We start from the raw sequence: 144,179 nt of genomic DNA, 5'->3' as shown, positions 1-144,179 counted from the left end.
CTGTATCACATCAGCACCTGATTAATTTATAAATGGAAATTTTTTCAGGACTCTGCAAAGATCTTGGTTTCTCAATTTGAATTGTAAGTTTATTTAAGCATTCAAACTCTGAGATTCTGAGATACTTGAGATTTAACAAGTCACCTTTATCCATAGTTTCTAAATAATAATACAGGCATATGCATGTAACGGGGGAAAAGTCAGTGACGACTTATGAACATTGCCTTTGGGATGTCCAAAAGAAATCAGATGTCCTTGTACTTGGAGTCACAGAAAAAGAATGTTTTGTTTGCTTTTTCTATAACTAATGAAGATTTTGTGGCTATTCAAGAATTCACAGTCTACGGGGAAAAGAACATATGGAAAGTTGACTTTTTATTTCTCTATATTAAATTTAATACTTTCTTATAAATCTTCTCTAATTGCAGATCATATGTAACAAATATCTATACATCATCCTGGCTGCCCACCCAGAGCTACAAGCCCTACATCCTACAGGGATTCTCTGCATGATCCTCTCTAGGCCACAGCGCTATCACAATGTTCTTTGGGATTCAGATTATGAAATGAAGCATGCCCAGAAAATTCCATCAGTTTATGCCATTTGCAAAGCTACACTGAGTTCACAAGTCTAGCATTCACAGATTTTAGATTTTGCAAAAAAAATTAATTCTGTGTAAAAAAGGGACTTTATCTAATATTTCCTGTATACACAGTCATAACATGATGCTAACTGCCCTCTGGGAGAAAGTCATACCAATCACAAATATCTGTACTAAAGAGAGATGCTTACTACTTTGCTATGTATTCCATTTCTTAGTATGCTTTAAAGACACTACAAACTTGACACATAACTGTGTAAATGACATTCCCAGAAAGCCCCCAAATAACATTCTTTTTTTGACAGGCAGGGTGGACAGTGAGAGAGAGAAAGAGAGAGGAAGGTTTTCCTTTTCCATTGGTTCACCCCTCAAAGGTCGCTGCAGCCAGCGCATGGCGCTGATCCGAAGCCAGGAGCCAGGTGCTTCTCCTGGTCTCCCATGTGGATGCAGGGCTCAAGGACTTGGACCATCCTCCACTGCATTCCCGGGCCACAGCAGAGAGCTGGACTGGAAGAGGAACAACCGGGACAGAATCTGGGGACCCGACTGGGAATAGAACCCTGGGTGCCGGTGCCGCAGGCGGAGGATTAGCCTATTGAGCCATGGCACAGGCCCCCAAATAACATTTTATAAGATTTCAGGTGTCATGGTTATGAAACAGTAAGAATGGGAAGAAAATAAAGTATGATATATGAGTAGAATATATTAAAACACAAATTTTGTTATTACGAAAGCATTTAAGTAGCAAGCTTTATTCTTAACACCAATTAAATCAGAACTACCACACAGGGATTGGAAGTTAATATTAAACCATTATACCAACAGCAACAAAACCTTTCTCCTGCATGACAAAGTAAAGGAAAATGAGAATACAAGATGCCTATAATTCCTCTACCAAATATCAGAAATGAATACATTATTGCAAAGGCTTAAAAAATTGGCTAAGAGAACAGCCTTGTGGCATAGGGAGTTAAATCACCACTTGGGACACAGAATTGCATTACCATTGCAGCTGGGTTGGACTGCAGGATCCTCTTCCAATCATGATTCCTGACAATACACCTGCGAGGCAGCAGATAATGGCCCAAAAACTTGGGATCCCAGCACCTATGTGGGAGAACTGGATGGGGTTCCAGGCTCTTGGATTTGGCTTTGTCCTGACACATCCTGGCTACCATGTGCATGTAGAGTAAAACAGTAGATGGGAAATATCTCTCTGTTTCCCTCTCTCTCTCTACCCCACACCCATGTTGTCCCTCACTTCTTTCATTCCTTGGTGTCACTCTGCCTTTTGAATGAACAAACAAATCTTTAAAAAATATCTCTCGTTGGAAATCTGGAGAAGAAAAACTCTTAAAAGCAAAATGAATTTATTAGGCAATTAAATAACTAAATTATTATTATCTGAATAATGTAAAATTCAATGTTAACATTTCTGTTATTCATGGAGTCAAAATCACTTAATACATAGTCATAAACAACACTGATAAATTAACAGGAAAATAAGAACTTGCTATCTTCCAGGTCCTTCTAAGTCCTGTACTTGTGTCATTTCTCTTATTATCAATCTATTACATATGTACTGACCAATCGTTTTTTACAGAAAAGGAGACTGAGTCATATAGAGATTAAGCTGTAAGACCACCCAGATAATCAGTGGCATTACTGAGATTCGATGCCACAGCTGGGGCTCTGGGGTAACTCTAGTTTATCTCTTTAGTAACTGGCCAATCTTGAGAAAGCTCTGTTACCTCTCTGTGCCTTAGCTTTACATTTGCAACAATCTGTACCTCCCTTATGGGATAATGTGTATTGCACTACTTTATGCTTATAGAACACTTAGGGCAGGCAGCACCTGGCTCTTGATAAACATTAGCTATCATATACCATTTCCTTCATCTTGCGTACTTCTTGGCCTGACAGAAATCAATGTCAATATGGATAAATGCTCATAAGGCAACAGGAAGAAATACAAAACCGTATAAACAACTCCATTTTACTGGAAAGGTATTTGAAAGCTATGTTAAACTGGGAAGGGAAGAGAAATTCTCTAAGGACATTGTTGAATCAGTGACTGGAAACTGATGAAGCTTGTCTGAAATACTTTCTTGAAGACCCTGAGATTTAAAAGAAGTTTTGACAACGGGAAGAAGATGATTGAAGGGTGTTGTGGAAAAGATATTTTCTGTAGTCAGCAGAGACCGGAGAGACAAATGTGGTAAGAGGAAGACGATATTCAGTAATAACATCTATGGAGTGCTTTCTAAAGGGTAATGTATAAAGCATATTAAATGTAAGTTATCATTAAGATTATAGCATCAGTATCATCTGGCTGACACAACTATATCCACACCACTTGATTAAGATGGATCAATTTTTCCCATACCTTGGAGGTTACCAATAACATCTAGGCAGAGCTATCAAAAAATATCTGTCCATAGGTAAGCAGACACAACAATCTGATAAAATGGTCTTTGTTTCTAAACACAATTTTTTTCATTTTTCATTGTGGAAAAACAGACAAGACTTACCAACTTAACTATCTTTAAGTGTACAGTTCAGTGGTACTAAATAAGTTTATTATGCCGCACAGTCATCAACACCATCCACTCCATAACTCTTTGCATCCTGCAAAATTGAATCCCTGAACCCATTAAACAATGATTCCCCATACCTCCCCTAGCAATCACCATTCCACTTTCTGTCTTTATGATTTTGATATTTTAGGAATTTTATATAAGCAGAAACTTATAATATCAAATACAACTTATAAAACATTTTCTTAATGATAATTGTTGATATTTATGAACTGTTGTGTGACATTCCAGTACATATATACAATGCGTACTGACAATTCAGAATGGTCAACATATCCCCTTCCTTGACATTACTGTATGATTGGAAACTTAGTGCTTCTTCTTTGCTTGCTAATAAAATATTTAATAGGTAGTAGTCACCCCACTATGCTGTGTAACAATAGGAACTTACTCCTTCCGTTTAACTCTGATTTGGTACTTATTATTCCAGCTACCACTTCCCCTCTTATTCCTCCAAGCTTCTGGTAGTAACCATTCTGTGTTCTAATTCAGATATTTTAGCGTCCAAATATGAAGGAAAAACGTGGTATTTCTCTGTATTTGACTTATCTAATTTAATATGGTGTCCTCAAGTTCTAGCCATTTTGTTGCAAATTACAGAATTTCATTCTTTTTTTTAGCCAAGTAATACTTCACTGTGTATGCATAACACGTTTTCTTTATCCATTCATCTAATGATGGACACCTTGGTTGATTCTTTAACTTGTTTATCCATTAACAGTGCTACATTCAATACAATGTAGTAGATATCTCTTTGATACAATGATTCCATCCCTTTTGGATATATACTCTGTAGCATTACTGATGGATTCTAAAGCAGTTCTAGTTCTATTGTAAAGAAATGTCCATACTGTTTTCTTTAGTGGCAGTAAATACAAGTTTTAGTATATTCAAAACCAATTTTCTGTGAGCTAAGTAGAGGCTACTATCAACACCTACACCTTCAGTGAGTTCTCAAACCATATTATAATGTAGTTGTCTGTTTATTTAGTATCACATTCCAGTTTTTCTTTCCTGATTGAAAAATACTTTCTTTGAAAATTGTGGCATCTTGCCCTGTTTCTACACCTTTTTGGGTCTTTCATCTGTAAGTCAACAGACTCTTGCTTGGTCCTCCATTTAATCACACATTTGATTTATCATATGAGAACATTAATACAGCTTCTTAACTGTCTTGGAACCACTAATGCTGGCTACTAGCCTATTTGAGCTACTCCATTCCCTAAGCTATGACTTCAAATATTTCCCTCAGAAGTTTTAAACATCTAAGAGTCTGGAACTTTTTTTTTTCTGTCTCTGATCATACTTTTCCACTATTTAAGGTATTTGCATACAGATATCAAGTTCCTTGACCTCCAGAATGTATTAAATATTGTTTATCCAAGCTACTATAGGTCCTTACACTACACATCTGTCCTCATGAACTATGGTTCCACAGTATGCAAATGACAGTAAGCCTGGACTATGCAATAAATACATAAAAATAAATAAATCCTGATTCTTGGCTATAAGGAGCTAATTCCCAACCTAATGTGAGATCAATAAATAATATGCAAAGTGATAAGTCTAAGGCAATAAAGAAAATGTATTAATTCACACTGGAAATACCAGAGGAAACTTTTGGAAAAACATGTCCAAATTTTTTTTAAAAATATAAATATGCATATCACATATTAAAAGGACATCTCTTTTTTTTTTTTTTTAAAAAAAAAAAAGAGGACCTAAATGAAAGATCTCTGTGAGTGAGATCCCAGTAGAAATAACGGGCCATCAAAGAAGGATGTACCTTTCTCTGAAGGGAGGAGAGAACTTCCACTTTGACTACGACCTTGTCTAAATAAGATCAAAGTCAGTGAACTCAAGAGGCTTCCATAGCCTTGGCAACTCATGACAAGAGCCTAGGGAGATTACTGATGCCATAAACAAGAGTGTCAAATTGTAAGTCAACAACAGGAGTCACTGTGTACTTATTCCTTATGTGGGATCTCTGTCCTTAATGTGTTGTTCAATGTGAATTAATGCTATAACTAGTACTCAAACAGTATTTTACACTTTATGTTCTGTGTGGGTGCAACTGTTGAAATCTTTACTTAATGTATACTAAATTGATCTTCTGTATATAAAGATAATTGAAGATGAATTTTGCTGTGAATGGAATGGGAGAGGGAGCGGGAGAAGGGATGGGTGCGGGTGGGAAGGAAGTTGTGGGGGGGAAAAGCCATTGTAATACATAAACTGTACTTTGGAAAATTATATTTATTAAATAAAAGTTTAAAAGAAAAAAAAAATTACACCTTGTAAAAGTGAGCCAACCATTATTATGTATCTCTGTGTATGGTATTCAGAGAGCATGTTAAATTATCACATGCCCTTAATCAATCTGTAAATCATGGATACTGTGATTCATATTTACTTTATTTACATTTGTAGACATAATAAATAAATTTCAATACTGAAAAAAATTAATACACAATTATTCTTAAGTGTTGAAACTCAACTGAAAAGTGACCCATGTTAAATATAAGAGTGGGAATAAGAGAGGGAGGAGATGTACAATTTGGGACATGCTCAATCGGACTTGCCCCAAATGGTGGAGTTAGAATCTTGCCAGGGGATTCCAATACAATCCCATTAAGGTGGCATGTACCAATGCCATCTCACTAGTCCCAGTGATCAATTTCTGTTTACAACTGATCACACTGATAGGTCTAAGAGTCAAATGGATCACATAAACAAGACTAGTGTCTGCTAATATTAACTGATAGAATTAAAAAGGGAGAGAACGATCCAACATGGGAAGTGGGATACACAGCAGACTCAAAGAATGGCAGATGTCCTAAACAGCACTCTGGCCTCAGAATCAGCCCTTAAGGCATGCAGATCCGGCTGAAAAGCCCATGAGAGTATTTCAGGCATGGAAAGCTGAGACACTGTGGGAAAAAAAATGACCTAAATGAAAGATCTCTGCAAGTGAGATCCTAGTGGAAAGAACAGGTCATCAAAGTAGGAAGTACCTTTCTCTGAAGGGAGGAGAGAATTTCCACTTTGACTATGACCTTGTCTAAATATGGTCAGAGTCGGTGAACTCAAAAGGCCTCCATAGCCTTGGCAACTCATGACAAGTGCCTAGGGTGATTACTGATGCCATAAACAAGAGTGTCAATTTGTTAAGTAAACAACAGGAGATACTGTGCACTCACTCCTCATGTAGGATCTCTGTCCTAAATGTGCTGTACATTGTGATTTAATGCTATAACTAGTACTCCAGCAGTATTTTACACTTTGTGTATCTATGTGGGTACAAACTGTTGAAATCTTTACTTAATATATACTAAATTGATCTTCTGTATATAAAGATAATTGAAAATGAATCTTGATGTGAATGGAAGGGGAGAGGGAACAGGAGAAGGGAAGGTTGTGGGTGGGAGGGAAGTTATGGGGGGGAAGCCATTGTAATCTATAAGCTGTACTTTGGATTTTATATTCATTAGATAAAAGTTAATTTAAAAAAAAAAACAAAGGGTATCTCGGCATCCTTTTTCAATTGTGATACATTAGTAGAAAATCATAACTCAAGGTTAGTTCATAATAACCCAGAAATGTTTAAGACATGCCAATACTAGCAGCACTGAGAGAGAAACATGATTGTGTGTGTCCTCATAGTCTAATATTCTGCAATCTGAAGATTGTAGAAAGGAAGGAATGAGATAGAAAAAATATTTTTAAAAAATTAAACATCAAAAGTTTCCCAAATGTGGGATAAAATACAAACCTACATATTCAAGATATTCAAAAGACCCTGCACAGAAAACACATGAGGAAAACAACATGTAAGTATGGGGCTGGCGCTGTGGTGCAGTAGATTAATCCTCCACCTGTGGCGCCAGAATTCCATATGGACTCCGGTTCATGTCACTGCTGCTCCTCTTCTGATCCAGCTCTCTGCTGTGGCCTGGAAAAGCAGTGGAAGATGGCCCAAGTGTTTGGGCCCCTCCACCCAGGTGGAGTCCTGGAGGTAGCTCCTGGTTTCTGACTTTGGATCGGCTCAGGTCTGGCCATTATGGCCATCTGGGGAGTGAACCAGCGGGTGGAACACTTTTCTCTCTTTCTGCCTCTGCCTCATTCTGTAACTCTACCTCTCAAATAAATATTTAAAAAAGTAAGCATATCTTACTCAAAACATTGGAGAAATAGAAGGATAAATCACAAAAAGGAAGTAGTTTTACTGCAATGTCTCTATATTTTCCACTGCTTTCCCAGGTGCATTGGCAGGGAGCTAGGTCAGAAGTGGAGCAGCTGAGACTTGAATTAGTGTTCTAATACAGCATCCAGGCACCTGCATTCAGCAGCTTAACTGGTCATGCCATGCGTCTTCTCAGATACTGCCCTTCTATCTGTCTCTCTGTCCCACTCTGTTACACACACACACACACACACACACACACACACACCCTGCTATCAAAATCCTATTCATCCTCAAACCCAGTTCTCCCTGATCTCCCCCTCCCTGGTCCCACCAGAAGAAATCACCTCTTTACCAGGCTCTCCAATAGCACTCACTGTGCCCCTAATTAGTCCTTGCTTCAACTTTCAGGTTATTGTTTGCTATTCAGTCTGTCTTCCCCCTGGGTAGCAAGTTCCTTGAGGACAGCAACTAGGCCTTCCATCCATATTCCTCCCCACTGCACCCAGGACAGTGCTGGGCATCCGTGAGTGCTCTGTGACTGCTGTGGACTGGCTGAGGGCAGGTGCAAGCAGAGGGGTCTGATGCCAAGAGATACCTGGCCATGTTATGAAGAGGGAATGGAAGCCATTGATTGAGCTGTACTTTTTCTCTTGTAAAAGCAGCACAAATATTGCTCAAAATTCTAAGAGCTGGAAGCGCCTCCACCTCCCATCCCAACATGATGCCGCACAATCACGATGGCACAGTTCTGGGGGTGCTTTGCTTCCTGCATGCCACCAGCACAGTTCCAAGCCCTGGACAGATGCTCAGGGCACACATCCTGCAGGAGTGGAGTCAGTGCCATCATCAGGGTGCTGTTATTTCTCACCTCCAGAAGGCAACCCCTCTCAGCAGCAATGACAGATTATCAGGAGTTAATTCATGATGCAGAACAGCTATCATACAGGCACAGCCTATCGCTGACTTTACAGGGCCACTCTATGATGGTGTTAACAAGCACATTATCAGCCTCTCTTGCTTACGAATTCCAGCTTGTCCAGTGTTCCAGAACCATCTGTGGGAGGCAGAGCTGTGGCATAACAGATAAAGCCTCTGCCTTCCATGCTGGTGCCACATGTGGGCGCCAGTTCAAGTTTTGGCTGCTCCAATTCTGATCCACTTCCCTGCTAATGTGTCAGGGAAAGTGGACTATGGCCCGAGTGCTTGGGCCCCTGCACCCACGTGGGAGACCCAGAAGACATTCCAGCTTAGGCCTGGCCCAGCCCCAGCCATTATTGCCATTTGGGGAGTGAACCATCAGATGGAAACTCGCTCTCTCTCTCTCTCTCTCTAACTCTGACTTTCAAATAAATAAACAAATCTTAAAAAAGAAGTCCTATCTGTGGGTCCTTTATTTGAATCTTTATTTGATGTACACTTCTACAGTTGTTAGTTTGTGCCAGCAAAGAACTTCACAAGTATCAAGTCATTCAATGTACACATCAATGTAAAGTTGGTTCTATTGATGTGATACATCAAAAGGTTTGTGAACAAAATGGAATTAAGCCATTTATTTTGGTGCAAGAACATTTGAAACCCATGCATGCAAAGGTTATTCAAAAAGTTCATGGAAGGTGCTGGCATTGTGGTACAGTGGATTAAGCTGCTGCTTGGGACACCAGAATCCCATATCAGAGCACTGGTTTGAGTCCCTTCAGCTCTACTTCCAATCCAGCTCCCTGACCTGGAAAGCAGCAGAAGATGGCCCAAGTACTTGGGTCCCTGCCACCCATGTAGGGGGAACTGGATGGAGTCCTGGGCTCCTGGCTGCAGCCTGGCCCAGTCCTGGCCATTGAAGCTGTTTGAGGACTAAACTAGCAGATGGGAGATCTCTGTTTCTCTCTCTCTTCTCTGTAACTCTGCCTTTCAAGCAAATAAAATAAATACTATGGAAGAACAATGCATGGACTTCAATTTTTTTGGGGGGGGGCATCCAAGCAAACTTATCTCTGAATTCCATTTTCCATGAATTTTTTGAAGTACCTTCATATTATTATGACCATTTTGCAGAGGGGGAAACTGAGGCATACTACAGGTAGATAATTTGCCCAAAGAAACACAGCTTGTCAGTGGCAGGACAGGGACTCAAACTCAGGCAGATATACCATCCACATAGGAGCCAGTAACCCCACATGAGCACTGGAAACGTGGATAGTCTGAATAGAAATGTTCTGTTAGGTATGAAATACAGACTGGATTTCAATACGTCACAGGAAGAAAAGATAAACTGCTTCATCAATATTTTTTCCAATTGATTACATGTTAAAAATAGTCATAGACATGATAGGTTTAATAAAGTATAATGTTACAATTCAAAAAAAGAAACAGTTCACTACTCAAATGAACTTTGATGGGCTAAGAATACTTATTACAGTTTCTAAAGAATCATCACATAAAATGAAAATATTCTGCTAAATGTCAATAGAGTGATTAAAATAGAATACTGAAAATTAATTAATTCAAAACATGAAAGAACAGAGGAAAGAAAAATTATGAACAAATTGAACATAAAGGGCAAAACAGCAGACTTATATCCAACCATGTCTACAATTATTTCACATGGAAATTCAATAAATACTCAAAATTAAAGATTAAAAGACATTATTAGGCAGGTGTGGTGGCACAGCAGGTTACTGATGCTTTCATCACCCAGCAACCGCATATCGGAGTGCTGGTTCGAGTCTTGGCTACCCTGCTTCTTATAGAACTCCAGGCTAATGCACCTGGGAAAGCAGTTGATGATGGCCCGGGGTCTTGGTCCCTTGACACTCATGTGCCAAGATGGTGTCGCTGGCTCCTGGCTTCAGCCTGACTCAGACCTGGCAGCTGTTGACATTTGGGAGAATGAACTAGCAAATTGCAGATCCCTGCCACTGCCTCTCCCTGTCACTCTGTCTTAAAAGAGATAAATCTGTTTTTAAAAAAAGACATTGACTAGATCAATGTACATGTACATTAAAATTATTTTAAAATGTGCCCCAGAAACAAGCATGAGAGATCTTATGCAACTATATTAAAGAGTAGACATTTAAACAAGAAGTATTACAACAAATGGAGATATTTTATAATGATGAAAATGTCAATTTTATAACAATATAGCTAGATTAAAAATAAGAAAAAGTGATTTTGACAACCTGGTCCTAACTAATATTTACATAAACTATAGAATATACATCCTATTAAAGTGTACATAAAACATTTATGAAAACCCTTTAACTAGGCCACAAAATTCCTCTCAGTTCAGTTTCAAAACACCAAAGTCTTAGAAAGCACATTCTCCAACCATAATGGAAGACAGTTGGAATGAGTAAAAGTAAGCTATCTAGGAAAAGTATGCAATGTTGGATAATTAAGTGACACATCTTTAAATAACTTATAGCTTGAAATCAAAATATGTGATAAAGTCACAGAATTTAGAATAAAATTTTTACATAAATACTTATATTTTGAAAAGATGTTTCAAATAAATGAATTTGTTCTCTACCTTAAACTCTAAAGCAAAAAGAACATATTAATTCTAACGCAAGTAGAAAAAAAAGAAAAGAAACAGAGAGAAATTAGAAGTCAATGAACTAGAAATTAGACAAAGGAGAGAACTGACATGGCTAGAAATTAGTTCTGAGGGAGAGGAAGAAAATGCAAATTACAAATATCAGGAATTATGAGAGTAAGTCTTTATAGACAGGAAAGACATTGATGAGAAAACTGAATAATGGGAATCATTGCATATCAAGTTTTATCACTTGAATAAATGATCAAATTTCTTAAAATAAAACCCAGCCACCAAAAATCACAAAAAAATCCCAGGACTAAATGGAATATCTGAAGTGCCCTAAATTTATAAAAGAAATTTCAGTTCACAATTGATCATAATGAAAGGACTAAGAGTCAAAGGGAACACATAAACAAGTCTAGTACCTGCTAACACTAACCGATGGAATAAATAAAGGGGAGAGTGATCCAACATGGGAAGTGAGATACTCAGCAGACTCATAGAATGGCAGATGTCCTAAATAGCACTCTGGCCTCAGAATCAGCCCTAAAGGCACTCGGATCTGGCTGAAAAGCCCATGAGAGTATTTCAGGCATGGAAAGCCAAGACACTCTGGCAAAAGATCTCTGCAAGTGAGATCCCAGTGGAAAGAACAGGTCTTCAAAGAAGGAGGTACCTTTCTCTGAAGGGAGGAGAGAACCTCCACTTTGACTATGATCTTGTCTAAACAAGATAAGAATCGGAGAACTCAGAGGGCTTCCATAGCCTTGGAAACTCATGACTGGAGCATAGGGAGACTACTGATGCCATAGACAGGAGTGTCAATTGGTAAAGTCAACAACAGGAGTCACTGTGCACTTACTCCTCATGTAGGATCTCTGTCCTTAATGTGCTGTGTATTGAGATTTAATGCTATAACGAGTACTCAAACAGTATATTTCACTTTGTGTTTCTATGGGGGTGCAAACTGTTGAAATCTTTACTTAATGTATACTAAACTGATCTTCTGTAAAAAAAAAAAAATATTATCAATTCCCAACTTGACTCTCACTGGGATTAAACATGACAATAGGTCTGATCTGATTTCATCATCATTTAAAAAATCATCTATTATTTTTCACTTTATGTTTCTGTGTGGGAGCAAACTGTTGAAATCCTTACTTAATGTATACTAAGCTGATCTTCTGTATATTAAGATAATTGAAAATGAATCTTGATGTGAATGGAAGGGGAGAGGGAGTGGGAAAGGGGAGGGTAGTGGGTGGGAGGGACGGTATGGGGGGGAAGCCATTGTAATCCATAAATCGTACTTTGGAAATTTATATTCATTAAATAAAAGTTAAAAAAAAAGAAATTAAGGTGCAAAAGTTAAATTTGAAAATTGCATATTAGGACAATAATTTAGGAATGTGCATTCTCTTAGTGTGGGAAATTCATAAATGAAATATGTTTTTCAGAACACTAATAAATCTGTCCATTTATTCCTCTGTAAAAAAAAAAAAAGAAATTGCATTGTCAAATACCTGCATCTAAAGTAAAACTAAGGAAAATAAATGAACTCCAGATGTAGACAGCTACATTCATGAATTCTTTCAAACATCTAGTAAAATAACAATTTGAGACTCTTTCAGAAATAAAAGGGTCAATTATAACTTGTTTTACAAGGCCAGAATTATCCTGATACCAAAACTGTACAAATCCTAGAAGCTAAATTTTATTTAACAAGCTGTCACCAGGGGCCGGCACTGTGGCACAGCGAGTTAACGTCATGGCCTGAAGCACCAGCATCCCATATGGGCACAGGTTCAAGTCCCGACTGCTCCACTTCCGATCCAGCTCTCTGATATGGCCTGGCAAAGCAGTAGAGGATGGCCCAAGTCCTTGGGCTCCTGTACCCGCATGAGAGACCCGAAAGAAGCTCCTGGCTCCTGGCTCCTGGCTCCTGGCTCCAACCGTTACAGCCAACTGGGGAGTGAACCAGCAGATAGAGGACCTTTCTCTCTCTCTTGCTGTCTCTCTGCCTCTCCTCTCTCTGTATAACTCTGACTTTCAAATAAATAAATAAATCTTTAAAAAAAAAAAAAGCTGTTACCAGTCTGTTCTGTGTTTCTAGAAGTTTGAGTAGTTTGGATTCTTCACAAGTGGGGTAGTGGGGTACTCATCCTCCTGTGATCACCTTATCTCCAATTGCAAAAAGTCCTGCCATTTCATCAGATTACTGCATAGCGCAGTCCTTCTTTCTTATTGCCGCACAGTAATCCAATGTTTATACAACTTTTCCGTATTCACTCACCACTGCACGTGTTGTGTTTTTCCACATTGTGGTTATTATGAATCATGCTGCTGTGAACATAGGATTATAAATATACCTTCAAGAGTGTAATATCTACTTTTCCCAATACGTAATCAGTAGTGAGATGCCTAGATCAGCTAGCAGCTTTATTTTTCAATTTTTCAGGAGCCTCCATATTGTTTTCCATAGAAACTACATTAACAGTGAACGAATGTTCCAATTTGTCCACATCCTTGTCAATGCACACACACGCACACACACACACAAGTCTGATGTAATAACTCATTGTGGTTCTGATTTGCATTTCCCTGATCATTAGTACTTTTGCACATCTTTTTATATACTTCTCGGTCATTTGCATGTCTTCTTTGTAGGAGTGTCTATTCAAACCCTTTGCCTACTTTTCAACTTGGCTTTTTTTCTTTTTGGTATTTAATTATAGGAGTTCCTTACTGATCTTTGATTTTTTTTAAAAAAAGATTTATTTATTTATTTGAAAGGCAGAGTTACAGAAAGGCAGAGGCAGAGAGAGAAGTCTTTCATCCACTGGTTCACTCCCCATCTGGCTACAAAGGCTGGAGTTGGTCTGATCCGAAGCCAGGAGCTTCCTCTGGGTCTCCCGCATGGGTTCAGGGGCCCAAGGACTTGCTTGCTCAAGCCATAGCAGAGAACTGGATTGGAAGTGGAGCAGCTGGGACTCGAACTTTAATGGCCATAATGGATAACTGCACTGCAGGCAGTGGCTTTACCAGCTATGCCACAGCACTGGCCCCTGATTTTTTATGTTATCCACCCATAGCTTTTATAGTTTTGCAGGTTGCCATTCCACCTTGTAAATGTTTTTAGTTTGCTGTAGAGAGCTTCTTTTTGTTGTCACTCTGATTATCTAATTTTGCTTTTATTACTTTGTTTTTGGTGTTGTATCAAATAAAAGTCATTATAAAAACTTTCATTCATAAAGCAGAGAATAGAATGGTGATTAAGAGGAGAAGGAAATACAGAGGTGCCATGTAACAGGTACAGATTTTCAGTTATAAAGATGAGTTCTAGAGATCATTCCTATAATTAACAATATTGAATTACATGTACACTTAAAATGTCTTAAAAGATATATCCCATGATAAATATTCTCACTACAAGAAATGTATTGAATGTATGTCAAAATGTTAATGTTTTAGATACATTGGGTTAAAAAAACATTTTTATGTTTTGAAAGTTATCAATATAATTCCCTGTATTAACGGAAAAAAGAAGAAAAATCATATGATTGACTCAAAGCTGCATATGTTTTAAATGTGGTTTGTTTTGAAGGAAGAGATGTTATAATGTAGCAGATTAAGACCATCTCATATCAGAGTGCTGGCTCAAGTCCTAACTAATCCATTACTCTGCCTCTGACCCACATCCCTGTTAATGTGTCTGGGTTATAGCAGAAGTGCTTCAGAACTTGCCACTCGTGTGGGAGACCCCAATGGAATTCCTGGCTCCTGGATTCAACATGGCTAGTCCCCAGCTGTTGCTGCCATTTGGGTATTGTATTAGCATTTGGAGGATATTCGGTGTGTGTGTGTGTGTGTGTGTGTTTCCTTCTCTGTGTCACTCTGCTGTTCAAATTAATAATCTTTTAAAACATTAATAACTATGGTACACCGCCTCCATATCTCATTTTGGAACTTAATTCCCAATATTGAAGTAGCAGAGCCTTTAAATGGGCATGCAGTGTCATGAGGTTATGTGCTCTCATGGATGGATTAAAGCTTTTAATTGAGGAGCTGGGTTAGTTCCCTCTTGACTAGACCAGGTCTCACAGCAGCTGCCTTAAGAGGAAGTTGTTGTAATGCAGTGAGCCTCGTCCCTTCCTTCTCTCTCGCTTCCTATCCCACTATGTGATTCCAGTGCTCCCACCAGCAGCCCCTCTCTCTGTCTCCCACAAACACATACACACAATGCTGCCATGTGATGCCATCTTCCATATTGTGAGAGAGCCACATGGTAGTGCTGTGGTGTTTGAACTTCCTAGCCGACATGAAACGTGAGCCAAATAATTTTTTCTTCATATACTACCAGCACCAGGATGCTGTTATAGCAGCACAAAATGGACTAAGCCGCTACAGAAAAAGGAACTTGGTAAAATTCAATAGCCATTGCTGATCACTCTCAGCAAACTAAAGAAAGAAACTCCTCCGAGTCGTTGATCGCATCACTAGGCAAGGTGGTAAATAATATTACAAATAATGGTGGCTGTCTAGATGTTTGATTCCTATAGAATAGGACAAGAAAAGGATGCCTCCATGTGTGATTTCTGTTCAACATTGTACTGGAGGTCCTCAAACTTGAGCATGAGTATTTAGAAAACAACTATTGTCATTAAGTCCCAAATCTTTGTTATCCTCAGGGGGAACATCCTGATTAGACTATATACTTTCTAAAGAACTGAATCTTTCTTAATAAACTGGAAAATTCATTGTCTTATCATTTACCTTTCTTGTTATTTAATTCAGTGCTTATAAAACCATGTATTTCCTTAAAAAAATTGTACGTATCTGTGAGTAGGTGCTGCTCTGTGTACTAAATCAGCATGTTAAGAATAGGCATTCAAGCTTCTAATTTTTGCTGTAAATTCCCACAATTCAACTGCAAAATCAGGCAGGCATTTGATCCTACTTTGTTCAAACCTTTGTACCACATTCAATTTCTGTCAATTGAATTTTGTTTTCTATGTGAAAAGCATTCCTCTCTATACCCTTGACCATATTACTACTGTGTTGGAACAGGATGTCCATTTATTGAACCGATACTTATTTAACAATGATTAGGCTTTCAGATATGTGCCACACCCAGGAACAATGCAGTGAACAAGATGGCAATTTCATTATTTGTTTAAAGACAGACGGAGAGGGACACTCAGGCTAGAATCAAGAAATTTAGAGTCCTAGTAATAGGACTACTTCTTTTCATGAAACTTCCAATGACTTTTATCAGTTAGGACTAAATCATTTTATGATATAAGAAGGAATGACTTTCACTGTACCACATTAACTTTTAGATAAATAACCTTCAGATTTTTTAAGGTTCTATGCATTTATTTAATTTGAAAGCCAGTTATAAAGATGAAGAGACATAGAAAGAGAAATCCTCTATCTACTGGTACATTCCCCAGATAGTCACAAAAGCCAAGACTGAGCCAGGAGAACTCCAACCACACTCCCAGGTGGGTGGCAGGAGCCCAGTTAATTTGGCCATCTTCAGCGCCTTTCCCAGGTGCACTAGCAGGAAGCTGTATTGGAAGTGCAGCATTTCTTACATGGGATGCTGACATTGTAGCTGGAAGCTTAAACTGCTGTGTCACCATGCCAGCCCCACATCTTAAAATGTCTCTTAAAATACTCAATTCAAAAATACTACTTTTGGAGTCTGCTTTTCTAAAATCCTTCTTTTAATCACAAACTAATAAGTAAACTTACCTATATTCAATTCATGAAATGGTGATTATGGGACATAAAGTTTTATTTTATTATATATAACATTTTAAAAATAATGTCATTAGTATATCCTTTCTGCTTTATTCAGAATTTTATTTTAGTTTGAGACCAAATATACTATAGTGACTAGATTTCATGTTTTGCAATATGCAGATGAAACTTTTAAAACTTTTTATTTACTTGTTTCAAAGGTAGAGAAAGAAAATGTTTCGAAAATGCAGCTATCTACCTAGAGAGATATTGATCTCATCTGCTGGTTCACTCTCCAATAGCCAGAATTATAAGAGCTGGGAAAAGCTGAAGCCAGGAGTTAGGAATTCAATCTGTGTTTCCCATAGAGGTGGCAGGAACCCAAGTGCTTGAGCCAACATCTGCTGCCCACCAGGGTGCTCTCATTAGCAGGAAGCTAGATATGGAAGCAGAGCTGGGACTAAAACCCAGACACACCAATATATGATACAGGCATTCCAAGTATTGTCTTAACCACTACATATAAAGCCCACCACAGATACCTTTCAGTGCTATTTCATATAATATCTTACTGATATACTATCCACATTTTATTTTAATCATTTTATTTCAGTTATTTGAGTGTAGAACACAATGAGCTTTTCTTTTGGTATAAGATAAATTTAATGAAACTAAAAAGTGCATTAAAATATTCATATTTTAGACTGAAAATTGTTGAAGCAATATGAGTTTTCCTATCAGGAATTAAAACAGATTTTAAAATCTTACCAGTTTAAATACAAATTCCAATTTATCTATATGAAGATTAACTGTATCTATGGGACCAATTTAGGGGGATGAGTACAAAATGTGTTGCATGTTTACAACTGATCCAGCACACTGTGATATTTCCCATCATTTGATGTTTCTAATAATAAGAATCACTTTACTGAGAATGTTACTTCTTCTTAGTTACAAGGCTAAAAATTGCTACAATTTGATGACAGTGCCTGATGCATATATGAATTGTGTACATAGCCTCTGGGTAAAAAAATGAGTCTCAATTCAGATTCTCCCCCACCCTGTTCCTAAGCATTGATTCTAGATTCTATGTTCTAGGGAGGAACTGCTGTTTAATGCTGAGATTTTGCAGTGGGGAACAGGCAGCCACAAGGATTAATAACCGAGATACATTTACTCCTAATGAGTCTTCAGTAATCAACCTATGCAAAATTCAGTTCTGTATGCTCTTTGCCCCAAGCACAACCACAATGCCTCTTCAGGTCAGCTCTTGGCAACGCATACTACTGTTTTCCCATCCAAAGCCTCAGGAGAATCCTCGGTTGTCGTCCTAGGGTCACAAAGAGGCTTCCTTTGGCTATATAACACGCTTCCAGCCTCTCACAGTTCTTTCTTTGCTGCTGCATGAGCCGGTAGGGCAGAACGCCAGAATCCTGCTTTTTACCACTATTCTTGGATTCCCCAATCCTGTATCTAAGAATCCACCTCCCCAACACAAGGCTCAGCCTCAAGTGAGAACAGGTACTAGCCATCCATATCCAGGCCATCTTTGCTTTCCTCTGTGACTTTTCTCTGTCCTATAACTTAACTTCAAGAATCCAGGAGGACAGCTACTTTTCAGGCACAGTTCCAAATTGCTCTATGTCTTAAGCTGGGCTTTAAAACCCAAGTGCCTGGTAAAGAAATGGACTGCTTTCTCCTCCATCCTAGGCATTGTCATCCATAGCCAAATGAAACAACAAGGTTATGATTATGTTACATCAATGGACAGTGGATCTTTTTGGTGTATTCCCAGACTCTTATTCTTATTTTGTAAAACGGTTACAAAGCATTCAAGCTAACATATGTATTTAAAATGCATGGTTAAATTAAACCAGGCAATATATCTTTATGAAATTTATTTTTTAGGAATAAACATGTTCCTTAGAGTTCTAGGCAAATCCTCAAAGTCTTTTGAGAGCACTTGTTCATTACAGAAGTCAAGAAACATCTAAAATGTTCTATTGAAATAACAACAAGACAACAAAAGGGAACAAATAGTACTTCCCTCATTTGGAAAAGAAACATCACCCTGAGAACTCACCAACTATTAAATCCCTGTCAGAAATGAAAAAAAACAGTTCTGCTCTGCCCCTATTCCATTATAATTCCATGTATAAGGCAGGCTTACTGCACAGCTTACAGCAATCCTGCAATTGATTGGGCTGCTTCTGAGATACACGCAAAGGAATTTGGTGGATAAATCAACGAGCAGGGCAAGTAGGAAATTGCTGGGCTCTGCACGTGGACACGCGGCACCAGACACGTGCTAGGAAACTGTTGGGCTTTCAAGGTCTGAGGGACTATCCTTGCTGTTGGCAAGTACTAGGGATTAAATCTATTTCAAACACATTCAAGACAAAAGGGTTGCAAATGACATGCAAGATGCAAAAATTCTATCACACACAGGAAGTCACCATCCCCCAAGAGAGCATGTCAAATAGTCAATACTTTGAAACTCAGAGAGTGGAAGAAAACAAGCAAGAAGAAAAGAGAGAGGCAATCTTAGGAAGAAACAGGGTATTATGACGGTTTATAATTCAAAGATTCAGGAGAAGCCAAAGCTAAAAGACTTATTCTGAGCATTCAAGGTAGTAAGAATAACAGGACTACTGAGCTAATTACCAAAATGCAAACTCAGAAACATAGATTTAAGCCAAGAAGACACTTTACTCACCAGGAGATTGAGGGAATTTCAAGGTAGAGAGTAGTGGAGGAAAGAAGCATGGGGCTGGAATCAAGGTGTGTGTCCCATGATTACATTTAGAATAAAGCCATCTGCTTTGAATCAAAAATAAGTCTTCCAGGCCAGCACTGTGGCACAGTAGGTTAATCCTCTGCCTGGGGTGCCGGCATCCCATATGGATTCAGGTTCTAGTCCCGGCTGCTCCTCTTCCAATCTCGCTCTCTGCTGTGGCCTGGGATAGCAGTAGAAGATGGCCCAAGTGCTTGGGCCCCTCACTCTCATTCCCATGAACCAGGAAAAAGCACCTGGTTCCTGGCCTCGGATCGGCGCGGCTCTGGCTGTTGCTGCCATTTAGGGAGTGAACCAACAGAAGGAAGATCTTTCTTTCTGTCTCTCCCTTTCAAATAAATAAAATCTTTTTAAAAATAAATAAGTCTTCCATGCAAGCTCTGCGAAGTCCTCCTCCTGCCTTAGGTCAGGGCTCACCTTGGACACTGGGAAGAGAATGTAACACACAGATGGGAGAAGAGTGTGCCCAGCTGTGGAGAGGAGGAGCTAGTCGGCTAAAATACAGGCTCTGTAAACCACACAAGGGAGTTGAACCTTTGTTGGTTGCTGCCAGCAACTGTTAGTAATTCATAAGGATAAGATGGCATTTTAAAAAGCACCTGAGTTGTGGGTGGGTTAGTACAATCACAGAGAGCCAGGCGCCACCTGAGCAGTTTCCAATTCAATAAGCCCAGAAATCCCAGTTGGGTCCATGTGGAGATCATGCAGTTAGAGTATTGTGAGCTGACCCTGGACAAGAGCATTATCTTTTGAACAGGTGCCTCTATTCAGTTGAGGGGCAATCACTTCCCAGAGAGGGTTGCTGGAGCCTTTGGCCTGAGAGTGCCCTGTGTATAAGTTATGTTAGAGATCAAGAGCAGCCCACACACCAAAACGCATCGTGCAACTTATTCTTTCCCAAAATCTCCAAATAGCTCATGCCTCTGTGGCATTTGGGAGGTTGAGAATTTGAAACATAGAATCTTGCGACGTTAATTTGCCCTAAGTTCTTGTATATTGGGCTTGCCTTTGCTTGACTAGAATTTGGGCCAGATCAGATGTGACTCACACATGGTTATGTCAGAATTTTGGCACACTCAACTCAGACAGTGAAATTTAAAACCCTGAAATTCAAAAGCTATCAACTAAGTAAATCCATCTTTCTAAATGGATGCTCAGGCACATTCTTCTTATGGATTAATACTTTCGATTAGCAATAATAAACAGAAATAATATGCATAGAACAAAATACCTGCTTAAATGCTTTTTTTGTTTTATTCTTATTTAATTATGTGGATGAAAATAACTGCCTTGAAAAACCAAGAAATGTCTGCTGTTTAAAAGCAATTCATGTTAAAACAGTGCCCTCTTGTGACAATATGTTGTATGTCTTACTCGTAAAAGTTGATCTTATTTTACCTTATGCTCTATAGAATTCTACCTTATGACAATAGCATGAAAAAGAAATAAAACTTTAATGCGTTTGTATATGCTACCTTTGGATAAATAATGCTTTGCTTTAGGCAGATAGTTCAGGGAACTGAAAGGTTTGGTCTATCTCATTATTTAACCAGTTTCTAAACATATACAACCCCACTTGCTTGCTTTAAAAAAAATAAAGTTAGCTATAGATTGAGATGTGACAGGCACACTTCAAAGAATGTGACACTTTAGGTCTTCACCTATATTTCTTAATGACTGCGAGTCACTCTCAGAGTGAAAAATCAGTTCATCGGTACTATATTTGAATGTATCCCACACAATTCATGCTAGAAAATAACTGATGTAAAAATATTATGTGGCAGAACCTTTAAGGGGTGATTAGGCTAGGAATAGAGAAAATAAAGGAGTGCCTTTATTGATGGGTTGGGTTAGTTATCATTGGAGTGTGTTCCTGAGACTGAAGATGAATTTAGCTTCTTCTATTTTCCTTCCTGCCTTTCTTCTCCTCTTCCTCCTGTGAAGATGCTCACACAATCTTTTCTTGCACATGCATGACTCCTTGGCATTGTGTTACAGCAGCAAAAAACCTACCCAGACAATAACAAGCACCTCCAACTGAACAATACATATTACATCCCCTTTGGCTTTGAAGTGCCCTTGGACTAAAGCAGTAGATGAATGATCTATACAAACAATTGCAAACCAAAATTTTGATTGTAAGTATAGGTGTATACATTTATTGCCTGGAAGCATGAAAAAGAAGGCACTTAACTTTACTTTGGAGACCAATAAACCTGACTAGGAGAAGGTAATTTTTAGCCACTATTAAAATTTGAATAGCATACAGGATTTTTGTGTGTGTGTGCTAAGTATCTCTCAGATGCCAGGAATATATTAGTGAAAATATGAGGATGATTCAAAAAATTTCATGAAAAAATGAAATTAAGTAGTTTTTATTTTGTTGGAATTTTTTTTGAAATTCCTGCACAGTTTTTCAGTACGTACATTTTTTAAAAATATTTTATTTATTGATTTGGAAGACAGAATTTAGAGAAAGAGTGGTAGAGACAGAGAGGGAGTGACAAAGAGACAGAGGGAGATCAATCTTCTATCTGCTGGTTCACTCCCCAAATGGCTGCAATGGCCAGAGCTGGTCTGGTCTGAAGCCAGGAGAATCATCCAGCTGCTTTCTTGGGTACAATAGCAGAGAGCTGGATTGATAGTGGAAGAGCTGGGATTCAAATCCAAGTCCATATGTGATGTTACCCACTAAGCCACAGAGCCAGCCCTTTAGTATTTACAATTTCCATGAATATTTTGAGAAACCATAGTAAATTTTTTTAAAAAATGTTCTTTATTTTCATTTTATTTACAAGACAGACACATGCAAAGAGAGAGAGAGAGAGAAAAGCAGAGAGATCTTTGATGCTGGTTCACTCCTCAAATACTGCAACAGTTAGAACTGAGCCAGGCAAAGCTCAGGAAGCTAATCTCAATCTGTGTCTCCCAGGTGGGTGGCAGGAACTCAGAAACTTGAGCCATCATCATCTGCTCCCTCCTGGCATGCGCATTAGCAGGGAGGTGGAACCCGTTGTGGAGTTGGGACTTGAACCCAGGTATTCCAATATGGGATGTAGACATCACAGAAGCATCCTAACTGCTGTGCAAATGCCCGCTACTTATAACTAATTTGATTATAATGGGACAAGGGCTATGAGGTTCTGCAGAGTTCTCCTTCTGCAGTTCTCTTGACTTGTTCCCAATTCTATACTTTAAAAAAATGAACTCTCTATTCTATGGTACAAAAAAGAAACAACCATAATGTTTTTGCAATGTTAATTTTAAAGTTTTTTTTTTCTTCCATTATTTCCCCATGTACTCTTTCCCAGTTCCAGAAGCAAAGTTGTTCTGGGCTCATTGATTTAAAAGAATAGACAGGAGGGTTTAATGGAGAAGAATAATAACCTCCAATTCTTTCTGGCTTTTGTTTTCTAAAAGTTGAAGCCTTCAGGAAAATTTAAAAAGCTCATAACATAGGTGGAAAACAGAAGGCATTAGCTTATTGAAAAAATATGTAAATGTAGAAGGAGAAAATATTTTTCCTGTACTAGAAAAACATCCACTCCTACTACCTTACATACATTTGTCCTGGTTAAGAGAAAGAGAAAACTTATCCATAGTTTCCTAGAAATATACTAGAAGGCACAAAGATCCCAGAAACAAATAGGTGTCAGTGTGTGTCTAGACAGAAGGGGCCATGGGCAGAGTCATGAGAAAATTTTTGCATATTGAATATGGTAAACAGGCATCAGTGACCAGAAATAAGCAGAAGAGTGTGTGTGTACTGGTGGTCAAGCACTAAATGACCGTCTCCTGTCCTTCTTCCACATCCTGGCTTTGTTTAACAAGGCTGTGGTCGGCTACTAGGTGCCCCCTAAGTGAGCAAATCATCAGTCTCCAGCTCTTGGGAGTGCTAATAGATGACTGCTGGCAATAATATCCATTCCTTAGTAAGGTCCCCTCATCCCAGTGCACACCTACTCAGGGACATCCTTACACAGGGGCTGGCCAGTGTAGAGATGCAAGGTGTAGCCACCTTCTCCCAACATGAGGTAGTTTTGTTGGTGCCATCCTTGTGATTTACTGCAACCTGTTTCTTCCTCTTCACGATCCTGCTGCCTTTGCTCCACCACAGTGCTGGGAATATCCTATGAAGCCTTCTTGTGTGCAAACCTCCATTTTAGAATCTGCTTCCAAGATCAGCTCACCAGTGACGTTCCTATGCACAACCCAAAAAGGAAACTTGCCAAAACAAACTAACCTAGGCTAACTTTCCTTGGTTAAAATAGAAACCAAGTGGCTAAAGGGGACATGAACCAAATGAGCATTGAATATTGACTTGAGTTTATAGATTGAGCCATGGTTATGATTATGAAGCACCACCTTGCAATATATATTTGTATTCCATATAAATTTACAGTGCCTTGAATTACAGCCAATGCATTTTCAAACACAGGAATAACCTATGGGAAAAGTTGTAGATGGAGGTAGACTAGACTCTGGAGAAATATCCCTGAGTAGAATAACACCTTTTCTGTGATGTACAAAACTTTATAATCTGGCCAGACTATGTCACATTTGCTCTCCCTTCTGCCTCATATTTTACAACTGTATCAGGCTACTTTCTCTCCAGAGCTCTGTCTCTGCGCATGCTAATCCTTCAACATCCATCAAAAACTGATATAATTCTCTCTATTATCAGTCAAGCCTTTCCTAACCTCCATCGCAATTCATACTCAGTCTTTTTTTCCACCCCACACATATCTTGAAGTAATCACATCTGCAATCAGCACACACTTTTGTACATGTTTATGCAGGTAGCTTCCCCAGCAGAACAGAAATTCAAATTTGTTTCTCTTTGTGTTGCAAATCCTACCTATCCAAAAGTTACTGCAGCTTGAGGAAGGCTTCTTGAAGAGATTAAAGTGATTATGGATTCAGGAACTCCACTTCTTTCCAGGAGATGCTTGTAAAACAGTTGAGTGATTCTAAGTTTGAGTTTTCAAACCACAAAGGTGGGTCTTGGGAGATACACTCTCTAAAACGTGTTTCAGTGAGCATTTGTTTGGTTCATTGGTTAAGACACCATTTGGATCATGCATCCCACAGCCATGTGCCTGACTTGAGTTCTGGCTCCACTTCTGATCCAGCTTCCTGCTAATGTGCACACTGGGAGGCAGCAGGTAATGGCTCAAGATCTTAAATCTCTGCCATGCACATGGGAGACCTGGATTGAGTGCCCGGTTCCTGGGTCCATCCTGGCCTAGCCCAGTTGTTCCTTTATTTAGGAAGTGAACCAAATGGAAGATTGCTCTATCACTCAGTCACATTCTTTCTCTGCCATTCAAGTAAAGTGAAAATATGTAAATTTGAAATACATTTTAGCAAATGTTTTAGGCATTTGATTTGAGACTATTGAACTTATAATCAGCCTGGGCCATGACCAACTCCTAAGGAACTGAAAAGACAACCCTTCCTTGGCATGCACTGTCCACAGAAGGACTGGTCAATGTAGAGATATAAGGTATAGCCGCCTTCCCCCTACATGGGAATATCTGCTCTGTAACTAGTGCCCAACAATCTGCTTATAACCTCCATGGCACATGCACATATAGTACCATTATATCTCTGTGTATTCTGTTAATAGGTGCCAAACACCATACTTAGCTAATCCTAATATCAATCCTTTAAAAAAGGTGTAGTTAATATCACCATTTTTTCAGGTGAGAAAACTGGGGCACAGAGGGCTCATGTGACACACCAAGGGCACACAGTAGTAACTGGGTGGGCCAAGGTTTGTACCAAGGAAGACTGGCTCCCACACTTGGACTGGAAACTGCTCTCAGTTGCCATAACCCTGTTGCAGGAGGCTTCCCCCATGAAAATCTGAATCCCAGTAATCCTGGTTCTTTGGAAATGCACTCAGAAGTGCTCAAGACACAGGAATCCTAAGGAAAGAATAAGGTCCCCCTGTGGCTTATTATGAAAAACAAGATCTCAGGAATAAAATAATAGCCATTCTATAGGTGTAGGCATAGATTTTCTCACATATAGATCTATTCATCAAATTTCAGTCCTAAACAGGTAGACTGTGTATTCATTCCACAGTTGTAAATAGTTACACTCAAAATTTTGTAACCTAGAGGAAGCAGGCAGAGTACCTACTGTCTTGATAAAATGATTAAAAAATGTTTCCGTTCCCTGGGACTTTGGCTGTTTAGGGCCAGGTGCAAAGATACCTAGGGGCTACATTCCTTATCTCTTGCTTGGTAGCTTTGAACATGTTCTATGTTGAGTTAACTATTGTGTCCTCCAGATAAAAGGACAATTGGTACACCCTGGACCTCTACAGAGATCCCCAGGCTGGTTTCAGTGTTGCAATGTCATGTTAGTTTGATCTTAAGAGAGGATACTTCCTGGGAATTTCAGTTGAGATTTTTTTTCCCAGATAGCAATCTCACTTTCCAAATTTATTATTTAAACACATTTGTTTTATGTGATTCTTCATGGTCTATCAATTTTATAATAGAAAATTAACAATCACTATAAAATTAGAAATGATGATTGCCATTGTCATGTCATTTTATAACATTATTATTACTTTTTTTACATTCCTATTTATTCAAAAGGCAGATTGGCAGAGAGAGAGAGAGAGAGAGAGGAAGGGAGAGAAAAAAAGAGATTGATTCCAGCTGCTAGTTCTCTCTCCAAATGACCACAACAATCCAGGCTGAGCCAGACTGAAACCAAGAGCCTAAAACTCAGTCTTGATACCCATGTGGTGGGCAGGGGCTCAAGTATGTGTGCCATAATTTGCTGCTTTCCTAGGTACATTAGCAGAGTGTTTGGATTAGAAACAAAGCGGTTGGGACTAGAATTGGCCCTTATATGGGTGCCACTGTAATAGTTGGTGGCCTAACCTGCTGCACCACAACACTGGCCCCCTTATTATTTCTTTATACTGCAAAGTTAATGACTCAGTTATTACAATCACTGTTATTTAAAGTAGTACCAATTAAAATCAAATTCATAGTATCTTTCTATGCTAGGAATAATTGTTGATACCATTTCTGTATATAATAGGATTTAAAGGCATATTATGTGGAGGGGAACCCTGTTTTTTGAAATAAACAGAAATTTGTGGGGAGACAATTCTAGAGTCTCATGAATTTCTGCATATCTTGCAAGCACAGACACTGGGCTTGGGCTTCATGTTTGTTTTCAGAGGTGATTGCCTAGGGAAACAATACAGATGCTCTTTGGCTTATGATGATCTTACATCCACAGAACCCCATCATGAGTTGACAATATTATAGACTGAACATAACCCATTAAAGGTCACAGCTTAGCAACACAGTTCACCACAACAGGTGCTTATCTTCAGGGACACATGGCTCACTGCCACTGCCCAGCACCACAAGGGAGTAATACTGCCTATCACTCACCAGGGAAGTGATCAAAATTAAAGTTTCAAAGCATAGTTTCTATTGAATGTGTATTGATTTTGCACCATCATGAATCAAAAAAATCATAAGTTGACCATTCTAAGTCAGGGACCATCTATATAAAATTGGTGCTTCTTTTTGGATCAGGGAAAGTCTTACTTATTGTCTAACATAGCATAAAGAATTTGTCCCCCTGGGGAAAAGTGCAACCAGGTGAACTGCCAATCATAAAAGATTTTGATCCTGGCCGGCACCGCGGCTCACTAGGCTAATCCTCCGCCTGCGGCACCAGCACCCCAGGTTCTAGTCCCGGTCGGGGCGCTGGATTCTGTGCCAGTTGCCCCTCTTTCAGTCCAGCTCTCTGCTGTGGCCCGGGAGTGCAGTGGAGGATGGCCCAAGTGCTTGGGCCCTGCACCTGCATGGAAGACCAGGAGGAAGCACCTGGCTCCTGGCTTTAGATCAGCATGGTGCGCCGGCCGCGGCAGCCATTGGAGGGTGAAACAATGGCAAAGGAAGACCTTTCTCTCTGTCTCTCTCTCTCTCACTGTCCACTCTGCCTGTTAAAAAAAAAAAAAAAAAAAGATTTAGATCCTGAAGCTCAGGGTTGCCACTTACTTGCTTTGTGTAGCCTGTACAAGTTGGATCTGGGAGATTTTCATATTCTGGCTATGCACATGGTATCAGCAATAGATTCTTTTTTCTTCAAGCCAGAAAAGTATTATTTTCTGCTAACACACATAGAACTGTGACAAAGTTGCTAGCTTGTCAGTAGGATAAAATTCCATGCCTCTTGAAGTTATAGATAGACACATGTCAGAATGAAGCACTGAGAGAGAATGGGAAACTGAGAGAAATGTTGATACTGATGGAGCTTTGTGATTTTTAACTGCAATTTCATTTTTCATTTTCTATAATTGATGTTTTTATACATAAAAATAATGTTACATAAAAATAATATACCAAACATGCTATGCTTTTTTCCAACATGAAGTACATCTCCTATTCAATTGTAGTTTTTCAATGTTTTCTCACTGATATCATAGGTAAGTTGCTCATTTCTGTGAGTTCTTTTATATCATACCACTGTACTGCATTCTTAATTGTAATAAGAGCAACTGATTCTACTATGCTTTCTTGGAAGATGGTATGTTACATAAAACTAATGATAACCCTAGAACGGGTGAAATAAATTTACAGTGTTCATGCATGAATAATGTATGTTAAAATATATTCTATTACATACTTATGTTATACTCATATATATTCTCCTAACAGCTTATTGCTTTGCACAAATGTTACAAGATAAAAATAACTAAGAACAGTGCTAACAAACTTCCTTAATTCTGATTTCAACAAAAATAACTTGACTGATTTCACTGTTAATCAAAGCGAAAGCTCCGTTGGTTTAAGAATGTTAAAGCTATCTTTTTTTTAATTCCTAGTTTAAAATTTTGTTTTGTTTAACCTTTTGTTGAGATGAGATTTAGATATTTTCCTTGGGTTGAATTGTCAAGGAATTTGATTTGGCCCTAAACTTGAGGCAGTGACCTTATTTGGAAACATGGTCTTTACAGAAGTAGTTAAGGTAAGGTCATGTTGGATTATTTTGGTTCCTGAATCCAGCACAGAATCCCTAAAATAAGAGCATTGTATAGACAGTAAGAATACTATGTGATGGCAGAAACAGAAATTCGGATGATGCCTCCCTAAAACAGGCAGCATACCATTTCTGACAACTATCAGAAGCCGGGAGCAGGGCAGGGGGCCATTTCTCTGTTAGAGCCCCTGGAAGGAACCAATCTACAAGCCCTGGCTTGTGGTTCCCAGACTCGAGAACTATAAGAGACTACACTGGTGTTGTTGAAAGCCATCTAGCTTGTTATAGCTATCTTAGAAGAGTGATACAGATTTAATCTAAAATACTTTTCTTGTAGAATGAAATAAAATGATTGCTGGGTTTTCTGAACTCATTACAGATATCCTAATACAATGGAAATCAGTTTTCTTTTTTTAAGGCTCCGATATGAGTGATTCTTGAATCTTATCATGAATTGCAAAAACATTTCATCTGTTCATATCATGGAACCCTATTTTATATAATATATGACTTTTATCTTCCTTAAGTGTGTGAAAGACATCACTATTAAAGATTTGTGAGAAGTAAATCTTAATAAATATCTACATTTCTTCCAAAATCCATAATCTGCCTAGATTATTATATCATTCTATCTCAAAAATGTACTACTTTATATTGCTAGAAAAGTATCAACTTAATCAATATTTTAAAACATATTACTGGGGTAGGCATTTAGTTTATAGGTTAAAACATTGGTTATGATGCCAGTGCCTGGGTTCAGTACCTAGCACTGCCTCCATGCTATGGCTTCCTGCTAATGTGGATTTGGGACCAGTGTGGTAGCTCAAGTAGTTGTGATCCTATCACCCACGGTGAGGACCTGAATTGAGTTCCCAGTTCCCAGCTTTGGCCCCCATCTAGAAACAGTTGCTGGCATTTGGAGAGTGAACTAGTAGATGGGAGTGCACTTGCTCTCTCTCTCTCTCTCTCTTTCTCTCTTTCTGTCTCGAACACTATCTCTAATAAACAATTTTCTAAAAAGTTAATCCACGCCCTTTAAAAACTGTTTAAAGATTTATTTGTTTGAAAGGCAGAGTGTCAGAGAAAGAGGGAGAGAGAGTGACATCTTCCATCTACTGATTCATATCCCAAATGCCTGAGAAAGCCAGGGCTGAGCCAGGTGCAAGCCAGGAACCAGGAACTTCATCCTGGTCTCCCATGCAGGTTGCATAAGCACCAGCAGCTGGGCCATCAACTGCTGCTTTCTCAGGCATATTAGCCAGAAGTTCAATAGGAGATGGAGTAGCCAGGACTCGAATCAGCACTGAGATATGATATGTTCCACAATGCCAACCCTAAATATTTTTTAAATAAAGTATATTAATATATATGATCTTTATATTCCAAAGACAAAATATCCACAAGGAACTTTTAAGCTATAATTTCACAGATAAAAAATAATAATACAAATTTAAAAGCCTCCTATAACTTGGAAATTAAAAAATCACCAAATAATACAAACAAGAATTGAAATAATAATACATATGATTAGAAAATAATGTTAAAAAGTGTATTACATAACTGATGTGTCAAGTGGTTCTCAGATTCAATTTCAAATTTTAATAATCAAATACATAGAAACAAACAAGAATAAACCAAACAAAATTCAAATTATATGGCCAAACTCAGATACACGCATAACTATTTTCAAAATAGGAGACAGACATTATTTCTTTACTACACATGAATTTAAAATTTTTTACACAAAAGTAAATATATCTTTTAAATCCTTTTTCCTATAAACTTTTGGGAGTACCTATCTAGAGATTGTTGGACCTTGCAAATATCAGGAAATCAAGTCCAATTTCCTAGAACAGCCAAATAAGTCCCTCAAATTGGTAACTTCATTTAATTGTACATTATCTAATGAAACAAGTCCACTTTTTCCCTCTTATTTATATTTTAACATTTAAAGGGTGCTTTGGAATTATATATATAATATATGTAAATACATAAATTATATATATAAATTATTATATGTATAAGTATATATAAGTTATATATATATATATATAAACTGTTCTGGTTTCATTAATTTCACCAAACCACATGTAGCTCCCTATCAATCTTCTCTATACTTCAGTATTTTGAATATTATTTTAAAGCCAGTTAGTTCACAAATGTTAACTTTCAATAATTAAACATCTCATCTTTCCTGCTTATATTGTCTCAACAATTTATCATGCATCTTTTCCTTCCCATTTTTAAATCATGTCTCAAATTTTCTATACATTATTCATGATACAGTTTGTGGAAGGTATAATAAACATAAATTTCCAAAGTACAACTTTTGGATTACAGTGGCTTTTTCCCCCCATAACCTCCCTCCCACCCACAACCCTCCCATCTCCCGCTCCCTCTCCCATCCCATCCACATCAAAATTCATTTTCAGTTATCTTTATATACAGAAGATCAATTTAGTATATATTAAGTAAAGATTTCAACAGCTTGCACCCACACAGAAACACAAAGTGTAAAGTACTGTTTGAGTACTAGTTATAGCATTGATTCACACTGTACATCACATTAAGGACAGAGATCCTACATGGGGAGGAAGTGCACAATGACTCCTGTTGTTGATTTAACAACTGACACTCTTATTGATGATGTAAGTAACCACCCGAGGCTCTTGTCATGAGCTGTCAAGGCTATGGAAGCCTCTTGAGTTTGCCAACTCTACTCTTATTTAGACAAGGTCATAGTCAAAGTGGAAGTTCTCGCCTCCCTTCAGAGAAGGCTACCTCCTTCTTTGATGGCCCGTTCTTTCTGTTGGGATCTCACTCACAGCCCTTGTCCTGACTCAAGGAACAACTTACTACTTTATTCCTTTTAGTATTTTTTTGTTCTACTTAATACTATTGGTTAAACTCTTTAATTAATACACAATTATTCTTAGGTGTTTAAATTTAAATGAAAAGTGATTCCTGTTAAATATAAGAGTGGGAATAAGAGAGGGAAGAGATGTACAGTTTGGCACATGCCAATCAGACTTGCCCCAAACGCTAGAGTTAGAAACGTGTCAGGGGATTCTAATTCAATCCCTTCAAGGTGGCATGGCATCTCACTAGTCAAAGTGATCAATTTCAATTCATAATTGATCATAATGATAGGATTAAGAGTCAAAGCGATCACATAAACAAGACTAGTGTCTGCTATACTGACATAATTAAAAAGGAGAGAAGGATCCAACATGGGAAGCAGGATACACAGCAGACTCAGAATGGCAGATGTCCTAAACAGCACTCTGGCCTCAGAATCAGCCCTTGAGGCATTCAGATCCAGCTAAAAAGCCCATGAGAGTATTTCAGGCATGGAAAGCCAAGACAATCTGGAAAAAAAAATGACCTAAATGGAAGTTATTACTTTTTTTTTTTTTTTTTGACAGGCAGAGTGGACAGTGAGAGAGAGAGACAGAGAGAGAAAGGTCTTCCTTTGCCTTTGGTTCACCCTCCAATGGCCGCCGCTGCAGCCGGCGCACCGCGCTGATCCGATGGCAGGAGCCAGGATCCAGGTGCTTTTCCTGGTCTCCCATGGGGTGCAGGGCCCAAGCACCTGGGCCATCCTCCACTGCACTCCCTGGCACAGCAGAGAGCTGGCCTGGAAGAGGGGCAACCGGGACAGAATCCGGCGCCCCGACCGGGACTAGAACCCGGTGTGCCGGCGCCGCAAGGTGGAGGATTAGCCTATTGAGCCACGGCGCCGGCCCTGAAGTTATTACTTCTAATTTAAAACTTAATGTTGATTTTTTATTTTCTGAAAGTATTTCTAAATTCTCTTGATCCTTTCTTATCGCATCACTTTTCTTTTTTTTTTTTTAAAGATTTATTTATTTATTTGAAAATCAGAGCTATACAGAGAGAAGAGAGGCACAGAGAGAGAGAGAGAGAGAGAGAGAGGTCTTCCATCCGATGGTTCACTCCCCAATTGGCTGCAACTGCCAGAGCTGCACCTATCTGAAGCCAGGAGCCAGGAGCTTCTTCTGGGTAAGACTTGAGCCATCTTCTTACTGCTTTCCCAGGCCAGAGCAGAGAGCTGGATCCCAAGAGGAGCAGCCAGGACTAGAACCAGCGCTTCAGGCCAGGGTGTTAACCCGCTGTGCCACAGCACCGGCCCCTAACTCAGCACTTTTCATGTTCATGGTAGTGTATGGGTCTTTCTTCCTACTTTTCATCCTTCCTCTATTCTCCATAATCTTGTTTTCAAAAACTCAGGATAGCTACTTTCTAAAATATCATTGGCTTCTCAAATCAAAATGTTAACTCTAAATTTATCATCTACTTTTCTAAGGAAAACTTTTCTTTCTTTAATTCAACTGTTAATATTTCCCCTTTTTGTTTCAGAGCACTTTCATAGAAGTGCAGATGTTTTCATTTTTGTGTTTATTAAATTTTCAGCATAGTTGTTTTCTGCTGTCCGAGAAAGTGGCTTCTTGGCCATCTCAGTGTTTGACTGCTTTAGTTTATGTCCCCAAGTCTCACGTTCCAAGGGACATAGCCAAATGTCCATCATATACCAGAGGTTTGGCAGTTTTTAGTGCCAAGATATGATGAACTAAAGAAGATTCTGATAATCTAAACTGCTATTCCTACACTGTATATCTCCACAGAGCTATCTGGTTACCTTCACTGGGATTTTAGTAGCCATCTCAAATCTTAACATGTTGGAAGTTAATTTACTAATTCCTGCCACAAACACCTCCCACCAAAACCTTCCTGTTTCCCAGTAGGTCCTATGGTCACTAAAGTCACTTTTAAAATTTGGTTCATACCAAAACAATAGGAGTCATTCCTAAATTAACTCTTTCCTCCATCGCTCATATTTAATAATCTGGCATAGGTATGGTTCTACTTTCAAAATATCTGACTCCAACACTACTTGAACCAAAATCACCATGATCCAAGTAAAAGTCACCACAATCATTCAGTCATCTTAATGGTTTCACCACTTCCAGTTTTACCGGAAATGCAACATCGTACTAACACTGCCATTCTCAAGCTTGAATTACACTCATGTTTACCTGTTACACTTAGTACAAAATCCTGACTACTAACATGGACACAGTGCTACTGTCTGGCTCCTGTCAATGTCACCAATCAACCCCACCTTCTCTAGCTCCTCTGACCTTGTTCATTTTCTCCAGTACAATTTTTCTACCCTAGGTCTTCCCAATCACTGTACCTTCTTCTTGAAATGCTCCCCTACTGATTTTTTTTTTTAACCTGAGTAGCTCAGTCTTTACACCTCTGCACTAATACTCGTATCGTCTGCTCAGAGGTTTTTCCCTAAATCGATGGACTCAATACTCCAATGTTACTCTTTCTGTTCACTAATTTATTTTTCTCACACTTTATCAGTATCTAAAATTATAGTTTTATTTTCTTCCTGTTTGACCCACTAAATACTATATTCAATGAGTTCAAGAAGCTGGTAGTATTATGCATGGCTCTGCCTCCAGCAAAATATCAGGCATATAATACAGAGTCAATGAAAGTTTAATGAAAAAAAGAATGACTACATAGATAGGTTTAATTTGCACATTCCACAACACATCCTTCTAGAACAGTAGATTTTCTTGCCACTACCCACACCCTAGCTGTATTTTTTTTTCCCAGAAACTGTGCTGCTTAATTTTTACCACATAACAAAACAGGTTAATCACTTTGTTTAGCTCTGGATGCTGTCAGTCAGCTGTAGAATTCCTCAGGTCTGGGCTGTCTCTGCCAGTCTGTCCATGGTCACTCTGGTCAGTGACAACTGTTCCCTGCAGAAGCTCAGTTCTCTACTTCATGTCTCTCCTCTCAGACACTTGCGTGGATGTTTTTAACAAGATGTCTCTGACATCCAAGGGCAGGAAGTACTTTTCGAGTGTAGCTTGTGTCCTATGTTGTTGCCCCAGTGGCCTAAGTGAGATGCATGTGTGAGTTCAGAGTCAGAATTTGGGAGGATGGGCAAGTTACGTATAGGAATGGTTAAAGGGAATTTTGACCATATGGGGTCATTATTCAAACATTGCACCATAGCAAGCAGGCTATCACTGCCTGTCTATGTTTCTACTGGTGTAACTTCCCAGAGTTTCTAAGTTCCTGATGACTAGGAAGCAAAACAAATAGGGAGAATGAATATTCTCTTGATCTCAGAAAGTAATTACTTTCCCATGGATAGATGATCATCCACCCTTGACTGGCAAGTGAAGTGGAATCACAGAGTGCTGGGTCAGCTTCCCCCCAACCCACCTGGCTATATTCTTGGTCCAAATGTTCTATTTGCACTAATTATCGCCATTTCCTCCAAGAGCTTAGAAGGTTGTAATTAATTTTCGTGTATTGCAAAGATCTTCAGACCTGGACTCTGTATGTTTTCTTGACTTCCCCCATGGGAAGTTAGATAAGGATAAATCTAGTGCTATTGGGGAGGGTGATGTGGCATGATGGGTAGAGCTTCTTCTGGGTCTTCCACATGGGTGCAGGGTCCCAGGAACTTGGACCATCTTTCCCAGGCTGTAGCAGAAAACTGAATTGGAAGTAGAACAGTCAGGACTCGGACCAGTGCCCATATGGAATTCTGGCACTGCAGGTGGCGACTTTACCCACTACACCAGAGTGCTAGCCCCAAAGAATGTTCTACCAAGAATTAGCCCACTGAGGTCAGTGTTGTGGCATTAGCAGATTATGCCACCACCCTCAATGCTGGCGTTCCAGATGGGCACTGGTTTGTGTTCCTACTGCTCTGTTTCTGATCCAGCTCCTTGATAATGACTTGGGAAAGGCAGCAGGCCTAAGTGTTTGTGCCCCTGCCACACATGTGGGAGACCTGGATGAAGCTCCTGACTGCTGACTTCTGCCTGGCCCAGTCCTGGCTGGTTGCGGCCATCTGTGGAGTGGCAGATCTCTGTCACTCCCTCTCTCTGTGTAACTTTGACTTTCAAATACATAAATAAATAAATAAGAATAAGCACATTTCCTACTTCTGCATTCACTCTGACAGGTCACATCTTAAAAACATTTTTATAGGCGTTTTCCCAAGTCAATATTTCTCCTATCAAGATTTGAAGAATAACACAACACTAACATGTATTTGAGATTAACAACAAAATTCTTGAAAACCCTAACAAGTTCAACTGATAAAAGTCCTGTGATTTCCAAACACCTTGGCTGTTTGCCTTCAGATGTTTTGTTTTCCTAAACAATTATTAAGAAAGGTCCTGACAATTATCACACAATTGCCATACTTCAGTGCATATAGGTAGTTATGAATGTGTTAGTATTTTATCAATATGTGTGGGATTTTTTTTAAAAAATCAGTTCTAAATGCAAGTTATTATTAAATGTTTGTCTTGGCTAAAATCATCTAATAATAAAATCCCGTTTTTCGACATTCTTAGAAAGGACTTTGACATTGATAATCTCAAATTTGCTGTATTGAGAGAGCACTCTGATCTCTGTTCAGAACTGACTGTAATGTTTTGTTCCTGTAAATAGCCTACACCCACTGATATGTGCCCACTCTTCAGTCGTTAGGCTAAAAAAACCCCAACTCACTGCTTCACTTATTTAATTTTGCATTTATCAATACCTATCAGCACATGTTTGTTGAACAAATATTTATGAATTCTCCTAAATAGACCAGACATTCCTTGAGACCCTGAAAATACAAAACAAAAAAATTCTAGCAGTGGGGTGCCCACATTTTATTGATAGCTACATTCAAGTAAAGATAAGTAAATCCTGGTTAAAAACCACCATGCTATGGCATGACATGGAATAACATTTCTAGAAAACAGAGGAGGAGGCTAAGACAAAACAAGGGAGTGTGTTCAGGACTGATGAGAAATTAAACATGGAAAAGGTCAAGAAAGAGCACAAGTGAGAAGAAAGAACTGAAGGCAAACCCGAGCTTGGCATGGGAAGGTGCTGATAAGAATCACACAGGAAACCTGGAAGAGTAATCAACAGGGTCCCAGTGCATTTTCAAACACTTTCCGCAATATTGCATTCTATTTAAAGCACTTTAATCATGACTGCTAGCCTGCGTGCAGACACGTTTTTCTGCGTCCCTGTGAGATATAATTCTACCTTGAGCCAAGAGCTTAGCATTCCAGAAACTGAAGCCATGATACCAAAATCCAAATTCAACTCATCAACACCATCTGCTTAATCTGCTGTTCACCTCTAAGGTTTTCTTCTTTTCTCAAGTACCACATGTTCACAGGGGGAAAAAATTATGAATGAAAATGTTATCTATGCTTTGAAGTCCTACATTTGGTAACTGCAGAAAGCATTCCTTAATGTTCTCTGACAATGAGAAAATGTTATTTATGCCACCTGGGAAAGCAGGTTGCATTTGTCTTGGGGTAGGTCTCAAGTATTTGATAATTTTTAGCCATGTCTTCATCCTGAGATACCAACAGCACATGCCAGACAAACAGCACGTGTGTCTGTTGATTTGCCAACATGGTCACAACATTCAGCAAGCTCCATGTCACTTGGCAGGCGCTAACTATTGGCATCGTAGATTCTCAGAGTCAACCTCCCCACATTGTCCTGTGTTTCTTCTCAGGGGAACTGACTTCCTGTTCAACCATGCATCCACTTATTCATTCACAAACATTCACAGAATGTCTGTATTTACTCAGTAGACAACAGTGAAAATGCAGCACATGTGTCTTTCCAGTATTGTTAACCATATAAAATATTTTTTCTCAGCCACTTATGATAATAAAAGTATATAATCTATAGCGCATGTATAAAGGTAAATAAAACATTGCAAGTAAAGGACTTAAAGCACACACTGGCACATATTAAGTGGTCGTTATGTACTTGCTATTATTATAATAATGTGAAAAAACAGGATTATGTATATGTATACCATGGTTCACAATGCTTTTATGAATATAATCAATTGTAAGTAAACTTACATAGTTGCACCTTGTCTATACAGGCAACACATACACACACACACACACACACATACACACATCTAAATAGTTATCTAGTAAATTAGATAGGTACTACAGCCAATTTGAATAATGTAATTTATTACTTTGGAGTACAATTTTTTAAAAACAAAAAGGGAAATCCAGGGGTTCTGTGGTTGTGTCCATTTTCCATTTCGGATGATCACTTTGGCTAACAAAGGTATACTCATTGTTTTACCATCTTTTTTCTAATTTAAATTTTATAATGCAATGAAAACTCAAAGAAGGTATCAGTAAAATAGACCTCAAGAAAATAGGCAATGTGTTATTTAATTAGGTAAATGAAATTATTTTATGTGAAAAATATTAGCCTAAATGTAATCAAGCTAACTTGTAGAGGCTTCAAAAGGCAGTGTTCAGTCAGGTTCTATGACTCTTGCCAAGTGTAGGCATCCATAAAGAATTGAAACATCTCGTCCCTGCACCTGCTGTATCTGATCCAGAACATCAGGTCTACAAGGCAGTCTGGCATAACGTACTCTGTTCATGGTGACTACTTGTTCTTCCTGTTGTTTCAGATATAATTTGCTATAGAATTCCTGCACTTCGTTATGCTCTTCCACAAAGTCCATTTTTGTCCTTATTACATTTATTTTCAAACTATGGTTACCACACATTTGGAAAAAAAAAAAGTGAAGTACAATTGAAAATGTTGGTAGGAGGCTGGGAATTTGAAGGTCACAAGAATCTACTTCCTCCCCTACCCAGACAAGCTCTGGAGGCTTCCATGTTAACCTTTACCTTTAGAAAAGGAGAAAGGAAGCAGGATACTGGAGAAGATCCTGCAATAGGGAACACTAAATGCATGTTCAAGTTTACATATTTGAGTTATGCTAGGAAGACTATCACCCATGGCACAGACGGTTCATTATGTGGATAATGGCGTCTAATATACTATGGGATGTCAGCTACTGTTTTTCTGTTACCCAGAAGCCCTAACCAACCAGCTATATTGCAATAAGATTTCTGCTCCTGCTGTTACTTCTGTAGTGCATTTTAATTTTAGATATCATTAACGTCAAGTTGACACTCAAAAGCTTCAGGGGATATCTGGCAATGTAGTGGAAGGCATCAGAAATGTGAAATTCCAGAAGTCTGTATTTTTCTTTAAAAATGTGAGAAACTTTTGTGAGCAGATGCCTATGTGGCAGAGGACAGACAGCATCTCTGTGGACTGGAGTGGCAGGCTGCAGAATGCAGGGTCGTGGCAGAAACTGAGGGAGCTGATTTCATGAATGAATCACACTATGGAGATGAAGGCAGCACTGTCTAAATCCAAAGGGGAAGATTAAAGTGTGCTGTTTCTACCTGGAGTCCGAATACAAGGCCTCAAGGGCTTTCACACACTAAGGTTTTGCAGATGGGCACTAACAATGGCCCCAATTCACCTTCCCGGTGGATTATTCAGCAAAGGCCCTCATTGTGGAGATAACGGGTCAAGGCAGGTGTCCTGGGCTGCCCTCTGGTTTCCCCCCTCATAATTCACAGTTTGAAACCCTCATCCCTGGTGTGCCAGAATGTGTATTGGAGACAGGACCTTTAAAGATAAGTGGTAAGAGTGGGCCCTCATCCAATCAGATTGATGGCCTTAAAATAAGCAGAAATTTGAATACAGAATGAGACTCCAGAGATGCACACGCACAAGGGAAGGAGCATGTGAAGATGGCAAGAGGAGGCTGCCATCTGCAAGCCGAGAAGGGGCTTCATAAGAAATGAAACCTGCCAATAGCTGGATCTTGACTTGTATCCTCCAGAACGATGAGAAGATAAAATTCCGAAGCCTGAACCACCCAGTCGGCAGTATTCTGTTATGCCAGTCCTACAATTCAAATATTGCAGACAATAAAGAACCAGGATCCTGGCTGTAGCTCACAGACTGCTTGAGAAATACACACAAAACAAACCGTGGGAGGCATCAGATGTAAGTAAGACAGAACTCAAGCCTAGAAATTCCTGGACTTCACAGGTAAACTCCAAGATTGTCAAAGATATGATTATTTTGAATGTGACCATTAGTAAATCTAGTTAACAAATGATTCATACGGAGATCTGGAGAAACATAACCTAGTGATTCAGAACATGGGCTCTAATCTCTTAGGTTTCAATTCTGGTCCTCTGTGCAATCCTGTGTAAACACGTAACCTTTGTTTCAGGTTCTTCCCATGAAGACCGGAGTTCTTGCAATTTTTCAGTGAATGGGTATGTTCCAGGAACATAGTGATGCACGCAAGAACAGCTATCATCATCTAGAACGTTAGCACCATTGAGGACAAACTCTGCTTTAAGCACTTTATTGACTCAAGCTTCACAACATTTCTTTAGGTGACTGAGACCTGGGGAGGTGGATGAACTTCCTCAGCATCACACCACTGGTGAATAATCGATCTGGGATCTGACCTTAAGCACTCCGGCCCCAGTTGTTTAGTTATTGTGCCTTAAAGAAACAGAGCCTTTATTTACAAAGCATTACTCAAAATGCCACGTACATCACTGAGCAGAAGTTAAATTCGTATTTACAAGATTCACACTAATTGAAGTGATTTCTCCCAAACAAATGTATAAATAAAAAATTCATTCACTTATTTTACTATTGCAGTCTGAGAGATGTAGGATGTTACTGTGCGGGCAGTGTACTGAAGCAGTAGCCTTCTCTCTTTTTGAAGACATATTTATTTATTAATAAGTAGTTGAGGTAAACACTCAATGATAAACATAGGACTTAATAAGCACATAAGGTAAACAGAAGTAAACAACTTTTAGAATATTTCCAGACTGCTTTATCCCATGCAGTTTTACCTAGATTTTTGATTTTTAAGAATTTAGTCAAAGCACAGAAATAGCTGAATCTGACTGAACAATGCATTCTGAAAGAAAGACTGCACTGTTCCCATTTACAAGTTCTTCAAGTCACTGTCAAGTTGCTCCATTTGATAGAAGAAAGCATTTTATATATTCTTTGTTACACATGTGTCTGGCTCCAGAAATACTTCTTTTCTTTCAGTAAGTACAAAATTATACCTGCAAATTGGTGGCCTGTGAAAGAGAACATAGAAAAATAACTGTTAATGAATGGAAAAGTTTCCTTTTCCTTTTTACATTAACAGAATTTTCTGTGCCTATATCCAGATAACCCTCCAAGTACAGAGTTGGATTTCCCCTCCATTTCATTTGGCTCTGTTTGCTTAATAGAATAAGAAATTCTGTGTTCCAACCTTTCCTATATTTGCTGTTTCATTGGAAACTTGTATTGTATGGGATGTAGACTTGAATATTAAAATTCCTGAAAAGTGCACTCATTTCTTAGTGGCCAGGCCACTCCCTCTATTTTTTTTTAATTTTTTTTAACTTTTATTTAATGAATATAAATTTCCAAAGTACAGCTTATGGATTACAATGGCTTCCCCACATAACGTCCCTCCCACCCGCAACCGTCCCCTTTCCCACTCCCTCTCCCCTTCCATTCACATCAAGATTCATTTTCCATTCTCTTTATATACAGAAGATCACTTTAGCATACATTAAGTTTTCAACAGTTTGCTCCCACACAGAAACATAAAGTGAAAAATACTGTTTGAGTACTAGTTATAGCATTAAATCTCAATGTACAGCACACTAAGGACAAAGATCCTACATGAGGAGTAAGTGCACAGTGACTCCTGTTGTTGACTTAACAAATTGACACTCTTGTTTATGGCATCAGTAATCACCCTAGGCTCTTGTCATGAGCTGCCAAGGCTATGGAAGCCCCCTGAGTTCACCGAATCTGATCATATTTAGACAAGGCCATGGTCAAAGTGGAAGTTCTCTCCTCCCTTCAGAGAAAGGTACCTCCTTCTTTGATGACCCGTTCTTTCCACTGGGATCTCACTCACAGAGATCTTTCATTTAGGTTTTTTTTTTTCTTTTTTTCCCCAGAGCATCTTGGCTTTCCATGCCTGAAATACTCTCATGGGCTTTTCAGCCGGATCCGCATGCCTTAAGGGCTGATTCTGAGGCCAGAGTGCTGTTTAGGACATCTGCCATTCTATGGGTCTGCTGTGTATCTCACTTCCCATGTTGGATTGTTCTCTCCCTTTTTGATTCTATCAGCTAGTATTTGCAGACACTATTCTTGTTTATGTGATCCCTTTGGTTCTTAGTCCTATCATTATGATCAATTGTGAACAGAAATTGATCACTTGGACTAGTGAGATGGCATTGGTACATGCCACCTTGATGGGATTGAATTCGAATCCCCTGGTATGTTTCTAACTCTACCATTTGAGGTAAGTCAGCTTGAGCATGTCCCGAATTGCACATCTCTTCCCTCTCTTATTCCCACTCTTATATTTAACAGCGACCACTTTTCAGTTAAGTTTCAGCACTTAAGAAGAATTGTGTATTGATTACAGTATTCAACCAAAAGTATTAAGTAGAACAAAAAAACATAAATACTAAGAGGGATAACATATTAAGACAGCCACCACAGAAATACATCAACAAATTCTGCCAAAATGAGTGTATCAATGAATTTTAGTTACTTACTAAAATGGAAACAATAATGCCTACAATCTTCTGTTAGAAAGAGTGTGCGTGTATTATTTAAGCTTCCCGAGAAGTAAAGTACCATGGGGAAGTTGGCATTTTGTCTAACTATTTATTTTCTTGCTAAATCAGGTAAAACCATGTAAAATGTAATCAACTAAAATAAGAAAAGGTTGGTAAAATGTCAAGAAAAGAGAAAAATGAAAAAAATGACAGGAATAAAAGAGATTTTCCTATATCAATAATAATAACTTAGTCAAAGTGAATCATCCAAGTTACCTGCACAGGTGCTGGTAGAGCACCTGTATTTGACATGCACTGTTTTTGCCCAAGAGATGATTTGCTACCAGTCTCCTTAGTAAAAATACCATTGAATCTATTTGTAAAACATTTAGAAGCCTTTTTGTTTGAATCATTTGATTTTTAAATAAACTAATTTTATGAATCTGCTAAAGTTTGAAAGTAATAAAATGAAGGCATTTATAGAATACTACACTATTTTCCACTTCATACAATAAAGGCAGCTTGATATTATCATTTTAATATCATGGCAGTAAATTAAAAATTATAATACTTCAATATTATAAGATTTTTTTGGATGTTGGCCTAAGCAGTTTTTGATTAAATTATTAGATATTAGAATTTGTATGCTTATCTTTAGAATAATTACACATAATTGAAAAATAAGACATCTTTTCTCATTAAGAAATAAGTGAATGAATGGTGACTTTTCCCCCAAACAAATGTATATGCTAATTAATTATCTATCTATCCTGCTACATTCCTTATCATTGAGTGCTCCCTCAGTGCACTGAATTTCCTGGGTCCACCATGTTTATATGGAGTCTAGATAAGTGATGTGTGTCATAAGCCTTATATACATATATAAATTGTCTCATTTAGTAATAGCCCTCTTTACATATTCATAATGTTATGATTTTTGTTTCTTTACTATAATACAATAAATCTCACAATCGTATTACCACTGAATTATAATCTATTTTTAATATAATAAATACATTTTTAAAATAAATATCCCATATTAAATAAAGCCTCTGCATGCATTATAAGGCAGTTTAGACAGGATCACATTGCATGTAACTGTTAAGTCTCTTCAAAACATATAAGAAATTTATTTTCTTTCTTTATACATTGTGAACAGCCATTTAATTCCATGGCTATGACTCTATTTTGATGTTTTTATTCTATGTTGTTAATAGTTTCTTCTTCTTAGGCAATAGAAAGTGTAAACACCATAAAATAGAAGAAAATATTTGATACATAATTTGAACTACTACAAAAAGAAGAACAAGGGTTTACTTTTTTAATTTTAAAAAGCACACTGAATAGTGGATCTAATGCTTTGCTTAACACAAGTTGACAGAAATGAACACATATGTTAATGAAATTAAAATGTGAACTTTAATAAAAATAACACAAGATAACCAGTGACATAGTCTCTGTAAAATTTAAATACAGTCTAGGTTTTCCTAGAATTTTAATCCACATTAATCAGATCAAATACAAGAAGTACATGTGCTTCCTCATTTCAAAAAATTCCCTAAGGCTTTTGGGTAACATAATCACCTCTACCCATCCAATGTTCTTTTTTAAAGTTATTCAGGATAAAAGTTCAAGCAGTCATGCAGGGCTGTCCCCACCTGTCAGACAGGATGAACCAGTGATTCACAGGCCACCAGGTACAGGACACAAGAGTCTTGCCAGAGTAATGTGGATGATTAAGCCTAGAATGAGTACTTCTCTAGGCCTGCCTCATACAAAAGCAGGACCTGAAAGGAACACACTTTATTCATTTTATAAATTTTTAAAATGTATTTAACAGGCAAAGAAAAAGAGGCAGCCAGAGATAAAGAGAGACAGAGAGACACAGAGACAGAAACATAGAGAGACATACAGACACAGCAAGCTCGCCTCTTGTGCTTTCTTCCCCAGATGCCAACACCCAGAGCTAGGACTGCCAAAGCTTCTAAACCTGGAACTCAATCCCGGTCTCGCATGTGAGTAGTAGACACCCAAGTACTGGCATCATCACTGCCACCTCCCAGCACCTGCGTTAGCAAGAGGCTGGAATCAGAAGCTAGAGTCAGGAGTCAAATCCAGGCACTACAATGTAAGATGTGGGCATCTTAGCTGTCAGGTCAGACTTCTACCCTCAATTTACTTACTTATAAACAGCAGTATCTTGAAAATAAACCTCAAGAATATTCATAAGAATATAAAAATATATAGCATCCAGTGTAATAGATTGCACAATGTCTGGCATGTAATCAAGAATTACCGGAGCCAGCGATACAGTGTAGCAGATGACACTCCTGTTCCCAAATCCAGACTTCCATATGGCTGCCAGTTTGAGTCCGGGTGCTCCACTTCTGATATGACTCTCTGCCGTGACCTGGGAGAGCAGTGGAGGATGGCCCAAGTCCTTGGGCCCCTGTACCCATGTGGGACACCCAGAAGAAGCTCCTGTCTCCTGGCTTTGGATGCCCAGCTCCAGTCATTGTGGCCATTTGGAGAGTGGATCAGTGGATGGAGAATCTCTCTCTCTCTACTTCTGCCTCTGCCTCTCTGTAACTCTGCCTTTCAAATGGATAGATAAATCTTTAAAAAAATTACCAAATAGTTTTGGTAATTGATTCTCTTCATTTTTTTGTATATAAATCTACTAATGCTATAGTTTGGATGCTTACCCCAAAACTCTTGCAGAGTTTAATCCCCAAAGTGCTGATTGTAGTAAGAGTTTGGAAACTTAATCTTATTATTCACATTAGAGTTTAGGTCTCAGGCAAGTGATTAGTTGGGAAAACTGGTTAGATTGGATCTTTCAGATGGAGCCCATAATTGAATCCAGGTGGCTTTGAAAGGAGAGAGAGACTATAAAAGAGTGACATAGACAGGTCCCCTGTCTCTTGACTTCTGATGCCTTGTGCTGCTTCAGTGTTCTTCCATCAAGAATGCCATCACCAAAGGCCAAATCAAATGGAGTCTGCCAGTGCTAGACATGAACATTTAGAAACATTGGTCAAAATATAACTCTTTCCTTGATAGTTAGCCTGCCTCCAGTATTTTGTTACAGTGATGAAAAGCTGACTAATATAACTGGTCTCCAAAGAAGTATAAACATTAACTCATTTAAGGCAAAAATTGAAACCAACCCAGAACTAATCGAAACCAAATCAGAACTAGCACAGATGTTGGAATCAGCAAATATATGCATTAAAACAGTTATTACATATTTCACATGTTCAAAAATGCACGTAGAGACAAGAAAGATACACAGACCAATTCATTAGATGTTAAAATGATTTTGCCTGGGAGGAAAAATACATTGCATGAGATTAATAGTAAATTAGAAATTGCAGAAGGAAAAAATTAGTGAACTTGAAAATACAGCAACAGAAACTGTCCAAAATGTAATGCTGAGAGAAAACTGAATTAAAAGATTAATAGAGCATCAGTGAGCTATGGATTAACTTCAAGCAGTGTAACAAACTTGAAATTGGAATCCAAAAAGGAAGAGAGAAGACACACAGAGAAAACTATTTCAAGAAACAGTTGAAAATTTAGAATAAATTTGATGAAATCTATAAATCCCCAGATCCATGAAGATCAACAAGCTTCAAACACAAGAATCCATTCATGCTCATGTAAGTAAGCTGACCATTTTTTACTTTCAGTGCATGAAAAATGTTGGTGCATTGTTTTCTACCATGCATGGATCCTAGTGCGAATACAAGGAGTATAAAGAGAATTACAGGCGCAGGATCGCCAGATTGCTCAGAAACAGTGATGAAAAGAAAATCTTAAACCGGATAAAGGAAAAAAAAGATGTTTTATTTTCAGAGAAACAAAGAATAGCAGCAGATTTACCACAGATAAGTCGTGTCATAGAGTGATACAGTGGCATCTTTAAAGTACTGAAAGTAAAAACTTTCCAAACCAGATTTCTCTACTCAGAAAAAATTATCTTTCAAAGTGAAGGTGACATAAACACTTTTTCAGACACACAGATGTTAAAAGAATTCAGCACTCAAAAACATACACTACAAAAAAGATGTTAAAGTTCTTCAGTCAGAAGGTAAATTGTACCAAGTGAACATAAGAACCTTGCAGGGTTTAAAGAGCATAATAAATACTAACTGGATAAATATATATTTTCCTAATTGTTTGCATTTTTAATAGAACGTTTAAACAAAAAGAACAACATATTATGGGATTTTTAGCATATGTACATGTAAAACATATGCCAGGGTAACACAAAAGCTAGGACCAGAGAAATAGAAATGTACTACTTTAAGATTCTCCTAATATATATGAAGTGGTAAAGTTCACTGTGATAAATTAAAAATTAGAATATATAAACTCCAGATAAACCACTAAAGTAATTTTAAAAAGGTATAGCTAACACAGCCACAAAGGAGCTAAAATGGAATGAACTGAAGTTACTCACTTTATCCAAAAGAAAGCAAACAATGAGGAAAAATGGAACAAAGAACAGATGGAAGAAACTGAAAACAAACAGAAAGACAGTAAGGTGACTGACTTGGCCCTATCCATAATCACATTAAATTAAAATAAGTAAACATCCTACTTTAAAATGCATAGGTTGTCAACACCATTTGTCATTTGAGAAATGCAAGTTAAAAACTCAAATTAAAAACCTCTACATACCCACCAGAAAAGTTAACCTGAAAACTTAGCAAACAACACAAAAACATGAAAGTGCAGTTTGGATGCAGAACAATGAACTCACACATATTGCTAATAGAAATGCAGATGTATAGTCACTTTGGAAAACAATCTGACAATTTCCTATAAAGCTAAACACACACTCACCACATGATCCAGCACTACTATTTCTGCATATCTAACCAAGAGGAATGAAAATGTACATTCACATAGAAATTTGTATGCAAATATTTATTGCAGCTTCATCCATAGACAACAAAAATTGCAAACAAAATATGATCTCTAACTGATGAATGGATAAACAAACTATATTCATACAATGGAATACTATTCATTCATAACATTCCACTGAACAACATAGATGAATTTTAAATATATGTGGCTCAATGAAAGCAGCCATACTTAAGAAGCCACATGCTATGTAACTCCATTTACATATATAATATTTGGAAAAGATAAAACAGACATAATGGTCCTTATCAGATGGAGGTGGGTAGTGGGGTTAAAACCCAAGAAGTAGCACCAAAGAGTTTTGTGACTGATGAAATTGATCCAAATCCTGTTTGTGGTAGTGGTTATATGACTTTGTACCACAAGGTGTCGAATTTTTCTAACTCACATCCCAATAATTTAGCAGTGCTAATTCTCATTAATATACATGTGTAAGGACAGATCAAAACAGGAAAAGCAACTAGATTGTTAGGCCAATTATCTAGAAAATTAAACATAAAGCATACATTTAGCCAACATCTGTTAGTATCCCCAGCCAGGATGGAATGTTTAGACGTGCTAAACACACAAATGTATTTTAGTATTTTTTTCTTCCAAGCAGAGTTAATTACATCCAAATTTCACAAACTCAGTAATACTGTAGCCATTGTTTATAGTTCACATAAAAATTAAAATTATGTAATACTTTTTGCTCTGGAGTAAATCCCAGTAACCTCACTCTATTTCCTACTTAACTTACGAATGAGTTGTAAGCAGCATCTGTCTGTGCAACACATGAATAAGAGTGTGAGACAAATGTAAGAGTGGACACACGTGTTTACCTTTTCCCTCCCCCAACCCGCTACAATAAATGACTTTAAAAGGAACACACATGAAGAGTGGTGACTGCGGGCTCACCAACATTGTGTATCAGGGTGTGAACATCATGAGATGGCGGAGGACTTGCAATTGCTCCTCCTCTTTGACATCCCTTCTACAACTATATAACAAGGAAATTGTTTAAAATCCACATAATTACCTATGGAGAGATATTCACTGTTTAAGGTGACCAGACTTTGAGATGAAAGGACACAACAGTGAAAGGAAAATAAAGTCAAACATTTCACAAAAGATGGACTGCCATGGAAACTTTAACTTAGAAAAAAAAAAGCTTAGAACGCAGTTTATGGTCCAGCACAGATCCAAATGTTATTTATATGAAAAAGGACCAAAAGTTCTTATAAGATCCCATTTCTAACACAATGTAAATAATTAAATCCATGATTCCACTGCTACATATATACTTATAAGTAATATGGCAAAATATAATAGTTATCTCTTAGTGGTAGAATTATATATAAATTAATTTTTCCTAATGTTCTGCAATGATAATTACTATACCAATCAATGAAAAAAGGTTTGTTACTGTAAAAATAATAGTGATTAAAAGCAAAAGAAGCCAACAACTATTTAAAAACCCCAAGAAAGTTTTGGTTTCAAATAATTATTAATGCATATCTTAGCTGACAAACCTTAGATATATTATCTATCATTTCTGGGTTTGTTTCCTAACAAACAAAATGAAGAAAGTATTTCACAGTATAGTCACAAGCACAATAAAAGCACTTGGAATGTAGTAGACAGTAAGTGCATCCATTACGATTCATCTGGAAAGCAATTCACTAATAAAAACAATTCCCAGGAATACTGCTTGGGTGCCCAAATCATTTTTATTTCTATTATTTTAAGATTTTATTTTGTTTTTGTTTGAAAGGATGAATTAGAGAGAGAGAGAGAGACAGAGAGATGTCTTCCATATTCTGGTTCACTTCCCAAATGGCTGCAAAGGCCAGCACTGAGCCAGGTCAAAGCCAGGAACATGAAATTCCAACTGGTTCCGCCACCTGGATGCAGGACCCCAAGCACTTTAACTACACAAACCCTACTCTGTAAGAGAACAGGGCTCTCTCTGCCATGTGGTCTACCCTCCACGGCAGTGTGTCCCTCTCATGTTTGTCTCCGAATAAACCAGCTCTGTCTGCTGAGTTCCTGATCTTTTTCCTCTTTGTCTTGTTCCTGTACCCTAATAATATGATTACAGAGAAATTATTAATTTAAAACAAATACTTCTAGGACTAGAATGTGAATTAAAACACCTTGTCCCTTAATATTATAATAAAATATTCTTCCTAAAAATTACTAGATATAATCTTTTTTGCTCAGTAAAAACTCTAATGATACCAGAAAGCACATTTATAATTATCTCTGAAATGCTTGTTCTTATGTGAGGCATATCAGTCTATGAGGGGTTTCAAAAAGTTTGTGGAAAGGGGGACCGGCGACATGGCACACTAGGTTAATCCTCCACCTGCGGCGCCGGCATTCCATATGGGCACCGGTTCTAGTCCCGGTTGCTCCTCTTCCAGTCCAGCTCTTTGCTGTGGCCTTAGGATAGCAGTGGAGGATGGACCAAGTGCTTGGGCCCCTGTACCCACATGGGAGACCAGGAAGAAGCACCTGGCTCCTGGCTTCAGATCAACACAGCGCTGGCCATTGCAGCCATTTGGGAAGTGAACCAACGGAAGGAAGACCTTTCTCTGTCTCTCTCTCTCACTGTCTATAACTCTACCTGTCAAATAAATAAATAAAATCTTTTAAAAAACATTTTGTGGAAAAGTAAATTAATATATAAAATGAAAACATTAAATGACTAAAAGATAAAAATACACAATTTCCATGAACTTCTTGAAAACTCTTCATATTAATGAAGAAGCCTAGGGGATGTGATAATGCATCAACTCTGCCTTCTTTAGAGTTCAGTTTTGGAGGACTACAAATGTATTTCTATTCTATGGTTATGGTTAGTGGAAGCTTTTAATAAATCAGTTGGTGATCAAAAATTTTACATTTGTAGACCATTAAGGCATGACCTCTCCTCCTCATATACTTTCACAGGAAATGATGACACTAATTTTTCTTCTGAAAACATCCTAGGGGATTTTTGTAAGTGTTTCAATCAAAGGCAAAGAACAATAAAATTACTCCCAGTTTGTTGCCATTATAATGGCATCCTACTTATTACTTTGGACTACCTAAATGTTCTAATACTGAAAGTTACGATGAAATATCTTACATTTCAAAGAATTGTCACCTTTCCTCCTTGTGAATATAGAGTTAATATAAATATAGGTTATTTTCATTTATTATGTTCATTTTTACTCTCCATATTTTCTTATTCAGCTGATAAGTCAAATACATTAACACAGGAACATAAAGAGAAAGCATCATAGTCAACTAATGAGAGATTGCTGGCCATGGACAAATCCATCTAGGTTGAGTTTTAGCTGGAGTTGGATGTTAGAGCAACTCACATATCCCACAGCATACCAATTTGTAGAAGAGTTCTTAGTGTTCTTGGGATTGTCCAAGTGTTTTGTTGATGGCATTACAAGTTGTCCTATGTCAAACATGTATACTTAAATGAACAGAACGAAGATAGTGGGAAACCTATTTCATTGTGAGAACACTGAATCAAGAAGGGCATATTAAATGGACTAAGAAAAACACTGATAGTCTATTATCTTCAAGAAAAATGTCACACGGGTAGGGTCACATTATTATTGAATGGAGACATTTGTGTTTTAATTGACCAGTCGACAGGCAACCATAAAACTAATGTAGAGTCAGCTGCTTTTCATGCTGTTATAGTTTATATCCAAGATCCTCAGTCTTGTCAGTATATTCTTGGGGTTGAATCTCTAGAAATCTGTAGAATCTTAGATAAAGCACATGAAAATGAACATTTTCCTCTCTCTAACTAACGAGTAGTGAAGTTGAAAAAACATGTTTTTGGAAGTCACAATGACTTTTATCTTCTATGACCATATGTTTCACTACAGGATTTTCAGCCATTGGGTCTCAACTAAAGGACTGTATAAAAAGATTTTCAACCATTCCGTGAATGTGTAAGGGTACCTGAAAACATTTGTAGAAAGATGGAATTAAAATATAAGTTTATCTCGGTGCAAAAAATTGAAATTCATAGCTTTTCATAATATGCTTTCCATGAATTTTTGAGGAATCTATGCATGTATACATTTGCATATGCATATTTACATATATATATAACAAATTATTGATAAGTTTCCAAGGCAGATAATTGTCTTAATAGCTTCATCTTTTTTACTTCTTTGTAAATGATTATGTATTTTTTCTTTGTTTGGATAATGTGATTTGAAAATAAAATTCATGTAAGCCAAAAATTTAAAAATGCTTTTTATTCTTTCTGATATTCCAATATTCATGTTAAAATAGCTTGAAATACAAAAAAAAACAAATATTTTAATGCATGAATTCTTAAGCAATTAAGCAATAACATAACAAACCAATATTTTTGAGTTTTAAAGATAATATGTTGAAATTAAAATTTCATTTTCTTACCTTTCTGGATATGTAAGTGATTTTAACATGAGACTGTGAATCTTGTATTTGCATGTGGAACATTGCAGATTTGAACTCTGGAAATATGTCAAAACAATGCTTGAAATATTTACAATGTCTCTGAAAAATTGAACAAGAATCTTGACTTCTTGAAATTTATAAAATGGTCTGTTCTTCCTAAACAGAAAGTTTGATATATTTAGACAGTTATACTTGAAATAATTTAATCATAAAATCAGTGTAATCTTAAGGAGATGGGATACCTAGGACAATCTAAGAGAGGAAATGGCCCAACAAAATATTTGTTAAGGTATTTATTAAAACAATTCAGATTATAAATAATAACAGAATAAAATAAGAATTATAATGATCATAATGCATATATTCCCATACAGAAACATTTTGAAGATGCTTTCTGGGAAAAGGGAGAAATCTTGTCTATTGAGACTACGTACTCAGATTGTATATTTCTCTGAAATTAGGTAAATGATATTTCTGTTTTACTAATGTTCAACAACTCATTTTTCCTCAAAAAGACTATAATACTCAAATGATCACTCCTATTTTCTCTGTGCCTCTTTAGCAAACATTTTTAATTATAGTAGTAATTTATAAAAGCCTGAGATTCCAAAATAAAAAATATAGGTAGTATTTAGTAAGTATTTCCAGGGCGTATACAGTGTACACAGAATTGTAACGAAGCTTCATGTTCTTGACCATACTGAACTGTCTCACAATTCCTTTTCTGAGGTACCACGAGTAACACCATTTGACAGAGGAGCGTCAGAGCATCCGTTAGCACCTCTCCCAGTCACACACTAATAGACGGACGGCTAATATAGAAACACAGCGCCGTGGCACTCTTCACCGCTCTGCTCATTCCTCGCCACTGAGTCAGCAACGTGGGTCCTTGTAGTCTTTTACTTCAATGTGGGGCTGTCTGACTCCTAAAGGAGCTCCATCTACTCTGCTACTACTTTCTCTCACTAGCTAAAACTTAGGGCAAAGGTGAGGGAGGAGGAGAAGGCACAGGAGAAGGGGGAAGGGAAGGAGGGAGATGGTAATGGAGCAGAAAGAGGAGGAGAGAGGAGACGACAGACAGAAAGAAGGAAATTGATTTTTATAACTGTAAAAGTTCCTCCTCGGAGGCAACCAGGACTTGCCTGAGCAAAGGTAACAAGCACATACGGAACAGCAGAAGAGACCTGTTGGCCCTGGCACTCCCTGCCACCACCTCTCTGTCCCTGCTGTCTCCTTTTGGTTCCTCACAGCAGCTCAACCCAAAAATGGCATCATCATTTCTCTGAGTCTATCTGCTCCGCCATGGGGAGGGTTACCCCCTTCTCTTTCACAGAAGGTAGTGTCCTTGGGCATATCTCAAATCCCCTTCTAAGAGCTTATCTAGATTTCTCAGGTCTATTTCAAGGTCAACATTCCAGATGAGAACATGTTCTCTTTCCCCAAAAAATCAAAACCAAACCAAGCTTTCAAACCAACAGTTTGCTCATGGCCACCAAATCTCTACCTTCAGCTGAGGCCTGTGCAATGAGTTCCAGATATATACATCTACCATCACTCACCATGTCCATCGGATATCTCAAGGTGCCTAAAGCTTAGCAGGCTCAAATCTAAATAACTCATCAACCCTCAAACTTTCCTGTCATTAAAAAATAATAATAAGCAAAAAAAACCCCACAAAATGAAAACTTAAAATTGTCTCAAGGTATTAAATGGCACTTTATTGGTCAAGTCAAACAACAGGGATTCATCCTTTATACTGTCCTTTCTTTCAGCTGCCAAGTCCAATCTATCATAAATTCCTACTGGCTTTACCAATGAAATATGCTGACCCTCCTTTGAAACCATGTTCAATTTTCCAGCTCTCCTGCAAACTCTCTAATGTGGGACATGCTGTCTCTTGTCTCCGTTCTTACCACAGCATCCTGTCTTTTCCCTCTCCAATCCATTGGGATCAAAATGCTTTTCCAAAATCAAACAATATTCATCTCAGCCAGATTGCCCAAAATAAAATACTTCAGTGGCTTTCAGTTGCCCAGTGAATAAAATGTAGATGCTGGAATATGGTCTGAGAGTTCTTATTCCTTCAATGTCTAGGTGCTTTCTATGTCTTGCAGCTACAATTTGCTATTGCTGCTTCCAGACTGAGCTACTTAGCTTCCTTCAACGCTTGGTGTGTCATGCTCCTTCCTGCTTCAGGTTCTGGATGTTCACTGGGTTTTTTTGCCTGGAATTCAGCAGGAAAATTAGTTTTGTTCATCATTTCAGTCTCAAGTAATATGCCTATAGATACATTTGTCAGTGTATCTCCTATATGAAGTTTCCATAAAAACTATAATTTGTATTAAGACATTTTTGATGGATGGATTTTATTTATGCAATTTTTGTTAACTAATTAATTAATCTATGCCTGTCTTTATCCTGTAATCCTAATGAGGGTAAAGGCAAGTCTGTTTGTTCATCACAGTTACACCAGCTCTCAGCACAGCTCCTGGTTCACTAGAAATACTCATTGGAATTTGTCTGAGGGACAGCTCTTTGATGCAATACATAACAAGCTACTCATGACCACATCTCCTATAGAGCTCGAATCCCAGGTCCACTCCTGACTCCAACTCCCCGCTAATTTTGGGAGGCCACAGTGATAGCCTAAGTAGTTAGGTACCTGCCACTCACATGGGAGACCTGGATTGAGTTCTGGACTAATAGCTTCAGCCTGGCCATCTTTTATACCATCCTCTCTTTCAGCTGCCATATCCAATCTATCATAAATTCCTACTGACTTTACCAATGAAATATGCTGACCCTCCTTTGAAACCATGTTCAATTTTCCAGCTCTCCTGCAAACTCTCTAATGTGTGTCTATCCCCAAATGTGTATCTGTTTCTCTTTCATACAAATAAAAAATGAGATTGGTAAAACATTTTTTTGTATTTTTTTTAACTTTTATTTAATGAATAATGTTTGTCAAGTAAATAAAGACCCATGGTTTCCTTGCCTGCTGAACAACCGAGACACTTCCTCTAGGACCTGCAGTCAGGACTCCATTCCTCAATGGGAGTATTTTCTGATCTCCATGCCTTTGAAAGTAACTTGTTTCCTGACCATCTTACCTTCCCTTCAAATGCTGCCTTGTTTCCCCTCCAGATTCTGGTGGCCTGTTAAGTGGTCTTCTATTATAGAACTCATTCCTTAAGGTTGTGGCTATGCATTAGCCTCCTCCAGTATTCTGTGACCTTGGATATAATAACCCTACCTATTTCAGTTTAGGTCCCCATTGTTTTGTAAAATATCAAATAAATTTTGTGATGTATAACTTGTTAGATTAATGAATTATTCAAGGCTAACAAAGTATGTTTCTAACAAGAATAAAAAATAAACTACGTATGTATTAATATATAGATATGCACAAATTTCAAGCAATTCAGTCATGAACTATCAGGAATAACATTATTATTTACTACTATAATACATTCAATAGCGTTCAAAATTAGGTGAAAAGGGATTAAAATTTCTCCTAATTTAAAACGGGGGAGGGGGCTTGATGAAAGTGAAAAACTTGCATTGGAGTTCTGGGTTGGTTTCTTTAATTGTTACCATTTGGGGAATGAACCAGTAGAAAAAGACGCTCTTTCTCTCTCTTTTCTCTCTCTCTCTTCCTCACTCTTTCTGTCTCTCTCTCTTCCTCAGGCTTTCTCTCCCTCCCTCCCCCAGTCACTCTCCCTTTCAAATAAAAATAAATCTTTAAAAAAAAAAAGAGAAAAAACAAAAATAATTGCTTCTCTCTCACTACCAATTCTATCCAGCTATTAAATTTTATGTGCAATACCTTTATGAACTTCAAGAAAATTAAGCTTACATAATCTAATATTAAAATGTTTATCTAAAAAATGTAAAAACAATTGAGCCTGATTGTTAACACAGGATATTGTTTCTAAAGGTGACATTTCATGAAGAAATGGTCTTATTTTTGTTGTTTGAGTAACAGAGATTATCAGTATGTTTTATCATCTTACACTTTTTAAAATTATTTTCTCTGTACACTCCAGACTTTGAAAGTTTTTTTTCTGGAAAAAAACTGCATGTATTATTAGTAATTGATTTTATATTTTCATGTTGTTTCCTTAATAATATATTAATAATTATTTTCATTAATAATACTCTAACAGTAAATGTATCACTACAACTGTTTGGGATACTAGCATGCAAATAAATAAGCAGGCAGGGACATTTTAAACTGGCTCACATATAATGGTTGAATAAGTTTGCATGTCACTGTGTACTCAGCATGTGTGTGTCCAGCACATATTAGATTTAGTTAACTAGTCAATCCAGGTACTGGAACAGCTTAAATGTGACTGGGGTGAATGTGATGACATCAACTGTGCCTCCTGAAATTCCAATGTCATTCACAAGTCAATACTTAAATTGAACTGTTGTCCATTCATCTTCTCTTCAAGGTACTAGTGAGCCAGAAATCTAACACAGCAGAACGGTAATCATGATTTTAGTAACATATACCTTTATATCATTTTTCATTTAAAAGGAAATTCATTTCCTAGTTTTAGAATTTATACAACACAAAATATATATTCAATATAGTCAAGCTAAGAACATTTTTCATGGGCCGGTGCTGTGGCATAGTGGGTAAAGCCGCCACCTACAGTGTGGGTGCCAGTTCGAGTTCTGGCTGCTCCACTTCCAATCCAGCTCTCTGCTATGGCCCGGGAAAGGAGTGGAGGATAGCCCAAGTCCTTGGGCCCCTGCACCTGCATGGGAGACCCGGAAGAAGCTCCTGGCTTCTGATTGATGCAGCTCTGACTGTTGCAGCCAACTGGGGAGTGAAACAACAGATGGAAGACCTCTCTCTCTCTCTCTCTCTTTCCGCATCTCCCTCTTTCTGTGTGTAACTTTGACTTTCAAATATCCCTCTTAGTAGTTTTTTTATCTGTTCTACTTAATATGACTGGCTTAGTTCTGTAATTGGTGCACAGTTATTCTTAAGTGTTGAAAATTAACTGAAATGTGATCCCTGTTGAACATGGGAGTGGGAATGGGAGAGGGAAGAGATGTATAATTTGGGACATGCTCAGGCTGACTTGCCCCAAGTGGTGGAGTTGGAAGCATACCAGGGGATTCCAATTCAATCTCATCGAGGTGGCATGTACCAATGCCATCTCACTGTTCCAGGTGATCAATTTCAGTTCACAGTTGGTCATGGTGGAGGGACTGGGAGTCAAAGGGAGCACATAGACAAGTCTAGTACCTGCTAACACTAACCGATGGAGTAAATAAAGGGGAGAGTGATCCAACATGGGAAGTGAGATACTCAGCAGACTCATAGAATGGCAGATGTCCTAAATAGCACTCTGGCCTCAGAATCAGCCCTAAAGGCATTCGGAGCTGGCTGAAAAGCTCATGAGAGTATTTCAGGCATGGAAAGCCAAGACACTCTGGCAAAAGATCTCTGTGAGTGAGATCCCAGTGGAAAGAACAGGTCTTCAAAGAAGGAGGTACCTTTCTCTGAAGGGAGGAGAGAACCTCCACTTTGACTATGACCTTGTCTAAACAAGATAAGAGTCGGAGAACTTAGAGGGCTTCCATAGCCTTGGAAACTCATGACTGGAGCATAGGGAGATTGCTGATGCCATAGACAGGAGTGTCAATTGGTAAAGTCAACAACAGGAGTCACTGTGCACTTACTCCTCATGTAGGATCTCTATCCTTAATGTGCTGTGCATTGAGATTTAAAGCTATAACGAGTACTCAAGCAATATATTTCACTTTGTGTTTCTATGGGGGTGCAAACTGTTGAAATCCTTACTTAATGCATACTAAACTGATCCTCTGTAAAAAAAAAAAAAGAAATTATCAATTCCCAACTTGACTCTCACTGGGATTAAACATGACAATAGGTCTGCTCTGATTTCATCATCATTTAAAAAAAAATCATCTATTATTTTTCACTTTATGTTTCTGTGTGGGAGCAAACTGTTGAAATCCATACTTAATGTATACTAAGCTGATCTTCTGTATATTAAGATAATCGAAAATGAATCTTGATGTGAATGGAAGGGGAGAGGGAATGGGAAAGGGGAGGGTTGTGGGTGGGAGGGACGGTATGGGGGGGAAGCCATTGTAATCCATAAGTCGTACTTTGGAAATTTATATTCATTAAATAAAAGTTTAAAAAAAAGATATAATGATGAAAAAAAAAAGGACATTTTTCAGATACCTGGATGACATTAAAAATACATATACAGGGACAAGATATTAGCCTAGTGGTTGAAGATACCATCTAAGATGCTCACATCCCACACCAGAGTGCCTGTGCTCACTTCTGAGTTCTAGTTCCTGATTTTAGCTTCTTGCTAATGTAGTTACTGAGGGGTGGCAAAGATGCTAGAGTAGTAAGGTCTCTACCACTCATATAGGAGACCTGGATTGAGCTCATGTCTCCAGCTCCAGCCTAGCTCCAACTATTGTGTTCATTTGGTGAATATACCAGAGAATCAAACTCTCTCTCTTTCTCTCTCTGTATCTCTCTCTCTCTCTACTATGTCTGTATCTCTTACTCTAAATATATACATTTAAATTTTTAATGCATACATCCATAACATATATATATATATATATATATATATATGTAAACAGTTACACGGAATATTGAGAAAAAATCAAAACCCTCCCCAATTATTTGGAAGCTTTGTGGCTCAGAGTGATTCTGAAACACCAAGATTTATCGTCCTGTTATTAACAGAAGTTGGTAGACATATTTTCACACCACTGTGAATACAATGATCCTGAAATTTAAGAGAAGCAGCAAACAAGGGTGGTAGAAATAATACTGGATTGAGAGTGAGATGACAAAGAGAAAAAAATGCTTTCCTTTTCAACTGATCTCACTTTTGTAGTGACTAGTTGCATAGCATAAACAAGTTATTTAATCCCTTTCCTACTCTGTACGTGTCTCTTTAGAATAAAATAATTCAATTAAGCACACTAAATCCTTTTAATATTTAACATTTCTATATTTTCTGCATATAAAATCTACGTTATGTGGATTATATGCTGAACTATATGCTAAATAAATTAAATATTCAATTTATAAAAGAAAACATACTAAATTTTACTTACTCATAAAGTTTTGGCTCTTCAGCCACTCCAAGATGGTTTAATAATTTAAGTGAAATAATGCCATCATTCATAGTCTTATCCAGAACAATTATACTAAGAACAAAATAATAGGCTACGAAACAAAAATAGAAAATTCAGTTCACATTAGTTTTCAAACTTGGTTTTGTTTTGCTACGTATACAAATACACAGACAGACACATACACACACATATATATATTTATATACCTGTGTATATATAATATCTAGGTTTACATTACATGTACAAGTACTATCAATCAGATGGCTCGAGTACTGAATCTGCTACACATGGCTTTGGCCTGACCCAGCCCTGAGAGTAAATCAGCAGATGGAAGATCACTCCATCTTTAGCTGTTGCTCTTTCAAATAAAAATGAATATGTAAGCATTTTAAGAAGTAAAACATGAAGTGGGTATTGTGGCACAGTTGGTTGTCCCACTTGGGACATCTATATCACATATGGGAATATTGGTTTGAACCCTGGCTATTCTGCTCCAGATCCAGCTTCCTGCTAATTCATTCTGGGAGGCAGCAGAGGACCGCTGCCATCCCTAGGAGGAGTTCCAAGAGCCTGGCTTCTGCCTTGCCTAGTCCTCTGTATAGCAGCCATTTGGGTAATGAAGCAGCAGATGGAAGATATCTCCCTCTCTCTCTCTCTGCCTTTCAAGTAGATGAAAATAAACAAACATTTTAAAATTGGGGCCAGCATTGTCATTCAGTGGGTTAAGCCACTGCCAGCAACACTGCCATACCATATGCGCAGTGAATCGAGTCCTGCTGCTCCACTTCTGATCCAGCACCTTGCTAATGCACCTGGGAAAGCAGCAGAGGATGCCCTAAGTACTTGACCCTTGCACCATGTGAGACCTGGATGAAGTTCCAGGCTCCTGGCTTTTGCTTGGGTCAGCCTAAGCCATTTTTGTGCTGAACCACCAGATGGAAGGTTTTTTTTCTGTCTCTTCCTCTCTCTGTAACTCTGTATGGCAAATAAATAATTTCACCCTAGAGCAATGAACAGAGCTCCCTGGTCACATCCAGCACATGCCTCTGGGTATTCACTAAGCCACAGAGGCATAGCCCAAAGATAAAAGCCATCACAGGGAAAACAAACAAACAAACAAACAAAAAAAACCCACAAGTATCTCCAAAAATGTCTAAAAATAAATGCAGCAATTCAAGAAACAAGAATAAGGAAGACAACATGATCATGCACCCAAAAGAACACAACAGCACTTCAATACTGGAACGTGAAGATGAAGAGAGAAGAGCCGGCGCTGCAGCTCAATAGGCTAATCCTCCGCCTTGTGGCGCCCGCACACCAGGTTCCAGTCCCGGTTGGGGCACCGGATTCTGTCCCAGTTGCCCCTCTTCCAAGCCAGCTCTCTGCTGTGGCCCAGGAGTGCAGTGGAGGATGGCCCAAGTCCTTGGGCCCTGCCCCCCATGGGAGACCAGCAGAAGCACCTGGCTCCTGCCTTCAGATCAGGGCATGCAACCTCCACGGCAGCCATTGGAGGGTGAACCAACGGCAAAGGAAGACCTTTCTCTCTGTCTCTCTCTCTCACTGTCCACTCTGCCTGTCAAAAAAAAAAAAAAAAAAAAAAAAAAAAAAAAGATGAAGAGAGAAGAAATGCCAGAAATGGAATTCAAAAAATTGATCATCGGTTTACTTAGAAGTAATCAGAGGCAAATCCATGAATTAAAGTAATCCATACATGATATGAATGAAAATTTTCCCATGAAATCGAGATTTTAAAAAGAAATCAAAATGAAATATTAGAAATTACAAAATAGATCAAATTAAAAAATGAAGCCTTTACAACAGACTCAGTGAGGCAGAAGAAAGAATATCTGAGTTAGAAGACAAATCTCTGGAAATTTTATAGTCAGACCAAAAACAAGAAGAAATTATAAAACTAAAAAACACTGTTGGAAATCTGGAGGATATTATCAAATAATCCAACATACAGGTCTTAGAAGTTCGTGAAGCGTGGAAAGAAAGAATGGATTAGAAAGACTTTTTAGTGAAATAATTACAGAAAACTTCCCTAATTTAGAGAAAGAAAGTGATGTCCATGTACAAGAAGCATATAGAACTCCTAATAGAAAGAACATACCTCAACACAATTAAGGCAATATATGACAACCCAGAACTAGCATCAGATTGAACAGGGAAACACTGGAAACATTTCCACTAAGAAAAATCATACAAGGATGCCCAGTCTGTAATTATTATCCAATATAATTCTGGAAGTTTTAGCCAAAGCCTTTAGGCAAAAATAAATAAATAAATAAATCAAATGAATACAAATTACAAAGGAGAAAGTCAAATAATACCTGTTTGCAGATGACATAGGCCTTTAAAAGGGGCAAACAAAATTCTCCTCTGTGAGACCACTGACACTCAAAGAGAACTCAGCAAATTAAAGGATTTAACATCAACATGCAATCAATAAAATAATAACAATATCAATAACATTTTTATGTCCCAAAAATGCTCTGGCTAAAAAGAACATATATAAACTGTCATGTTCACAATAGTGAAAAAAAGAATGTAAATACCTTAGAATAAATTTACCCAAGGATGTGAATGATCTCCACAATGAAAATTACAAAATATTAAGGAAATAAATAGAAAAAGACACAACAAATGCAAAACAGATTCGATGTTCATATATTGGAAGAATTAATATCATAAAAATGTCCATACACCCTAAGCAATTTATAGATTACATGAGATACCATCAAAATATCAGACCAGTCTTTGTAGATCTAGAAAGAACAATTCTAAAATTCATGTGGAAACACAAGAGACCCCGATTACTCAAAGCAATTTTACGCAATAAACACAAAGCCAAAAGCACCACAATACAAGATTTCAAGACATACTACAGGGCAGTTATAATCAAAACAGACTAGTACTGGCATAAAAGCAGACATGTAGATTATTGGAATAAGAGGGAAACCTCAGAAATAAAGCTACACATCAATACCCAATTAATTTTTGACAAATGAGCCAAAATAATTCCCTGGAGAAAGAAAATTCTCTTCAAAAAATGGTGTTCAAAAAATTGGATTTCTACATGTAGAAGTTGAAACAAAACCCCTACCTCACACCCTATACGAAAATCAACTCACAATGGACCAAGAATCCAAATCTATGACCTGATACATTAAATTACTAGAGGAGAACATAGGGAAACTCTCAAGACTTTGGCAGAGGCAAAAGACTTGTTGGAAAAGACCCCAGAAGCACAGGCAATCAAAGCCAAAATTGACAAGTTGTTTCCAGCAGAGAAGATTCTGCACTCCAAAGAAAACAGGTATCAAAGTGAAGAGCCAACTTATGGACATTTCTTGGTATGTATACCGTATTTCAATATACTGATTTTAAAGAAGTATCAGTTATTTTTAATCTAAACTAAACATTTTTGTTCTGCAAAACTCTTCATAAAAAGAAATAAAAGTTATAGGAGGTGAGAAAATATTTGCCTTCCAAATATCCAACAAATACTAGCTTCCAAAACATAATCATGTAAATCTGGGGGGAGGGAAGCTTTGATTATGTCTTTGGGAAAATATTACTCAAGTCTCAAAATAATCAAGTCTTAAATCAAATTTGTCTAACTACTCAAACAAATTTTAAAGTTTCTTGAAAGTACGTGATGAGATCTGAATAGATTCAAAGAACACTTTGGATAAAGTGTAAATGAACATTAAAAAACTAATAGTTTGTTCATTTGCTTAATACACTAATAACTTACTACAGAATGGATTTGTGCCACTAGTATCCAAAAACACAGTGGTCCATGTAGGCCATCCTTTCATTCTGTCTTCTAAAACATCTTTCCATAGCTCCACTTGATAACCTAAGTTTTGATAACAGAACATAGAAAATTGTACTTTCATCAAATTGCTTAAAAAGTACTTCAAATCACTAAAGTAACTCAAGGACCTGTGTATATAATCATCATGGATTTTTAAGACTTTTAAAAAACATTTTTCAAGTAATTTAACATTGAATTTATTTTAAATACAATAACAACTCAAGTTAAGAATTTAACCACTCCCTGAAAGTACTATCAGAGCTTAACATTCTCCATATGGCTACAATTCCTTTGTAACAGTTTGTACTATTACATTATAAATTCAAATTTTACTTATAACTCTTTGGATCAATTTAGCATTTAAATTAATTACATAAAATGCAAACATACAAGTTAGCTCCATGAGTATAGCCCCTCTATGAGAATATACATGTATTCAGCTATGACATGTATGTATATACATTATATACTATAAGCATATCTCTCTCTGTGTGTGTAGAGAGAAATAGAATCTATATACACACTATATGTGAGCATAGAAAGGCAGTCAAACTGGGGTGGGCATTTGGCATGAACATTAAGTTGCCCTTTGGGATGCTCACTTCACATATCAGTGTGTCTGGTTCAAGTTCTGACTCCTCTTCTTGGTAATGCACATCCTTGATGGCTCAAGTACATAGGTCCCTATTCTCCATGTGGGAAACCTGGATGGAGTTCTTGGTTTCAGCCTGGCCCAGCCCAGGCTATTGAAGGCATTTGGGTAGTGAACAAGTAAATGAATCTCTCTCTCTTTCTCTCTCTCTCTCTCTCTCTCTCTCTCTCTCATTATCTCTCTCTCTCTCCCCCCTGCCCTGCCCTGCCCTGCCCTACCACACCACCACCCTACAACCTATCAAATAAAGTTAAAATAAACAGTTTCTAAAGGCAGGCGACCATGTGCCTCTAATTAAATATTTTTTTTAAAAAATTTAGTAAATAATAGACCTGGAATCAACCCAAATGCCCATCAACAATAGACTGGATAAAGCAATTATGGGACATGTACTCTATAGAATACTATTCAGCAGTCAAAAACAATGAAATCCTGTCATTTGCAACAAAATGGAGGAATCTGAAAAACATCATGCTGACTGAATTAAGCCAGTCCCAAAGGGACAAATTTCATATGTTCTCCCTGATCAGTGAAAACTAACCAAGCACAAAAAAGGCAACCTGTTGAAGTGAAAGGGACACTATGAGAAACAGTGACTTGATCAGCCCTTGTCCTGACTGTTGTTGTACAATTTAATACTTTATCCCTTTTAGTATTTTTTTTTTGTTCTAGTTAATACTATTGGTTGAACTCTGTAATTAACACACAATTATTCTTAGGTGTTTAAATTTAACTGAAAAATGATCCCTGTTAAATATAAGAGTGGGAATAAGAGAGGGAGGAGATGTACAATTTGGGACATGCTCAATAGGACTTGCCCCAAATGGTGGAGTTAGAAATGTGCCAGGGGGATTCCAGTACAATCCCATCAAGATTGCATGTACCAATGCCATCTCAATTTCAGTTCACAACTGATCACACTGATAGGTCTAAGAGTCAAAGGGATCACATAAACAAGACTAGTGTCTGCTAATACTATACAATAAATACATAAATAAATAATACTATACAATAAATACAATCAAAAAGGGAGAGAACAATCCAACATGGGAAGCGGGATACACAGCAGACTCATAGAATGGCAGATGTCCTAAACAGCACTCTGGCCTCAGAATCAGCCCTTAAGGCATTTGGATCTGGCTGAAGAGCCCATGAGAGTATTTTAGGCATGGGAAGCCAAGACAGATCCCAGTAGAAAGAACGGGCCATCAAAGAAGGAGGTACCCTTCTCTGAAGGGAGGAGAGAACTTCCACTTTGACTATGACCTTATCTAAATAAGATCGAAGTCAGCGAACTTAAGAGGCTTCCATAGCCTTGGCAACTCATGACTAGAGCCTAGGGAGATTTCTGATGCCATAAACAAAGAGTGTCAAATTGTTAAGTCAACAACAGGAGTCACTGTGTACTTCTCCTCATGTGGGATCTCTGTCCTTAATGTGTTGTTCAATGTCAATTAATGCTATAACTAGTACTCAAACAGTATTTTTCACTTTGTGTTTCTGTGTGGGTGCAAACTGATGAAATCTTTACTTAATACATACTAAATTGTTCTTCTGTATATAAAGAGAATTGAAAATGAATCTTGATGTGAATGGAATGGGAGAGGGAGCGGGAGATGGAAGAGGTGTGGGTGGGAGGGAAGTTATGGGGGGGAAAAGCCATTGTAAGCCATGAACTGTAGTTGGAAATTATATTTACTAAATAAAAATTTTTAAAAATTCAGTAAATAATGAAACATATGCAACATCTCCTCATATAATTTTCCATAAAATGTTAACACTTTCATAAATAAATATAAGCATAGTTTAGCTTTCAGCAGAAAATACTAATATTATGTTATTCATTTTCAAAAAAGATTTATAACAAAATAACCATTCTCTTACCTAGCCTAGGACATGACTTTTCCTTATAACTGTCACAGTCCACACATAAACTACTCTTGTAGTCTTGGTAAGATTGACAAGGAAATGAAACAAAATTGCAGTTTGATTCCAAAGCTGCCATGAATAGGTAAACTGCTCTTTGGTGGTCACATTTGATAAATTCAATTCCTTAAGGGTTAAAAACAAAACAATTATTGATGCATTCAACCAAGTTTACATAATTTAGGAAACAGTAAAATATTAAGTGCTAATAAATATTGCTCGCCTTAAGAATATTAAAGTGTTGATTCTAATACATGATTACATCTCACGCCATTAAACAAATAGCATCATTGAAACCTTAAATTTGCATGTGTTTTGCATAACATTTATAACTTTTCTGAAGTAATAAGTAACACAACAAAGATACTTAATTTCAAGAGTTTAGCAAACTCTACAAAGTGCTACTATATTTAATAACTAATGTATGAATCTTTCTCTTCTAATCCTGCATACTCAGTGCATCCACTCAATTTCAGAAGTAACTAGGAAAACAGCTTACTTAAAGACTCTATTACCTCTCTGTTTCTACACAATGTCTCACGTACTTATCCCCTTGACCAAACTTCTCTAGCTGCTGTGACTTTCGGCCATGTGTGATTACTTGACCAACTGCCATTGAAGACCTAAGATGTTTCTAGCTATGACTCAAGTGAGCCAAAATCCACACCCGGAGCTGTGCCTCAGCTTTCTCTGTTCACAAGACAGCCAATCATCAAGTCTATTTTTTTTTTTTTTTTTGTATTGTACTATGGCGACTGTAAAGCATAAGTCCTGAGATCAAACTTGTGTTATATGAGACTTCAGCTACTTCTGCTTCCTCAATCACTTAAACTTCTCCTAAAATGATGAATTAAAACAGTTGACACTAAAACATAATAGTCTCATCAATGTCCAGATGTAACTTTTACTTATACAAACTAAGCAGGATTAAATTAATCCATTTTGATCAATAACTTTTCACGCAATGGTGATTAAACCAAAGTTAAGAGGAAAAAAAGTAGGTTATTTTATCCTTTTGAATCATGTTAATTCATTCAAAAGTCTGTTTTTATACCTGAAAAAATTGATTTAGGACAGCCAGGTTGTTTTTTCCCTCCATTTGGATAAAAATCTATATGTCCCAAGGGCTCTTGAATGCCTAAACCTGAGAAGAGAAGTATCTAAGAATCACAAACTATATATAACCAGGTTGGTGACATATGCATAAAATAATATCTCCTTAAAACCCACTGAGAGTGACTATATAATTTTGAATTTAAAATAAATGATTTTTTAAGTCTTTCTGAAAATCCATTAAATCAATTATTTGTGAAAACTGTACTTCATCAATCTACCATATATCCAAATCACCAGTTTACACTGGGCCAAAGTACTTTGTGCTATAAATGCATAAGTAAAAGATAAAAAAAACTACATCAAAAATCCTTGTCATGGTGGAAAATATTGTCTAGTGAAAGTAAGACATAAGTTAAAATAAAGTATGTCAGATGAGAATAAATGCCATGGGGAAAAATTGTGCAGAATAAAGAGGCAGAAAATGCCTGGCAAGAGTGGTCACTGAACTTCAATGTAGATGAGTTAGAGAATTTTCTACTGATGAGGTTGGAGTTGAGCAAAGACCTGAAGGATGTAAAGTAGCAAGCCAAAAGGATATGTGTGGGTATATTCAGCATATTCAAGGAAGCCACAGTAGCTGGAAGACAGTATTTGTAAGAAAAAGTGAACATCAGAGGAAATGAAGCCAAGTCATTAAGGACCTTGTAGATCAGTATGATGATTCACTCTCACATTAGATAACAATGCCTAGAACTTGCTGTTATTACATTCATTAAAAATTATTCTGTCTCAGAACAAGTTGGGTTGGAGTGGCAAGAAGCATGTAGCTATAACATAAAAGTGTACTTAGATTTGTTGATCATTGAGTGACTCCTGAAGGTTCAAATCCTTTTTAGCAATGCGGATATTTAATACAGAGGAGTCCTAAGAGTACTAATGACTCAAAATAAATGGGCTTAATGCTCTGATTTTGATTACATAGTTGGGTTTAATTTTACCACCTTATGAACTACCTTCTATTTGCTTCACTGGTTCCATGTAATTTCTCTTTCATTTTTTTTCTTGTCTTCTTTCGCATTTTCTAAAAAACATATTCTGTTTTTGTCCTACAATAGTTTGGGAGTTACATACTTGTTCATTCTTTTCTTTCTGGATATTCTGGATATTCAACATGGATAGTTTATTTATAAACATGAACCAATACAAAGTCACTTTTACCTTCTCTCCTTACAATGAAAGGAACAAAGAATATCTGAACTTCTTTTACTAGTCCCTAAATTTATATTCTATTATGTGAGAGAGTTTTTAACTCTCTGTTTTAAGTCTTATAGAATATTATTAACACTATTTAATGCAATGTCCGTTCATCTTTAATATTTTACCATTTTCATTGCTTTTCTTTCCTGAATAGCTACAAGGTAGGGATAATTTTCCTTTAGCCTGAAGAATAGCCATTGTATTCATAATTGTTTCCCTCAGTTTAATTTGCCTAAAATAAAATGTATTTGTTCCATTTTTATTCTTGAAACAGCCAGGGTACTACCCTACTACCCTTATTTAAAGTATGAATCTATTATTCCTGCACAAACACAGTAGTATCTCTCTCTCTCTCTTTATTTTATTTTATTTTATTTTATTTATTTTTTTTTTAACAGGCAGAGTGGACAGTGAGAGTGAGAGACAGAGAGAAAGGTCTTCCTTTGCCGTTGATTCACCCTCCAATGGCCGCGGCCGGCATGCTGCAGCCGGCGCACCACGCTGATCCGAAGGCAGGAGCCATGTGCTTCTCCTGGTCTCCCATGGGGTGCAGGGCCCAAGCACTTGGGCCATCCTCCACTGCACTCCCAGGCCATAGCAGAGAGCTGGCCTGGAAGAGGGGCAACCAGGACAGAATCCGGCGCCCCGACCGGGACTAGAACCTGGTGTGCCAGCACCGCTAGGCAGAGGATTAGCCTATTGAGCCGCGGCGCCAGCCTACACAGTAGTATCTCAATAGCTGTCTTTCTGCAGCTTTAGTATCTTGTTTCTCAGTGAGAATTTCTCATTATTTGCTTCTATTAGAATTAATTAAATATTGTGAATTTGTGTATTATTTATATTTCCTTGATTTGGGGAAATCATGAGGTAGTCTTTAAACATTACTTTTGCTGTATTTTGCTGTGGGATTCTAGCAAAATATGATTTATCTCCTGACTATGCACTGTATTCACCTTTTAGCTCTCTGTTATAGAAGTATTGTTCAAACTCTGATATCTATTTCCTTAATTCTACAAATCTACTTTTCATCTATTTTCTAGTTCACTCACTCACACACTCTTTATCTGTTTTCAATTTTCTGTTAAGCCCATTCATTGAATGAAAATTATTTTACTTTTTAGGATATAATTTCCATTACTTTTATCAAACACAATCAACCATATGTATATTTATGCTATATTGAAATTTTCAGCATTAGTTTTACCTCTTTAAAAATAATAAGCATATATTTATAGTCAATGTATAATAACTGAAATATCTGTAGGCCTGTCAGTTTCTTTCACTGACTTATTTCCAATGCTTACTATTTATCGACTATTGCTTCAGACCATCTTTCTTCAAGTATATTAGGTTATTTTTATTTGAATGTTAATAAACACAACAGTATTTCAAAATAGTTATAAAAATAATGTGAGATGAAAGGTGATGTGACTCACTAAAGAGGCCTGCTGTTTGAATCTGTGGGGTACCTAGAAGTTCCAGCTATCTAAAATTTCCCTAAGAAATCTCTGTAATTTTTGTCTGAGAAACTCAGCTGATTGGAAGGATGTCTACAGACCATAAAAATCCTGGTTTTCTACAAGTTTATCTCTGCCACTGCAGTGCTGTTCTCTGGTTTCCCAGAAAAAAAGTAAGAAATGTTTTACAAGACCCATTATGAGAGCTTCAAATGCACTTCCGAGTCTCTGCCTCAGAAAACCTTCCATAAAACACAGAGTGACTTCAAATTACCAGTTTGCCTCCCTGTATGTTTTTTTTTTAATCTTCTGAACACTGGTCATTTGTGCCAGTATCTCAGCAGGAATGTTTGTCCACGTCACCTAGTCCTCCACGTTGGAGTGCCACATGGCTTCTTTAACATATACAGCTGAAAAAGGACAAGGAGTATAGGCAGGTAGAAGATTTGTTAGTACTCAAGGAAAGAGGTATTTTTTTTTTTTTTTTGACAGGCAGTATGGACAGTGAGAGAGAGAGAGAGAGAGAGAGAGAGAGAGAAAGGTCTTCTTTGTCCATTGGTTCACCCCACAATGGCCGCTGCGGCCGGCACACCGCGCTGATCTGAAGGCAGGAGCCAGGTGCTTCTCCTGGTCTCCCATGCGGGTGCAGGGCCCAAGCACTTGGGCCATCCTCCACTGCAGGTATTCTGTTAATTATATGCTGAGCCTAAGTGTTTAAGAAATTCCTGGCTAATGTGCAATGACAAAAATCAGTGTTCTTTATTTGTGATGGACACTGAAAGCTCTATCAGAGCTGCCAACTCTGAGACAATCCAGTGCCAGATTACACCTGATATGTTGGAGTCACCAGAAAACATTGGGAGTAGAAGACAGTCCATAACAGGTTATTACTAAAAGTCAAAAATGCAGGAAAAATAATAAAAAGCATTAAGGGCTCATTCAAAAGGGCATCAGCAGAAGTAATGCTGAGGTTTCAGAGGAAGAGTTCAGACAAGGGACCACAAGTTTCTGACCAGTAGGGCTACCTGTCTGTGGATATGATATTAAGTTGATATGAAGAGCTAGCAGCAAGGAAAACAAGAGAGGTTGGGGGTATCAAACTAAACCTATGAGCATTCGCTTTCTAATAGGTAAGCCTTTATTCTAAATAAGGAGCAGAATTGTTCCCATTATAGCCTCAGTTCCTTGGAGTATAGTTTTAGAAGTTGAGAGACTGTCAATATGGCTTTTATATCTCACAGGAAAAAAAAAAAAAACTGGTATTGATCACAAGATAAAGTCAGGATAACATGAGAGCAATTATGGTACTTGGATTAAAGAGAAAGGAAACCTGAAGAAATAGGGTTACAGATTTAGTTTCAGTGTCTCTTCCTCTTGTCTCTAATTTAAGCAAGATAGAAATCACACCCTTCCATGTCCATTCCTACAACATATCTAAATTATCAGTTCATCAGAACAATATAAGAACAATATATTGGTGAAGTGAACACTCTAGAATCAAATACATGATTTCAAATTCTGGATCATTCATTTACTGACCTTGCTACCCTGACCCTAGTTTCCTCATTTGTAAAAGGGGAAACAACTATGATTATTGGTCTCATGGAAACTTAGAATTAAATCACATAAAGTACTTATAATACTGCCTGATATAAATGCAGCGCTCCATCAATATTAGGTCAAGGAAGGCTTCAGAATAGTTAAGTATTTATTAAGAATCTGTCCAATGTACTATCATCTACACTATTAATACCATGTTAGAGATTTTTTTGAGAAGATAATTTAAAATGACAGAGAAATCACTTCCCTAACTTTGAAGAAAAAATACTTTGTTGTTGAAATGCTATGCTCAGATTGATACACATTGCTGAGACACAGTAAGAGACAGTGGTAACCTGGATATGTCAGAAACAGTATGCATGGGAGGAAGGGTGTTCAAGTCAATAAAGCTGTCAATATATGGGCAGGATGAACTAACTTCTACCAAGTTTCTATTTTGTACAATAATATGACACCTCTTAAAACAAGGCAAACCATAGGTGTGCAGTCCATTTGACAACACAGGAAATCACTAACCCCAGGCAATGCTGCCATGACTAATGAAAACATTAGCATTCTATAATTACAGATTTAAAATCATTTTATCCCCAACTCTTTCTCCTTTTGTAATCTCTTCTTCCCCAGGGCTATACTTCCTTTTTTCATTTAAATAATTAAGCAATACATCCTGCATTGTTACCATTGGCATCAGAATGGATGACATCCACAAATTTGGCATCAGTATAATGCAATCTGCTATAGGATGGTTTTCCAGAGAATTTGGGCCCAGCAGGGTCAAGACCTGAAATGCATGAAATAAACCATCAATAAAATCAGTTATTACTAGCTATCACTATGGTGTTCATCATATTGCATTATTGCATTAAAAATCTAGTATTCATAGTGTTAGTTTAAACCTGTTCAAAAACATAATAAAGGTAAATTAAATTGAATGAATATCAAATATCTTCATTATTGGAAAAATACTTATTACTGATATTCACAGATTGTCAAGGTAATCCACACTAGAGGTGCCTCAAGAAGGTTATGGAGGAGCTGGTCAAAGTAGAAAGCTTTTTTTCAGATATTAATTTAAGAAATAATTAGGAGTAAACCAGTAGTAAACATATTTGATAACAGCTATTTCTCCTGAGAAGGGAAGAACTATTTAATATCATCTTGTCCCCCCCAGAACAGTGGGCCTTACTAGTTCACTCTAAATTTTTCTATAGCTCTGGAATGCCTCTTGGGTATCAGATGAAATTTGGGATGTGGGATAAAACATCTTTATTCTTATCCAGTCATTTATTTATCACAAGAGATTTATGCATGCTTTTAAGAAAATATTTAAAATACATGGAATGTGGATATTATCTGGAGTATCAATTTGAAATAAAGATACAAGTTCTGGAGAGTAGCAAAAAGAAGGGGTATGACATAAAATTCAATTCCTTGAGAATACCTAAATAAATAATCATCTTAAAAGACAATTTATGAAAAGAAATATAATTGTGTTAATTTCTGTTTTATTTAGTTCACTTGACTGAATGAGACAGAAATATTTCATTTCATGTAAATTATTCTAATGCAGCATTTCCACATTCAAACTGGATTTATATATCAGTAAGCACATATTGAATTGGAGTAGGACTGTTTCAAACTGATTAAGTGTGGTTATTAAAGAAGAACGGATGGTGGAGGGGACCGGTGCTCTAGGACAGTAGGTTAATCCTCCACCTGAGGTGCTGGCATCCCATATGGGCACCAGTTCTAGTCCCAGCTGCTCCTCCTCTAATACAGCTCTCTGCTATGGCCTGGAATAGCAGTGGAAGATGGTCCAAGTGCTTGGGTCCCTGGACCCATGTGGGAGACTTGGAGGAGGCTTCTAGCTTCTGGCTCCAACCGTTGCAGTCATTTGGGGAGTGAACAAGCCGAAGGAAGACCTTTCTGTCTATCTCTCCCTCTCACTGTCTGTAACTCTACCTCTCAAATAAATAAAATCTTTTAAAAAAATAAATATATATTTAAAAAAATAAAGAGATTTTTAAAAAAATAAAGATTTTATTTATTTATTTGAGAGGTAGAGTTACAGACAGTGAGAGGGAGAGACAGAGAGAAAGGTCTTCTGTCTGCTGGTTCACTCTCCAAATGGTCACCATGGCCGGCGCTGTGCTGATCTGAAGCCAGGAGCCAGGTGCTTCCTCGTGGTCTCCCGTGCAGGTACAGGGGCCCTAGGACTTGGGCCATCTTCTACTGCTTTTCCAGGCCATAGCAGGGAGCTGGATTGGAAGAGGAGCAGCTGGGGCTAGAATTGGCACCCATATGGGATGCTGGCACCACAGGCAGAGGATTAATCTACTGTGCCATGGCACTGGCCCAATAAAAACTTTAAAAAAAAAATGGGTGGTTGAAAACTTTGTTCAAATTGTGGCTTACCTCTTATGTTCCAACTCTCTTATATCATTCAAGGAACCTGTTTTCATTTATGTTTCATGAGGATAATATTAACAATGATCAGATTAGATAACTCAAGGTACACTTAAGCTTTGGAAACATCCCAACTATCTAAACAAGTTATTTATTTCTCCCTCGTCCTTTTTTGAAACTTAACTATAGACTCTATCACTTTTTATTAGTGCATGAAATTATTATGGATCTACTATGGACACAGATATAAATAATTGTTTTAAAATGTGAATTGCTTAGGGAGGAATATTATCCTTCTAGTTCTAAAATCACCATCACTCCTAAAAGAATGAGAATCCTTGCCAGCACTATTTAGCCTCTGAGATTTCTGGATACAGTTAATTTTGTTATGAAAATCTGAGAGCAGTTAGGATCCAGAAACCCTCAAACTTGGTGCTAACTATTGACTCTCCCTTTAAGCATTTGAGTAATTTTTTTTTTATTTGACAGGTAGAGTTATAGATAGTGAGAGAGAGAGAGAGAGAGACAGAGAGAAAGGTCTTCCTTCCATTGGTTCACTCCCCAAATGGCCGCCATGGCCAGCACTGCACTGATCCGAAGTCAGGAGCCAGGTGCTTCCTCCTGGTCTCCCAGCCGGGTGCAGGGGCCCAAGCGCTTGGGCCATCCTCCACTGCCTTCCCAGGCCACAGCAGAGAGCTGGACTGGAAGAGAAGCAGCCGGGACTAGAACCCAGTGCCCACATGGGATGCCGGTGCTGCTAGGTGGAGGATTAACCAAGTGAGCCATGGTGTCGGCCCTGTGAGTAAAACTTTTAAAAGGATTGCAATATATCAAAGTTTGTGAAAAGTAAAAAAATAGATATATTGTTAGCTGATATGTGAATGAACAGTTCTTTAATTGACTACATTGTCCTCTATATTCTAAAAATAATGTGTTCAAATTTAGACAAAATTGCAGAAATATACTATTCCTTCTCATTTCCATTTTTAATACCTTAAGCTCTGCTCAGAACTAAATAAGGCTTTGGAGTATAGCTGAAACAAAGACTAATAATTTATTATAACACAGAAAAAATGTACACAATTTCTATTGCTCAATTATTATATCAGCCAAGTTTTAAATAAAGTAACTTGTTGCTTAAAAAGTGTGTTGAAACAGTAAGTTTATACAAAATCATTTTACCTGTTATTCTTCCAAGTTGACCATGAAATATCTTTCCAACAAATCCACTAATATGAGCCCCTAAGCTCACACCTATGAAATGAAACTTGTCAAGAGATGCTCCATGTTTCTGCAATTGAAAATGCAGTGTCAAGGTTTTCGTTCAGGTAATCACAAATTATGTGTCCTATATCGATCTATAATTCATTAGTTTTTTAATCTGTTTCTGGGAGATAGGAAAAGAGACTATAATTTCAAAGCAACTACATCTTTAAATTTTTAAAACCGTAACATATATTATGTAAAATAGTATATGCAAAATAACACACTAAATTAACAAATCATTATATAACAACAATAATAATAGACATTATTAGGTGATAACTTTGTGCTAACTACTTTGAATTGTGCTTTATAAATCTTAAAGCTAATATTCTCAATTTCCTATGACTCAGTTGTTTTTATCCTTTGCCCAAAACCGTCCCTGGCACCTAAGAAATACTAAATAAATAGCACTTGAGAAACCAAATTCAGAAGCAATGACTTGCCCAAGCCCATATATATGTAGAAGGGGAGATGATGGATTTCCAGTTGCCATGGTCTGATTGTGAGTATCTCCTCTCACCCAAATTAACACGCTGAAATCTTAAACCCCAAGTGGATTACATTTGAAGGTGAGGCTAGTGGGAGTTGAGGGATGGGGCACTGATTATGTTATGAGGCTGCAGCTCTCATGAGAGAATTAGTGCCTCGTTAAAAGAAGCCCAAAGGCACTTGTTTGATCTGTCTTCCACGGGAGGATACGGTGAAAAGGTAAGATGTATGAACCAGCAAGTGAGCCTTCACCTGACAACCTGTCGGGGCCTTGTTCTTGGTCTTCCCCACATGCAGAAGGGTGAGAAACAGATTTCTCTTATTTGTAAGCTGCCCTGTCCATTATATTTTGTTATAGCAGCCAGATGGACTGTTGGTCCTCAAAATTTATGCTAATCTGCCTTCTTATTTTATCTGGTTAGGTTGTACAAAATTTTCCAGGAAAATGAGTAAAACAGAGATGACAAAACAGGGTGCATGAATTTTAAGCAATTTCTCTCCAGAAGGAGACATCAGAAGCCTACACAAAGGACACGTTTCTTCCACAACATTCTTGGGGAGCTAACACAAGACTTGTGAGTAGATCCTGCCCAGCCTATAAAGTAGCACTTCCAGTGATTCATAGAAAGATGTGGAGTATTTGCCACTAATAAAAATAAACAAGAAAATGAATGAATGAATAAATAAAAATTAGACTCAGGCTTTCTAGGCACAAAGTTACTCTGTCCTCAAATTTCTCAGATCAATCAGTGTCTACAACCCTGAGGGAGTATCTCTCCGAATTTTAATGTTACTGATCTTATCATATCTTCTCCTTCATGTGAAATTTTTGTAAGCAATGGCATTGTCAGAAATTTAACTGTGTAACCAAATTTCCCACACTTTACAAGTACATTTTTGGATTAGCATGTAACATATATTTTTAAGGAGTACCATACAACATTTCAACATAGGCCCACAACTAACACTGATCATCCCAGACCATCAACCCTTTCATTGCCTTATCTTTTCTTTGTGTTTGGAGCCTACGAGATCCTTTGTTCTGGTTCTATCACACATAATATCCCATACTTCAGGGCACTTATTGTCAGTTAGAGAAAAGATCTCAGTCATCAGGAAAAATCAATTATGCAATTTATAGACTATCAGTAAAAATGGCTGAAACAATTAGGTCCTTTGCAACTTTGTGTGGATGGTGTGATTCTGTCCAAATGATGTGATGTCACTGTAATAATGGCAGCTGATTTTATTTAGTGATTACTACACATCACTCATTGGTCAAGCATGTATATAAACAGGTATGTATATTTAATTATAAGAGTACTTCAAAATGTTGGTGGGAAATGGAATTAAATAATATTATTTGGTGAAAAGTTTTACAATCCAGGCATATGAGGAGTATTCAAATAGCACGTGGAAAAGGTGCACTATGAAAAACCTGGACAAGGATATATGGATTTAAAAAAATTGCACTCAAATAAACATCTTTTAATTCTATTTTTCACAAGCTTTTTGTTATTCATTTAATATTCATATAAATATTTTTATAAATTTAAGTTCAATTTCAAAAGAGGCTTGGAAGTTCACCATAACACAACACAAAGTCAGTTTCCAAGCTCAAAGATGCTCACCTCCCCCCAGGCAGATATCACCTTTCTTTCTCTCATTTCTTTCCCCATCACCATCACCTTCTTTCCCTCATTTATTTTCCCATCACCACCACTTTTCTCAGGACAGACTCGGATTTCTAGAAGTGTTAATTAAATAAATAAGAATCATTCAAACTATAGATGACATTGAACTGAGGTTGAACTTATTAAACCCAACGACCAAGGTGGCAGAATTATGCTACACTTCTAGCTACTTTCTCCTCATTTTCACAAATTCACACTTGATTAACTCCAAACATATCAGCTGTGCCTTAGGAAAGAACTCAAAGGAATGAAATGATTATATAGTTTATTCTCTCTCTCCACACAGGATCACTGCTCTATTCTGAAGTCTATAAAGGTAGAGTTGAAAGAAACAAACTTAATAATTGAATATTTAAGAGACTTTTTAAAAAATAAGGCACATCATGTACTGAAATACTTATTTAGGCAGACAAAGAAGATGGCTCAGCGTTAGTACATCAGAGCAGGAATTCCTGTGATATGGGAGAAGAGAATTTTATTGTCACTTTGTGTTGCAGAGTGCATACTGTGCATAAGCACAAAATTCCAAGACTTACCAAAAGATTCCTAATGCGCCCACTCAAATTCTCAGCAACTATTCTTGTGTTTTTAACCGCTCTGTTATAAATGAATGTTGTCGCACCTCGGTTCCAGTCTACTACAATAACATTCACATCTTCTTTATTCAACAAAACCCTCAGAAAATTCCGAAGCCAGGACGGGGTGGAGCCCATTGGTCTATATCCATGAATAAGCCAGACTGTTTTTTTCTCTGTGTTGAAATTCACATTAAGGGAGTTGTTGTGCTCAAAGAGTGGCTCAGCACAATTGAGATTGTTCCTGGTGTACAGCATCAGAATTATCTCTATTCTGGGAACAAACAAATCTTGAAAGGAATCCTTTAGACTTAGCTGAGAGAATTCAAGGCATGGTCTTTTATTATCTATAAAAAGAAGGGGAAAAAAGTCAGATGGAGTACTGGGATAACATTTGATTCCTGTTGCTTTTGCCCAGAACAGAATTGAATTTGGAAGATAGGAAGTATTTCACTTTATTATAACAACAGAATTCACTGAGCAACCACCATGTATAGAGTAACACATTGGTTACAAAATATAAGTAACTGTAATTGATTAAAAATTTAAAATTGTTTTGTATACATACAAAAGAGAAAATAATAACAATAGTTTATCGCTAATGAAAAAGAACTAAAGTGATTATGAATGTTAACAGAAGTTTTACAGAAAAGTACTTATATATGAATAAAAAGTGGTAGGAAAAACATTGTTTTGTATGATTAGTGATCAAATGATTACAAACAAAAACAAAAGGTATTGTGCTTTGGTATCAAATGTTAAAAGTGCAAAAGTCCTTCTAATACTCAATACTGGCAAGGATAAAAGTAATAAATGTTCCTATCAATGAATGCTGACAGTGTAAGTTTATACAATGCTCCCCTAAAACTCTGTGTGCATAACTGTGGGGGTATACATGTTCTTTTATATATTTCTTTTTCTTGACTTTCTTCCTAAGATTTACATTAAAAAATAATGTATATGAAGTATAAGCACACTAATCATAAGCTTACATATAATCTCACAAAAATTTGAAACAGCTTAAATGTTATCATTATGGTATTCTCATCTATGAGGGCATTCTGCATGACTTCTGTTTATCTATCATCTATCATCTATCTACCTAACTTTCTATCTTTTCTAAAAAGAACTGGGACAGAAAATGAAATAACTAAGCCAGTGTAATAACAACAGCAATCACTACTTATAATTTTCTTTTGCAGAAATTTTCAAAATTGTAATTTTTTTCATGATAAGCACATCATTTCAAATGCTTTTTGTAAATGAGGGTATATATTTATACTGCTATGGAAGTTTAACTTGGTGAGCATTTTTGGGAAATAATATCTTATATCAAAAATTCACGGCCGGCGCCACGGCTCAATAGGCTAATCCTCCGCCTGCAGCACCAGCACACCGGGTTCTAATCCCAGTCGGGGCGCCGGATTCTGTCCTGGTTGCCCCTCTTCCAGGCCAGCTCTCTGCTGTGGCCCGGGAAGGCAGTGGAGGATGGCCCAAGTGCTTGGGCCCTGCACCTGCATGGGAGACCAGGAGAAGCACCTGGCTCCTGGCTTCGGATCAGCGCGGTGCGCCAGGCGCGGCGGCCGTTCGAGGGAGAACCAATGGCAAAAGGAAGACCTTGCTCTCTGTCTCTCTCACTGTCCACTCTGCCTGTCTAAAAAAAAAAAAATTCACAAAATATTGTATACTTTATCCTGGTAATTCCACGTCTAAGAATCTATCCCAAGGAAAATACTGCAAAAAATAAATTAATATGTTACTTTAATACTAGTGGTAATATGAGTTACTTACAGTAATTCCAGTTTTGAAAGTATAAATGCAATGTTATCACAATTATTTAGAAGAAAGAGGAAGGCAATGAAGAAGCAAGATCTGCATATAATCCCCAAACAGTGGAGAGATACTTGGATAAGTTAAACACTTTGATACTTCATTTGTCCCTAGTACCGGGGAATGATAAAACGGAGAGGCAGAACAGATGGGATCACAGTGCAGTATGATGCTGACCTCTCCGAGAAAACTCTGTAGGGAATCATGTACATCCACCTTTCCATCAACTGGAACCAGGACAAGGACCAACCACAACAAATCCATCCAAATAGCTGGTCCACTCTCAGCCAAGGCAGATTTTACCTGCCCTGGAATGAGTGAGTAGTGTGGAATAAAGCAGTGAGATCTCTGTCATACAGATAAGGGAATGAAATCATCACCCACGACCATCAGCAGAGAAATCTGTTACTAGATGCAGCAAACTAGAAATTACTAGAATTACTAGAAATTGCAGAAAAGTCTACAGCACCCTCATTAAAATCCAAAAAAGATCATGTCTCAGAAACAGGAGCAGAGACCCAGTGAAAGAAAATTTGTAGATCTAATAAACAATAAGATAAGTTGGAAAACAGAATAATGAATTATTCCAGTTCAGGAAAAGTGAAAATGTTAAAACAAACATGGAAAGCTCTTCCTGTATTAGGAAATGAGGGGAGGAAGGTATAGGATAAGAAATGATGAATCAAATTAAACACTAGTGCTATTCTCTGAAGAAGGTAATGTTTTTAGGGAGAAAGCATTTAAGGAAATATAATTGTATACCAGAGTTTGCAAGCTGAAAAGGCTCACTACCATCTAAAGAAAATGAGTTAATCACACTCACCAAGAGATTTCCTAGAAACTGGTTTGGATTTCGATGAAAGAGAAAAATATCCTAAAAATATCAAGGTAGAAAATCCAGGTTATAAATAGAGGAATATGACTTCATATTTCTCTTCTTAAATAATACATCAGATTGATAAAAGCATCCTGAATGAAAGTTCCAAGTGGAAAGGTTTGGGACCAAATCATTTCACCCTTGTCCTAAAGTACATCACCCATAAGTGACATGGTACAGTTCCTGATAACGTCATGTTAAGTACATGTTAGATTTGTTGAAGACAAGACCCACAGAATAAAAGAGGACACAGGAAATTTTAAATTAATGGGGAGGCAAGGAATTAGGTACATTCTTCCTAACAGAATACTATTTTACTTATACAAAAGAAAATCAAGGGAAGTATTATGTTGGTGTGTTCTGTTTCAACAACAGCTCCATTGATCACCCTTTCCTAAATCCATGCCATTTACCTCGTAGTGGGAAGACATTCTCACATCGTGGGCGATTTGCACCAGCCCCACCCCTTAAATGGACACAAACCTCGCACTTCCTAATTCACATCTAAAGCAACCAGAGCCTTCAAAAGGACCTGCCTATGGGGATACCTACATCTCTGTCATCACCATGGAGACAATCCTGGTGTGGCCTAAGAAGACAGATAGGTTTAAATAATTTTTTTTTATCTTTTATTTAATGAATATAAATTTCCAAAGTATGTCTCATGGGTTACAATGGCTTTCCCCCCCATACCGTCCCTCCCACCCACCACCCTCCCCTTTCCCACTCCCTCTCCCCTTCCATTCACATCAAGATTCATTTTCGATTATCTTAGTATACAGAAGATCAGCTTAGTATACCTTAAGTAAGGATTTCAACAGTTTGTTCCCACACAGAAACATAAAGTGAAAAATAATAGATGATATTTTTTAAATGATGATGAAATCAGATCAGACCTATTGTCATGTTTAATCCCAGTGAGAGTCAAGTTGGGAATTGATAGTTTCTTTCTTTTTTTTTTTTTTTTTTTTTTTAACAGAGGATCAGTTTAGTGTACATTAAGTAAAGATTTCAACAGTTTGCACCCCCATAGAAACACAAAGTGAAATATGGAACAGAATTGAAACACCAGAAATCAATCCAAACATCTACAGCCAACTTATATTTGATCAAGGATCTAAAACTAATTCCTGGAGCAAGGACAGTCTATTCAATAAATGGTGCTGGGAAAACTGGATTTCCACGTGCAGAAGCATGGAGCAAGACCCCTACCTTACACCTTACACAAAAATCCACTCAACGTGGATTAAAGACCTAAATCTACGTCCTGACACCATTAAGTTATTAGAGAACATTGGAGAAACCCTTCAAGATATTGGCACAGGCAAAGAATTTCTGGAAAAGACCCGGGAGGCACAGACAGTCAAAGCCAAAATCAACTATTGGGATTGCATCAAATTGAGAAGTTTCTGTACTGCAAAAGAAACAGTCAGGAGAGTGAAGAGACAACCAACAGAATGGGAAAAAATATTTGCAAACTATGCAACAGATAAAGGGTTAATAACCAGAATCTACAAAGAGATCAAGAAACTCCACAAAAACAAAACCAACAACCCACTTAAGAGATGGGCCAAGGACTTCAATAGACATTTTTCAAAAGAGGAAATCCAAATGGCCAACAGGCACATGAAAAAATGTTCAAGGTCACTAGCAATCAGGGAAATGCAAATCAAAAGCACAATGAGGTTTCACCTCACCCCGGTTAGAATGGCTCACATACAGAAATCTACCAACAACAGATGCTGGCGAGGATGTGGGGAAAAAGGGACACTAACCCACTGTTGGTGGGAATGCAAACTGGTCAAGCCACTATGGAAATCAGTCTGGAGATTCCTCAGAAACCTGAATATAACCCTACCGTTCGACCCAGCCATCCCACTCCTTGGAATTTACCCAAAGGAGTTTAAATTGATAAAGAAAAAAGCGGTCTGCACCCTAATGTTTATTGCAGCACAATTCACAATATCCAAGACCTGGAACCAACCTAAATGCCCATCAATGGTAGACTGGATAAAGAAATTATGGGATATGTATTCTTTAGAATACTATACCGCAGTAAGAAACAACGAAATCCAGTCATTTGCAACAAAATGGAGGAATCTGGAACACATCATGCTGAGTGAAGTAAGCCAGTCCCAAAGGGACAAATACCATATGTTCTCCCTGATCGGTGACAACTGACTGAACACCAAAAAGGAAACCTCCTGAAGTGAAATGGACACTATGAAAAATGGTGACTTGATCAGCATAGCCCTGACTGCTAATGGACAACTTAATACATTATCCCTCATAGTATTTTTTTTTTGTCTGTTCTACTTAATATGACTGGTTTAATTCTGTAATTATCACACAGTTATTCTTAAGTGTTGAAAATTAACTGAAATGTGATCCCTGTTAAACATAAAAGTGGGAATAAGAGAGGGAAGAGATGTATAATTTGGGGCATGCTCGGGCTGACTTGCCCCAATTGGTAGAGTTGGAAACATACTAGGGGATTCCAATTCAATCCCATCAAGGTGGCATGTGCCAATGCCATCTCACTATTCCAAGTGATCAATTTCAGTTCACAATTGATCATAATGAAAGGACTAAGAGTCAAAGGGAGCACATAAACAAGTCTAGTATCTGCTAACACTAACCGATAGAATAAATAAAGGGGAGAGTGATCCAACATGGGAAGTGAGATACTCAGCAGACTCATAGAATGGCGGATGTCCTAAATAGCACTCTGGCCTCAGAATCAGCCCTAAAGGCACTCGGATCTGGCTGAAAAGCCCATGAGAGTATTTCAGGCATGGAAATCCAAGACACTCTGGCAAAAAGATCTCTGTGAGTGAGATCCCAGTGGAAAGAACAGGTCTTCAAAGAGGGAGGTGCCTTTCTCTGAAGGGAGGAGAGAACCTCCACTTTGACTATGACCGTGTCTAAACAAGATAAGAGTCGGAGAACTCAAGGGGCTTCCATAGCCTTGGAAACTCATGACTGGTGCATAGGGAGATTACTGATGCCATAAACAGGAGTGTCAATTTGTAAAGTCAACAACAGGAGTCACTGTGCACTTACTCCTCATGTAGGATCTCTGTCCTTAATGTGCTGTACACTGAGGCTTAATGCTATAACGAGTACTCAAACAGTAAATAATTTTTAAAATAGCTAATCTACACAGTTGTGCTGGTCACTAGTCACCTCAGCTGAGAGCCAGTCAACAGCCAGATATGGCTGTGAACCTAATCAAGGAAAGCAGTGATAACAACCAACCAGCTTCTCTCTGATGCCACTGTGTAAGCAAAAACAGCTGCCCATCAGATACCACTAGGAGTTTACATTTTATTGTGTTTTTGTGCTACTTTAGAATCACTGTGATATATAGTTCATTTCATTGGTGATATTAGTATCAGATTAAAAAAATAAAAAGGCTACAGAATAATACAAAAAAAATAGCTTTTATATTCTCAAATTGCTAAACATTAGAAACAGAAAGAAAACTAAAATTCCAGGCATTGAAGACTTACAGGGATCCCCAGGGGCATCATCAGTGGATTTCTCAGCAGAAACCCTGCAGTTCAGACTGAAGTGGGTGGCATATTTAAAGGGTTGAAATAAAAATCTGTAAACCTAGAAACCTATATATAGCAAAGTCATCTTTCAGAAACAAGAAATTAAAACATTCCTAGAATAGCAAAAGCTGGGAGTTCTAGTGGGTGTCCTGGAAGTTCAAATTGGAAGTACCCTAGACTGTACCTTGAAGTTGTAAGTTCTCCAGTAAAGATAAGTATGGGATAATACGAGGACAACGCTATTGCAGTTTCTTCTCTAAGATTTTTATTTTTTACAGTATTTAAAATAAAAGGGCAAAAAATGTAAATCTATATCAAGGGCTACACAATGTATACAGATGCAGATTGTGTTGTCAGCAATATAAAGTAGAGCAGAGTCAAACGGCAAAGGAGTAGAGATTTGGGTGCAATTCTTTTTGAATCAATGTTATTTAAAAAATTTTTGATTAACGAAGAGTACTTGTTCATTCTTATGTAGTATCATGCAATATTTTAACACATGTATACATAATAAGTGGATCAAATAGTGCCATTCGCATGTCCATCTCCTTATCTTTATGTTTGCAGCCAGAAGCTCCTCTCTTCTAGTTCTTCAGACAGTATAGAATAATCTTACTTTGAACTAGAGCCACCGCACTGTACTGCTGAACACTAGAACCTATTATTTCTGTGTGTAGGTACCCATTATTCATCCGCCCTCTTTCTCCCACATCCTCCCCAGCCTCTAGCAATCACTATTATAAGTTTATATCAACTTTTTAAAATTTTCTGTATAGGAGAGAGAGCATGGAGCATTAACTTTGCCCGGCTTATTTCATTTAGCAACAATGACTTCCAGTTCCATCCACTTTGGTGCAAGTGTTAGAATTTCATTATTTTTCATAGCTAAATAGGAATACTTAGAAACATAAACATATACACCATTTTCCTTATCCATTCACCCATAGTGGACACAGGTTGATTCCATATCTTGGCTGTTGTGAATAGTGCTTCACTGTAAATTCATTTACTTTACTCTTGGCTATTGTAAAATTAATGCTAACATAATCAAAGCAAAGTTAGTATAAATTTAAGACAGATTAGTATAACTTTAGTATGTCACTTGTGATCCCAGGGTAACCACAAAGAAAATATCTAGAGAATCCAAAAGAAAGGAAATGAGAAGGGATTCAAAGAATGTTGCTATAAGAAATCAACTAGGCCAGTGCCACAGCTCACTTGGCTAATAGCTCTGTCTGTGGCGCCAGCACCCTAGGTTCTAGTCCCGGTTGAGGTGCCAGATTCTGTCCCGGTTGCTCCTCTTCCAGTCCAGCTCTCTGCTGTGGCCCGGGAAGGCAGTGGAGGGTGGCCCAAGTGCTTGGGCCCTGCACCTGCATGGGAGACCAGGAGGAAGCACCTGGCTCCTGGCTTCGGATTGGCACAGTGCCAGCCGTGGCGGCCATTGGGGAGTGAACCAACAGAAGAAAGAACTTTCTGTCTCTCTCTCTGTCTCACTCTGCCTGTCCAAAAAAAAAAAAAAAAAAAAAAAAGGAATCAACTAAAAGTCGCAGTAGTAAGTGCTTTGCTATCAACGATGACGTTAAATGTAGAGGAATTAAGGGCTCCAATCAAAAGGCATAGATTTTTCATACAATATCTATACTAGATTATTACAAACTATAGTGTCCCACCTATGCTCACTAGGAACTTCTATGTGACTCTAACTTTATACCTGTTATCCAGGTTCCCTCCTCCTATCTATCCTCCTATCTCTTTCAGCCTCAAGTACTCACCATTTTGTGTTCATATTGCTTTTGGTAACTCTTGTTTTAGCTTCTGTACATGAGGGAGAATATGTGGTATTTTTCTGGGCCAGGCTTATTTCATTAATAGTATCATGAATATGATGTCCTCCAGTACTATTCATTTGGTTGCAAAGGAAGAATTTTATTTTTTATGACTAAATAGTATCACATAATATATCTATACCATATTTTTTTATTCTTCACCTAATGATGAATGCTTTGGTTGAGTCCATAATTTGGCTATTGCAAAGAGTGTCGCAATAAACATAATGGAGCAGGTATCTCACTGATACAATTATTTCAAGTCTGCCCAGTATATGCCCTGTAGTGGAATTTCTGGATCATATGGCAGTTCTACTTGAAGCTCTAAGCCACCAGTCATGGAGTAATGTCAAGGAAGGGGAAATGCTGATTACTCTGTTTGGTCAGTACACATTGTATACATGTCTTGAAATATCACACTCTAACCCATAAATGATTTTTAAACGGTAAGTTTATTTGGGCGCAAATAATTTTTTAAATTCATGCATATGAAGAGTCTTCACCAAGATCATGGAAAATGCTCAGTACGGAAACACTACAAATGACTTCAAAATTTTGGGGCCCTACTAAACTTTCTTTTAATGCCATGTTCCCACACTTTGTGAAGTATCTTCTCTGTATATTTTAACATGATAACAAAGATGCCAGGGAACAATAAAAAACTATTTTAAGTAAGAAAACATACACACCCACATACATACACACACACACACACACACATACTGATCAGCAGAATGAATGCAAAACAGAATCCAACTATAGGCTATCTATAAGAAACTCTATTTAGTTATTTACTTTCATTTATAATTGACAGGCAGAGAGACACATACGTTTCATTCTCTGGAGACACCCTTTAAATCTGGGATCTGTCCTTAATGTGTTGTCCAATGTGAAGTAATGCGATAACTCGTACTGAAACAGTATTTTACACTTTGTGTTTCTGTGTGGGTGCAAACTGATGAAATCTTTACTTAATATATACTGAATCGATCTTCTATATATAAAGATAATTGAAAATTAATCTTGATGTGAATGGAATGGGAGAGGGAGAGGGAGATGGGAGGGGTGCAAGTGGGAGGGAAATTATGGGGGGGAGCCAATGTAATCCACAAACTGTATTTTGGAAATTTATATTTACTAAATAAAAATAAATAAATTTTAAAAAAAGAAAAAGAAAGAAAGGAAGAAGGAGAGAGGAAGGAATGGAAGTATCCTTATGTTCATAGAACTGTATCTTTGGAATACATGAAATCTGTTCTCTATCTATTAATAAGAATATTTTTAAATTCATAAAGAATTAATATTTTAACATTTATTTATTTATTTTGAAAGAGTTACAGATTGGGCCTGGGAAAGACAGAGAAAGAGAGAGATCTTCCATCCACTAGTCCAACTCCCCAGATGGCTGCAAGGGCAAGCTCTGGGCCAGGATGAAGTCAAGAGCCAGGAGCTTCATCTGGGTCTCCCTTGTGGGTAACAGGGACCCAAACACTGGGGCCACCCTCCACTCTCTACCAGGCTATTTGCAGGGAGCTAGGTTGAAAGTAGAGTACCTGGGACACAAACCAGCAACCACATGGGATGCCTTACCTACTACACCACAATGCCAGCCACAAGAATTACTGTTTAATGAGCGCAGATCTTCAGTTTTGGAAGATGAAAATGCGCAGGTGATAGACAGTGATGATGATCGTATGACAGCATGAATGTAGTTTATGCCAATGAACTGTACACTTAAAAATGGCAAAGATGCTAAATTTGATGGCATGCTTTAATACAATTAAAATGAAACAAACAACTCTACAAAATTCAATTCCTGTCATAATAGATATTTGATCCCAGACTTATCTTACTGCTGGATACAACTAGAACACTGGATAAAATATATGGAGGGGAAAAAGGTTTAGACACAGAACAGCAAGAAGCTGTGATATCTGGGAGAACGGAAATGAATCATTTGAACCCCACGATCTAATAACTATGAGCCTGGAGACAGTTTCCAGACTGCAGCCCATGAAGAGAAAACTCGATCAGAATGTGACAAACTTGCCAAGTTGAAAGTTTTGAAGAGGAAGAGCTCTGTAATCTGCAAAGTAGTCTGCTTAGGGCTATTCCTAGTTCAAACCTCTTCAAGCATAGAGTGAAACCACAGGGAACTGTGAGTTGAACAACTCCAGAGGTCACACCTGACTGGGAGACACGGAAGTTCCAACTGGCTGGAGGAGAGAGCTTAATGAACAGCAGGACATTCGGTAGATTCTTGAAGGGCCAGACTGTACTTGTAATGGCACTAAAACTAGCTATAGATTAATAAAAGTTAGCGCCATCCCTTTTCCTCCTTGTTCTCTCAACTCTGATTCCTTCATTAAGCCTACTTCTGTGGCATAAGGCAGGCTGTGTGCATGAAATATTGAGAGAAAATATGAACAATCTTTAGGTAAGCAATGACTTCTCAGTTGAGACAAGCTAAACATGAATCAAAAGACAAAAGTATCAAATTTCACATGTTTATAATCAACATATCTATTTCTTAAACAGCAGGATTAGGCATACGAATATACAGGCTTGCAATATGTGCATCCGCAAAGAGCTTGTAATGAGGCTATCTGTGTGCGTGTATGTGTGTAGACACAAACAAGAAGGCAACTCAGTATTTTGAAATTGGCAAAAGAATTTAAGGAATTTCAGAAAAGATGGTGTAATGGTCCATAAACTCAAGAAATCATGCTCAACATTCATGAGGAAAACATAAATTAAAGCTAAAATAATATACCATAGAACAACTTTACAATAGCTAAAATTAAAAAGACTGATAAAACCAAGTATTTTTGAGGATGTGAAAAAACTGAGAAAATTCCATTTTTGGAGAAAATTATAAAATTACAAACTAGTGTGGAAGCTAGTTTGATGGTTTCTTAAAATGTTAAATACAAATTTGTATGATCCAAAGAATTCATTCAAAGTGTTAGGCCATGAGACACATTCTCACTGTGACATATACAATTTCATAAGCAGTCTCTCTTCATTATAATTCCAACTTTGAAAAAACTCATTATGTCTAAAAGATTCATGGATTAAACAAATTGCAGTATATCTGTAAAATGTAATACTAGCCAGCAGTAAAAGGGAATAAACCATTTATGGCAAACTGAACAAAAGACCAGAATAGAAAAAACTAAAAACTGTTTAATTTCATTTGTATGAAATTCTAGAAAAAGGAGGTCGAGTCTAGAGTGTTAGAAAGCAAGTCCAGGTTACATGGAATTAGAAATGGGGAGGTGATTGATTGCAAGGAGGTAACTTTTCTATCTTGATTGGTATGGTTGTTATATAACACATAAAATATGATACAAGTATGTTTCAAAATTCTTGAAAGTTAAGAATGTACTAAATGTCTCATTTAACTGTATATAAATTATATCAATCAAATAAATTTTTGAAAACTCATATAGCATAGCAAAGGTCTACTATTATTGCAAAAATACAAACTATATATCACTTGCCAAATCATTTTTAAAATCTAGAATAAGCATAATATCAGATATAATACAGGACAAACACATGCATGCGTGTGCAAACACACAAATATACTTAAGTTATATCAATCCATGCCACTAAGGGTGAAGTTCTCAAACAGTACACACACAAGCACACATAGCATTTCACAAGAACAAGAAAAAACTATTTTAATCAATACTATTTTAAGTAAGTTAACATAAAAACAAAACATTAAAATAATAAAATGTTACCTATTTCATAGATAGTTATTATCATACTAAGTAGGAAAGACTATCTAACATATTTCCATTTAAATTAAGAACATATAAAGTATCTACTATCAAACTGAATTATTTTTTACACTTTAACAGCAATACATAAAAATACATATGATGTAATCATAAGAATGAAGAGATTCTATTTTACATCTGATATAGAATTCTACTTTAAAAAGGTGAAGATACAGGGCCAGTGCTGTGGCATAGTAGGTTAAGCCTCCGCCTGTGGCACCAGCATCCTACAGTATGGGCTCAGGTTTGAGTCCCAGCTGCTCAAATTCTGATCCAACTTCCTGCTAATAGCCTGGGAAAGTAGTGGAAGATGGTCCAAGTATTTGGGCCCCTGTACCCACATGAGAGACTCAGAACAAGTCCTGGTTCCTGGCTTTGGATCAGCACAACTCCAGTCTTTGCAGCCATTTGGGGAGTGAACCAGAGGTTGGAATACCTCTCTCTGCCTCTCTATCAGTAGCTGTCTCTAAAAAAAATTACAAGAGCCTAGGGTGATTACTGATGCCATAAACAAGAGTGTCAATTTGTTAAGTCAACAATAGGAGTCACTGTGCACTTACTCCTCATGTAGGATCTTTGTCCTTAGTGTGCTGTACATTGAGATCTAATGCTATAACTAGTACTCAAACAGTATTTTTCACTTTATGTTTCTATGTGGGAGAAAACTGTTGAAATCTTTACTTAATGTATGCTAAACTGATCTTCTGTATATAAAGAGAATCGAAAATGAATCTTGATATGAATGGAAGGGGAGAGGGAGTGGAAAAGGGGAGGGTTGTGGGTTGGAGGGACGTTAAGGGGGGGTAAGTCATTGTAATCAATATTCTGTACTTTGGAAATTTATATTCATTAAATAAAAGTTAAAAAAAAGAAATCTTAAAAAAAATGAAGACAGCAACTGAAAAATATTCCAATTAGATACTCTAATATAAATATATAGAAATCAACAACTTGGTTCATATCAACAAAATCAACATAAAAATATAGTAGAAAATATTCAGATCCACAAAAATATAAATGTCAATTAATATTGCTGAAAATATATTTTATGATTTTTCAAAGCCCTCTAAACTTTTTGGAAACTTCTCACCCTCAAGTAAATTTTTTTTTTTTTTTGTGGGGGGAAGTGTCTCTCAAGCTGGTGTTTGGCACAGTGGCTAAGTTGCCAGATGGGATGCCCGGATCTCATATTGAAGTAACTGGGTTGAGTCCTGGTTCCTCTGCTTCAGATTCAGCTTCCTGTTAATTTGCACCTTGCGAGGCAGCAGATGATGGCTCAACTATTTGTCTCCATGTGGCTCACATGGGAGACCCAGCCTGAATTCAGGAATCCCGGCTTTAGCCTGACCCAGCCCTGGCTGATGCAGACATCTGGGGAGCGAAGCAGTGGATGGGACGTTGCATTCCATTTGTCCCTATGTCTCTCTTTCAAATAAAAACTGAAAATAAATAAATATTTTTTTAAAGTTACAATCTCTCTCTCTCTCCCAGATCAATCTGAATACTCAATAAGCCTTCCTATGATTAGACTACAGGAAGGCACGTAATCCAACAAATTCTTTAATGGATCCTTTTGGAGATCAGACCATTGAAGAAAAGACAACATTTGCTTTAGCTATCTCAAGCTTTTCCTTATAAAACACATCCTGAAGCTATTCCTTTTCGAGTACATGAATCCAATGGTACTTGATCCAAAACTCTTCAGTTATGAGATAGGAATTTCTGGTTTTTTTTAAGCTAGATTGAATTAGGTTCCTGTGATTTTTCAAGTTAACTAGTTCCTTAAAAATATTTTTAAAGGAAGAGAAAGAGGAGGAGGATCACAAGGAAAGAAAGGAGGTGGAGAAAAGAAGAAATATTTGAAGAAAAAGAAGAAAAAAGAATCCATAAAAGAAAACTATAACCTGAAAAATTTTACATAGGTGTTGAGCAGCCTGAATAAGCATATGCTATAGTCCTGATTTACTGTAATCCAGAATGGACGAGTTAGTATCATGAAATCAATTCTACTTAATTGATACTTTCAATGCAGTTCTTAATGAAGTATCTTGAGGGAAAGGAAAAGCATATAACAAAAATGAATGGCATCTTGAAGATAGTTGATTAAAATTATACTTATATTATAAATCAATTAAAAAGGGTCCTGTGACATGGAAAGCCAAGACACTCTGGCAAAAAAAAAAAAAAAAAAAAAAAAAAAACCCTAAATCAAAGATGTCTGTGAGTGAGATCCCAGTAGAAAGAACGGGCCATCAAAGAAGGAGGTAGCCTTCTCTGAAGGGAGGTGAGAGCTTCCACTTTGACTATGACCTTGTCTAAATAAGAGCAGAGTTGGCAAACTCAAGAGGCTTCCACAGCCTTGACAACTCATGACAAGAGCCTAGGGTGATTACTGACGCCATAAACAAGAGTGTCAATTGTTAAATCAACAACGGGAGTCACTGTGCACCTGCTCCCCATGTAGGATCTCTGTCCGTAATGTGTTGTACTATGAGAATTAACGGTAAAACTACTACTCAAACAGTACTCTATACTTTGTGTGTCTTTGTGGGTGCAGTCTGTTGAAATCTTTACTTTGTATATACTAACTTTATCTTCTGTATATAAAGATAATTGAAAATGAATCATGATAAAGAATGGGATGGGAGAGGGAGTGGGAGATGGGATGGTTGTGGGTGGGAGGGAGGTTATGGGGAGAAAAGCTGCTATAATTCAAAAGTTGTACTTTGGAAATTTATATTTATTAAATAAAAGTTGAAAAAACAAACAAAAAAGAGTCCTGTGAAACTGAATCAAGAATTAATAGATTCATGAAACAGAATGGACACACCCATAAATATACCATATTAATCATGATAACCATGGCAATGAAAAGCAATCAAAGGTCACAGATTTTTAAGTAAACTATGCTTGGAAAATTATTTGATTTTACTGATATTGGTGATATTTAGTGATTTATTGATTTTAGTGATATCTACATTCCATGTAAGTGTGGGGAGCAACCTGGACTGGACTGAGTTACTGGAATTAAGACTTATTCTATGCATCTGCTCTCCCACAATATGGCGCTGGGAGAGGAGAAAACAGCTTCTACGCAGCTGCCTCCAGTTCAACCAATAAACTGTAGGACCTACTCCTGATTGGAGGAGAGCAGCGTACTCGGCGTGTGGGCAGCCGAGTTGGGATTGGCGGAGGAGGACTATAAAGGAGGAGAGAGACGGCATGCACCAGAAACATCTAAGGGGAACATCTGAAGGAACACCTGTGCAGCCCCCGAAGAGCCGGCCGGCGGTGTGCCGCTCCCCCGCGGGAGTGGGGAAAGTGGCAGGGGGAACCGCCCTTCCACGGAGGTGGAAGGGATAGTAGCCAACCCGGGAAGAACCAGCAGCAAACCCGGGGAGGGCCGAGCAGACAAAAGAACAGCGCAGGGTCCTGTGTCGTTCCTCCACGAAGACGGGGAGCGACATGTAAGAGAAAAATTAAATGAATTTGAAGAAAATCCCAGATTGAGAATTTGGTACTTTTGGTACAAAACAAAGTTAAACCATAAAGTATAAAACTGATTTCATAGCATGGAATTTTAAACTTCTGTACGTAAATAAATATCAAAACTAGCCAAAAACCAAAAGAAGACGATGAAATATTTTCAATATGGTGTAGAAAAGAAACCTATATATATATGTGTGTGTATATATATATATATATATATACACAACTATAAATGAGGAAAAGGAAGAATATACCTCCACTGAACTCCAAGTGAAGAATATATTTTCCAAAGTGAAATATTTGAAGAGCTCATAAACATATTAAAATGCTTAATCTTCTTACAGATCAACTCATTAGTTTCCATTATACTCACTACTATTAACACCAACATATATCACAATATTCTTATTTATGTTTTAAAACTTATTTGACAGTCAGTGAGGGAAAAACAGACACATTCTCTGAATGAGTATCCACTGGTTCACTCCCTAAATGTCCTCAACTATCAGGTTCTGAGCCAGGCCAAAGCCAAAAGACAGATACTCACTGCTGGCTTCCCATGTGGGTGGCAGAGACCCAGGTATCTGAAACATTACCTGTTGTCTCCCAAGATGCACATTAAGAGGAAGCTGGAATTGGGAGCAAAGCCAGGTTTCAAAATCAGGCATTCTGATAAGGGATGTAGGCATTTCAAGCAGCATCTTAACCTCTAGGCTAAACACCTACCCTCACAAAATTGTTAATAGTATTTAGGAGTCAATTAAAATGTATGACAATGGAAAACTAGAAAAATAAATTATACGGAACCTATAAGATGGAGACTATGCAGCAATAAAATCATGTTTCTGAAAACTAAGAACAATAATAGAAAACATTCACTATGTAAAATAACATACAATAAAAACCAAAATAATGAAAATCTTATAAATATTTGCATATAGTCTTATATAAAGTTCTAATTTTCTCCAGAATATGTATATATCATATACCCTATTTTTTTAAGATTTATTTATTTATTTGAAAGGCAGAGTTACAGAGAAGCAGAGGCAGAGAGAGAGAGAAAAAAAAAAAAACTCTTTCATCCACTGGTTCACTCCCCAGTTGGCCGCAACGGCCAGAACTGTGCCAATCCAAAGCCAGAAGCCAGGAGCTTCTTCTGGGTCTCCCATGGGGGTGCAGGGGTCCAAGACTTGGGCCATCTTCTACTGCTTTCTCAGGCCATAGCAGAGAGCTGGATCAGAAGTGGAGCAGCCGGGATTCAAACTGGCGTCCACATGGGATGAAGTCACTGCAGGTGGTGGCTTTACACCACAGCACCAGCCCCTATATTATACTTTAAATACATACATATACAAGGGGATTCAAAAGTTCATAGAAAATGGAATTGAAAGACTGAGGTCAGAGCTGTTGGGTAGTAGGCTAAGCCTCCCGGCCTTTGGCACCGGCATCCCATATGGGCTCTGGTTCAAGTCCTGGCTACTCCAGTTCTGATCCAGCTCTCTGGTATGGCCTGCAAAGCAGTGGAAGATGGTCCAAGTGCTTCAGCCCCTGCACCCACATGGGAGACCTGGCAGAAGCTCCTGGCTTCTAGCTTTGAGTTGGCTCACCTCCAGCTGATGCGGCCATTGGGGGAATGAAACAGCTGTTGGAAGACCTGTCTCTCTGACTTCCCTCTCTGTCTGTAACTCTACCTCTCAAATAAATAAATAAAATCTTTAAAAAAAGGATTATGTGTATATACCACAAACTTTCTGAAGCCCTTCATTATGCACGTACACATATTTATTCTAATGGAACTAACAGGATATAAAACAATTATTCATGTGTAGTTTGGGACAATGATACTAAATTTTTTCTCTATCTCCATTTTTCAGTTTCGTATTTTCTGCATGTCAGTATTTCCTTAAGTTTCTAGATATAAAACATTCATTTCATAGTTTTATTCAGAGGAAATATAATTTAAATACACTTCAGTTAATTAAAAATGAAAATAGCAAAATGTAATTTTATTATCCAAAAAGCTGAATATACAGAGGACAGAAAGATAAACATTAATTTTTTTTAATCTTGTAGGAAGAATTAACAAAGTGAGGATCTCGACGAACCTAAGTCAGTCCATTGTGATTAGGAATTCAGTAGCAGGGGCACAATATGGGATTTCATTGCCAACTATGTAGGAAGATAAGGACGCTAGCAGTAGTCTCAAAAGAGAGGTACACTGAACAAGAATGCTGAAAGTCTTGTTAGGTTTCAAATTACAGAAGCTGTAAAAGTGTTGACAATATCAAAGACACATGGGGAAGTTAAGCGCAATCCTGCTAAATAATTCAGCTGTATCTCTAAAATATATCTCCCTTTACAGTTTTAATGGCTGCAAAAACGAGAAAGGGAAATTCAAGAGTCCACTGGCCTGGACATGGACAGAGAAGACCCCAGTGCCTTGAGCACCTTTCAAACATATCCTGTGACTCGGATGCAAATTCACCTCTCATCTCTGAGAGTCACTTCCCTCATCTTTAAATGGAAGGGGCTGAAACAAACGGTCGTGGGGTATAGTTAATGTCCATTTACTCCAATTCATTCTCACTCAAGCTTGGTAAGCTGCTGAGAGAAGTCTGGCCACTTGCATGTTTGGCCCAATCAAGAAATGAGAGGCTCAAAACCTACCTAACCAAAGTTGCCAATCCTAATACACCCTGCAAAGATTTCACCTGCCCCCCTCTTGTAATCACCTAGATACCCAAATGAAAACACAAGAAATAACCCTAATTTCTACCTGCTATTTTTAGGTTATTCAAGTACACAACGAAGAACTTTGGCAGACACTGTGGCTCAGTGGATTATGCTGCAGCTGGGAACCCCCTCACGAAATATTGTATTCCTGGTTCCAGTCCCAGCTACACTGTATTTCCAATCTGGTTTCTGGCTAATGTGCCTGGGAGGAAGCAGGTGACCCACATGGGAGACCCAGATGGTGTCTGTGGCTCCTGGCTTTAGTTCATCCTAGTCCTGGCTGTTGTGGTTATTTGGAGAGTGAACCAGTAGATGGAAGCTCTCTCACTTCTTTTCTCCCTGTCTCTCCCTCTCTTTTTCTCTCTCTCCCTCTCTCTCTTTCTCTATCTCTGTCACTCTACCTTTTAAACAAACAAATCAACCTTTACCATCCAAAAAGAGAATATTTTAAAAATGAAATTTAAAACATAAAAAAATTTGCTTTCACAAAATCCCTACAGACAACTATTCATCTTGAATTTAAATTTGCTACTGTTTTTATTACTATAATAAAGTAGAACTAGTGGTTCTCCTTGCTATACAAGTAGTACATGATATTACTTAAATTAATAAATCTTATTACTATAAACCAGAAAAATAACTTTCTACCTTATTTCCATAAGTAAATTTGTGTCTTTAGTATGCTAAATGAGAAAAAATTTGTAGTGTGTGGTAATTTTCTTGACTTTGCAATAGAGCATTTACCCATATAAGAATTTTCTTCAATAACAGGGCTATTTAAACAAATGAAATTGAAATAAGACATTTTTAAGTCATGATTTTCAAATACTGAATGATCTTTTTACTAATTTATTATTTCCTTTGAATGTTTCTATTTACTCTCTATTTATATCATCTTTTAAAAGGTTTTCTATTCACTAATGATCTGGAAAGTTAAAAAAAAAAAATACAGATCTCAATTGCCCAAACACACACACACACACACACACACACACTCCTACACAAACTTTCTTCACAGGAATGTTTCATACGTTACAACATTCTTTATGTAGAATTCAGACCATACTAATTATTTTATACACAACTGGTAAAAATAAATCATTAGTGAGTCTCTTACCAGATCTTACCCAGCACATCAAACAGAGAAAAATGTACACTCTCATTTGGAATCGGATAAAAGTGAACAAGGCACTCAGATTCACTGAAAGCAATTCTGTGGCTCAGGAAGCTTTCTCTGTGGTAGGCTTGTCGGAGTCTGGCAGGTTTCAGTGTAAAAGTGGACTGACTTTTGCTCCTCCTCCTTTGTCGAGAAAGGTGAGGTGGTTTCAACATTTGGCTTGTGGTTGTGAGAAGGATTTTTAAGTCAAAGACTCTGGAATAAGTCACAAACAAACCTGCAGCTGCACAAGTTGAATTTAAGGGAATGCAAAAGCTAATTATATCTTTCTTTATTCCTTTTAACCTCAGAATTTCAGATGTGGTTTGGAAGAATAAATATGTTTGTTGAAGGCCTGGAGCAAATACGTTGTTAGAAAATGCCAGAAATGGGAAGAGTCAAAAAGGTGGTTGTTTATGTTCATTTTGATTACAAACTAAGTTGTCTTTATATACCATAAAATCAATAATGAAATCCATATCCCATCCAGATGTTCAGGGTAAAATTGAGGGTTTTCATGGCTATGTGTTTTTCCATCCAAAATGCAGAGGGCTATATTAAAATGCAAGAGTCTAGGCTGTCTCTTCAGGCTTAAATTATAAAAATAATTTTAATGTCAATAATTTTTAAATTATTATAGGTTTCCTATTGATATGCTTACTTAATTTTTATTTTATTTTCCTGCAAGCAACTCGCTTCAATAAGAAAAAAAATTGAGAATAATTCTAAGTACATGGATTACAAGTTCAGCAATTACATTTGCTCTTAGAAGATTCAAGTTTTGGTAACACTACAAAAATACTATTAGAACAGAAGTATTGGGGCCGGTGCCGTGGTGCAGTAGATTAATCTTCCACCTGCAGTGCTGGCATCCCATATAAGCGCTGGTTCTAGTACCGGCTGTTCCTCTTTCAATCAAGCTCTCTGCTATGGCCTGGGAAAGCAGTAGAAGATGGCCCAAGTCCTTGGGCCCCTTCACCCACATGGGAGACCAGGAAGAAGCTCCTGGCTCCTGGCTTCAGACTGGCATAGCTCCGGCCGCTGCAGCCATTCTGGGAGTGAACCAACAGAAGGAAGACCTTTTTCTCTGTCTCTCCCTCTCACTGTCTGTAACTCTACCTCTCAAATAAATAAATAAATAATCTTAAAAAAAAAAAAAAGAACAGAAGTGTCTCATTTCTATTATAAATCAGCTGAAACTAATCTGAGGTCTTATGGGTATTTCAGAAGTCCACATTAAAATGAGATATTCTAGTCCTGGTCGGGGCGCTGGATTCTGTCCCGGTTGCCCCTCTTCCAGGCCAGCTCTCTGCTGTGGCCAGGGAGTGCAGAGGAGGATGTCCCAAGTGCTTGGGCCCTGCACCCCATGGGAGACCAGGAGAAACACCTGGCTCCTGCCTTCGGATTAGTGTGGTGCGCTGGCCACAGTGGCCATTGGAGGGTGAACCAAGGGCAAAAGAAAGACCTTTCTCTCTGTCTCTCTCACTGTCCACTCTTCCTGTCAATAAATAAATAAATATATAAATAAAATAAAATGAGATATTGACTAAAAATTATGAAAATTTGGGGCCAGAGCTGTGGCGTAACAGGTAAAGCTGCCACCTGTAGTGCAGGCATCCCAAATGGGACCAGTTCAAGTCCTGGCTGCTCCACTTCCCAACCAGCTCCCTTCTAATGTGACTGGGAAGGTGGAGTATGGCCTGAGTCCTTAGGCCCCGGCACCCAAGAGGGAAACCTGGATGAAGCTCCAGTCTCCTGGCTTTGGCCTGGCCTAGCTCTGGCCTTGGAGCCTCTGGCAGAATGAATCAGGGGATGAAGGTCTCTATTTATCCCTCTCTGTAGTTCTGCATTTCGAATAAATAAAATAATTTTTAAAAAAAATACAAAAAAATTGTTCCTAAGTTTATGCTTAATGAAAACATAAATCTTTGCTATTTAACATAATTTCTCTTCTCTTTTTGATGTGACACTATGCCTCTTCTATATTATTTTCATCTTAATGATTTTAATGAGCTCATACCAAAAAATATGAACTTCACATTTCAGAAAGTATAAAACATAGCATAGTTTCAAAATAGTAAATTATATTTGTTTAATATTATATATTTTACTGTCAATATGAGAAATTTGGGGTTATTAGTGACTACCGTATTAAATAGTATATCAAGAAATGACTAAATATTATAAAAATGCCAATAATTTAGGAAGTATTGTTTATTTATGTATTTATTTAGTCCTTCTTGGACACAAAAATGATTGATAGGTTGGGCACTGGGTTCAGTGAGTAAAGTGCTGCTTGGAAAAACTGCATCCTATATGACAGTGCCTAGGTGCAAGTCCTGGCTGTGCTCCCAGCCCCAGCTTCCTGTTAGTGCACACGCTGATACACAGCAGGTGAAGGCTCAAGTAATTAAGTCCCTGCAACCCACTTGGGAGCCTTGTGTTGAGTTCCCAGCGCCTGGATTTGGCCCAGCCCAGTTTCAGCTGTTTCCAACATTTAAAGAGTAAATCAGCAGATGTAAAATCTCCCTGTTTGTCTCTCCCTCTGTCCCTTTCTTTCTCTCTCTCTCAAATACACACACATACAAACACACACACACACACACACACACACACACACCCCTCTACTTTGTCTCTGTCACTCTGCCTTTCAAACAAATGAATAAATAAATTTTAAAAATATTTTTAAGAAACTTACAGACATGCAAACAATGTAATTAACATAAAGGTAATAATGAGGTTGATAATAATGATAACGGTGATTATGATGATATAAAATTCATTGAGCTCCACGCACCAGGCATGCTTCTATATACATAGAGGTAATAATCATAGCTAACATATTTATTGAGATGGAATGATCTTTTTTATCAAAACCTATTTTGACACAAACTGTAATGTAGCAATATATCAAAAATGTTTAATAATCTTATCCTTTGACTCGGCAATTACTCATTCAAGCTTTCCTACAGAAATCCAGAGTACTTTTCTACAGAAACTTCCAAGGTACTTTGCTACACATGCAAAATCCTTATGTATGGCAATGCTTTGCATGTGCATAAAGATGTCTCAGCAACAATGTTCTTCTAAGCATTCTTATATCAGGCAGAAAATGGAAACTATAGGAATGTCTAACAGTGGATGATTAGGCTAATTATGTACATACTGTAGATTAAACTTAATGATGTGGCTAGACATTCATTGTAAACAAAGCCTCCATCACAGATTTAGTATGGAAAAGGCAAGCTAAAAAACAATATTATATACGGTATGATTTTTTCCTGAAATATGTTATATGCATACTTTGTTTTTGGAAGATTTTACTTCAAAATGTTTATCACTGTATGGCAGATTCATTTGTAATTTTTACTTTCTTGCTTGTTTCTTTACATTCTAAAGATATTTCTATATAATAAGCATTAAACACATCTAAAACAACACCAAAAAGCTATGATTACTTTGAAACATTTGATTAGGATCAAAATAGAGATAAAATTATGTCATAATTGCTTAAAAGCATCCAGTAGAGACTCTTAACAGCAAATGTCCAAGTTTCTCCATTAATTCATTCATTTATGCAACTTTTTATGAAGCCACAAAACTTCCCAGACATAGACTTAGATGAATATACCAAGTAGCAATGTTCATTTACTCAAGTTGTATTATCCCAACAACTATTGCATTCAATATTATAGAAATACAGATAAGTCAAAGATTGTCCTAGGTCCCAAAATATATTTATCCAGTAGCAGCTCACAGTCAGGAGGACTTGAAAGAAATATTCCTAGGGGACTAGAGAACCACACAGGTGGGGAAACTAGCTGATCTAGACTGCAGAGAGAATCCTTGGGGTATACGATGCTGTCTGGGTGAGTTACAAAGGGGAGGACACATCTGCTGAATAGAGGTGAGAGAAAAAAGGAGCTCTCATGTGTGTGTATGTGTGTGCATATGTGTGTTAATATGTGTGTACACAGGTGTTATATAAACACATTTTCAGTATTGATGTGTTCATACAGCTTATAAGACATTCTGATATGAATGAGGAAAAACAAATGTATTATAGTGTTCCATGCATTTAACACATAAAATCTTACATGTGACTAATGGTCTAATAAATGTTTAAATTATTTTTAGCTACTTCTGGGTTTATTACCCTAGATACATTCAATATAAGTTAGGAGACACAGTATGTGAAAAATTAGAAAATGATATATTAAGGTCAAATTCTGAGCAAACAGCTCACTGCATGAGTTTTAGAACTCATTACATTGAATTAGTACTCTAGAATTACAAGGATCATAAACTTATGTACAGTCAAAAGGGCATCAGAATCATGCACATTTATAGAAACAGGATGATGAAATTTTAAACAAATATAACACAGATATGCTCATTAATTATTTACAAATATAAAGGTCTATCGTATGCAATCTTACATATGAACTGGATATTTTACTATGAAACCTGAAGGTGCAGCTCCCAGATAAGCAGCATCTGAAAAGTTATTAAGGGAAAAACGTATTAGTTCAGGTAAGACTGATGAGGTAAACGAACCCAGATATATCAAAAGATCTACACATAGCCGAGACTAGCAAGTATCCATTCATTGCATCAACATATATTTGTTATTCATGTATAATGTGCTTGTTTCCTTAACCTCTTTCTACTCTACTGCAATTATACCGATGAGAGAGGAAAGACAGCAAAAAAAGAAAAAACATCGTGGGGAGGAGTAAGGACTTACAGACTCCCGATAGATCAACTGAAAGTAACCACTGAAGTTATTGACAAACATGCCACTTGTAAGCATAGAAGTTCTGCCTCTTTCACTATGTGGGTTTCTAAACTTCCTTTTCTTTCACTAGGATTAATGACAGTGGCTGACACAGAGGAAGTAATCAGAAAATACCTGCTGAGTAAAGTAATTATCTTTAGCAATATCAATTTCTGAAGAAACAGAATCAGAATTCCAAAGAGAAATTACTCAATGTCATAAAAATAAGTAATGTCAGAGTTCAACAGAAATTAGGATTTCCCAAGACACATTCCTTTTCATTAGGGCAGATTATTTTTCTGGTCCATCAACCCAGTAGAAATTAATTCTCACCAGTACACCAAACTAAAGACCAAATTGTGTCCTTAATACTTGTATGATACTCCCAGGACTAGTCCAGGGTTCTACATGGTCATACGTTATCTTCAGAAAGGAAGCTAAGTTAACAGTTAATGATGCACCTAAGTACTGAGATTTCTTTGCTCTTCCTTTTAATTATCTTTATTGTTTTTAAGATTTAAAAAAATCCTCCCCAACTAAGAATCAACCTTTTATTCAAAAAAGATTTATTTAGTTTATTTGAAAGGCAGAATTTCAGAGAGTGAAGGAGAGAGAGAAAGGAGAGAGAGAGAAATAGTCCATTTGCTAGTTCACTCCCCAAGTGATGACCACAGTGGCCAGGCTGGGCCAGACTGAAGCCAGAAGCTTCATCTGGGACTCCCATGCAGATGCAGAGGCCTAAACATTTGAGTCACCTTCTCTTGTTAGCATTAGCAGGGAGCTGGATCAGAAGTGCAGCAGCGGGGATTGGAACCTGCGCCTGTATGGGATGCCTACATCGCAGGCTGTGACCTTACTCACTACACCATAATGCTGGCCCCCAAGAATAAACTGGTATATAACATACAAAGCTTAGCTCTGATCCCACTGCAGGATACTGTTATAATCTCACTGTCATCCTCAAGAATTCTTGCTTCAGTCACAAAATTTGCTCTACTATTCTAGTGTTGCTTGCGGTAGCCTGTCTGGTCAAGTTCAAATGAATTCTGGAGTCCACCTAAAATCTCTTGCCATTTTCAAAGACTTACCTGGGTAACGCTTCCTGCGTAAGGGTTTCTTTTTTAAAATTTATGTTTCATACTTTTTACATTTAAATTTTTAAAGTTTTTAACAGAGTGAATGTGATTTGTAGATACAATTCTAAGAGCATAATAATATTCCCTTCCTCACCGTCTCTCCCTCCCACTCTTTCCTTCTCTCTTTTTAGTTTTTGATATAGCATATTTTAAAATTAGATTACAGTAAAAAGTCTTAATACTTCACTGAGTAAGAAATTTACTCAGTACAAAGCAAAAAGACCCTAGTTCGGTGGGAATACAGACAATGGCCATTTCACCCATATACAGTAAATTTTAAAGTAATCACAGGTCATTAAAACTGTGGTGGTATTACATTCTTAACCATTGGTTTGACAAAGGTATAAACGTTTTACAAAACTATATTTGCAGCAATACGGATGATAGACACTGACATTTCTTTTCTTGTTTGGCTTATTTCACTCAACGTGATCTGCTGTATCCCATTCAGGTGTTTTGTTTTATTTTGTTTTGTTTTCCTCAGATTTTATTTATTTGAGAGGTAGAGTTACAGAGAGGAGAGACAGAGAGAAAGGTCTTCTATCTGCTGGTTCACTCCCCAGATGGTGGCAATGGCGGGAGCTGGGCTGATCATGAAGCCAGGAGCCAGGCCCGGGGTGTCCCACGTGGGCGCAAGGGCTCAAGCACCTGGACCATCTTCTACTACTTTCCCAGCCATAGCAGAGAGTTGGACTAGAAGAGGAGCAGCCGGGACAGGAACCGGAGCCTTTAATGGGATGTCAGCACCTCTGGTGGGCGCTTAGCCCACTACGCCGGCCCCTGCAGGTATTCATTCTTACAAAGCCTGATTACGAATAGTTTAATTATACAATATAAGTGATTTACTCCTTTACCCTTTGGAGACAAACCTAACCTTCGCTCACTAGCCCAGGAGCTTCTCTGGTGAGGTTACTACCAGCGGTATCTTAAATTTTCTCTGCGGTCATTTTCTTTAAAACATTGGTCAAATACATTAAAAATCAACTAACGAAGTGCCAGAGACAATAAAGGGTCAGCCATAAGCAGAGGGTCCACCCAGGTACACTGACCCACCTCTCACCTCCTCAGCCTGGACGGCGGGCGGTTCCCGCGGGGCGCTGGGGGCGTGCCCGGCAGCCTCGCCCCGCCCCTGCGCACGCGCGCGCCCGGCGCCGGTCCCGCCCCCTCCGCCCCGGCGCCTCCTCCATCCTGGGGCCCGCACCGAAGGGATGTTCCCTGCTCAGGAGGAGGCCGACAGGACGGTGTTTGTGGGCAATTTAGAGGCCCGCGTGCGGGAGGAGATTCTTTACGAGCTGTTCCTTCAGGTACCGTCCGCGGGGAAGGGGCGCAGAAGGGGTGGAGCTCACCTGCCCCCCCTCCCCCCGGGAGCCCGGCCCCTGGCCGCCCCCTCCTGTGCTTGGTTTCCGTTTAATTGGGTGTTGATGGACTTGTCTCTCAGGGGAGAGGCTGGGGTGCGGAGTGGCTTAGTGTGAGCCCCAGCCCCATCTTTATCCGCATCCCCGCTGTGGAACGCCGGTGGCGGGCCACTAGCTGGGGTCCTCCGACCCCCCAGCGCTGAGATCTCCCCCAGGGGGCTGCTGGGCGGTGGGGGACCCTGGGGCCCGACAGAAAGCAGCCCTGCCTCCGTCTTCCCTCAGGTCCATAAGCACCCGTGCCCCTTACCGCCGCGACATGGGAGGCGTAGCTTTTTAAATGTTCCTTTATGCATTAGTCATTGCCCAGGCCCTTTGATGCTGGGAGTATGTTTATTCTAGCATGATAAACGAGGTTTGAGGTGGTGGAACTGCCAATTTGGCATGGCTGTGACCAGTTGCTTCCGTGGCCGAGGCGCTTTATTTCGTACAAAAGAATCTTGGGAAACTTTTCTAGAGACCTCCTACCTCCAGGCTGAAGCCTCCCGTGGTTTGTAAACACTCACCTGTTGTAGTCACCTAGGTCTCACTTCCTCTAGAGGGGTCCTTATTCCGCCATTCAGCTAAAGGGTTTATGATCCCACTGCAGAGCAGATACCAAATCCAGTTCTGGCCATACAAATGTAACACGCACTCCTTGATCTTCCTAAAAAGGGAACCAAAGTTAATTACCGTGACTTAGAGGAATGTACAAAAGCATGGGGTACGTACTGTAGAGAAGTGATTTGGACTGTGAGCTCCGAAGTCAGCAATGTGACTTTGGCCGCTTTTTTCAAATGTCAGGTGAGAGGAAAACTGTGGACAGCATGATGAGATTGAGTGAACACCTGAGCTGGTCTAAGGAAAATAGAATAATCAGCTGGTCTAAGGAAAATGGGTGAGAAAGCTGAGCCTGCCCTTACTGCTGGTCTCTGCTGCTACTACTACTGCTGGTGCTACTGATGCTGGTTGAGTTTCCCTTATCTGAAATACTTGGGACCTGATGTGTTTATGATTCTGGATTTTATTTTAATATTTGCAAATACTTTACAGATTGAGTATCACTAATTCAAAATCTGAAAAATTGGAAATGCTCTGGAATTCCAAATTTGGGTTTTCAAATTAACAGCACTCAATTTGTACAATTGGTAATAACACAAACATCAAGAGAAATCAAGATTAACTTCCCCCATCAAAATAAGGTAAAATCCCAAGAGAGACAATTGCAAAGCTAAACTTGTAGATTGAGTATGAGTATCAGAGGTGAAAGGGGTTCTTTATTTTTTTTTACCTTTTAATTAGTTTTTAACAAATTCAATGTGATTTGTAGATAAAATTCTAAGAACATAATAGTTTTCCCTTCCCTCCCTCTCTCTCCCATCCATTTTCTCCCTCCCACCCTCGTTTCTTCTCCCTTTCTGTTTTTAGTTTTTGAGATAGCATATTTTAAATTTGCATTACAGTAAAAAGGCTTAATACTTCACTGAATAAGAAGTTCAACAAATAAAAAGCAAAAGACATTAGTAGGAATATAGACAACAGCTATAAACAATTATCAGAGACATGGCCATTTCACGCATATAAGGTAAATTTAAAGTAATCACATATCACTTAAACTATACTAGTAGAATATTCTTAACCACTGGTTTGACAAAGAGCTAAAGCAGCATTTTACAAAACTGTGTTTGCAGCAGTGCTGATACACACAGACATTTCTTTCTTTCTTTATAATTTTAGCTCCTACATGTAAGGGAGAACATGGGGTATTTGTGTTTCTGAATCCAGTTTGAATATATCACATTGTCTTTACCCGTTCATTTGATGTTGGACACCTTGGTTGATTCCCAATTTTGGCTATTGTGAACAGTGCTGCTATGAGCATGGTGGTACACAGATCTCTTTGATACATTGTGTTCAAGTCTTTTGGGTGAATACCCAGTAGTGAGAATGCTGGATCCAATAGCAAGTCTTTTTCTAGTTTTTAAAAAAATCATACTCTTTTCCACAGTGTTTGCACTAATTTACATTCCCACCAACAGTGTATAAGGGTTTCTCTTTGTCGACATCTTTGCCAACATTTGTTATTCTCTGTGTTTTGCATTTTTGCCATTCTGACAGGTGTGAGGTGATACCTCATTGTAGGTTTGACTTGCATTTCTCTGATGGCTAGTCATGTTGAGCAATTTTTAAAAATATATTTGTTGCCATTTGCATTTCTTCTTTTGAGAACTGTCTGTTGATGCCCTTTGCCCATTTCTAAACTGGATTGACTTTTTATTGCTGAGTTTTTTTTAAGTTGCTGGTATATTTGGGATGTTATTTTCTTGGTCAGATAAATGATTTGGAAGTATTTTTCCCATTCTGTTGGGTGTCTCTTCACTCTGTTGATCATTTCCTTTACATGCAAAAGTTTCTGAGTTAAATGTAATCCAGTTTATTTAATTTTGCTTTTGGTGTCTTTGTTTGGGGGTCATGACCCTTACACCAATGTCTTGGAGTGTTTCCGCTATATTTTCTTCCCCTAATTTCATAGTCTCAGGTCTTAAATTTAGGTCTTTGATCCATTTTGACTTAATTTTTATATATGGTGAAAGGTATGGATCTAATTTCATTCTCCTACATACATACATCCAGTTTCACCAGCACCATTTGTTGAAGAGAATCCTTACACTTCTGTATGATCTGAGCATCTTTGGCAAAACCAGTTGGCTGTATGTACATGGATAAATTTCTGGCCTTTCTATCCTGTCCCATTGATTTATGTATTTTTTTTTAATTTGATAGGTAGAGTTATAGACAGTGAGGAGAAAGAGAGAGGAAGGTCTTCCTTCCATTGGTTCACTCCCCAAAGGGTCGCTAAGGCCGGTGCTGATCCAAAGCCAGGAGCCAGGTGCTTCTTCCTGGTCTCCCATGCTGGACCAGGGCCCAAGCACTTGGGCCATCCTCTACTGCCCTCCTGGGCCACACCAAAGAGCTGGACTGGAAGAGGAGCAACCGGGACTAGAACCCAGTGCCCATATGGGATGCTGGCACCGCAGGCAGAGGATTAACCAAGTGAGCCACAGCGCCGGCCCCTATGTATTGGGTTTTATGCCAGTACCAAACTATTTTAATTGCTAGAGCTTTGTAGACTCCTAATAGCCAAAGTGATCCTGAGCAAGAAAAACCAAGGTATCACAATACCTGATTTCAAAGCACACTACAAAGCTATAGCCTTATTGGTTTGGAAAGGATCTTTGTCTTCTAATTTAACTGAACCTACCCAACCCAAGAATTAGATATAGACAATTTGATAGAATTCTCTCTGGGAATATAATTTTCCCTCCTGGACATAAAACTTTCTATTATTGAAAAAGTACTGTTGATTTTAAGACTTTTTATGTGTATCTTTCTAATAGGTCATCATTTTAACTTAACCGCTTTTTTAATTTTAATTTTAAATTTTTTTAGATTTTATTTAATGTACACAAGTTTCATATATACAGATTTAGGAACATAGTGACACTTCCCGGCCTACCTTCCCTCTCACGCATACTCCCACCCTTCCTACTCCTCCCTTTCCTATCCCCACTCTTAATTTTTACAAAGATCTATTTTCCATTTATTCATAATACTCATAAGATTAACCCTACACTGAACAAAGAGTTCAACAAGTAGTATGAAGAAAAAACACTGCACTTAAACAGTAGAGACAAGGGCTGTAAGCAATCATCAAATCCCAAAATGTCAATTTTACTCCAATACATTACATTTTGGGTACTCTATTTAACACAGATCAGGGAAAACATGTGGTATCTGTCTTTTTGAGACTGGCTTATTTCACTAAGTATAATGGTTCTAGTTGCATCCATTTTGCTGAAAACGACAGGATCCCTCCCTCCCTCCCTCCCTCCCTTCCTTCCTTCCTCAACCAAGTAGCATTCTATTGGGTATATATACCATAATTTCTTTATCCTGTCTTCAGTTAATGGACATCTGGATAACTTTGCCTCTTTAAAAGACTAATCCTTTTCTTTCCCATCAAATATCATTTGAAACTTATCACTCTAAGAAAAGAAAGAAAAATGGCTCTTCATATTGTCTCCAGAAAAAGCACTTATCACTTATCAGCTCCAGAAAAAGCAGACGGGGGGAGCTGATAAGTGGGACACTTTATACCCACACATTATTTCTAGTCAGTGATGACTGAATCCAGTTTTGAATCCAGTTTTGTAGATCCATAGTCTATATATATTCTCATTTTTCATAATTTATTTTTTGTAAAAGATTTATTTGTTTGAAGGTCAGAGTTACAGAGAGAGATGGGGGGCAGGGAGAGACAGAGAGAGAACTTCTACCTGCTGGTTCACTCCTCAAATGGCCACAACGGCTGGAGCTGAAGCCAGGAGCCAGCAGCTTCTTCAGGATCTCCCACATGGGTACAGGGGCCCAGGAAGTTGGGTTAGTTTCTACTGCTTTCTCAGGCACATTAGCAGAGAGCTGGATTGGAAATGGAGCAGCTAGGACTCAAACTGGCACCCTTATGGATGCCGCACTGCAGATAGTGACTTTACCCACTAGGTCACAGTGCTGGCCCTTTTTCATAGTTTCCACCTAATCAAAATGTTAATCACATAATAGATAAGGAAATTATATGTAATACATCAGGAAAAATCATGTTAATGTGTTTATTTTTGCCTAGGTACTGGAGGTATTTGCTCAGGTGAGGTATCTCATAGAAAGGCTTAAAACTGGCAAAATATAACTGTTTTCGAATTTATTATTTATTTGAAAGGCAGAGAAAGACAAACAAATAGAGATCTTTCATGAGCTGGTTCACTCCCCAAATGCCCTCAACAACCAGGGCTTGGGTCTGCAGAAGACAGGAGCTAGGAACACAATCCATGTCTCCTAAGTGGGTGGCAGGGACCCAGGACTTGAACCATCACCTAGTGCCTCCCAGGGTGCACGTTAGCAGGAAGCTAGAATTGGGAGCATAGCCTGGACTCAAACCCAAACACTGTAATATGAGATGCTCACACATCTCAAATGACATCTTAACCACTATATCAAACACTCATGTTGAATTTTATCTTTTATTTAAGATTTATTTATTTCAAAGGCAGAGTTGTAGAGAGAGAAAGGAAGATAAGAAAAGAGATCCTCTTTCATCTGCTGGTTCACTCCCAAAAGGGCTGCAACACCAGGCACCCAGAACTGCATATGGATCTCCCATATGGGCAGGGGCCCAAACACTTGGGCTATCTTCCACTTCTTTCCCAGGTGTATTAGCAGGGAGTTGGATCAGAGGGGAACAAGCAAGACTTGAACCAGCACGCATATGGGATTCTAGTGTTGCAGGCCACAGCCTAATCTACAGCAGCATTACACTGGTCCCGTTGAATTTTTTTTTAAAGATTTATTTATTTATTTGAAAGGTAGAGTTAGAGAGCGAGAGAGAGAGATATCTTCCATCCCCTGTTTGACTCCCCAAATGGCTGCAACAGCTAAAGCTGGGCCCATCTGAAGCCAGGAGCCAGGAGTCAGGAACTTCTTCCAGGTCTCCCATGTGGGTGCAGGGACCCAAGGACTTGAGCCGTTCTCTGCTGCTTCCCCGGTGCATTAGCATGGAGCTGGATCAGAAGTAGAACAGCTGGAACTGGGACTGGTACCCATATGGGTTGCTGGTGCTGCAGACAGTGGCTTTACCCACTAAGCTGGCCAAATCCCATTGAATTTTACCTTTCAGAATGTTTTGGAACATCTAAATTGATTTATATCCAAATTAAAATCATTTATGCCTAGTTTCTACCTTTGTAAATCAGTATATCTAATGTTAGTAGTACAGTTTGTGTCTCAGCTCTACTTCCAATTCCAACTTCCTGATTATGCAGAGCCTGGGAGGTAGCAGTGAATGGCTCAGGTACTTGAATCCCTAACACCCACTTGGGATGCCCATGTTGAATTCCAGGCTCCTGGAATTCAGTTTGACCCACCCTCAGCTGTTGTAGGTATTTAGGGAGTAAACCAGGAGATAAAAGATATCTCTCTCTCTCTTCCTCCCTCCTTCCCCCCCTCCCTCTCTCACCTGCCCCCCTTTTCAAATACAGTAAAAGAAATAAATTAGTTTTTAAAGTTGTTTTATTTTCTTGTATACTTCTACTAGCTTCTTTCAAATTTCTGATTATCTTTTGAAGTGAGAAACTAAGATTTATTGATGCTGAACTTTTAACTAAGAAAGTCTAGAGTACACGTTTAGAAGGGACAGACAATTCCATTTTGAACATGTTGAGTTTAAAGTACTATCACATACATTTCTCTAGGAGGCTTTCCCCATGAAAGAGACATGAGTGGAAAAATAGATTTGTTGAAGCCAGAAGGTTGGATGAGTTATTCCATAGGTGACACAGAGAATGAAATGAGAAAAAACTGAATCCTAAGACACAGCAGCACTTTTAAGGATGATGATTCTTTTTCTTTAGAATAAATGCAATTTTTAATATATCTATCCAGCTATACAGTGAAAAATAACCATAAGAATATGGGCCATTCACCATTGAATCTGCTGTGGTTAGATCTTTGTGAGTGCTTCCTTTGTTGATTGTGGAGCTGCTGTAATTTTTTCTCAGTTGTAATGAACACTTCTCTATGATATTTGACCCTGCTTTTTTACTCTCTATTACTTTTTCTAGGTATTTCTGTGAATATAACCTGAATATTTATAATGTATGATATTTTACTTGATTTTAATTATACACCAAGAAATATCACCAGTTACTGAACTTAGAGTATAATTTTTCACTGTTATAATCCATACAACTACTTAAACTCTTAAACATATGAAAACATTTTTGCTTTGGGAATATTTACCCAGTAGGATTACTAGGTCAAAATTCATGATAAATTTAGTTTCTCTTATAAAGAATTGTTTTTGTCTTCTTGGCAATAATAATAATAATATAATGTTGCCAGTTTTTCTTCTTTTTTTTTTTTTTTTGAGAACAACTAACATTGAATTCATCATTACAATTTATATTTGCATTAAACACTTTTTTAAAAGATTTATTTTATTTATTTGAAGACAGAGTTACAGAAAGAGAAACACAGAGGGAGAGAGAGATCTTCCATCCACTGGTTCACTCCCCAAATGACTGCAAAGTCCGAAGCTGAGCCAATCCGAAGCCAGGAGCCAGGAGCTTCTTCTGGGTCTCCCATGTGGGTGCAGGGGCCAAGGGCTTGGGCCATCCTCCACTGCTCTCCCAGGTGCAATAGCAGGGAGCTGGATCAGAAATAGAGCAGCCGGGACTCAAACCTGTGCTAGCACTGCAGGCCGAAGAGGCTTTAACCCACTGCGCCACATCTGCCCCAGCATTCAACACTCTTAATGTGTATGGAGACGGAATAGTATTTTAATCTTAGATTTAAGTGCTCTCTAAATTAATTTGTTAAATCTGACAATAGGGCAGCCTACCTCTCTTTTCCTTTTAAGATTTGAAACTATCAGCTAGAATATGTTCTTACTGCCGTGAATGTTTCTTCGATGAACCAGAAAATGAGTGAAACTATGAGAAAGTATGATAATTATTATTAGGAAGATGCATTACTGACAAGATTATTTTAGTCTAAAGTTAAATGTACTTGATTTATCTGATTGTAAAAAAAATCTTTGGATTTATGAGAAAATAATTTTTAAGTTTCTTATAGGCTGGGCCACTAACCAAAGTGACTATATGCAAAGACAGAGAAGGAAAGCCGAAGTCTTTTGGATTTGTCTGCTTTAAACACCCAGAATCAGTGTCTTATGCCATAGCTTTGCTGAATGGAATTCGTTTATATGGAAGACCAATTAATGTGCAATATCGATTTGGTAGGTCCTATCACTGATGAATCTTCAAGTGTGTATTGTGACTGTTGCTGTTCTCAGAAGTCAAGGCATTTTGCTATCCACATAGAATAAAACCTAGAAAACAAACAACAACAAAAAACAGTCTCTGTGTGATCACTGTTAAGTTTTCTCAGAATACATGTCTGTTTCATAAGGTTATATAATTAACATTGCCAATTGCATTGCTAACTCTATAGAATTTCTTCTTGATTAAAATGTGAAATGTTCTCTCTTAGAATCAGCCAGCAAGTAGCTTTGATGGTTGCTCTTGGCTCTTGTAATTTAGCAAATATAAGTGATCTGGGATATAGAACTCTAGCTTTTATAGAGAGAGGCTACTTGCTGATATTTGTGTCACAGATACTACATGACATTAGAAATCTACTACTTGGAAGATACAGTGGATGCATAATTCCTTCTTCTGGAGAAACTGTCCTATGCCTGTTGCTCTGGACCGGAACCCTTAAGGGCAAAGTGGCAGCAGCATAACCCTACCAGCAGTAGCATAAACCTTACCAGTGGTAAAAGAAAATGTCCTGACATGAATGGTCTCAAACTCCTTCTCATGCACACACAGCAGGAACTGGTCATCTATGAGTAGAAGCCCAGAGAATGTTGTACTATTATTCTCATGCTTTCACATTTCAGGAAACTGATAGAGTATATGTGGTAATCATTGTGATACTTCTATTGCCTCCCCTAAATGGTTCAAGCTTACTGATTGTATTGCTGGTTTGTCATTTGCTAAAAGCAAACATATAATGGAAGGGGAGAAGGAGTGGGAAAGGGGAGGGTTGCAGGTGGGAGGGACATTATGGGGGGGGGCATTGTAATCCATAAGCTGTACTTTGGAAATTTATATTCATTAAATAAAAGTTTTTTAAAAAAATAAAATAGAAAAAAAAGCATAATAAACACAATGCCCTCCACAAAAGAAAAGTGCTTCTCTTTGCATTTTTAAAAATATCTGATTATTTCATGCTGTCTGGTACTGTCCAGTTATCTCAGGCAGGCTGGTAGAAGTCAGCCAGGACATGTTACATTCTGATGTGTCCTTTATAAAATAGAATTGTCTTTTGTGTGTGCAGTTTAAAAAACTCAGATCTTCTATGCTGGAGGAAAGTAATATAGATTGTTGCCATTTTTGTTCAATGTGTGGAACAAAATTACTCCACATACCTTATACTCATATATACCCAAGTTAACATAATTCTTATGGACTCCTGTATCTGACCATGGCTTTGGACAAAGCTTGATTATAATTAATTCATTTATAGTAATATATGTAATCTGTAAATATTACTTGAAAAATGATGTGAATACATCTAACATCAGCATGGGATTTTTAAATCAATACTCAGTGCTAAACGATTTCAGTTAGTCTATAGTTTAATATTAGAACTCCAAAAAATTCACCATAAACTATTCTTTTATTTCTTTTAAAGGAAGTTCACGCTCTTCTGAACCAGCTAACCAAAGTTTTGAGAACTGTGTTAAGATAAATTCACATAGCTACAGGTAATTAAAAAATACATTTTCATAAAGGTAAAACAAGTAAATATATATATATATATATTCTGAGGTATTATAAAACTTTACTATTTAGACATAGGAAAAAATTAAGGAATTCATTTTCTCCTGACCTCATGAAAAGTGACAGAAAATACTTTCATTAAATTTCACCCTTAATATTTTCAGCAGTAGGTGGGAGAGATTTGCATTCATCAGGTTCTTTATAGTTTTTGATTTGCTTTTTATAGTTACTAAATCATTTAAGTATACAAGGTCTTACTGTGATGGATTATAGAGATACTGTTACTCATATTTTCTATTTGAGTGCATGCAGATGCAAATGTTAACCAGTCCTCAAGGTCACATGGATGATAATATGCTAGCCTTGAAACTAAGACTTCTGAGATTAAGCTGTTTAACTATTTATTTTACTATTTTTAGAACTTCTCTGTTAATTTTCCATAATATTCTAGAAATCTGTGTAGCCTGATTTCTCTATGCAACAGTAGCTTCCAAATGCACTATATGGCAAACTCTCGAGAGGTCACTGAACAGAAAGGCTTTCCAATTAAATTAACATGTTCAAATCACACTTTATTAAGCCCATTTAAATGACACAATGGAAAGCAAGAGGAAAGAGAGAGGTTAGCACACTTTCAGTAGGGTACAGGTGAGCAGAGGGAACAGCTAGCTGAACTCTGGTCACACTAATAATCACATACTCTGTTTCTCTGCTGCATCAGCCTTCCGCGTTGACAGCATGGTTATGAGGAGAGGAGTTGAATTCAAGACAGGGTATCCAGTCAGGTGGGATGTTCCTAGAACTAAGATGACTCACTTGTTCTCTCAGTAAGTCGTAAGGGCAGTCATACCTGGCCACAGAAGTAGCTTGCTGGGTTGCCTGCTAGATGGCTGCTAGTTTTATCCAAATTTAGCTGGCAGAGTGAAGAAAAGAAGAGGGGCATAGCTTTTAGCCCAGAGCTGCCATAATCAGATCTTGGTATTCATTCTATCCATAAGTATATTCCTGTTTGCTTAACTACATTGTCTGTCGACTCTTATCTTACGATTATCAGATCTTGGTATTTCCCCATTGCACCTGAAAGTAACAGTCCTATTTATTTCCATCATATTTTCTATTCAATCTATCTTAGGAGATAAAGATAGAGGAATCTGCTTATTTTATGGGAAAGTAACTTATTTACTATTTATATTTAACACATATTATGAATTCTGCCCATGTCTTACAGGTTACTTGCTTTTTCTTACCCCTACCACAGTTTTATCACTATCACAGAAACTACTAGCATACTTATATTCTACACTAAGTATTTCTTAGGTGTTTCATCCATCCTGTTTGTTTTCTTGTCTTCTACCGCAGAACTGAATATTATCAGGGTAGCTAATAATAGCAGCACCTCCCAACTCTGTTCATTATATTAGCATTCTGAAGCATGGGAGAGTGGCTTAGCGTCTGGAGAAGCGTCCTACCCCCAGACGGAATGCAGTGGGCTCACATCTTCATGCTCGTCAGCATTTCTGTATCAGTGAACTCAGAAGAAGTGAAGAACGTAGATGCTGAAATGAAATTGCCTGAATTTAAATTCTACCCCCGCCGTCTCATTAACAGTGTGATTCTGCTCAAGTTCTTTGTCTTCTCTATGCCCCCGTCTCTCAAAGGAAGATAATACCTGAAAAATTTACAATGAAAGTCAAATTTTATAATAAAGGCAGAACGCTTAAAATGCTGGCCACATAGTAAGGATTCAGCAGGATGCTTGGAGAAAAGGGGAGATTTACCACTCTGCTCAGCAAAGCAGTGTAGACTTACAGGTTGAGCCATGTTTAATATCAGACCTTCCACTGTTTTTTGAGTGGAAAATATACCTCTTTTTTCTCAGGTGTTAGGAACAAGATGTTAGTAGGATTTAAGCAAAGGAAAAAAGTCTAGATGGGCACTACAAGATGGCAGTAAAATCCTCATATTCTCTACTGTTGTTTAATACACTGTTTCTAAATCAACGCAGATTTCAGGTAGTACTGAGTTATATGTATGTTGCTTGATACTGCATTTCATTCACAGTACTTTATTCTGCAGATATTTATTAAACTATAGAGGAAGTATGAGAATAGGTTATCAAGTCCTACAAATGACACACAGAGAAAAACGGTGTCCTTATAATATCTTAGTCTTTAGTCTTCCTTGGAATTGAGGTTTTGGGCTTCTTTTTGCCTCTCCTACCTTCTACTTTTCAATGAATATCGTTTCTATGTTAGTTTTCTCTGGTGTAGTAAAATAGAGGCTGAGCATCCTTAATCCAAAAATTGGAAATCTGAAATGTTCCAAAATCAAATTTTGATGCTTAAAAAGTTTTAGATTTTGTAGCATTCCATATTTTAGATTTTAGGATTAGGAATGTCCACCTGGTAAAATTTATGTAAATATCAAAATCTGAAAACATCTGAAATCTGAAACACTTTTGGTTCCAAAGGGAAACTTAACCTATACCAGAAACACAAGGCATAAGGAAGAGAAATTTATTGATTCACAATCCTGGAGGCTAAATGTCCAAGATGAAAGTGTCAGAAGGATTGGTTCTTTCAGACAGCTGTGTGGGAGAATCTACTCCATGCCTCTTCTCTAGTTTGGTGGTTCAATGGCAATCTTGTATTACTTGGCTAGTAGCAGCATTACTGCAATTTCTGCCTTTCTCTTCATTTGGTGTTCTGACAGGGTGCATTGCTCTCCAAATTTCCTCTTTTCAGGACACCAGCCATATTGGATTAAGGGTCATTGTGCTCCCATATGACCTTGTATTATTTAATGACATCCGTAGTGGCCATATTTCCAAATAATGTCACTTTCTCAGAAACTGGGGGTTAGGATTTGAACAGCTAACTTTGGGGGTAACACTTCAGTCCATGAGAGTTCCTGATTGTATGTGTCTCCCCCAGGCAGACAGCCGTGTATGCCCCAAGATTCACATAAGATGACCGCTTTAGAGACTCTCCCGCTGTTAACATAATGGTGCTAGTTTCACCACCTGTGCTTCCAAGTCGCATCTTCCCCACTCTGTAACATCGTTCAGAATTTCATTTTTTTTTGCCAGTACTTCCCCAATACACGTTCCGATCTCTCTGAACCATATCTCCAAATAAGAATGTGATATTTTTCTGCTTCCTCACACTGAAAAATCTTCACCCATCATATCTTTTCTTCCCACTCACTTCTCAACCCTATTGTTACATGGAAATTGCTCTTTGAAGGTTATAGGAACCTCTGACCAGCAGTGTGGTGGCCTCAATGCTTGTTCAATGTATTGCTCTTTAACAACAGACACTTGTCGAATTCTTTTCTTTCATAACTACGTATTTATTTTTAATCGGCACATTAAAGTTGTACATATCCTTCTTTAATGTAATGCATGTTTCCCATGGCTTCTATGGTAATAGTCTCACTACTTAGAAATGAGGTGAGATATGACTGTTCATCTGACTCCTTTTGCTTATTCTCTTTCTATTATGTTTGCTTCTACCTGCCTGTGCAGATTTTAACCTTGCCCACAGTCCATTTCCTATCCTAAGGATTGGTAGCCCTAACATTAAACAAATGACAAACTATGGAGCAAATAGAATATTGAAGAGTAGCAATAAAATCTAGCCAGTATTGGTAACATTGAAATTTACTGACCATTTCCACAGAAACAAATATTACCCTTATAAATGAAACTTTGGAACAACTCAGTTTTTAATTAGCAATTTTTGATCTTGATATGTGGAAGACGTCAGCAAGTAGATGCACTTGTTAACATCAGCAGTCTATTTGGGAAAGAGCATAATGTTTATCATTAAACATAAAAATATATTTAAATATAGATTGATGAAAACTTCACCTTTTTTGTACTCTATGTCTGGAGAAAATCAAAGGTACCCTCCGTGATCATTAATGATTTGCTTTCCTCTCTTAATATATAAGTATTCATTGTTTTATATAAATGTAATGTTATCCAACATTTTCCTGTCAAATGTGGCTGTTAATATATGAGATTTTATTTTCTAATAAGTGTGTAATTTGGGTTATATCACCATCTTACCCATGTAATTGACTATTTGTGTGTTGCATTTAAGGTATTTAATTAATCTCAAGTAAATGCTATCAAAGAGGCTCTTTATAATTATCAAAATCTATCTTTCTTAAGAGAAAAAATGACATTGGTACATAAGATTTTTAACATAGTGTTGCTTCTTCTTTTACTTCCCCAAAGGAATGAAGAAATGATGGGCAGATCATCCTTTCCCATGCAATTTTTTCCAATTAATAATGCTGCTGTGCCTCAAGAATCCTTTTACTTTCAGAAGATGGTGAGTTTGAAATGTGTTTGGCTCAGTTTGTAATATGATGCAAACTATGAAGAACATGAACACCCTCTGTAACATTTGATGCTCAAATCTTAATCTAGGTTGAAGGCAAACGATGCCCCGAGACTGGGCCCTGGTAATGCACTGCGCTAACATAATCACTTAAATCCCCCACACAATACCTTACCAGCCAGCCAGTGCAGCAGCCGAAAGGGCCAGATGGTAGTGATTAAACACTGTGGTTCAAGTTCATCCTGAGTAGAGTTCTCATTTAAATGACTGCATTAAACGATGGTTTTAGAATTGAATAATTTCACTTAGTGACATATTTTTATATGTTATCATCAATAACAGATAGATTGCTATTGGACATAGGTTGTTTAAAAAATTTCTCTTTTTAAAGACAAAACTGTGACAGTTCTCAATTGATAAACTACATTACTTCTAGAGAATCTCAAAGTTTGGTTCTGGTCTAGAAAAAAATTTTAAAGACAAGTTTATTTATGTTTAAAGTTTTATTTTATTTTATTTTTTTGACAGGCAAGGTGGACAGAGAGAGAGAGACAGAGAGAAAGGTCTTCCTTTGCCGTTGGTTCACCCTCCAATGGCCGCCGCGGCCGGCGCACTGCGCTGATCCGAAGGCAGGAGCCTGGTGCTTCTCCTGGTCTCCCATGGGGTGCAGGGCCCAAGTACTTGGACCATCCTCCACTGCACTCCCTGGCCACAGCAGAGAGCTGGCCTGGAAGAGGGGCAACCGGGACAGAATCCAGCGCCCTGACTGGGACTAGAACCTGGTGTGCCGGTGCCACTAGGTGGAGGATTAGCCTATTGAGCTGCGGCGCTGGCCCTAAAGTTTTATTTTTTTATTTATTTATTTGGAAAGCAGAGGTAGTGGAGGGGGAGAAATCGAGATCTTCCATCCAGTGGTTCACTCCCCAAATACCCTCAACAGCCAGAGCTTGGACAGGTCAAAGCAGGAGCCGGGAAATCTACCCCAGGCTCCCACATTGGTGCCAGGAACCCAAGCCATCATCTATTGCCTTCCAGGCACAGTACTAGGGAACTGCATTAGAAATCAAAGCGAGTCACAATCCCAAGCACTGTGATACAGGATATGGGAATCCCAAGCAGCAACTTAAGTCCTGTGCCAAATGCCTACCCCTGGTTTAGAATTTCTTTTTAAAGACTTATTTGCTTTCTTGATAGGCAGAGGGTGAGAGAGAGAGAGAGAGAGAGAGAGAATCTTCCATCTGCAGGTTCACTCCCCAAATGCCCACAACAGTCTGGGCCAGGCCAGGTAGAAGTCAGCAGCCAGGAACTCCATCCAGATCTCCTGCATGCAATGCACACACTGGGTAGTGGGGCTGTCATCAGCTGCCTCCAAGGAATGTTAAATAGGAAGTTGGATAGGAAGTGCAGAGTACTGGAACTCAAACCAGTACCCCAGTAAGGACTATGGGCATTCCAAACAGTAGCTTAACCTGTTGCACCATAGCACCTGCCCCTGGATGTCTTAGTGGTGGTTTTTGTTGTTAAACAAGAACTTCTTTTTTTCCTTTGAATTCCTTATTTTATAGATAAGAGCCTTAGGTTTTTTTAAATCCCATAATTTCCCTCCCACTCACATCCCTCCCATCTGCCGCTCCCTCTCCCATTCCATTCACATCAAGATTCATTTTCAATTCTCTTTATATACAGAAGATCAATTCAGTATATATTAAGTAAAGATTTCATCAGTTTGCACCCACACAGAAACACAAAGTGTAAAATACTGTTTCAGTACTAGTTATAGCATTACTTCACATTGGACAACACATTAAGGACAGATCCCACATGAGAAGTAAGTACACAGTGACTCCTGTTGTTGACTTAACAAATTGGCACTCTTGTTTATGGCCTCAGTAATCACCCTAGGTTCTGGTCATGAGTTGCCAAGGCTATGGAAGCCTTTTGAGTTCGCCGACTTCGATCTTATTCCGACAGGGTCATAGTCAAAGTGGAAGTTCTCTCCTCCCTTCAGAGAAAGGTACCTCCTTCTTTGATGGCCCGTTCTTTCCACTGAGATCTCACTCGCAGAGATCTTCCATTTAGGGTTTGTTTTTTTTTTTTTTTTCCAGAGTGTCTTGGCTTTCCATGCCTAAAATACTCTCATGGGCTCTTCAGCAGATCCGAATGTCTTAAGGGCTGATTCTGAGGCCAGAGTGCTGTTTAGGACATCTGCCATTCTATGAGTCTACTGTGTATCCTGCTTCCCACGATGGATCGTTCTCTCCCTTTTTGATTCTCTCAGTTAGTATTAGCAGACACTAGTCTTTTTTTTTTTGTGATCCCTTTGACTCTTAGACCTATCAGTGTGATCAGTTGTGAACTGAAATTGATCACTTGGACTATTGAGATGACATTGGTACATGTCACCTTGACGGGATTGTATTGGGATCTCCTGGCATGAGTCTAACTCCACCATTTGGGGCAAGTCCGATTGAGCATGTCCCAAATTGTACATCTCCTCCCTCTCTTATTCCCACTCTTATATTTAACAAGGATCACTTTTCAGTTAAAATTTAAACACCTAAGAATAATTGTGTGTTAATTATAGAGTTCAACCAATAGTACTAGAACAAAACAAAGAGAAAATACTAAAATGGATAAAGTATTACATTGTACATCAACAGTCAAGACAAGAGCTGATCAAGTCACTGTTTCTCATAGTGTCCATTTCACTTCAACAGGTTTCCCCTTTGGTGCTCAGTTAGTTGTCACCAATCAGGGAGAACATATGATATTTGTCCCTTTGGGACTGGCTTAATTCAGTCAGGATGACGCTTTTCAGATTCCTCCATCTTGTTGCAAATGACCGGGTTTTGTTGTTTTTGACTGCTGTATAGTATTCTATAGAGTACATGTCCCATAATTTCTTTATCCAGTCTACTGTTGATGGGCATTTGGGTTGGTTCCAGGTCCTTTGAACTGCTTTGAATAGTTAGAAATTTGAGTTAAGGACTTGTTTTGTTAAAAAAAAAAAAAGCATCTCTCTTTATTTAATAATCAGTACCTGTGTTGTACTAAAATGGGACCATTTATGTACCTTTGGGGCTGAGTTTTAAATTCTTATTTAATTTTAATTAATTTAAATTAAAATTTAAAAATTTATACGTGGTTCAGTTACTGGAAAATTTTTAAGTAAATACGAAATTACTTGAGTATATTAATATACTTTTCAACTTTAAATTTTATATAATTAAAGTCTAATCAAGTTTTAGCATCCAAACTGAGTTGTGCTGTAGTATTAAATACATACCACAGTTGAAGGCTTTGTGTGAAAATAAAGGTAAAACATCTTATAATTTCATATGGGTTAAATATTATATGTTACATACATATTAATTATTACATACATATTATCTATAATCATATAATTGGTTACATACATATTATCTAATATGCTATTAGAAGTTTTCAAACCACATATATATTTTGCATTATTTCTGTTGGACAGGGCTAATGGATACTGGATTAAGGTACAAACATTTTTATGTTAACCATTTAAGGAAACTCCTACATCCCTACCATGATAAGTCAGTGTCTGTCTTCACGAAAATAGCTGTATTGTCTGGTGGTTTACTCATGGCTATTTGTATAAACCACATGAGCTGTTAACTTTGTCTCAACTTTTTGGATTTGTTTCAGTAGATGGGTGTCTTTTTTTCACAGCAATGGTTCACACATAATCCAGTGCCACAGCTTCCTTACTATGAGATGACAGCTCCACTTCCAAGCAGCGCGCCCGTGTCTTCCTCACTCAATCATGTTCCAGACCTGGAGGCTGGCCCCAGCTCTTACGAATGGACTCACCAGCAACCAAGTGACTCTGACCTCTATCAGCTGAGTAAACGAAAGAGGCAAAAACCACCCAGTGACAGTGACAGCAGCTCAGAAAACAATAGAGGAAATGAATACAGCCAGAAGTTCCGGAAGTGTAAGAAGAAGAAAAAATATTAGCATGACCTTCGAATGAAATGTGTCTGCCCTCATTTTAATTCTCTTACAAAAACTGTATTCTATCCAATAACCAGTTTCATGACTGGCTTGTCATTTTTGAAATATATAACAATATGATATATCTGACTATTTTCCTTGAATGACAGAAGCTTTGTAAAGGCAATGTAATGTATTACTTTTTTCTATTTGTTGTGATATTTTTGACCCATTATCAACTAGGAATGCACTTCATGGAATTTTTAGAATTAATTATGAAAGTCTATAAACTGTTCTTCAAAAGATGTTTATTATACATTTGCGAACCAGGAACCATCCTCCCTAAATTATCATCTAAAATGCTCAGCTACAGATACATTGAGATTAGTTATGGAGCAGTGGATTTTCTGAAAGAAATTTGTGCAGATATTTAAAAGTTATGTGTTGTTACTATTAGAGACGGAATAAGCAGACTTTGTTAAATTTTTATGTCTAAATATGTTGGTTCTGGGCCTTTCTCTCCTACAGTTTTATTTCATAAAACTAGGACTTAGGACTATAATACCAAAGGAAAGATAATTATCATAGAACTAGCTTTTAGGTCATTTCCCTTCCATGTGATTTTATATACACAGGGCTACCTGCGTCTTCTTACTTATTAATTGTATATCATGAATATTAGTTGTGTTGTATTTATGCTCAACTCTTTTGCAAGGAGAGTTTGAGAGAATATATTTAACAATTTAACTTGATAGTGAACAGGTAAATGGAATAATATGATATTTCATTAATGTATGATATTTAATAACTGTTGTTCATATCAAGCTCCCAATTTTGGTGCATTTATTTTAGAAGATAAATAGACTACAAATAAAATTAGTCATTTTCAATAATTTTATAGTTACACATAAATATTTATATAAATAATTATGCCAATTGAAAGAGTCATGACGTGAACCATGTCTATAGGAAAAACAATGGTTGAATATTTCTTTGCATGTTGCATAGTACTTTTTAAGTATTTATTATGTAAAAGAATAGAGATACATTTTAACAAACAGAATAACTGAATTCTTGATTATAAAAATACAAACTAGTGGTTTTAAAGCAAATATTAGTCTATTTCCATCTAATCTTAATGACAAGCTAAAATCTGCATTATGTAACTTTATCTTTTCATGTTCAGATATTCAAATCCAAAAAGATGAAGGTTTTTCTTTCTAAATTCACATCTTTGCAATTTAGAATGATGTTAAAGAGAAAAATATGTTGCTGTCTAATTAGAAAGTAATATATCTTTGAACACATTAACTTTATCAGCATTTTCTTTAATTCTTGCACTGTTTACCTTATCCTTAAATGATTTCATTGTGATTCATACAGGAAATGTGTATATGTCTCTAACAATCAAGAATAGCTTAAGTTTGTAAGGAAATTATCTTGAAATAGTATTACATGAACTACAGTACAATGTAAAAACTACAGAACATATTTATTATTCTTTCCATCACTTCCAGCTGATCTTTAACAAGTAAACCAACTAGAAGACATAGAAATTCACCTGTTTAAGTATGTCATTCATACTTAAAAATTTAAAACTTCTCTCAGGCTGTTTGTATCTACCACAGTCTAGCATAATTTTCAGTTTTTTGTTTTTCCTGTGCTACATATTTAAAAATCATTAAAACTTTTTGTCTTTGAGAGTTTTATTCTCCAATTTTAATTCTCTAAAATCTATTTATTTTTAAGTATATATTTGTATATTTTACTTCAAATGCTAGAAGAAACTTGAAATTTGAAAACGAAATCAGACATTTTAGATATTCTCATGTTCACTAATCTGGTTTTTTTAATTGAATTTCAATAATTCAGGTCATGGTAAAATAAAAGAACTGTTAAAGTTGGTCAAAAAGATACAGTGCCAAACAAGTCCTTGAAATCTCCTGACACATCCTGAGTTGTCGTTTCAAATGTGTGCTGTGTAGACAAGAGTATCACCTTTAAAATCTCAACTAAAAAAATTTTTTTTTTTTTGACAGGCAGAGTTAGAGAGACAGAGAGAAAGGTCTTCCTTCCGTTGGTTCACCCCCCAAATGGCTACCATGGCCAGCGCTGCACCAATCTGAAGCCAGGAGCCAGGCGCTTCCTCCTGGTCTCCCATGTGGGTGCAGGGCCCAAGGACCTGGGCCATCCTCCACTGACCCCCCCTCCCCTGGGCCACAGCAGAGAGCTGGACTGGAAGAGGAGCAACCAGGACAGAAACGGCACCCTACCGGGACTAGAACCTGGTGTGCCAGTGCTGCAGGCAGAGGATTAGCCTAGTGAGCTGCGGCGCCAGCCCTCAACTAAATTTAGTTATAGGACAGGCACTAACTATTGTAACATGAATATTAAAATTCTGGTAGAATTATTTTGGATTACCTGCTTAGAGTTTAATGAAAGGAAGAATCAAGAATTATAACATTTTTATTACTGTATAGGAACAAAAACCATGTATAGTAACATATCAGCATCTTCCATTTATGGTTAAATACTAATAAACTGATAGGGGATTGGAAAGTGAGTTTTCTCTCTTGCTAATGCTTCCAAAATATATCCCCAGATATTTTTCTCTACTGCCTACTTGGGCATCTCATTACCACTGCAGATTCACTCCATTTTACCTTAATTTTTCTCCTGAAATATGTCCTTTGTGTCCAGTTTTGGGCAATGTTCTATTTGTCTCTTGGAGTGTGTGTGTGATTTATTTATTTTGAAAGAGTTTCAGAGAGAGAGAGAGAGAGAGATCTTCCATCTGCTAGTTCACTCCCCAGATGGCCTTAACAGCCAGGGCTGAGCCAGGCTGAAGCCAGTAGCTACTTATTAAGGGATCTCCATGTGGGTAGCAGGCACCTAAACATTCAAGCCATCCTTCGCTGCTTTTCACAGCCCACTCTCAGGGAGCTGGATCAGGAGTGGAGCCGGCCCCCAATGTTCTGTTATTGAGCAATAATGACCTTACCTCAGTGGCTTACAGAGAATTCATATCCCACTTACTTGCTTCAATCAAATTGGATCATTTTTGATGTCAGACACTTAAAGAAATGAAAATAGGCTCATGTGTTGGCAATATGAACAGAATGAAAACATAGAAGTGACACCAGTTACTTAGTTCTGTCACCCTTTATAAGTTTAAAGGCTGGATGTATGCCCCTTGAAGATAACTATGGCTCAGGAAAGAAGTGGTCAAGTGGCTGTACCTGCATTAATGGTTTGACTCTTCGGTTCTCCGTCATCCCTATCCCTAGGAGGGAACTCTGGAAGAAAACTATCAGCTCCTTGTATGTGATCATTATTCACAGCACCTGCAAGAAATCTTTAAGCGATGTTCAGGTCCTGTGCAATGGTCACATTCTAGCTGTATTCCTATCCAGCCCAAGAAAGCTGGTTATGAAGCAGGTGTAAGCCAATGCTCATAGCCACTTGGGTTCGTTGTTTCATGCAGAAGAAGAATGAAGATCATGGACATAGTGAAGAGTGAAGCAAGGCTTTTGACATGAAAGAGACTGGAAACTCCTGGGAAAGCAGCCAAGAGGGGCTTTTCTCAGAAAAAAAAAAAAAAAAAAAAAAAAAAAAAAAAAAAAAAAAAAAAAAAAAAAACATAAAAAAAGCCATTGAAAGGACATGATCAAGGGGTTTCATACCTTCTGAAAAATTTGCACGGGGCCCTTTGTCAATAGTTACCTAGGATTCATATTTTGTTTTTCAATCCAACTGTCCTGCCTTCTTATCCCCCATTCCTCTGATTTGGTCAGTCTCAGTCTCTAGATGTGTTAACTATGCTTTAACGAGTCCCTTCTTAACTTACTGTTTATGCCTTGGGCATGCCAGCTTATGACCACAGGCTTGCATTTATAATCTTTCTGGATTTTTGCCAAGAATGTGTCTTGAGAGTACACCCTTTGTGGAAGGCATATTCTCTGTACTTCTTCAGGCCCTCGTATTGTTAATAACCAGAGGCAGAGGCCACCCTCCTCTCTATGCGTCCCCTGTCCTTAGCTGTCTGTCCAAGTCAAACCTGACTTAGCTTGCTTTCTCCTACCTATATAAATTACATAAGAAATAAGTCTGTCATTCATTTGCTGTTTATTAATAAAAGTCCATGAGGATCTTGAGTTTGACTTTGGTGACAATGAGCAATAACATACACATTTCTGAGAAATTAATATTTTACTGCAGGAAGCTCAAAGAATGTGTTCTAAGCCAAGTATAATGTTTTCTTCCATACCTCAAACGCAGAGAAGTGCAATGGGTACAACCTCTCCAGTTTGGCCTGAAATTTGCTGAGGTAGATGATGAGTCTTATTCTGCCCTTTCAGAATGAGTCTACAAGATCACCATGATGTCCTAACTGAAGGCTAAGCGTCTTTATTCCCAATCATAACCAACTTGCAAAAATTACATTGTCTGCTAGAAAAACTGCCATACCAAAGAAGGACAAATGGTCTACTATCTGGCTCCTTGTAATCTATCCTTTTGAGCTTACATGAGCTGCTTGTACCATCAAGAGGTTGTATAAGGATTAGAGAACACAGATACCTTCTGCATTGTAATTAGCATAACCAGTGTGTAAGGACACAAACTAATATACTCTCTGTGTTATAAACCCTGGGAAGGATTGAGCTCCATGGAGTAGATTGGAATCTACCGCAAGGAATCTGGATCTAAAATAATTGGCTCAATTAATGTCACTTTACTTGAGAAGCTTAATACCTCAAAGCATTCTTTAAATGAATAATGTTGATCAATCCAACACAGCTAACTACTTGAGTCCTATTAATGATTTTGCATCTATTTCTGTGTGAGAGAAATGGTAATATCCCAGGCAGGAAAATACCCTTACTGCAACCATCTACTCCAGGCTGATGGTGTCATTGATTTTTCTCCTAACCTCCACGTTTAATAATAATGGAAACATTGCAGACTCCACAGTTAGCAACCAGAACTCTAGGAGCTATTACTACCCCTTCATGTAACCTTGTTCAGATTCTCTTTATCTCTTCATTGCAATGTTCATTAGGGAAACCGATCCACAATGAGCAAGTGGCATTCTAACCACTGATTTTGGTGGTGAGGCTAAACAAACATTGAAAGATCTGTGATTTACTGACAATAGATGGGCAGTAGGAAAGGGGATTTAAGAGAGCCAGAAGTGTGTCACAATTTGCCATCACTTGCAATGCCAGCATCATACATCAGAGTGCCAGTTCAAGTTCTGGATGTACTGCTTCTGATCTAGCACCCTGCTAATGGCCAAAGTGCGTGGGAACCTGCCACCCACATGGAAGACTCACATGGAGTTCTAGGCTCCTGGCTTGGGCCTGGACCAATTCGGGCTTTTGTGGCCATTTGGAGAGTGTACCAGCAGATGGAAGATCTTTCTGTGTCTCTGTACGACAAGAGCTCAGCTCCAATATCAGATTAGGATTTGGACAGACCAAAGAGCAGCTGTGCAAAAGACTGCAGCTACATGCCTGTGTATACTTGCAACAGTGGGATAGCAGCACACAGAGGGTCCATGCCTCTGAAGATCTATGCTCAGCCATACTCCCAGCATCTTACAAAGGCTTATAGACACTAGTGGCAGGAAGCCAAACAGTTACATAGCAAAATTGTTATCAGTTACTGGGCTCACTAGTTACTGAGCTTACTGACTTGCAGAATCCTATCAGTTGAGGGAAAGGGAGGCTGAGCCACTTTATTTTCCCAACACTCCATTCCTTCAAGTTCCTGACCTCACAATCTGTTAGAAATCTTCTAGAATCCCTGTACAAGGAGTTTGTGAAGAGTGTGGAACATTGCATTCCAATTCTACAACAAAAATATAAGCTACATCAACAAACTATGAATCATCATGCAATACCATATATAATGAACAAGGCTGTCCACCATCTGCAGAAAGCCAACCCAGGCAATCCCCCACAGAATACCCCCAACCATGACTGGGTTTTTTATAATGCTTCCAGAGAAGGGTCTTCACATGGTTCCAGGTGTTGTTTCATAATGGCTTAGAAGAATTTCACCTTTCCACCCAAGCCCAGTTGTCATTGGTGGCTGTGGTCACTTTCCAAGGTAGCCCAGTTGCGGAGCTGATAGGTAACTCGGTACACATCCAACAAGCTGATTGTAAAGGTATGTGCCCCATCCATCAGGGTGTTCACAGCCACCAAACTAAGGGCAAAAAAGAAGTGGTACCAACAATGTTAATCTTGACCACCAGGTAGGAAAAAGGCAAGGGATTTCTCTTGAGATAACATTGGCAAAAGGGCTTGTCCTGGCCTCTTATACCAGACTTGGTGGGGCATAACTTTTACCAGGTCCTCTTCTACAAGTAAAGATACTGGAACCATTAGCATTGGCCATAAAGCTGAGACAAACATGGCCTTGAGTAAGGTAGTGATTCCTTTCTTGTGTGGGTCATGTATCTTGACCACAGGGGGCCACGTGGTCATTATGTATGGTGTCACCTCCAGGTCATGTTTTATTCCTGCCCCCCACAGTGTTAGCAAAGCAAAGCAGGCCTTGCTGGCTTTTCACATTTTCCATGGATACTGCCAGGTGGGATACTCCCTTGGGTGAAGGCCGTGGGAGTAGGTAATGATGCCATTTTGTCTTCCAACTGCACCTGCAGTTGTATCAGTGCTGCTGATAATGTAGCAAAGATTCCATGGGGGTTAGTTTTCCATCCAGAAGCAGGTCATTTAATAACTGTTACAGTCTACCTTCTCTTGGTCTATCTCACCAGGGAACCTGCTTTGGCTTCCTGAGGACTTGGTTTAATAGGCCCTTATCATTTTCAGTCATTCTGTCTCCTTGGATACAGTACATGTAATTTCCAGTCAACGCCAAGATGTTTAGACCAGCTTTGCACTCCTAAGCCAGTAAAGTGGGTGCCACAGTCACTCTCAATAGCCTGTGGTCTTCTGTTCATGACACATAATCTTTCCAAGGCTTGCTGATAGGGCTGCTTAGCAATAATGGCAAAACACAGTCCCATAGCAGTGTCTACACAGGTAATGACATATTTGTGCCCATCAGATTAGGATAAAAGTCTTATTAGGTCTACTTGCCATCTTTCAAGGAGCACTCACTCCCTTATAACACTCCCTTATAACACCTGCATCACCAGGTGGCTGCTGGTGCTCAATAGGGCTGATCCTTCAAATAGACTGTATAGTTTCCACAGGCATCTAGAATCTCCTGGTCAGCTCCTTGCCACAGTTGGGACCAAAACCCAATGGTCTCTCTCTGCCTTCTGTATGTGGCCAAAGGCCCCAACCAAACCCTTCTGCAATGACAAGTACACCAAGCTTCCACGGGCAGCGTGAAGCAAACACATTGAGAGCCTGGGTGATCTGTACATCTCGTAGCAGCTGGGGAGGCCACTTGCTCTTGTTCACTCCATGTCCACCTGATGTCATCTTTTTAAATCAAATATTTTTTCTTTTTTTTTTTTTTTTTTTTTTTTTTTTTTTTTTTTGACAGGCAGAGTGGACAGTGAGAGAGAGAGACAGAGAGAAAGGTCTTCCTTTGCCGTTGGTTCACCCTCCAATGGCCGCTGTGGCCCATGCACCGTGTTGATCCAATGGCAGGAGCCAGGTGCTTCTCCTGGTCTCCCATGGGGTGCAGGGCCCAAGCACCTGGGCCATCCTCCACTGCACTCCCTGGCCACAGCAGAGGGCTGGCCTGGAAGAGGGGCAACCGGGACAGAATCCGGCGCTCCGACTGGGACTAGAACCCGGTGTGCCGGCGCTGCTAGGCGGAGGATTAGCCTAGTGAGCCGCGGCGCCGGCCCCTTTTTAAATCAAATATTGCAAGGGACTCAGAATTTGTGCTTAACACAGCATAATCATTCTCCAATATCCCAACAATCTTACAACTCCTGTAACTTCTTTATGATCATTGAGGTGGGGAAGGCCTGAATTTTTTTTATAACTGCCTTGGGAATGACCTTTGTCTCAAATGACCCAATAGTTCCAAGAATCTGACGGAGTCCTGATCCCTACATTGACTGCTCAGCCATATGATTTATTTTTTTTAAGACTGTGAAAAATTTAATTTTAAATAAGATCTAAATCATTCAGGAAATAAAAGTAAAAATTGACAAATAAGATTATATCAGGGGCTGGCACCAAGGCATAGTGGGTAAAGCCACCATCTCTTAGTTTATTTAACTAGTCCCTTCCATTTTTTAGATAAGAGGCAAAATAATAGTTGTTTCATAAATATATTTTCTTCACATGAAATCTAGAGATACAAAAACCCTTAGTTTGGTTGTTAAAATAGATTTGCTGCTTTAATCAAGTGGAAGCAGAATAGGAACATCTCACATAATCTAGAACTACATTATCTAAAACATGCACCATTAGCCACATTTGAATTTGAATCCAGCTAATCTGGATTGAGATATATCAAAATAGTGGAATTTTGAAATCTTAGTACAAAAAGAAGATAAATAGCTGATTATAATGACTAATAATTACAGCAATTATATTATTCTATTTTATATTCTGTATTACTTATAATTACATATACTTAATAACAAGTACATATTGAAATATAATATTTTAATATATTGGGTTAAATGAGATATATAATTAAGATCAATGCTACCTTTTTATTTATTTAAAGAACAAATTTTGTATATTTCATATGTACAATTTTGTAAGCTTTTTTTATTTGTGTGTATCTCATAAATACAACAGCAGGAACACAGTAATTCTTCCCACCCTAACCACCCTCCCACTCATTCTCTCCCCTCTTCCTCCTCTCTTTCATATGAAAGAGAAAAAGATAAGGAAATATTATAAAGGAGAAGATAAACAGAAAATATAGAATAAAAGCTGTTCCTCAACAGTCAAGAGAAGGGCTGTTCAATGCCCTTGCTTCTCAAAGTGTCAATTTCATTTCTATATGTTGCCTTTTAGGTGCTCTATTAGTTATCACAGGTCAGGAAGAACTACAGAATTTGTCCCTTTGAGATTGGCTTATTAAACTAAGTATGCTGTTTTCCAGTTTCATTCATCTTGTTGCAAATGACCAGACTTCCTCTTTTTTTTTTTTTGACTGCTGCATATATTCAATGGTGTACATATCCCATTAATTTCTTTATCCAGTCTTCAGTTGATGGGCATTTGGGTAGATACCGTATCTTTGCTATTGTGAAATGAGTTGCAATAAACATAGAAGTACACACAGATCTTTCAAGTGCTTATTTCATTTCTCTTGGGAAGATTCCCAGGAGTGGGATGGCTGGGTCATATGGAAAGTCTATGTTCAGACCTCTGAGGTACTTCCATACTGTCTTCTAGGGAGGCTTTAACAGTTTACATTCCAACCAACAGTGGATTAGGGTACATTTTACCCCACATCCTTGCCAGCATTTATTGTTTTTTGATTTCCGCATGAGATCCATTCTAACGGGGGTGGGGTGAAACCTTATTGTGGTTGGCATCTGCATTTCTCTGATGGCTAGTGATCATAAGCATTTTTTCATGTGTCTGTTGGACATTTGGATTTCCTTTTTGAAAAGCACCTGATTAAGTCCTTTGCCCATTTCTTAATTGGGTTGTTTGTTTTGTTGCGGTTGAATTTTTGATCTCTTTATATATTTTGATTATTAATCTTTTATCAGTTATATAGTTTGCAAATATATTCTCTCATTCTGTCAGTTATCTCTTCACTTTGCTGAATGTTTCTTTTGCAGTGCAGAAGCTCCTAATTTGATACAATCCCATTTGTTAATTTTGGCTTTGATTGCCTGTGCTTCTGGGGTCTTTTCCAAGAACACTTTGTCTACGTCAATGTCTTGTAGGGTTTCCCAAATGTTCTCTAATAATTTGATGGTGTTGGGTCGTAGATTTGGGTCTTTAGTCCATTTTTAGTGGATTTTGGTAAAAGGTGTCTGGTAAAAGTCTTGCTCCCTGTTTCTGCATGTGACAATCCAGTTTTCCCAGCACCATTTGTTGAAGAAATTGTCCTTACTCTAGGGATTTATTTTAGCTCCTTTGTCAAAGACAAGTTATTTGTAGATGCTTGGATGGATTTCAGGTATATCTATTCTGTTCTATTGGTCTATCTATCTTTTTTGTAACAGTAACAGCTATTTTGATTATCATTGTCCTGTACTATGTCTTGAAATCTGGTATTGTGATGCCTTCAGCTTTGTTTTTGTTTTATAAGTTTTCTTTAACTATTTGGGGTCTTCTGTGTTTCCATATGAATTTCAACATCATTTTTTCTATATCTGAGAAGAATGTATTTTCATTGGTATCACATTGAGTTTGTAAATTACTTTTGGTAGTATGGATATTTTGATGATACTGATTCTTCCAATCATGAATGTGAAGATTTTTCAATTTTTTTATATCTCCTTCTATTTCTTTCTTTAATGTTTTGTAATTCTCATCGTAGAGTTCTTTGACATCCTTGGTTAAATTTATTCCAAGGTATTTTATTTTTTGGTAGCTATTGTGAAAGGGATTGATCTTAGAAGCTCTTTATTCAGCTGTGGCATTGTCTGCATATATAAAGGCTTTAGATATTTCCAGACTCTTCTAGGAGTTCCAATAGTCTCTTAGTTGAGTCGTGGATCCCTTATGTATAAATCATGTTATCTGCAAATAAGAATAGTTTGACTTTCTCCTTGCCACTTTGTATCCCTTTGATTTCTTTTTCTTTTCTAACGTCTGAATAAATGTTCAAGTACTATATTGAAAAGCAGTGGTGAGAGTGGGCACCCTTGTCTGGTTCCAGATCTCACTGGGATTGCTTCGAACTTTTCCCCATTCAATAGGACGCTGGTCGTGGGTTTGTCATAAATTGCCTTGATTGTGTTGAGAAATGTTCCTTCTATTCCCAATTTGCTTAAAGATTTCATCATGAAATGGTGTTGTATTTTGTCAAATGCTTTCTCTGCATCTATTGAGATAATCATAGTTTTATTCTTCAGTTTTTTAATGTGATGTATTACATTGATTGATTTGTGAATGTTGAACCATCCCTGCATGCCAGGAAGAAGTTTCACTTGGTCCAGGTAGATGATCTTTCTGATGTGCTGTTAGATTCATTTGGCTAGTATTTTGTTAAGAATTTTTTGTGTCTATGTTCATCAGAGAGATTGGTCTGTAGCTTGCTTTCTCTATTGTATCTTTTTCAGGTTTAAGAATTAAGGTGATGCTGGCTTCAGAGAAAGAATTTGGGAGGATTCCCTCCATTTCGATTGTTTTGAATAGCTTGAGAAGAATTGGGGTTAGTTCTTTAAATGTTTGGTAGAATTCAGCAGTGAAGCCAACTGGTCCTGGGTTTTTCTTTGTTAGGAGGGCCTTTATTACTGATTCGAGTTCTGTCTTGTTTGTTGGTCTGTTTATGTTTTCTGTGTCTTCATTCCATTGTGGTCAGAAAATATGCATGGTATAATTTCAATTTTTTTAATTTGCTGAGTCTTGCTTTATGGCCCAGCATGTAGTCAACCCTAGAGCAAATTCCATGCATTGGTGAGAAGAATGTGTATCCTGTGGCTGTAGGGTGGAAAGCTCTGTAGATATCTGTTAGGTGCATTTGCTCTATAGTGTCAATTAACTCAGTTGTTTCCTTGCTGATTTTCTGTCTGGTTGATCTGTCCATTGCTGAAAGTGGGTATTGAGGCCCCCCATTACTATTGTATTTGAGTCTATGTGTCCCTTTAAATCCGTTAACATTTCTTTTATATAGCCAGATGCCCTGTAATTAGGTGCATGTACATATATAATAGTCATATCTTCCAGTTTAATTGATCCCTCAATCATTATATAGTGCCCTTCTTTGTCTCTTTTAATAGTTTTTGTGTGAAAGTCTATTTTTTTCTGATATTAGGATGGCTACAATGGCTGTTTTTGGTTTCTGTTAGCATGGATTATCTTTTTCCTTCCCGTCACTTTCAGTCTGAGTGCAACTTTGTTGGTGAGATACGTTTCTTGTAAACAGCAAATAGAAGGCTTTGATTTTTAATCCATTCAGATGGTTTGTATTTTTTAATTGGAAGGTTGAAGCCATTTACATTCTTTTTTTTTTTTTTTTTGCCAAATTACTTTCTTTTTTTTTTCTTTTTTTTTAACTTTTATTTAATGAATATACATTTCCAAAGTACAGCTTATGGATTACAAAGGCTTCCCCACCATAACTTCCCTCCCACCCGCAACCCTCCCCTTTCCCACTCCCTCTCCACTTCCATTAGCATCAAGATTCATTTTCAATTCTCTTTATATACAGAAGATCAGTTTAGCATACATTAAGTAAAGATTTCAACAGTTTGCTCCCACACAGAAACATAAAGTGAGAAATACTTTTGTTTGAGTACTAGTTATAGCATTAAATCTCAATGTACTGCACACTAAGGACAGAGATCCTACATGAGGAGTAAGTGCACAGTGACTCCTGTTGTTGACTTAACAAATTGACACTCTTGCTTATGGCATCAGTAATCACCCTAGGCTCTTGTCATGAGCTGCCAAGGCTATGGAAGCCCCCTGAGTTCATCGACTCTGATCATATTTAGACAAGGCCATGGTCAAAGTGGAAGTTCTCTCCTCCCTTCAGAGAAAGGTACTTCCTTCTTTGATGACCCATTCTTTCCACTGGGATCTCACTCACAGAGATCTTTCATTTAGTTTTTTTTTTTTTCCCCCAGAGTGTCTTGGCTTTCCATGCCTGAAATATCATGGGCTTTTCAGCCCAATCCGCATGCCTTAAGGGCTGATTCTGAGGCCAGAGTGCTGTTAGGACATTTGCCATTCTATGGGTCTGCTGTGTATCTCACTTCCCATGTTGGATCATTCTCTCCCTTTTTGATTCTATCAGCTAGTATTTGCAGACACTATTCTTGTTTATGTGATCCCTTTGGTTCTTAGTCCTATCATTATGATCAATTGTGAACAGAAATTGATCACTGGGACTAGTGAGATGGCATTGGTACATGCCACCTTGATGGGATTGAATTGGAATCCCCTGGTATGTTTCTAACCCTACCGTTTGAGGTAAGTCAGCTTGAGCATGTCCCGAATTGCACATCTCTTCTGTCTCTTATTCACACTCTTATATTTAACAGTGATCACTTTTCAGTTAAGTTTCAGCACTTAAGAAGAATTGTGTATTGATTACAGTATTCAACCAAAAGTATTAAGTAGAACAAACAAAAAAAAATACTAAGAGGGATAACATATTAAGTTGTTCATCAACAGTCAGGGCGAGCGCTGATCAAGTCACCGTTTCTCCTAGTGTTCATTCACTTTAACAGGTTTTCTTTTTGGTGCTCAGTTAGTTGTCACCTATCAGGAAGAACATGTGGTATTTGTCCCTTTGGGATTGGCTTATTTCACTCAGCATAATGTTTTCCAAATTCCTAACAGGGATTATTTTTCAAGGTGATCATTGATAAGTAATGGCTTGGCCTCGCCATCCTAACAGGGATCACTTTTCAAGGTGATCATTGATAAGTATGGCTTGGCCTCGCCATATTTCCATTAATAGTCTTTTTTTTTTTTTTTACTTTGAGTTTCCTTTGTACTTTTACTGGGAGATTTTCTGCCTTCACCTTCTTCTGTTCCTATTTCTCTGTGTAGCACATCCTTGAGCAGCTTTTGTAGGGCTGGATGGGTAATTACAAATTATTTCAATTTCTGCTTGTTATGGAAGATCTTTATTTCAGTTTCAATCATAAATGAGAGCTTTGCAGGGTACAGTTTCTGGGTTGACATTTTTTCCCTTTAAGATTTGGAATATATCTCTGCATTTTCTCCTTGCTTGTAGGATTTCTGATGAGAAGTCTGCTGTTAGTTAGGGTTCCTCTGAATTTGATCTGGCATTTCTCTTGTGCACATCTTAGAATATTTTCTTTATGTTTTACTGTGAAGAGTTTTACTACAATGTATCATGGTGAAGATCTCTCTGGTTGTGTCTATTGTGTGTTCTGTGTACTTCCTGTACATAGATATCACTTTCTTTCTCCAAACTGAGGAATTTTTCTGTTATTATTTCATTAAAAAGGCCTTCTAATCCTTTCTCTCTTTGCAAGCCTTCAAGAATTCCTACGACCTGTATTTTGGGTCATTTGGTAGTATCCTTTAGATCTCCAGCAGTGTTTTTTTAGTTTTCCAATTTATTCTTTTTTTTGGTCTGACTATAAAATTTCCAGGAATTTGTCTTCTAGTTCTGATATTCTTTCTTCTGTCTCACTTACTCTGTTGTTAAGACTTTCCACTGCATTTTTTATTTGATGTATTGAAATCTTGATTTCTAGTATTTAATTCTGATTTCTCTTTAATATCTCAATTTCATGGTGAAAATTTTTCATTTAGTTCATGATTTTGCTTCTGATCATGATTGCTTCTAAGTAATCCGATGATTAATTTTCTGAGTTCCATTTCTGGTATATCCTCAATCTCTTCATGTTCACATTCTACTATTGATGTGTTCTAGTGTTCCTTTGGAAGGCTCATAGTGTTTCCTTATTCTTATTTAAGTTTCTTCCTCTGTTTTTTGGCATTTGTAATTTTTTGTGTGTTTTCTCTTTGATTTGTTACTTTGTGTTTTATTGGGACATCTGTACATTCAGTGAATATTGAAAGGTTTGTGCTGGATGTGGCTGGGTACTCTGTTTGATATTCCAGGGTGAAGCAAGTACCTAAGGTAAGGCTCCCGTGGAGCTTTCTAGCTCTCCTCTGGTTATCTGGATGGAGGAGGGCGTTCACTTCTGTTGGTGTGACCTGCCCTTCTCACAACTGCAGGATGCCCTATTGTTAGTCCCTGATGCGTTCAGCACTAGTTCTCACTGCTTAATGAACTGCACCTTTGTAGAGGATGGCCCAAGTGCTTGGGCCCTGCACCCGCATGGAAGACCAGGAGGAAGCACCTGGCTCCTGGCTTCGGATTGGCGCAGCGCACCAGCCACAGCGCGCCAGCCTTAGCGGCCATTTGGGGGTGAACCAACAGAAAAGGAAGACCTTTCTGTCTGTCTGTCTGTCTCTCTCTCTCTCTCTCTCACTGTCTAACTCTGCCTGTCAAAAAAAAAAAAAATGAACTGCACCTTTGATCTATGGAGACTTTCCTATGAGTAAGGTTCCCTCTGTTATGAGCTGCTATAGGTCTATGCGTCACAAGCGGGTGCACGGAGCCCCACCTACTGGAGCCCAGCTCACTTCTCAATGGTGGTGGTGGTAGGTATGAGCTTCCAATAAGCAGGGCTTCCCCGTGCCATACAGCTTGTGTGGTGGTGAAAGAAATTCTTCTGAATTGCTGTTGCCTTCATTTTGGGGTTGGGGTGAGGTGAGGTGACCCCCATTATTACTGGGCACACACATGAGAGGCAAGGGCAGCAGCCACCTGCTGCATCCAAAAATTAAAAACAAACAAAGGAACAAAATGGTTTCTCCCAGCAACCTGCAAGTCCCTGCACGGTAGGGGAAGGAGGAAGGGAGAGGTGCCTGCCTCCTTATTTGTTCCTTTATTTTTTCCCCCTCCATGTGGAACTTCAAAAGCAGTTTGCCTCTGCTATCCACAGCTCTGTGGAACCAGGGATTCCCCTGTCACCTGGTCCCCAAGGGCAGGCACTCACCTCCCTGGGTCCAAGCCTCCACTGTTTTTTTTTTTTTTTTCTTATTTGCTCTTTTGGTGCATATCTGGACCATCTCTGCTGCTCTCACTGGGTTCCTGGCTGTGAATTTCCCACAGCTTTATATCAGGTATGTATTTCTCCTCTTTTTAAATATTAATTTTGCCCTACATGATTCAGATCATCTTGTTGCTATTCTGTCACCTTGGAACCCCACTCATCCACATGACTTTACACAGCCAGACTGCAAGAGAGTCACAGGTTAACATCACAACATCTGTATAGTGGAAGAAAAGGACCAACTTCCTCAGAGCTTTGCAGAAACTGCAGAAAAAATAGGAGCAGTGACCCTTGAAATGACACATGATTTCAGCAAGCTTCTCTCTGAGAACAATGGGAGTACAGTAAAACATACACCCTCCTGTCTTGCTGTACACATCACCAACACGAATTTATCATTTACCCATTCCTGGATTAAATCCCTCTGATAACATAGAAAATGATTTCAAATGGACCAATCTTACAAGACATGAACCTATAAAAAGCTACTTTTTGAAGCTATGAACACACACGAAGTTAAGGTTTTTTTTAAAAGATATTTGAGTATAATACCATAGGGAAATGTGGTATATATTCAAGATTGCTGCTATTACTCAGCTGGATAGTATTGGGAGGAAAATATTTACCCTATACACTTGGATCTCAGTGGTGGGGGATCTGTGAATTAATTGTCAATAGATTGATGGGAGGAAAAGTTTAATGTTTGCACATGTGGGAGCACTCTACATCATGGACAGTGGGGATAAGGGTTTATACACCTGATTAAACATAGGGAGGGGGGAGTTTAGAACATGAGTGGGAAATTATGGAAGTTTCTTTTTTTTTTTTTGGTGGTTGTGATGGTTTATTTTTTTTTAACTTTTATTTAATGAATATAAATTTCCAAAGTACAGCTTATGGATTACAAAGGCTTCCCCCACCCATAACGTCCCTCCAACCCGCAACCCTCCCCTTATCCATTCCCTCTCCCCTTCCATTCGCATCAAGATTCATTTTCGATTCTCTTTATATACAGAAGATCAGTTTAGCATACATTAAGTAAAGATTTCAACAGTTTGCTCCCACACAGAAATATAAAGTGAGAAATACTTTTGTTTGAGTACTAGTTATAGCATTAAATCTCAATGTACAGCACACTAAGGACAAAGATCCTACATGAGGAGTAAGTGCACAGTGACTCCTGTTGTTGACTTAACAAATTGACACTCTTGCTTATGGCATCAGTAATCACCCTAGGCTCTTGTCATGAGCTGCCAAGGCTATGGAAGCCCCCTGAGTTCACCGACTCTGATCATATTTAGACAAGGCCATGGTCAAAGTGGAAGTTCTCACCTCCCTTCAGAGAAAGGTACCTCCTTCCTTGATGACCCATTCTTTCCACTGGGATCTCACTCACAGAGATCTTTCAATTAGGTTTTTTTTTTCCCCCAGAGTGTCTTGGCTTTCCATGCCTGAAATACTCTCATGGGCTTTTCAGCCCAATCCGCATGCCTTAAGGGCTGATTCTGAGGCCAGAGTGCTGTTAGGACATTTGCCATTCTATGGGTCTGCTGTGTATCTCACTTCCCATGTTGGATCATTCTCTCCCTTTTTGATTCTATCAGCTAGTATTTGCAGACACTATTCTTGTTTATGTGATCCCTTTGGTTCTTAGTCCTATCATTATGATCAATTGTGAACAGAAATTGATCACTGGGACTAGTGAGATGGCATTGGTACATGCCACCTTGATGGGATTGAATTGGAATCCCCTGGTATGTTTCTAACTCTACCATTTGAGGTAAGTCAGCTTGAGCATGTCCCGAATTGCACATCTCTTCTGTCTCTTATTCACACTCTTATATTTAACAGTGATCACTTTTCAGTTAAGTTTCAGCACTTAAGAAGAATTGTGTATTGATTACAGTATTCAACCAAAAGTATTAAGTAGAATAAACGAAAAAAAATACTAAGAGGGATAACATATTAAGCTGCTCATCAACAGTCAGGGTGAGGGCTGATCAAGTCACCGTTTCTCCTAGTGTTCATTTCACTTTAACAGGTTTCCTTTTTGGTGCTCAGTTAGTTGTCACCTATCAAGGAGAACATGTGGTATTTGTCCCTTTGGGATTGGCTTATTTCACTCAACATAATGTTTTCCAAATTCCTAACAGGGATCACGTTTCAGTTAAAATTTAAACACCTAAGAATAATTGTGTGTTAATTACAGAGTTCAACCAATGGTACTAGAACAAAAAAAAATACTAAAATGGATAAAGTATTACATTGTACATCAACCGTCAGGACAAGAGCTGATCAAGTCACTGTTTCTCATAGTGTCCATTTCATTTCACAAGTTTCCTCTTTGGCGCTCAGTTAGTTGTCGCCAATCAGGGAGAACATATGATATTTGTCCCTTTGGGACTGGCTTAATTCACTCAGCATGATGTTTTCCAAATTCCTCCATCTTGTTGCAAAAGACTGGGTTTCATTGTTTTTGACTGCTGTATAGTATTCTATAGAGTACATATCCCATAATTTCTTTATCCAGTCTACTGTTGATGGGCATTTGGGTTGGTTCCAGGTCTTAGCTATTGTGAATTGAGCTGCAATAAACATTGATGTGCAGACCGCTTGTTTGTTTGCCAATTTCATTTCCTTTGAGTAAATTCCAAGGAGTGGGATGGCTGGGTTGAATGGTAGGGTTATATTCAGGTTTCTGAGGAATCTCCAGACTGACTTTCATAGTGGCTTAACCAGTTTGCATTCCCACCAACAGTGGGTTAGTGTTCCTTTTTCCCCACATCCTCTCCAGCATCTATTGTTGGTGGATTTCTGAATGTGAGCCATTCTAACTGGGGTGAGGTGGAACCTCATTGTGGTTTTGATTTGCATTTCCCTGATTGCTAGTGATCTTGAACATTTTTTCATGTGTCTGTTGGCCATTTGTATTTCCTCTTTTGAAAAATGTCTATTGAAGTCCTTGGCCCATCTCTTAAGTGGGTTGTTTGTTTTGTTGTTGTGGAGTTTCTTGATTTCTTTGTAGATTCTGGTTATCAACTCTTTATCAGTTGCATAGTTTGCAAATATATTTTCCCATTCTGTTGGTTGTCTCTTCACTTTCCTGACTGTTTCTTTTGCAGTACAGAAACTTCTCAATTTGATGCAATCCCAAATGTTAATTTTGGCTTTGACTGCCTGTGCTTCTGGGGTGTTTTCCAAGAAGTCATTGCCGGTACCTATATCTTGCAGGGTTTTTCCAATGCTCTCTAATAATTTGATGGTGTCAGGTCGTAGATTTAAGTCTTTAATCCATGTTGAGTGAATTTTTGTGTAAGGTGAAAGGTAGGGGTCTTGCTTCATGATTCTGCACGTGGAAATCCAATTTTCCCAGCACCATTTATTGAATAGACTGTCCTTACTCCAGGGATTGGTTTTGGATCCTTGATCAAATATGAGTTGGCTGTAGATGTTTGGATTGATTTCTGGTGTTTCTATTCTGTTCCATTGGTCTATCCATCTGTTTCTGTACCAGTACCATGCTGTTTTAATTACAACTGCCCTGTAGTATGTCCTGAAATCTGGTATTGTGATGCCTCCAGCTTCGTTTTTGTTGTACAAGATTGCTTTAGCTATTCGAGGTCTCCTGTGTCTCCATATAAATTTCAGCATCATTTTTTCTAGATCTGAGAAGAAGGTCTTCTGTATCTTGATTGGGATTGCATTGAATCTATAAATTGCTTTTCGGAGAATGGACATTTTGATGATATTGATTCTTCCAATCCATGAGCATGGAAGATTTTTCCATTTTTTGGTATCCTCTTCTATTTCTTTCTTTAAGGTTTTGTAATTTTTATCATAGAGATCTTTAACGTCCTTGGTTAAGTTTATTCCAAGGTATTTGATTGCTTTTGTAGCTATTGTGAATGGGATTGATCTTAGCAGTTCTTCCTCCGCCATGGCATTGTCTGTGTATACAAAGGCTGTTGATTTTTGTGCATTGATTTTATACCCTGCTACTTTGCCAAATCTTCTATGAGTTCCAAAAGTCTCTTAGTAGAGTTCTTTGGGTCCCCTAAATAATCATATCATCTGCAAAGAGGGATAGTTTGAGTTCTTCCTTCCCAATTTGTATCCCTTTAATTTCTTTTTCTTGCCTAATAGCTCTGGCTAGAACCTCCAGAACTATATTGAATAGCAGTGGTGAGAGTGGACATCCCTGTCTGGTACCAGATCTCAGTGGAAATGCTTCCAACTTTTCCCCATTCAATAGGATGTTGGCTGTGGGTTTTTCATAGGTTGCTTTGATTGTAATGAGGAATGTTCCTTCCAAACCCAGTTTGCTTAGAGTTTTCATCATGAACGGGTGTTGTATTTTATCAAATGCTTTCTCGGCATCTATTGAGATAATCATATGGTTTTTCTTCTGCAGTCTGTTAATGTGGTGTATCACATTGATTGTCTTGCACACATTAAACCATCCCTGCATACCAGGGATAAATCCCACTTGGTCTGGGTGGATGATCGTTCTGATGTGTTGTTGCATTCTATTGGCGAGAATTTTATTGAGGATTTTTGCATCTATGTTCATCAGGGATATTGGTCTGTAATTCTCTTTCAATGCTGCATCTTTTTCCGGCTTAGGAATTAAGGTGATGCTGGCTTCATAGAAAGAATTTGGGAGGATTCCCTCTTCTTCGATTGTTCTGAATAGTTTGAGAAGAATTGGAGTTAGTTCTTCTTTAAATGTCTGGTAGAATTCAGCAGTGAATCCATCTGGTCCTGGGTTTTCTTTGTTGGGAGAGCCTTTATTACTGTTTCAATTTCTGTCTCAGTTATGGGTCTGTTTAGGTTTTCGATGTCTTCCTGGTTCAATTTAAGTAGGTTGCACGTGTCCAGGAATCTATCCATTTCTGATAGGTTTCCCTGTTTGCTGGCATACAAGTCCTTGTAGTAATTTCTGATGATTCTTTTTATTTCTGTGGTGTCTGTTGTTACATTTCCTTTTTCATCTCTGATTTTATTGATTTGGGTCTTTTCTCTTCTTTTTTTAGTTAGTTGGGCCAATGGGGTGTCAATTTTGTTTATTTTTTCAAAAAAACAGCTCCTCGTTCGGCTGATTTTTTGTAATGTTTTTTTGGATTCAATCCTGTTGATTTCTTCTCTGATTTTAATTATTTCTCTTCTCCTACTAGATTTGGGTCTGGTTTGCTGCAGTTTTTCTAGATCCTTGAGATGCGTTGAAAGCTCATCTATTTGGTGCCTTTCCAATTTCTTGATGTAGGCACCCATTGATATAAACTTTCCTCTTAACACTGCTTTTGCTGTGTCCCATAAGTTTTGGTATGTTGTGCTGTTATCCTCATTTACTTCCAGAAAATTTTTGATTTCTCGTTTAATTTCTTCTATGACCCATTGTTCATTCAGGAGCATGTTGTTCAATCTCCATGTGTTTGCGTATGCTCTAGGGATTCCTGAGTTGCTAATTTCCAACTTCATTCCTTTATGGTCTGAGAAGCTGCATGGTATGGTTCTAATTCTTTTGAATTTGCTGAGACTTGCTTTATGGCCTAGTATGTGGTCAATCCTAGAGAAGGTTCCATGTACTGCTGAGAAGAATATAAAATCTTTAGCTGTAGGATTGAAAGTTCTGTATATATCTGTTAGATCCATTTGGGCTATAGTGTCGTTTAAATCTACTGTATCTATTATGGAAGTTTCTATTGGGAGTGCCTACGGTTTCCCATCCAGTTGTTGACTGGATGTCCCTTCCTGGCCTGGAGCTCACCTGAAAAGGATTTATGACAACTTAATTCTCACTCGTTGCTAGAGGTCAGTCTTCTGCCAAACAGGAAACCCTTGGAGTGGAAGGGGTGGAGGTGCACACAGCAGCTGTATTATCAGGAAGCTCTGCTTAAGTCAAGAAAGAGAAATTAAAATAAGGTGTCTTTCTGTGGTTTACTGTTTATTTCCAAGGTTTCAGTCATGTTTATACAATTCTACCGAGTTTCTGCTCCATTCATTCCCCCCATGCGAAACCTCAAACAAGGAGCAGTTGGGTTAATTGCTATGCAAAGAAAATTCAGGTGAGAATTTATGTTGTTTGAGAAGTGAATAAGGAAAAAGAACATAGATAAAAACAAGAAAGAATCAATCTAATCTAAACACATTGTCCCGCATTCTATGGAATGGGTCTCCTAATCCTGGAACAGATCAGTCCAATGAAATGGCTGTGCCGCAATTATCTGATGTTGAAGGTTAACTTCATTTAAATGGAGTTGATTGGACATTAGTTGTCCTGTCTGATTAACGAAGCAGCACCATGGTTCACCAATGACTACGTGAGATCCTCTCTTGGGTGTTTAGGTATCCTGGATGTGATGATTTTGGAGCACAATGGATGCTAAATGGTGCACTTGTGATTGGAGTGCATTCCAAGACTATAGGAAGGCACTGAATCCTTACTTTGTAAATGCTTAAAACTGTTATTTCTAAACCATAAGTTCCAAAACTCAGAAAAATAATTCACATTACTAAATGAAACCAGATGCTATACACAAAGGCTTTCCCATGATATCTCATCTATCAGATCCATGTTGTGTTACCTTATATACAAAGGAGTTCAGGTTTATAAATTGTTCAACACTTAATGTGGGAAATCTGATGAGGGAAATGTGTGTCTGGTGTCTGAGTCCACATTGCCCTGATCATTTATCTATTTTGTTGTCACTTAAAAGAAAGAAACCAACGCTGTCCACAGACAATGTCAAAGTCAAAACTGTGACCTACTAGGATAGGGTGCAGTGACTTTCATAATCTTTGGCATCAGTTCTATTGGCATCCAGATATTTCCATTTTCCATGTGCCTCTGTCAGACTATATGAGCATAGAGGAGGCTGCCACTCAGGTCTGATACTGTTGTGGGCAAGGTTGGGCCTAAATTTATTTTCCAAACTCTTGCTTTTTACTTAGAGAAGAATTCTAAGTATGAGCACAAACACTATGTGCAACACAACAATGTTTATTTACAAGGTGAGGAAAATATACATGCACATGTGGGCTTTATTTAGGGAGAGTGGGCCAGGAAAGCCAAAGAAGGACTTTCATACCCTGCTTGCTTTGCTTTGGGTCCACAAAGAGAGAGAAGAGAGAGCGAGAGAGAGCGAGCTTCTGCTTTACCTGGCTTTTTATGAGATTAGAAAACCTAAGTGTTTACATGGTACTCCCCTCAGGTCCTAGGTAAGGGGAAGTACTTCCTGGGGGAGGGGTCATCTGATTGACAGGTGGGTGGATATGATTACACAGAGTGGAAGTGTGGCTTCCAGCTCATGAACTTATCTATCTATTATCCCATATATCATTACCTGGCCAGTATTCTCCAAATCTTAAGTCCACTCATCTATATTTCTGATCACCAGAGAGGTAAGCATAGGTAAACCCTATTCTATATTCCCTTGGCAATATTTATGATAAGGTAAATATTTACCTAAACTGTACCATAGAATGTCATTAGAAAGCTCAAATGTACCTAGT

General features: G+C 37.9%; 2 protein-coding genes across 9 annotated transcripts; one reads left to right on the top strand and one right to left on the bottom strand.

Moving 5' to 3' along the window:
- Window positions 1–40,374: 40,374 nt before the first annotated feature.
- On the bottom strand, window positions 40,375–103,004 carry LIPI (lipase I). 8 transcript variants are annotated; one of them, XM_051859445.2, is made up of 12 exons: window positions 102,942–103,004; window positions 100,408–100,465; window positions 79,366–79,416; window positions 76,674–77,059; window positions 73,871–73,979; window positions 70,962–71,063; window positions 66,007–66,096; window positions 64,911–65,078; window positions 62,312–62,416; window positions 58,531–58,642; window positions 51,376–51,552; window positions 40,392–40,527 (listed from the first exon to the last, which is right to left on the bottom strand). In XM_051859445.2, the coding sequence occupies exons 4-12, from the start codon at window positions 76,968–76,970 to the stop codon at window positions 40,440–40,442; spliced, it is 1,248 nt and encodes a 415-aa protein (XP_051715405.1). In that variant the 5' UTR covers window positions 76,971–77,059; window positions 79,366–79,416; window positions 100,408–100,465; window positions 102,942–103,004; the 3' UTR covers window positions 40,392–40,439. The 8 variants fall into 8 exon arrangements, 7 of the variants coding, with proteins under 7 accessions (XP_069929262.1, XP_051715405.1, XP_051715406.1 ...); XM_051859446.2 differs by having other exon boundaries at window positions 102,935–102,970; XM_070073161.1 differs by lacking the exon at window positions 79,366–79,416 and having other exon boundaries at window positions 40,375–40,527; window positions 51,376–51,452.
- Window positions 103,005–103,039: 35 nt separating this feature from the next.
- Window positions 103,040–122,699, top strand: RBM11 (RNA binding motif protein 11). Its single transcript, XM_002716763.5, has 5 exons — window positions 103,040–103,185; window positions 110,956–111,118; window positions 112,582–112,654; window positions 116,914–117,010; window positions 120,719–122,699. Exons 1-5 carry the CDS (start codon window positions 103,090–103,092, stop codon window positions 121,004–121,006), a joined length of 717 nt encoding a protein of 238 aa, XP_002716809.1. The 5' UTR covers window positions 103,040–103,089; the 3' UTR covers window positions 121,007–122,699.
- Window positions 122,700–144,179: the final 21,480 nt, after the last annotated feature.

The sequence above is a fragment of the Oryctolagus cuniculus genome, chromosome 4 (assembly GCF_964237555.1).
Source record: "Oryctolagus cuniculus chromosome 4, mOryCun1.1, whole genome shotgun sequence".
Classification (NCBI taxonomy): domain Eukaryota; kingdom Metazoa; phylum Chordata; class Mammalia; order Lagomorpha; family Leporidae; genus Oryctolagus; species Oryctolagus cuniculus.
Note: the sequence above shows the minus strand (reverse complement) of the source record. Positions and strands in the feature narration are given on the sequence as shown.

Excerpts from the sequence above, each read along its gene's own strand:
- LIPI (XM_051859445.2), bottom strand. The coding sequence starts at position 76,970 with ATGCTGTACACCAGGAACAATCTCAATTGTGCTGAGCCACTCTTTGAG. Across the intron at positions 66,097-70,961 it reads CATCCATTCTGATGCCAATG|GTTTAGGCATTCAAGAGCCC; the intron begins GTAACAATGCAG and ends TTCTCTTCTCAG. Across the intron at positions 65,079-66,006 it reads TCCTAAATCAATTTTTTCAG|GAATTGAATTTATCAAATGT; the intron begins GTATAAAAACAG and ends TTAACCCTTAAG.
- RBM11 (XM_002716763.5), top strand. The coding sequence starts at position 103,090 with ATGTTCCCTGCTCAGGAGGAGGCCGACAGGACGGTGTTTGTGGGCAAT. Across the intron at positions 111,119-112,581 it reads TAATGTGCAATATCGATTTG|GAAGTTCACGCTCTTCTGAA; the intron begins GTAGGTCCTATC and ends TTTCTTTTAAAG. Across the intron at positions 112,655-116,913 it reads ATAAATTCACATAGCTACAG|GAATGAAGAAATGATGGGCA; the intron begins GTAATTAAAAAA and ends ACTTCCCCAAAG.